At 48.4% G+C, this 124,685-nt stretch overlaps 9 protein-coding genes across 19 annotated transcripts in view; 5 read left to right on the top strand and 4 right to left on the bottom strand.

Annotated features, from left to right (window-relative positions):
- Nucleotides 1-3,295: 3,295 nt before the first annotated feature.
- Nucleotides 3,296-36,410, top strand: MAP3K3 (mitogen-activated protein kinase kinase kinase 3). Its single transcript, XM_042836080.1, has 17 exons — nt 3,296-3,316; nt 3,628-3,861; nt 4,212-4,301; nt 7,369-7,409; nt 10,090-10,189; nt 11,046-11,159; nt 13,898-14,018; nt 17,904-18,037; nt 19,840-19,913; nt 21,662-21,729; nt 21,970-22,062; nt 22,872-23,063; nt 24,929-25,077; nt 26,880-27,011; nt 27,589-27,718; nt 29,355-29,532; nt 31,906-36,410. The coding sequence occupies exons 1-17, from the start codon at nt 3,296-3,298 to the stop codon at nt 32,132-32,134; spliced, it is 2,100 nt and encodes a 699-aa protein (XP_042692014.1). The 3' UTR covers nt 32,135-36,410.
- A 4,569-nt stretch (nt 36,411-40,979) lies between these two features.
- Nucleotides 40,980-45,668, bottom strand: LIMD2 (LIM domain containing 2). The gene is made up of 5 exons (XM_042836071.1): nt 45,603-45,668; nt 44,120-44,255; nt 42,180-42,224; nt 41,937-42,076; nt 40,980-41,717 (listed from the first exon to the last, which is right to left on the bottom strand). Exons 2-5 carry the CDS (start codon nt 44,159-44,161, stop codon nt 41,558-41,560), a joined length of 387 nt encoding a protein of 128 aa, XP_042692005.1. The 5' UTR covers nt 44,162-44,255; nt 45,603-45,668; the 3' UTR covers nt 40,980-41,557.
- A 6,132-nt stretch (nt 45,669-51,800) lies between these two features.
- RNF113A (ring finger protein 113A) lies at nt 51,801-57,792 on the top strand. The gene is made up of 10 exons (XM_042836053.1): nt 51,801-51,909; nt 52,194-52,270; nt 52,363-52,467; nt 54,264-54,371; nt 54,649-54,758; nt 54,963-55,069; nt 55,488-55,577; nt 56,413-56,506; nt 57,091-57,197; nt 57,656-57,792. The coding sequence occupies exons 1-10, from the start codon at nt 51,810-51,812 to the stop codon at nt 57,742-57,744; spliced, it is 987 nt and encodes a 328-aa protein (XP_042691987.1). The 5' UTR covers nt 51,801-51,809; the 3' UTR covers nt 57,745-57,792.
- Nucleotides 57,793-58,694: 902 nt separating this feature from the next.
- STRADA (STE20 related adaptor alpha) lies at nt 58,695-69,607 on the bottom strand. 5 transcript variants are annotated; one of them, XM_042836069.1, is made up of 13 exons: nt 69,540-69,607; nt 69,385-69,469; nt 68,290-68,347; nt 67,463-67,491; nt 63,978-64,080; nt 63,250-63,371; nt 63,012-63,120; nt 62,760-62,883; nt 61,992-62,163; nt 61,587-61,691; nt 61,085-61,326; nt 60,555-60,597; nt 58,695-60,137 (listed from the first exon to the last, which is right to left on the bottom strand). In XM_042836069.1, the coding sequence occupies exons 2-13, from the start codon at nt 69,418-69,420 to the stop codon at nt 59,985-59,987; spliced, it is 1,296 nt and encodes a 431-aa protein (XP_042692003.1). In that variant the 5' UTR covers nt 69,421-69,469; nt 69,540-69,607; the 3' UTR covers nt 58,695-59,984. The 5 variants fall into 5 exon arrangements, with proteins under 5 accessions (XP_042692003.1, XP_042692001.1, XP_042692000.1 ...); XM_042836067.1 differs by lacking the exon at nt 67,463-67,491 and adding an exon at nt 65,879-65,928 and having other exon boundaries at nt 69,409-69,469; XM_042836066.1 differs by lacking the exon at nt 67,463-67,491.
- Nucleotides 69,608-70,034: 427 nt separating this feature from the next.
- On the bottom strand, nt 70,035-79,470 carry CCDC47 (coiled-coil domain containing 47). 2 transcript variants are annotated; one of them, XM_042836073.1, is made up of 13 exons: nt 79,388-79,470; nt 77,554-77,819; nt 77,324-77,431; nt 77,040-77,214; nt 76,671-76,792; nt 76,035-76,100; nt 75,041-75,142; nt 74,257-74,367; nt 73,605-73,690; nt 72,582-72,640; nt 72,209-72,318; nt 71,884-72,051; nt 70,035-71,561 (listed from the first exon to the last, which is right to left on the bottom strand). In XM_042836073.1, the coding sequence occupies exons 2-13, from the start codon at nt 77,812-77,814 to the stop codon at nt 71,481-71,483; spliced, it is 1,449 nt and encodes a 482-aa protein (XP_042692007.1). In that variant the 5' UTR covers nt 77,815-77,819; nt 79,388-79,470; the 3' UTR covers nt 70,035-71,480. The 2 variants fall into 2 exon arrangements, with proteins under 2 accessions (XP_042692007.1, XP_042692008.1); XM_042836074.1 differs by lacking the exon at nt 79,388-79,470 and adding an exon at nt 79,304-79,386.
- Nucleotides 79,471-79,619: 149 nt separating this feature from the next.
- DDX42 (DEAD-box helicase 42) lies at nt 79,620-95,343 on the top strand. Of its 3 annotated transcripts, XM_042836061.1 has the most exons (18): nt 79,620-79,727; nt 80,989-81,225; nt 81,526-81,676; nt 82,274-82,335; nt 83,084-83,120; nt 84,516-84,665; nt 84,902-85,006; nt 85,608-85,727; nt 86,244-86,420; nt 86,933-87,061; nt 87,603-87,702; nt 88,336-88,383; nt 88,932-89,029; nt 90,261-90,537; nt 91,166-91,392; nt 92,579-92,689; nt 93,223-93,324; nt 94,216-95,343. In XM_042836061.1, the coding sequence occupies exons 2-18, from the start codon at nt 81,005-81,007 to the stop codon at nt 94,933-94,935; spliced, it is 2,835 nt and encodes a 944-aa protein (XP_042691995.1). In that variant the 5' UTR covers nt 79,620-79,727; nt 80,989-81,004; the 3' UTR covers nt 94,936-95,343. The 3 variants fall into 3 exon arrangements, with proteins under 3 accessions (XP_042691995.1, XP_042691996.1, XP_042691998.1); XM_042836062.1 differs by lacking the exons at nt 79,620-79,727; nt 80,989-81,225; nt 81,526-81,676 and having other exon boundaries at nt 82,272-82,335; nt 82,703-83,120; XM_042836064.1 differs by lacking the exons at nt 79,620-79,727; nt 80,989-81,225; nt 81,526-81,676; nt 83,084-83,120 and having other exon boundaries at nt 82,272-82,335.
- A 2,777-nt stretch (nt 95,344-98,120) lies between these two features.
- LOC122169710 (parathyroid hormone/parathyroid hormone-related peptide receptor-like) lies at nt 98,121-102,577 on the bottom strand. The gene is made up of 13 exons (XM_042836056.1): nt 102,419-102,577; nt 101,869-101,974; nt 101,256-101,366; nt 101,031-101,155; nt 100,781-100,875; nt 100,288-100,471; nt 99,902-100,055; nt 99,679-99,739; nt 99,205-99,271; nt 98,983-99,081; nt 98,727-98,864; nt 98,606-98,647; nt 98,121-98,480 (listed from the first exon to the last, which is right to left on the bottom strand). Exons 1-13 carry the CDS (start codon nt 102,575-102,577, stop codon nt 98,121-98,123), a joined length of 1,701 nt encoding a protein of 566 aa, XP_042691990.1.
- Nucleotides 102,578-105,323: 2,746 nt separating this feature from the next.
- Nucleotides 105,324-110,298, top strand: MYL4 (myosin light chain 4). The gene is made up of 7 exons (XM_042836057.1): nt 105,324-105,438; nt 106,050-106,077; nt 107,577-107,726; nt 108,201-108,374; nt 108,836-108,913; nt 109,485-109,528; nt 110,066-110,298. The coding sequence occupies exons 1-6, from the start codon at nt 105,340-105,342 to the stop codon at nt 109,511-109,513; spliced, it is 558 nt and encodes a 185-aa protein (XP_042691991.1). The 5' UTR covers nt 105,324-105,339; the 3' UTR covers nt 109,514-109,528; nt 110,066-110,298.
- Nucleotides 110,299-114,814: 4,516 nt separating this feature from the next.
- The window catches only part of CDC27 (cell division cycle 27), a 25,717-nt gene continuing 15,846 nt past the window's right edge, over nt 114,815-124,685 (top strand). For all 4 annotated transcript variants that reach the window (XM_042836050.1, XM_042836049.1, XM_042836048.1 and 1 more), the window contains exons 1-3: nt 114,815-114,914; nt 120,477-120,552; nt 123,556-123,703. In XM_042836050.1, the coding sequence (XP_042691984.1) occupies nt 114,888-114,914; nt 120,477-120,552; nt 123,556-123,703 (251 nt within the window). In that variant the 5' untranslated portion in view covers nt 114,815-114,887. The remainder of the gene's footprint in view (nt 114,915-120,476; nt 120,553-123,555; nt 123,704-124,685) is intronic.

The raw sequence follows: 124,685 nt of genomic DNA, 5'->3' as shown, positions 1-124,685 counted from the left end.
CTTGCATCCCTGCTCCTTGCATCCCTGCTCCTTGCATCCCTGCTCCTTGCATCCCTGCTCCTTGCCGTGTGCCTTGGGTGCTGCAGCTCAGCAATTCACCGCTCCATCGGTGTCACAGTTTGTTGTGTGGCCTCTATTGGCTGCCTTGCTCAAAGATTATGCTTAATATCAAACAAGAGGAAGGAATGAGAGTAAACTGGAGATGCTCCAGCGAGGTAAAAGGGGAAGCGTTCAGATGTAAGGTTGGAAACAATTTTATATTAAAAAAAAAAAAAAGCAAACTGTGCTGAGAAGAAAAGGCTGCAGGGAGACCTCATTGCAGCCTTCCAGTGCTTGAAGGGAGAGTATAAACAGGAGGGGAATGGCTGTTTGTGGGGGTGGGTAGTGATTGGACAAGGGGAATGGTTTTAAAGTGAGACGGGAGGTTGAGGTTGGATATGAGGAGGAAGTTTTTCACACAGAGGGTGGTGAGGCACTGGAACAGGTTGCCCAAGGAGGCTGCGGATGCCCCATCCCTGCAGGCATCCAAGGCCAGGCTGGATGTGGCTCTGGGCAGCCTGGGCTGCTGGTTGGTGACCTGCACACAGCAGGGGGTTGGAACCAGATGAGCACTGTGGTCCATTTCAACCCAGGCCATTCTGTGATTCTTTCACAATCTTTTTTTCACGTTTTTCTCCCACAAAGGGTTACTGAGTGCTGAGATGGATCCTAGCAATTATTTCCTTTGGCTGCAGTGCTCTTCAAAAGCAATCTCTTGCCTTGGTTGTGTTACTTACACCCCTGGTATAAGAGACAGTGTAGTTATTGTCCCATCTGGCTTGTCTTGGAAAGCAGAGATTTGGGGGGTAGGGAGGGGTTGGTTTTGTTTTTCCAAGGAACTTCATTGTGCTCTACTTTCCTTTTTTTTAAGAGTTTTATTCTCACTTAACACCTCCTGCGAGTGGGATGGGAGTTCTTTCCATCCCCATCTCCAGCCAGCCTGCCTGATGCTGCTGTTTTGATGGCGGTGCTCAGTTGTGCTCACGTCAGCATATCTTTGAATTTCCATAACCTGATCGGTTTTATCACTTAATAAATGATAGAATGCCTTGTTGAAATCCATAGTAGTCCATAATAGTCTTTTTCTCAGTGATGCTGAGAGCAAATGTGGTGAATGCAAGATCCCAGAATGTGGACTCCAAACCTGCCCCCAAGTGAGCTTCAGCTCTGAGAAGCACAGTGTTGCATTTATTAGTTCCTGATATGATCAGAATCTTTGAAACAATGAGTTTGTTTGTTCATGGTCCCTCGAAGCCCCAGAGCTGAGTAACCCTGGTGTTGAGCTGCTCTGTGTGGAGAGGTTCCAGTGGATGAGCTCACACGCATTGCTTGGATACTGAATGCCTCCAGTTGTTCACCTGGTGTCCCTTCAGTGTGTCAAAGCACTACCAAGCTCTAATGCTATCAAGAAGGCCGGGTTTAAATTAACTAGAAGAGTTTTAATGGGAGTGCAGTCCTGTTTTTTTAATGGTTAAACAATAGCTCTTGCTTTTGGGGGAGGAATAAAGCTGCCTTTCAGGAAAAGCAAAGCAGAGGAGGGTTTGCACTGCCTGGCAGCACGAGGTGAAGGCGCAGTGGAAGTACTGCTGCTCCCTGCAGAGCACTGAGAGGCCTTCTGGGCAGGAGCTGGAGAGAAAATCAGCGTGGTTCTGTTCAGGCTGGAACGGGTTTAGATGTTACCCCCATACACACAGGCCTGTTTTCTTCTTTCTTGCTTTCAAATGTTGGTAGCATTCATTCCTGCGTGCTTTAGAAGCTGCGTGCATCCCACATCTGGCACCTTTAAGCGTTGCAAAGATCTAATTTGCTATTCAGACATTGTTTAATTCTGAATCCAGTCTTCTGCATATAACATAAGCTGCCTTTATGGAGAGACACCCATGAACAAATGCATGAGGTGAAACTGAAGGAACAATTACTGCCGATGAGTCTCCTTACAGAGGAATGCAGGTGCAGGCCGGTCTGCCACTGCTTTTTCCAGTGCCCCACTTTCCAGTGAACACCTTTCCCCATCCCAGTCAGAGTCCTGAATTGTGAATAAATGTGTAGCCTCAAAATGCTCATTTCAATTCAGACCAGTCAAACTGATGTATGTAAGGACCTCAGAAAGAAAGGAGGAATCTAACGTCTCAAAAATGCCTGCTGTACAAGCAGAGTGACTGGTCCTGTCCCATTAGAACCAGACTTTGTGTGCCAAATTTGATTTATTTCCCTTCTATGCAGCATCGAGTAATACAGGAGGATTGTTTTCAGTAGCTGTTAGAGTCATAGAATCATCAAGGTTAAAAAGACTGCTAAGATCACCAAGACCAACCATGGCCCCTCACCACCACACCGCCAGCCACGTCCCTCAGTGCCCCCTCTACCCTGGCACGCCAAGTGACAAGAAGTGGAATCCCACACATTTCCCATTTGGAAGCTCAACCCAAATGGTGCCACCTCCATTCTCATCTATGCCAAACGGTATTTTTAAGTCATGTAAAACAGATCTGGATTGAATTGCGTCACTGAACCCCAATTTTTGTGCCAGAGGTTCAATCCGAGCATCAGAGTCATTTTGCAGCTATTGGCAAGTCTTCCTTTCCCTGGCCTTGCTATGCTTTCTGAACAGGCAGTGGCTAATTAAACAAGGTCATCTGTCCAACCTCAGGTGGCAGAGCTGGTGGCATCTCCTGGTTGTGCAGGTTGAATGGTATGTGCCATCCCATGTTGTGCAAGCTTTTATTCTAAAAGCCAAGTCACCCATGTAACAAGCCAGCCTGAAGCAAGAGTGAGGGATGTTTCGTGAGCTCAAAGTCACCCCATGCAGCTCTACCCAGGAGACTCAAAGACCTCCCACTGCCAGCACCTTCAGTTAGAAGACCTCTACGTTGGCATCCACCACAGCTCTGGTGCATTTTGCAATGGAAGAACTCATTGCATTGGTTACATCAGGAATCTTTAGCATCCAAAGTTAATTTTCAGACTGTTGTACACCCTGAAATATCTCTGTGCACGTTTTTTATTTTCCTGCATTTGCAGGGGCCTTGAATTGAGCTTGCTGCATCACACTCTGGCAGCGGACAGCGTTCTTGGTGATGTGCAGTTTGAATCTGTTCAGTAGATCTTGGGGTTTCATAAGAAGCTTTGAACTTTGGCCCATCAGCTTCTTCTGGGGAAGGGCAGAACCATTTCGAGGATATCAGTGCAGAGTTGAACTGAGATATTCTGTTTGTCCAAATTTTCATTTTCTTTCTACTGGCCGTAGTCAGTCACAATGGCAAGCAGGAGTTTGAAGGTAATGGGCTGCACAGTTGGAGGGAAGAGATTCTTACTGGGTTTTCCTTGGCAGAAGCACATCAGACTGCTCTTCCTAAATGACCTGTGATGATGTAGCAAAGCTGTCCAAGTGGGACTGTTTGTTCTGAAGGCATCTTAACAGAACCAGGATCCTTGGGATGTTTGATTCTGTGATTTGTTCTGATCCTCACCACGTCAGATCGTCTTGTGACATTGGACAAGCGACTTAAAATTGATCTATTTGGATCCAACAGGATCTTTGGTTGTTTGTTTTTTGTATGACTAAATGAAATCACAGTGTATTTGCAGAGATCTCTTAAAAAAGAGTTGTCTTTCTGTGAGCCAGCAGAAAACAGGCACAGAAGCATTACAGTTGGTGCTCACACAAGCTGCTCACTATTAAAATTCCTGTGCCCCACAGACGAACAAGAGGCCTTGAACTCCATCATGAAGGACCTGGTAGCACTCCAGATGAGTCGGCGTCACAGACTGACTGGATTTGATACCATGAAGAATAAAGACACCTCTCACTCCAACAAACAGGTAATAGGATGTTTGATGGGTGCTTGGAATCGGTACCTGGAGGCAGAAGGGACAGAGCAGGCTGACAGTGGGCCTGCTGACTGCATGCTGCCGTGTGCTTTTAGCATTACAAGTGAACAATCCCTACTCTTGCTCAGGTGTTGCCAGCATGGTAGCTTTGTTCATTTATTTACCTCTGTGGCCTAAGGAAGGTGCAGTTTGGGTGTTTTGCAATGTCTCTGTTCCATCTTCCTCCCACGTGCGTTTCTGATGGGTTTTGGTCTGTGTAGATTAGCTAAGAAGTTTAACAAGTGGTTTTCTGATCTGTGCTGCCTTTTTATTGAAGAGACTTTTTCTTCTTATTCTTAAAGAAAAAGCACAATGCCAGCAGTCCACCCCTCTTGGGCAGCCCTGCAATAACAAACCAGTGTGCCTCTGCAGTGGAAGAAAAAAAAATTCCGGTAAGAAAGTTTGCTTCTTATTCAATATCAGTGATTATAAATTAGGAACATGTTCTAAAATTGTGTGTGGCAACCTTTACAGGATTCACTTCAGTAGATGTCAGGGCCAGGAGAGCTTTTCTTTACTGACTGTCGTGATACAGTAGTAGCATGTGGTTCTCTCTGGAGTGAAAATAATGCTTAAACTCAGAAGGAAGCAGAGAACTGAGAGGCAGTAATGATGAAAAGGAAACAAGTATTTCAACTTGTGATTCAACAGAGGGTCACTGCAGGTTAAAGCTGCGTAAAGCAATCTGTTGGATAATGAACTAATGTCTCATCTTCACATGAGTCAGACTGCGTACGAATACAGAATGAGGAGCCTGATAAAAGTGAGTCAGACTGAAGTTGATTCAAGAACAGCGAAGGGGATTCTCTGGGAAGCCTGGCTTTAGTTAAGGTGTAATAAATCTTGCCTCTGTGAAAAAGGAAGCAGCTCTTTACAGGTGTCTGAATAGAGACAGCATCCTCCTCAACGCTGAGGATTGGCTGGAGTTACCAGATATGTGTCACGTGAAGAGAGAAATGAAAGTAGCCCTTATGTGAGTATGGGGATGCAAAATCTATTTTCCAAATGAAATACTTGTCCCAAGGTAATAAGTGGCAGCATCAATACTTCAAAGCTTATTTGGATTTATTTTACGTTTCTCTACAAAAAACAGTCTGTTGTAAACTATTACATTTTCTTTCTGGTAGAAAGACAAGGCAGACTAGTCCAGCTCTGGCACTATATGCTGCATATTGTTTGAACGAAATACTTCAATTTCAAATCAACAGCTTCAGTCAGGAAGTGTTTGTCCAGTAGTGTCTTAAAGAATTAAGTTAGCTGCAGTTGGATTCAGGTTAACACGAGAAGCTGACTGTGTCAGTAGACTTACTGTTTCCAGTTACGTACTTATTACAGGCTTAAACTTGCTGGAGCAGGCTGTAAAGTACGTGTCTGTCTCTTCCTTGTGCTTTGTCTGCTCGTAATCTTTTTGTTCAGCTGAGATCTGGGATTTCCTCGAGTGTGCTGGACAAATCCACAGACACAGCAGTACGGAGCCCTTTCCAAGTCATGTTGAAATGTAAATTCAGGGAAGTCTTAAATCAAAATCTGTAATCAGTCTTTCTGATGGCACACCACAGAACTGGAATACTAAAACCCCAAACTTGGATTTGTTTTCTTGCTCATCTCTTAGGATAGGTTATGGGAGTCGCTTCAAAGAGCAGTTTGTATGGGGGATAGGTTCCCCATGCTTCCAAAGGAAACACACAGTGCTGGACATTTAACTATTCCAGGTTCTCTCTGAAATGTAAACACTAAGATCGCTTCAAATTCCTCTCCTTAGGTCTTAGGAAAGTGAACACGAATGGCCGGTGTGTGATGCTTCTGGAAAGCATGATCAGAAGATAGATGCCAAATTTTGTCAGTCCCCATGATCACTTTTTTCCCCTTTGTTACAGATGACAGGTTTGAAAGGATGCAGTGAGGTGAGGAAGATATTTTAGTTTGTTCAGATAGCAGCAAGTTGAGGAACGGTTTCTGTAGAGCCCTGAAGAGCTTTTAGTGCTGCCTAATCTTGACTAGCAAGAATTTTGTCACTTAGCTGTTTCATAACCTAAAACTCCTCTTGAGGTCAGAAATTTAATCTATAAAATGACTGTCATTTAATTTCATCCAAACAGATCCATTTAGTTCACTTAGACCAGACTACTTCAAATAGTGCAGAGGAAGATAATTGAGAGCCTTCCTTCCCAGATAATCCTATTACAGGGGGATCATTCCTCCCTCCAGAAAAGGATGTTTCATCAGTAGTTGACTGGTGGGCATCATTTGCAGCTTTTCATTCCTACGCTGCTGCGTTTTTCCTTCACTGTTCAATTAAAACGACCTGTCTAAAATTTGCTTCATTTTGCTGTCTTTCTTCCCACACCTGAAAAAATGTCCTTGGTAGAGTTGATGTGCAAATTAGGCACCTGCAGGTTCTTGTTGCTCTGAGTGGGGAGCTCGTTTGTCACCATCCCTTACGTACCTGTGGTGCTGCAGGAATGCTGTGTGCTGGCACTAATTGCATAGGTCCCTTTGAACTGCATTCTTGACCACCAGGCCTGCCAGATATTTCCTCTCACTGAAGAGCATTTCCTGGCCACGTTTGTTTTGAAGTTCCTAGATGTGTGATTGCCTATTGTCTGAGGCTTTCACAGATGGCTTCATCCACCCCGATCACACAAATCGTGCAGCAGAAATTATGGAGTCTTACCAGAGCAGATTTTTCCCTTTTGTTTTGATCTTTGCGGCCTAAATTGGGATCTGAACGTTGAGCTCCAGAGTTGAAAGTTCAGCAGGTTGACCCTTCCGTGTCATGCAGCATCTTCTGAGTTTGCAGGGAAATGCCCAGGTCGTGCAGTTGTTTTTAACCATCTGCCAGAGAGGAGTGACGTCCCCTTTGCACTCTCAAAGTGACTCTCAGAGGTTTGCTTATTTGTAACATCGCTGAGCCAGGAGCTGAGTTTTAGCAAAAGCAGAGACTGGCTGCAATGTGAAGAATGTCATCTATTCCCTGCATGTGTCTCCTTTCTGCCATGACAAAAAACAACCCACATCTTGAGACTTCACAAAGAAAATGAGCTTCAGTTCAGCTGAATGTGCAGATGGATGGTATTGCAGGCTTTTGTCACACAGTGTTTAAGAGAGATTAATTTTCCTTATCACTAAAATACATCTGTGTCTTCCATAGGACAATGATAAAAATTGCAATTTAGTTTTTACCCCTTTCCTTCTCTTTCTCCCTTAGCAATTTCTCCATTCCTCATGGTGCTGTGTTCACATCTCATCCTCTTAAGTGTCCGCCATCTACTTCAGCTTCCATGCAGAAAGTGGCCACGTTTGCTGTGTTCTGGTTCACCTTCTGAGGAGTCCCTGCCTGCTGCTATCACCTGCTTTGTGTTTGGGCCTTAAAACCATCATGTGGGCCATTCATTTGCTTTACTTTTTGTTGGTCAGAGTTTCATTGTGAACTAACCTCTCGTTCTTTCTTTTATACAGAATGATGTAAGGATAAAGTTTGAATATAATGGGGAAAGACGGTAAGTCTGTCTTCACTTCTTTCCTTGTTTCCTTGTTATTTCCTTTGATATTTGGTTTTCAGATACTTTCTATTGTCCAAAAAAAAAAAAAAAATCAGCTAAATTAGCACTTTCTGTGTTTACAATATTGTTTCTAGGGAGTAAAATTCAGCTCTCTGTGGTTGTTCATGAGGTTTTCTTAGTGAAGAATGAAGGGATGTTCCTGATTTAGTGCATCATGTGAAACCTTGGCTGCTAGAAAATGTTTGGAAATGAAACAAAGCAATCAACAGTGTTAATAAGCACTTAAAGCTTTCCCCTCTTGTTCATAGTTTGTTGTTCATGGTCAGCCTTCAGTGTGAAGCATTCTCCTTGATGAGTGCAGTTTGGAGCATGATGCCAGAGCTTGTTAAAGCTCACTGCATTGGAGCAAGCGATGGGGTGCAAATATTATATCAGTGGGAAGATTTAATGATCACCTGGAGATTTCAGAGGTTGGCCTCAAAAAGCCACTGACTTTTTCCCTATTGGAGGAGAGCTTTATCAAATGTGGGTATTTTTCTTAAAACAGGAGAGCAGAGGCGTTTCTCTGTGGGTAAAGCAGACAATAAAGAACAATTTGTAAACTTCTCCTTAAATAATGGAGCATAATGGATTCTGTGGCTTACAGAAAAGAAGAAGAAAATTGGTGCTCAAGAGGAGCATTTTAAAAGTGCCTCTGCCAGCCCATTGCTCAGCACTGCAGTGATGGAGGCACTGTGTGGCTGCACGGCTCCCCATGCTGCTGTGTTGTGACAAGGCAACTCGGAAACTCGTCACCACTGTCCTGTCATCTTCTGACATCTTCTGTGTCTTCTGCCAGGGCACATTTAAGATGGCTTAGAGCTCAGGGGAGAAGAAAGCTTTTTCTTCGAGTGATGTTAAAATGAAAAGGTTGATTGTGCATTAGTCTAATTATGCAGCTACGCTTCCCCGAATTCCCCATTCCCAGAGTGGTATGCAGTTACAGACAGCAAGCTTGCACCGAGAATGTGAGTGTGTGTGCTTGGTTTCAGAGGAGCTGCCAGATCTGACCACAAATATTTAAGGTGGTCAGGCAGGAATGGGCTCCTTAAACCCTGCAGTCCAGGATTTTGTGTTAGAAGAGCGCATAGAGTTTTTTAAACTAATAGAATTTGTGGCACCTGAGAACAGCTCTGCTTTTTAATGCCTTGAGTGTAGAATGGAAGCCTTTATAAGGGACTTCAGTCCAGCTGAGAGCTAAATTATGGTGCCAGAGTACTGTAATTTCATGGATGGGTTTCTTACTAATATGTAGAAAATGTTATTGTGGGCTGCTTTTTTAGCAGGGACAATTATTGCTAGATTGCTGGATGTTGTAGGTCTGGTGGCAAGATGAACCCTTCCTGGGCAGGGAAAATCAACTAACACTACAGCTATTTAGAACAAAAGCTGCATGCAGTGCAAGGCTACTGAGTGCTGACAAAGCGTGCTGGGCAAATGGAATGCTTAATTTTGGAAATTAAGCATTTTGGAAGGAGATGGCGAGGCAGAAGAGCTTGTAGGCAGAAGAGCTCCAAGGCAGAAGAGCTCCAAGGCAGAAGCACTGACGACCATCTGGATGTGGTGCATGGACTGATTAATAATAAGGTCCTGAGCATTGGACATCACTGGTTTGCTGAAATGAAATCTAATGGGTCGTAAGCTGGAGTTACCATTCAATCCTCCAGTTCTTGACCCAGCGTATTTTATTTACTGGGTATTCTTCTAGGAGAGAGAAAATAATCTTTTTCTATGACTGTCAAGGTAGCAACTTTCAGAGCACTTGGCAACTTCCTACAGCAGGACGTTCCAGCAAAATAAGCAGTTTTAGAAGCTTTCCTGGTACTTCATTTTACTACTTAGCCTAAAGCATTATAGTTTTTATTCCTATGTAGGCAAAACAGTAATAAATACCTGGCAAAGAAAGCTCTGCTACCGTTTTCTGGAAAGCATGCCTGTGCCATGGTGTTCATCAGGGTTTCCTAGGGCAGCTGTGCCTGTTGCCATTGTGGGTTCCTTGAGGCCATTGTAGATTAGGACACGGAGCCATTCAGCTGGCTAGGAAATGGCTGAGTGTTAGGACTGGGATGTGAGTGGGCTGCGAGGTCTGGGCTGAGAGCAAGCAATCAGAGAATCAGGGAATGAGGGCATTCAGAGGCCTCTGTGTCCTCCTCCCGATGCCTGCTGTCAGGAGCTCAGCACTGACTTGCTGTGGGAAAGTTTGTTGAAACCTTTCAGTTGGAACACGTTTTGGAAAATACAAGGAAGTGTTTTTAGTTCAGGTATCAGAGTATTTAAATCAAAACATTCCTTTGTTTTTTTGGGCCTTCTGCTGCTTTTATTGCAACTCTCACTAAATTTATTTGCTTGTGTTTACTGCTTGAGGCGGTGTGCTTTAAGCCAACATACATAGCACGTTTGTATCCTCTTCCATGGAAGAAATGGATTCAGTAAAGGATATTTTTCTCTCCAGGAACAAAGGCATTCTATTACAAAGTTGAATAAATCTGAGATTGAATTCTGTGCTCTGACAAACCAACTGCAAATGCACCTCAGATCGAGAATCAGTGGGATTGGTTTGAATGATTCGGCCATCTAATTTGATTTCACTGTCAGATGCATGTCTGATCTGAGTGGTTTTTTTCTGTTCTTGTTTCAGAATTATCCCTTTTGTCCGTCCCGTGCGCTATGAAGATGTGCAACAGAAAGTGAAAACAGCCTTTGGGCAGCCTCTGGACCTCCACTACCTGAACAATGAGGTACAGAGCATCCTTGTCAGCATTCAGAACATGCAGCAGGCTCTCTGGGTGATGCCTCCTCTTTCCATCCCAGATTCTGTGCTCTTGAGGAAGACGTGCTGGTGCTGACAGAGCATCACATTGGTGTCAGTGTTGTACAGGCATCGTCTCCCTTCTTCCTGCTGGGGTTATTTGGGAGATGCTAATGGGGAGTTTGCATTTGTCTCTGAGGAGCTGGGTAGTTTGTGCAAAGAAGAGGAAGTATTTTAGGATTTCTCACTCATTTCCCTATTTTTTTGTTGTGGTTTTGCCCTTGCACTGTTAGAGACTGCATCCCTAACGAAGGAGATGCCAAACCTTATTCACCAGTAGAAGCTCAACAAAAATAAAAGTGGTTCCTCATTTTTAACAACATCCAAATTTTGGGTCATGAGTGGGGTAAGAACAGAGGGTGTCTGAGGAAAATTTCATGGCATTTTCCTGGCAAGTTTTAAATTCCTCTTTAATTCCCCTCTTTCAAAGTCTAAATCTTCCCTACATCAGTCTCTTAGGTGAAACCTAGCTTTCAGTTGATCGTTAGATCTGGATTCATGCATATTCTGAGAGTGCTGTCATCAGGGAGGCTGGGGCCTGACTCTGACTTCTTGGATAGCTGCCTAAGGGAAATTTGCACGGGGTCAACCACAGCTCTGATGGTGTGGAAGGAAAGCCCTGAACAAAAAGACATTGGGAGAGTATTGTGATGAAAGCTCAGTCAGAATCCTAGCTTATATTGTGGTTTTATTTTCATTTTTTATAGTTTCTTTACATTCCTCTTGTGGAAATAGAGTCATTTTTGCTGTCATTTCTAATGTCTTTTTGTTTGTTTGTTTTGCAGCTTTCTATTCCTTTGAAAAACCAAGATGACCTGGATAAAGCAGTAGATCTCTTAGACCGAAGCTCTAATGTGAAAAGCCTTAGAATATTACTGCTTTCTCAGGACAGAAACCATGTAGGTAACAGCTTCTATGACTGCAACAAAATGAAGGGCTTTACCCTCAAGTCTCTGACAAGCAGTAGTCTTAGCCAACAGGAATTAGTAAGACTGCTTTGCTTCACAGATATACACATGAATATATTTCTTCTCTTTGTTTTGACTTACCTCTAGGGTTTGTTCTGTGAGTTTTTTTGGGTTGTTGGTTTTTTTTTTGCTACTTACAGAAGGTGTTTAGGGACTGAAACACTAAAAGGAGATTTTCAAGCTGCAATTATGAAGGACGTTTTATGCAGAGAATCCAATGACTCTATGCAGAAAGCTTATAATGAGTCTGGATCATAGAGAGTTGTTGTTTTTTTTTAGTTTTGATTGATGACACAGTGTCAAAACTGCACATAATTAGCTTGTCTTTAAGAAAGCACAAGTTGTTCTTGATGACAAGCCATTAGCACTTCTATTCTGGATGGGAAGTCTCCTGATGACTTTTTTAGCTCTGTAGCTTACTGCTTTGGATCCAGTCTTACTGTTAGAAACTGAGTTGCTTTTAAGCTCATGATGGCACATAAGCACCTAAGATGGATTTGGTTGTGTCTTGATTCACTGTCCTGGCTCACAAGGGGCTGTGGCAGTGAGTTTCAATGTGGTTTGCACTTTTCAGCAGCAAAGACCATAACATGAGAAGTAGAGGAGTGAAAGTGTTTAGGTTTATTTGTTTTTTTCTTTTTGGAGTTAATGTCACACAGCATAATGCCAAAGGCTCTGATAACTGAGGTATTTTATTTGCAAATTATTAAATCCTTCTGCACAGTGTGACACAAAACACCACTCTGCCTTGAAAGCTCTGCTGATCGTGGCTTGTTGATCTGGAATGTACAGCTCTGTTCAGGATTGCAGGCTGTCAGCTCAGGCTCTTGGAATCATCACACCTGTAATTCATAGAGCTGTCAGAAGAATGATTTTTTTTTCATTTTCAACTTTTGAAATTGATAATCCGTGTTAATAGACAAATAAATGTCTCCAGGTGTATTAACAGCAGTTTCCCAAGTGTCTGGGTGCCAGAATCTGGAAGGGGCTGGGGGGGTGATGCAGTTCTTTGTCCTGTGCCCCTTCCCTGAGCATTTGTAACTGGCTGCTCCAAGGACAATGCTTGGCAAGAAGACCTTTGGTGTGACCTGATGCAGTCAGACTGCTCTGTGTTGTCAGGAAACGCTCTGCAAAAGGTGGCCTCTCCTTTTGGTATTACACAGCACAACAGTTCTTTTACAACCCTCTGAATTTCAGTATCTTAAGGCTGCTAACCAGATTTTACATGATACTGTCTAAACTTTACGTAAGCCACCAAAACTTTCCTACAATAAATGCTCAGCAAGTCTCATCCCTATAGCAGCCAGTAGCCTGTGCTGTGCTCATGTCCTTTCATTAGCTGTTTTTTCCCCTTTGGCTCACAGCAGAAACAAACAGTGAAGTCTTCACTAAGTGCCACTGTTTCCCCCTCTCCTCCGACTTCCTTTTCGTCTCTTAGTTGTCTGACAGGAGAGTCCTCCATGTGATAAAGCAAAAGCCCACAAGTCTGAAGGAGGATTCTTGGCTGCATGATCTCATCCCACTGAGAGAGCGGGAAGCATTATTTTTCCTGAAGTACAGGATGCAGATTTTGTTTTGGTTGTGCTTTTTCTTTTTCTGGGGATGGAAAGGTAATGCCCTGACTTTGGCACTAATATGTGTATAAACCATCTTAACTTTACAGCAGTAGCTGTGTGATTTGTACTGAGAGCCTGTGTTTGTGAACATTGTTTATATTAATTTCCTTGTGCCTCTTGCTGTGGCTCACGTGTGCTCTTCCTTTTCTCAAGAAACTCAATCCTTTGTCCTTTCTCTCTGTTTGGAAACTAATGGGAAGAACTGGCTGAGTTGAACACCCTGAGCACTAAAGCCAGACTGTCCACATAAGCAGTGTGACCTGTGCACCATATTCAGCTCCCATGTACTCCTGTACAATGTACTCATGACAAGAGTTTTTGCAATTTCATTCTGACTCCCTCCTCACCGAGTGCAAAAGGTTTTGCTTTTTGAATGAGCAGCAGTTCAGTGCTTTTTTGATGCGTGGTCTCACATCTCATTTGCCAGTCCTGTTCAAATGACGTGTCTCCTTTCACTGCTCTGTTTTGAATGAAATGAAGGCACCACAGAGAAAGGATCTTTAATTACATTATGTCTGTGTAGGTTCAGGAAAGGACGAAGAAAGCATTCACCTTGGTATCTTCAAACTCTTAAATTCTAGTATTTTTGCTTAGGCTCTCTGAGTAGTCACTGCACTTTTAACAATTGCAGGGTACCACGTTGGTGGGTAACTGCTTCTGAAAGTGCAAGATTCCCAATTTATCTATGCTGGCTGAAGAGGCTGGTAGAAATTGTAGGTTCGTCCATGATCTGAGCCCCTTCCCCATTGCTTTCACAGGTAGCTGCTAATGGGAGACAGCACTGAGACTTGTAAATCCTGTGTTTGGTTTCAGGCTGGAGGATAGTATGCTCTAGCTGTATGACTCCTGTTTCACAATGCAATTGCAAAGCTTCCTCTTTTGCTGCCTTTCTTGTTTGTGTCCTGTGAAATAATATGAAGTAATAAGCCATGAGGCTCTAGGACTGATTTTCAGCTGCTTTCTTGATACTAAACATAATGATGTTTTTAATCTATGGCCAGACTGTTTCAGCTCCACAGTATCATTTTATTTTGTTTTCATTTTACCCAACAGACCAGTTCTTCTCCCCATTCTGGACTGCCCAAACAAGTCAGGATTAAAACCTCCCAATCTGTGGGGGATGTGAACACACCTTACCAGCAGGCAGAGCCCCGAAGCAGGCACCTTTCTGTCAGTGAGTATTTCTGTCACTTTTTGGGGGGTGAAAATGTTCTTTTGGACAGTAGTATTTACTGTGTAGAGTTGATGAAAACCATGAGAAAATGAAAGGTCATTCTAGGACAAGGCAGTTCATGTTCAAAAGCTCCTAATACATTTGTAATAGAAAGTTTCAGAGTTCCTTGCTAAGCTGTTGAACAGCTGAGGAGCTGTTAAAGGGGATGTGCTAAAGCCAGATTCATTGAGGTTAGGAATTTGGAAAGCTTACGTGAGCCCGTGAAGCTTTTGTATTTAGATTGGCAATTTCACTTCATGAAATCTACATTTGATTTTTCTTTTCTTTTCTTTTCTTTTTTTTTGAACCTGTTCTTGTTCCTGGAATGAAGTGTTTTACTGGGAGCGCAGGAATTGCCACTGCTACCCACTGCCGACTTCCCTTACCTTCCACTTGTAATTACCACATCTGCAGCACACAGGGCAAATAGGACAGGTGACTGAGACAGCTGCACAGAAGAGAATGAAAGGAGTCAGTAGTATGTAATTCTGTCTCATTTCCTTTGTGCTTGTTAGCTTAGTGAGTTCAAGTTCAGTGGGAAGGTCCATGTAAGACTCCTGTAATGTAAATCTCACCCTGTAAGTTGACAGGCGTTGTCAGTTCTCTCTGACTGTGTGCATGATTTTGCAGGAAGAACTTTCTGACCATATGTGTGCACCTTACAGAACACAGGGTGCACCACGTAGTGCATGGGCTTAGAGCAGCCACGGGCATGCATTTTGATTTCCACTGTTTCCTGTGGTAGATTTGGCTGAGCTGCCTGATTTCTCTGTGGTATCTCGCTGTGTAACTGTGAAGCACTGTTGAAATCTGTGGTTGAAAGATGCACAAAGCTGTGATGGTTTTCTATGAAAAACTAAAATGCCTGAAGCTCCTGCAACTTCACGGTTTAGAATCATGGTGTGAGACCTCAGTAAGGTGTGAAGGAGCAAAAAGGTGGAGGGCAATAACAGGGATCTGAAGGCTAGAGCCTGAGGTGGTAGTGTGTGGAAATGACTTTTGCCTTGGAAGTGAGAAAAGCTGAAATTTGCTGGAAGCAGAAGCAGAGCGTGGTTGCATTTGTTAGAACAGCTATTTTAGGGCCTGTCAGACCCAGTGCTGCAGATGACAGGTGCTGCAAATCACGAGGGCAGTACTGGGAGCTGGGAATCTCAGAGCTGTTTTGTTTCCAAGTTCTACAGCAGCTCCCTCTATGGAGGAGGAGTACTTCAGTTTGATTAACTGTAACCTTCAGGCATGATCTTAACTGGATTTTGGATTGATGTTAGTGAAGCAGTCGTACTGTCAAATAACAAGTGCAGTTAAATTGGAGCCAGCAGTCTCTCTCCATGCTGGTGGCTCTAAATTCAAGTTGGATCCACGCTGCTGTGACCAATGCGTACTTGAGTGGAAGCTCAGTAGAGAAGGGCTTGAGAACTAAACCAGTCGTTCTCTGTTCTAGACTTGTCTAGCAAGTCTGCTTGCATCTTGTCTAGAGTCTGCCGATCCCCTTTTACACGGTTTACTCTTACGAAGTAGCAAACCAAATAGAGAAGTGCTGAAATGATCAGAAATACGTCTGAAACTGGTACAGAAAGGCTTTTCCCATCCATTATAGTCTGATGTTAATCTGCGTAAAAAGAGCAACATTCCTTGCTCCTATAAGGCAAGCAGTGGTATCCATGCTTGTCTGAACACCACGTTTCTTTTTTCAGACAGATTCAGTGCCAGAAGCATTTCATTTTTAAAAATCTTGTTCTTTTGTTGGCATGCTGAGGTATCCAAATAGTGACGCCAAAGCTAACAGACCGTACGGAGTGTCTGTCGTGGGTAAATGGTGTGGTAATAAGGGGCCTCTCCTGTGTCCCTGTTGCTCTCTCCTCTTATGCCAGCTAATGGACACTTTCTGATTAGCCTGTCATCAATTAAGAAGGCATTGGTTTTATTTTCTGAACATGTCGTGGTTCCAGGCTGCTGCCTTGGTAAGAGATCCAGAAGGGTTCCAGTTCTGTTGGAGGTCTGGTGGTAATTTGGCAGTAGCTCAGCCTTAAGTTAGTTCTTTCTTCCTCTTCTTTTCCTATCTTTAATTTTGGGGAAAGAATGTACTCCTGTTTTCTAGTGTTTCAAACAGAGATAATTCTCTATTCGTAACACATCATGAAATGAAAGCTGAGAGCAGCATTCAGCAGAAACTGTTTGCATGCAGAATATGTGTCTGTGTAGTTCCTGTCTTCTCAAGTGGACGGGCCTCGAGCCTGCTGTCACCAATCCGGGGGAAGTAAAGATAAGTTTTATTATGGAAAAAAAAAAAGAGAGAGAGAGAGAGAGAGAAAAAATAGTTGCTAAGCATTCTGGCAGCACTTGTGTTTTTTCCACTCGCTTCCTTTGATATACATTGATTTAGTGCCGACTTCCTTTTCCTGCCCAGCAATGGGGGCCTTTCCACAATAGCAGCTGAGCTGCTGCCAGCAGGACGTGGGCTTCCTTCAGCCGTGGCACTGGGTCGGAAGGAGTGAAAGTATGCTCCCATGCCTCAGTGCAGCCACACAGCACACTCTCCTGTTTATCTCCCCCCCAGTTGGTTTGTGCTGCCACGTGAGCCCTGCAGAGCTACTCGGAAAATCAGGTGGCAGCTCGGAGCTGCAGATTGCCTTTTTGCATGCAAACCACCTCGTGCACCCACAGCCGTGGCAGTGTGTTTTTTTCCTTTCATTCTGCCCTCTGAAAGGTGTATGCAAGGTTTGCAGTTTGCTACTGCCAGTGTTTGCCTTCACTCTTTATTATAATAATTTCTGTTGAAAATATTTTTCTTGGGAGAGTATTTGCTGATCCTTACCCATCTTTCACAGCACCTGAGTACACACACTTAATTAAAGACAGTGTTGTAAAGAGCACAGCTTGAGGGCTGATCTTCAAACTCTGCCTCTGACTTCACGGGTGACCTTGGGTAGGTTGGCTGGACCACAGAGTTTCTTGGAGCTCACATTTGAACTTGGTGGGAGCTGCAGGTGGATCCGTTGCTGCAGAAGAGGATTTTATATTCCTTCCTGTTTCTAGTGTGTCATCTTTGAGATCCACAAGGGAAAAACAAGCCCCAGGTGTTACATTTCTCTCACAACAGAATCTCCTTAGGCAGCACCAAAACAGATGAGTAAAATGTTTTTCTCATCTTTGGGCCTCTAAACACACAAAGCGTCCATCTAGCTATCTCATCTGATCAAGGGAAATTGCAGAGTTGATCTCCGTGTGTTCTCACCCAAGTTAGTCATGCTACTTCAATTTCACAGAATAAAACCAATTTTAGGGTTGTTTGCAAAGTTGACAGTCCTCCCATGGGATATTTTAATTTACAGTATCAGTATGATTAGCTCAGCTGATGATGACTATGAAAGAGAGTTCTGACACTCAAAGTAGATGATGAAGTTATAGCCAAGACAAAAGGCTTGTTGCTCTGACAAGTGATTTGGTTAGTGCATATGGGTGAAGTTCATGCCCCTGTTAGAAAGCCAGGAGTTTCTGAAGTCCTCTGCCTTCCCTGAGGTACTGAGCTTACGCCTGGAGGGTTGAGCAGAAGAGGTTAGAGATAGGTAACTGCTCTGTTAGGAGCTTTACCAGCAGTTTTCTTGTAGTGTCTTAAATGGTAGCACAAGTGCTCATTCAGTATTTTGTTTTTTTGCATCACACCTCCTGGTTCCACTTCTATCCATGCTATTATGCTCACTCCAGAGTTGCTGTAATCGTAGCTGCTGTAAGGTGCTGCTCATAGAGGCCTGGCGTCAGAGATGAATATTTGGATTTTGTGTACATGCATGCGTCGCCTCATTTCGGTAATCACCAAAGTCAGGCACATCCTTCTTTCTGGCCCAGGTTCCCAGAACACAGGCCGGAGTTCTCCACCTCCTGGGTACGTTCCTGAGAGGCAGCAGCGCATCGCTCGGCAGGGTTCCTACACCAGCATCAACAGTGAAGGCGAATTCATCCCCGAAACCAACGAGCAGTGTGTGAGTATGAACGTCAGGGTAAAGAAAAGTAAATCCAGCTGTTGAAGAGTTTGCTGCTGCTCTCTGGTCTCTGTTTTTCACTCCTAGAACATGCAGTAGCTGTTAGCAGCTGCTGTTGTTTCCTTGTTCATTTATCAGTGGATAGTGGGATTGAGTGCATTCTAAGCAAGTTGCACAGAATGGCCAGGGTTGGAAGGGACTTCAAGGATCTGAAGCTCCAACCCCCTGCCACATGCAGGGCCACCAACCTCCCCATTTCATAGCAGCCCAGGCTGCCCAGGGCCCCATCCAACCTGGCCTTGAACACCTGCAGGGATGGACGGGGCATCACAGCCTCTATGGGCAGCTGTTCCAGCACCTCACCACTCTCACAGCAAAGAACTTCCCCCTGACATCCAACCTCAATCTTCCCTCCCTCAACTTCAAACCATTTCCCCTTGTCCTGCTGTTATCTCCCTTTTCACAGAGTTGATTCCCCTCCTGTCTGTAGGCTCCCTTTAGGCACTGCAGGCTGCAATGAGGTCACCCCACAGCCTTCTTTTCTCCAGGCTGAACGAGCCCAGCTCCCTCAGCCTGTCTTTGTAAGGAGGTGCTCCAGTCCCCTGATCATCTTTGTGGCTCCTCTGGACCCTCTCCAGCAGCTCTCTGTCTTTTTTGTGCTGGAGGCTCTAGACCTGGACACAGTGCTGTAGATGGGGCCTCATAAGAGCAGAGTAGAGGGGGACAATCACCTCCCTGTCCCTGCTGGCCACCCCTCTGCTGATAGAAAGTTTGCTGGTGACACTAAGCTGAGTAGTGCAGTCGATGTAGTAGAAGGAAGGGATGCCATCCAAGGGGACATGGACAGACGTGAGCGGTTGGCCCACATGAGCCAAATGAATTTCAACAAAGCCAAGTGCAAGGTGTTCTACCTGAGGAAGGGAGGGCTCTAGGAGACCTCAGTGCAGCATTCCAGTACTTAAAGGGAGCTTATAAACAGGAGGGAGAATGACTTTTTACACAGGGAGATAGTGATTCTGCAAAAGGGAGTGGTTTTAAACCCAAAGAGGGAAGATTTAAGTTAGATGTTAGGAAGAATTTTTTTACCCAGAGTGTGAACAGGCACCAGAACAATTGCTCCAGAAAAGTTGTGGATGTCCCATCCCTAGAGATGTTGATTGGATGGGGCTCTGGTGGTGGCAGCCAGCTCACTGCAGGAGGTTGGAACTAGGTGATTTTTAATGTCCCTCCCAAGCCAAGCCATTCTGTGATTTACCATACATCAAGCTTGTTTTTAGATGTGTGCATTCAGTGCCTTTGTTGAGCTGCCAGCAGCAGTTGTCATGCACATTGGTCATTGTCTCCCCACCTCTGAATGAACCCTGCAGTGTTGGTGGTGTTACACATGTATGCTCAGGTTTCCTATTATCGGGCTCATGTTGACCCTCTTGCATTTGAAACTGCAGTTTCCATTCAGAAAAGTAGGAAGTAAGGCCAAAGGGCAGCTTGCAGGTGGAGACAGCAATGCAGTAGCACCAGCTGAGGCCTTCTGTTCCTGAAGTCACTTGGGATGGAACCCAGCACACTAGTTGATTTACTTTCGTTTTCACAGCAGAGTTCTTTATCACCTAAAGCAAAGCAGTGGCTCAAATTTGATACGTGCTTAACGGTTTATGTGGAAGATAGAGGAAAAATGTACATTCTAAATAGCTTCCCTCTTCGATTGGACATCCTCCAGGCAAGCAGTAGTAGACTCTAATCATCATGCACAGGCTCTTTTAGGCATCAGACTGATGTTGCCATGTGATTTTTTTCTGTTGCAGATGCTTGACCCTTTAAGCAGTGCTGAGAACTCGGTGTCAGGAAGCTGTCAGTCCTTGGACAGGTCAGCAGACAGGTACAAATGTATGGGCTGGTAGGAATTCATGGGCTTAAAGTCAATATGCCAGTTGTACTTATGCAAAAGTGTGTTTTCCATCTCAAATTTTCTTGGAGAGATCTAGGAAATTATTTCCTACCTACAGCCCAAAATATTTCTTAAAAAGAACTAACTGCATTTCAAGTTGGGTTTATTTTCTGGCAATGCTTTTGCCCAGCAAACTGGTGCTTGATTAGCTCTATGTTATAAATACAGAGTTCTGAAGTGTGCCGTTTGTGTGGAGCCTAGAGTCAGAGAACATCTGGCTTCAAGGTATTTAAATCATTGAGACAAGGCTCTACTTGTTCATTTAAAAAAAAAAAACAACAACCTATTCTAAGGTTACACAAATATATCATTACATTAAATTCCAGTGTTCTGCAAGATACTGTATTAATTCCAAAGATAAATGGGGAGTCTCTTTGCTGCTGCTGATAGTCTGATGGTTTAGATTTTCTCTTCCTTTCCTTTGCTGTTGCTGCTGCCCATCTCATGCAGGTATTGGGAATAGTGCTGCCTTCGAATATTTAAAGTGTGCATGTGAAAGGATATGAATTTTTAAGTGCTTCACATATAAAATTAACGATTTGAAATAACCTGAAATTCGTAAACTGAAATGTCCTACTTAGGTTTATATATGGGCCCCCCCTAAGAGAAGTGTTCTTTGTCAAAGACCAGTCACTTTCTCAGTCTGGGGAATCTAAAATCCACAGAATTGAATTTCCCCTCGTGCAGTCTTTGATTCTGTGAGGGAAGGAAGGGCCCTCACAACTGAAGCTGTTGGTGAGCAGCCATAGGTCCCATTAGCTTGAATAGCAACTGTGGCTTTCCAGCACGTGTAATTTAGGACTTCTGCAAGTTTTTACGATTTCCCAAGCTGATTCCTGTAGGTAGTGTGTGCCTTTATGTTGGATGCCTGAGCATCCTCCACATAGTTTATCGAGTCACAGAGACGCAGTTACAGTGTGTGAAGGAAAGAAGAATTCCAGATTGTTTCTTGTTGGGGTGGGTATCATCTGGGGAAGCTGCTGTTTTCCTTTGTGTAGTAGGAAAGGAATCTCGTGTGGGAGCCTAAAAGCTGTATAAGGCTCGCTCCATTTGCACTAGTTTACAAAAGATGCAGATAACGTGGCTCTGGCACAGACTGAGTTTGTGTCATCTCTTAAGAGTTGCTAAAGGCCTGCTGCCAAACGAGCAGCCGTAATTAGGCTTGCCTTGAGGAGTCCTGCTAATCAAGGAGTAGCATGAGGGATCAGTATTATCAGCAACATTTGTGGTTATGTTCATCTGCTGCTGGTAGAGAGAAAAGTGAACAGAAGTTTGCATGACAGGAACTCTTAGCCATCGTGTAAACTCATAGGACAACAGTCCTCATTCTCTGCTGCCCCATGAGCAATGTGCTACAGCCTGTATTCTGTTTCTCTCTTCCTCTTAGTTTTGGATTTAACCTTCCATGTTGCATGGCTGCAGAAAAAAGCACTGGGTCTCAAACCACAGGCAGAGAACCACTGATAAAGTGGCACAGATTGAACAGAAAGGATGACTTCCCACATTGGGAAACAGTCAGGGGCTCAGCCTGATTTTGTTTTAACATGAAATTATTGCAAGGACTCTGATGTGAGAATCAGTGCTACCGATGTGCAAATGTATTAGCTTGTGTTTTCAAGTCCTTGCAGGTTTCTCTGCAGTAGCTAGCAAAACTTACTCTTGCCTTCTTTCTTTAATAGTCCCTCATTTCGGAAGTCACGGATGTCAAGGGCACAAAGCTTTCCTGATAATAGACAGGAGTTCTCAGGTATGTCAGTGTCCAGTATGAAGAGCACTTGATCCAGACACGTTCTGCTGTCTGCTGGCTAGCCTCCAAGTTTGCTGCAATGATAAAAATGGAAGACCGGGGGATGCGTTGATTAAAAAACTCGGAGCTCATTTGTTTCTTACACCTTCCTAAAAATTCTGCTGCCACAGGAAAATTCTGTCCTTAGAAAACGGGTTCTTTTTGGAAGAGCCTCACTCCTCTTTTTGCATCGACTTTCAGACCGTGAGAATCAGATCTATGACAAAGCTGGGAAAGGTGGCACCTACCCGCGGCGCTACAACGTCTCCATGCAGCACAAGGACTACAATGACGGTGAGTTGTTTTCAGGCCTTCTTTTCCAGTCTTGAAAAAGAAACTGGAGCAATGGCAGCCTCCAGGGACAAGCACAACACCTAGCTGAAGAGCCTTGGAGTGCCCTGGGCCTTGCAGGTAGTGCTGGAGTTATTGCAACCATGCACAGTGCCACCTTTTCAAAGGGAAGATTTCTTTGTTTACTCTGGGCTTACTGCAGGCACCCAGGCTGATCAGTGAGTGGTGGGGTTGAGCAGTGCTCCAGTGTATTCCTACCTCAGGGATTCATCATGCTTCCTAGTTCACAATGCACATGTGCTTCTGAGTCTTTAAAATGAAGATACCAGCATTGTAGAGTCACGTCTCTGCTAATTGGCTTTATGGAAATTAATTTCTCCAGGTTCTATAAGGAGCACAAGTTCTCACAATCTTTGTCTGCGTTTTTTATTTGCAAGTCCAGGTATCTTGTCTAGAAAGTCATTCTGTTTGTGTGGTTGTTAGCAAACCTTGGTGTTTGTATGGTAGCTTGTAGACCAGATTTTTGCTGTGGAAGGCAAGTTCTGTTTAGGTTGACATGTAAGGCTGCTTGGAAGCAGTACTGCACTGAGTGCATTACAAAACATCTCCCTTCTGCTTTGGGGGAGTGGTCCAAAGCAGTGCTGAACATCAGATCCATTAGATTTATGTGTGCTGTCTGATCAGCAGTAGATTCTACTTCATGGGAAAAGAACAAAACTTTTTTTTCTATTACTTCTCTTCACTGCTTACCTTCTGGCCATTGCTATCCAGTTGTAAGGATGTCATTTAGAGATGTTACTGTTCTTCTCCAGGTCGGCGGACGTTTCCCCGGATACGGCGTCACCAAGGGAATCTTTTCACTCTGGTACCTTCAAGTCGTTCCTTAAGCACCAATGGGGAAAACCTGGGCCTGGCATTGCAGTACCTGGACTCCCGGGGGCGCCTGCGGAGTGCTGACAGTGAAAATGCCCTTGCTGTGCAGGAGAGGAACATTCCCACTAAATGTAAGTGATCACCTTGATGCTGGAGGAAGGCTGCTGGGCCTACGGGCAAGAAAGTCTGCTAGAGATTAACTCCAGATCCAATTTGATCGTAGCTGGATTTTTAAGAAGCCATTCCAAACCACACAGTCGTGTGGCTCTGTTTTAAGACCAGTCTGACTCACTTTTGAGAGGTCTTTTATTTTTTTCCTCAGTTGAGTTCGTTTAGAAGCTGGTGGTAATCCTTGGTCTAGCAATGTCCAGGAAGGCAAGTACTGCTATTGAAGCTTGTCTAGATCTGTGTAACCAAGCTGTTTTCTGCTACTTCCTACTTTGGTTGTAAGATTTAACAAATCGTATTACAGCTCACAGTAATGTGAGCGTGTAAGAAAGATTTTGGGAGTTGATTGTGCTTGAAATAGTTGTCAGGTAAGAATATGTAGTCTTGCACTGGGAACTGGCCTCTCCTCTAGAAAACACTGGAAATTCAGCTAGGAGATAAAAAGGTGTAAGTTGATTGATCTAGATGGCATATGGGATTCTTAAAACTGCCAGACAAACTTATTTTGTGAATACATTAACATTTATAGTCAAGATTGCATATTGCAGTTACTTTACTAGTTAAGGACTGTATTTATTTCACTCGCTCCTTGGTAAAAAGATTTGCTTCTATGTTAATAACATGCCTAAGTTGCTGTTTGGGGATCTTTAAGTTATTAAAAAATAATAATAAAAGAAAGAAATAGGGCATAAGTCATTACTAATGAACTTGAGCCATTCCGTACAGTAATTTAAAGATCAAAATAAAGACATAAAGCCAGCAGAATAAGCAACACACTAAAACACTGATTGGCAGTAAATCTGATTAAATTAGACATGGCAGAGCTAATCTCTGAGCTCTTCTGCGTTGCCTCACCATCCAGATGGCTGGTTCCTGTTTTTAGTTTTTACAATTTCTTGTTATATACAAAATAATTGGATGCATTGCACTGCATGTGTCTGGTAGTGCCATTTTCAGTGTTAGTTACAGCAGTGGCCTTTGAATAATATGCTTTGTTATCAAGAGCAGTCTGGAAAACTGGGCTCAAGGCTTTCTGGGTCAGGAGACTGCCACCTGTACAATAAGCTGGGCAGCACAGCAGAGCAAGGGCTGATAATTCCCTGCTGACAGCCTCCTGCTGGGGGTGCTGGAGGTGGCTGCTTTAGGTGGTTCTCTTGTGTATTGTTTAGTCTTAATTGTTCAGCTGGTGATGAAGGTACCTGCACTGTCCTCACGTTCTGGTTCCTACCATACCAGATTTTGTGGAGAATTATGACTTGTAATTTTTCTGCTCTAGAGATAGCCTTGCAATAAAATCCTTCATGCAGGAGAAGGGACCTCAGACTAAGCAATAATTGGCCAGGTACTCGTAAAGGATGTCCTTCAAGTTGTCCCAGAAGCTTAACAGCCATTCTTAGCTGGATGGAATTGATGGGACAAGGCTGATCCAGTTCTTCTCATCTAATGCATGCAGTAACTACAGATCAGGTGTCAGAAGGTCGTGTTTAATTGCTGCTCCATCTCTTAAGATTGTGATGTTGTAGAATCCACCCTGCTGGTGGAATGAAATTTCATATTCATGCCCATTTAGGGAATAACATAAAATGGTGTGTAATGTGTTTCTATAAAATGTTTCACCATTTCTTTTTAATGGGACACGGAGGGCCTGGGGATCTGAGTTTGGAGTTCTGCCACTCTGATCCTGGGAGAGTCCCTTTTATGTCCACTTCTTCATCTGCAAAGTACGCACTTCAAGCTCTCTACAGTGGGAATTGATCTTTGAAAAGCTCACCGCTGTCTTCAAACAGCACAGCCAAAAAGAAGAACTGTTACTTCTGCTCCTTTTCAGCTCCAAGCGCTCCGATAAATTGGCGACGAGGAAAACTGCTGGGCCAGGGAGCCTTTGGTCGTGTGTATCTGTGCTATGATGTGGACACGGGCAGAGAGCTGGCAGCTAAGCAGGTCCAGTTTGACCCAGAGAGTCCTGAAACGAGCAAGGTAATTCTCTTTGCAGCTGCTAAACTTTACTTGCAGACTTTGTAATTTGTAAACAGACTTTGTGCCTGTATCTGTCTGTCCTCGAAAGCTGGCATCACTATTCAGTTTGTGCAAGTGTTTCAAGTCACGTGGAGAGGAATAGGAGTCATTTAAAAATTACTTTTCCGTATTATTAACTTGAGCTTGCAACTAAAATCCATTTTCTGGCTTCGCTTTTGGCTCTCTGTTCACAGCTTTTTGGTTTGATGCCAGGTTACTTGAGGAATACTAGACTGCCCTATGTTCCTGGTTAGACATGGAGTGTGATTGAAAGTAAATCCAGAAAGAGTAGGATTTTTCTCTTTTTTAAATGACAAAGGTGTGTGTGCTTAGAAAACCCATTTCCTAGCTTATATGCTAGTCCCTGCATCAGTTGTACTAATTACGAGCTGCCTGTTTCCACTACTGAGTTCTCCTTATCCTCAAAATAAACTGAACTGTAAGCTAATAGGAACATAATATGACAATGCTGTAGAAACAGTGGAGATGGGAAAGGGCACCTTGAAATTATACACTAGCAAACAGCTTTTGCACAGTGAATACAAATGAGTTGGCTGTTGGGTTCTCCTGTAGTGTTTGAACAACATACCCTGTTTCCCTGTGTTAAACAAATCCACTCTGAGTCGAAAGAACTAATCCATGAAGATTTAATTATTCTGGTTTCGTGTGGAATATTGGTGCCAAGAGAAGGCCTCAGTTGATGCAGTGTAAGTTATACATGTCTCTGCTGTAAATCTGTCAGTAAATCTGAGCCAAGGGAGAACAGGCTGGGACATACTTTGAAGGCACTGAAACTCCAGACTTCAAACTATCAGTTGGTCCCATTAAGCTACTTGCAGCCAGCTCCATGCTCTTGAAGAGCTGTATTCTCTCCTGAGGTGAGAGAAGCAATTCTGGCAGCTTTTAGTGACACAGGGCTGGAGAGAGTTAAGTGGGACTAATTTGGGGAAAGCCATCATTCCTTTTTCCATAAATCCTCCTTCTCCAGCACCTTTGATGTACAGCCTGCTCATTCCTTGGATTCAGCACGAACCTGATACTTTTCCTGGGCAACAAACATTTCTGATTCAGTCTGAAATTGTTGGATAGCCTTTTTGCCTTTGCACTATGATACCCTGTTGTCTGTGGCAAGAATAGAGCAGAGAATTAGTTTCATGTGCATGCCTGCAGATTCTTTGAAGTAAATAAGAGGGGAAGCAGTTTCTAAGGTTGATCCAAATAAAATCATCAGCATGAATCAGTGCAGGACTAGGTGAGAAAAGAAGTTAGGAGCTCTTAGCAGCCATATTCTAGGTATCTCATGGGTTCAGGTTCATACAGAAAGATTCCTGTCCATTCTGTAATGATCTATTTAGACCTTTTTCATAGCTGAAATCAGAGCTCGCTGCCATCAGCTTAGTGCTGAGGACTGAGGTTGTTTCTGTACTGTCCCTGAAGAATGCTTTCTGTCACCTTGCCTAAAGCCATTCAGTACACAGCTGACAGATTCAAGACAACAAAGAAAGGTTTTTTTCTGGTAGTAAATTCAAAGATGATACTGCCTCTGTTCTATTTCTGCACCACTATTACCAGCTTATTATACAGCAAAGGTTAACATGAAGCACTGGTATTGTTTGCCTTTCCCATGAGCTAGGTGAGCCAATGTCATGCAATAGGCTGCATCACTGTAGCAGTGGTCTCATCCTGCCAGTGACGTGGATGGATTTATTGAGATGAAATATTTCCTGGGGCTGGAATCTTATTTTCTCCTCCAACGTCCGTAGGAAGTGAGTGCCCTGGAGTGTGAAATTCAGCTGCTGAAGAACCTCCAGCACGAACGTATTGTGCAGTATTATGGATGCCTGCGGGATCGAGCAGAGAAGACCTTGACCATCTTCATGGAGTACATGCCAGGGGTGAGAGCTGACACAAAGGCAGATGAGTGATTTTGTTGGTCAGGACGAAAGTTTTGCTTCAACTGTGTGATCCAGTGTGTCTTGTACTTGGAATACATTCTCTTTGTCAATCACTAAAGCCAGTTCTGTCCCTCCAGTGTAAATTCGTTCTGCCAAAGTAATTGAAAGAACTTGAGCCAACTTGTAAATTGGGCTAACTGAATTAGCAAAATCATGCACTGCAGCAAACTAGCATAAAACTGACCCTGCAAAAGGGAAACCTTCAACCTGGATCTGTCTGCTGAACTGATTTGTTGCTTGTATCCACAGACATTTGTACCAACACAGCGAAGGGATGCAGAAAGCACACACACTCCTCAAGATATTTTTGCTGTAACGTCCTTGCTTTTCTCAAAAGGGGTTTCACAGAGCAAGAGGTTCTGAGAGCCTCACAAAAAAAGGCTTTAGAAGGGGCCAGAATTCCTTCATGTGCTGGTTGGGTAGATAACATGGTCTCAGCTCTGGGAATTGAATGGAGACTGCAAGATTTGTGGTATGTTTTTTCTTTACCAGTCTGTTCTGCTTGGTTTTGGCACAGGGGTCAGTGAAGGACCAGCTGAAGGCATATGGTGCTCTCACAGAAAATGTAACTCGGAAATACACTCGCCAGATTCTCGAGGGAGTCTCATACCTTCACAGCAACATGATTGTGCATAGGGACATAAAGGGTGAGATCAGCTGGTGATTTATGGATACGCCACGTGCTAAAGGAACTCAGAAAAAGAAACCAAATGTTAAGGATTCGTTATCCTCGTTGGGGCTTCTGAACGTTGCTTTGTATCAGTATCCATTTGTCTTGTGTCCTGACCAGGCCTTAGGGAAGGGGGTGTTGTGGGCTGGGTGAGGGGGAAGTTGGGATATTTCCTGCACAGAGCCTGAGAGCAGGGCAGTTGGTGTTTATAGTAAGGAAGACTAGGAGCCTTTAATTCGTTCTTAGGACTGCTCAGCTGCAACTCCTCCTCTTTCTCTGTCTCCTCAGCAAAATGAGGTTAAGTTGCCTCCTAACTTTCACTGCCCTCTTAACACGTTTGTTTCCTTGTGGATTCTCTTCTAATTTCCTTTCTGACCAAAGTACTGTTTCTCAGCTGATAAACATACAATTGCTGCAAGAGCCCTATGCCTTCCCTTGTCAGTCTTGCTTACCTCAGGCTCTTGTGACCTGCTCTGTCTAAGAGACCTCTGTAACCTTCCTTGTAGAGCTTGTGTGATTAGAATTTAGTCTTCCTCTTCCCAGTATAACCTGATGGAGCCAGGCAGTCTCCTTAAGAGTTAATGTCAACACTTGTGGCACACACCACACAATTTTTTTTCTGTGCTCTGGGGGGACAGAAGCATTGCTTGCTGCAAGAAAAATATCTTCTTGTTCCTGCCTATAAATCTTCATTGCCTTCCCTCTAGGGCTGGCAAAGGGAAATGAGCTGCTGATTCATGAATAACACCTTGTATACTGCTCACACGGTGTTCTATACCAAATGATTTTCTACCAATGGATTATTCACTAGTCTACACCTATCTTCTAAAGCAAACTGTTAATTTGTCTCCAGGGTGCAGGATGGAAAGTGTTGTTATTCTGAATTCAGCTCTCCCAGTGGGAAAGTGAAGTGGCAAAGCCATCTCAGAACACAAATTTTACTGGAGAGCAGACGAGTTCACATAGGCATATACCAGATAATGGCAAAAAAGAGTTCTTGATCCTATCGCAGCTTTGAAGGAAGGTTTGTTGTGTGTATGTCTCTAAGCCTTAGCTTGTATCCACACGTAAGGTATCCTCTTAGTTTGCTTTTTTTTCCCTCTGCGTTTCATGTTCAGGACCTCTGACCAAGTAAAGTGAAGATTGACTTGTTTATTGTAGGAGTTCAAAGTGGTTTAATTAGATACATCTGCTAAGCATTGCTTTCTGGTCAGCTGGGTATATTCATCAAAGCAGTATCCAAATGAAATCCTTTTCTACACAGCTATGTACTATCTAAGCCATTGGCCTAGGGGCCCTCTATAGTTTGTCTGAACTGTTTACAGGCAGTGTAACAATGACAGTGCTGACTCAGCTCTCATTTCCCCTCCCCCTTCACTTCCTTATGTTTTTCCCCTGAAGTTTTTCCCATTTGCAGCCATTAACAGTTGGCTTGTCTACAGCCTGAAATAAATGATGTTTAGCAGGTCACCTGGGGCTTAACAGGGAGAAAGCCTTAGCATGAGCCTGGGTATTTCTGGGTTAGATATCAACTCTGTAGGCTGCAGATCCAACAGCTGGATTGCATGAAAACAGCTGTCTCTATTCTTTTTCTTTTTTTCCTTCTTGTCCAGGAGCCAATATTCTCCGTGACTCTGCTGGGAATGTGAAGCTTGGGGACTTTGGGGCCAGCAAACGGCTGCAGACAATCTGTATGTCTGGAACAGGCATCCGCTCTGTCACTGGCACTCCATATTGGATGAGCCCAGAGGTGATCAGCGGAGAGGGCTATGGAAGAAAAGCAGACGTATGGTGAGGGTTTAACTTTCTGCCCATGGATCCATTTACAACTTTTCTGGACGCTTGCATTCTGTTAACTATATCCAAATTCAGATTTTGTCTGGATCAAAAGTGAGAGCAGTTTAAGGTGAACTGGAGCAGTTGGCTTGAACTTAAGGCTAGACCCACTGCAGACTTTGCCATGTCAATACACTACTGCTCATTTAATGTGCAGGTAAAATTTTCCATTCATTCCTCCCTCAAGCTGATAGCTAATTCTCTGACTTTCTGGCGTGAGGTTTCCACCCTTCTTATGTCCTTTATGTTGATAAGAGACTGAAGATTGTCTGGGGAGAGTCCATTCATTTTGTTGTAAAATGAGAGGTATGCTTATAACACTGGAAATGAAAGGAATAGAATTTGAGTATGTTGACAAAGCCTGAAAGGAAAGATGCCCAAACCTGGAATAACACACAAGATAGGGGCCAGATCAGAGGTGATCTAAAGTATGCGTGAATGGAAACTGTAGCCCTGCTATTATTGGCATAGCCAGGAAATATCCTCTACCGAAAGGAAAAAGCAAAATGGTCCTGTGTCAAAATGTTAGTTTTGGAGGCCTCAGGAAGGTAAGGTTATAAAACCAAGCTAAACGACAGCAGCATAAAGTATGTTTGTGTCTCCACAGTCAAGCAAGGCCTGTCCTGTTTCCCATACAGTCAGTGAATGGAAGCATAGCTGGAAGTTAACTTGTATGCAAAGAGTTAAGCTCTTCAGAGTCTCCCAGTTGGGATTCTTTGGGAGAGAATGGAATACGTGCCCTTCCCCCTGGATTGAGGGAGTTGTGGATTTCCTTTTGGTGCTGACAGTCCATTCCCATCAAAGAGATGCTGCCGTTGGCTGGGCTCCAGTTCCTACAATCCCAATAATTATTTGGGGGAGAGGGGGGGGTCAGAATTTTCCAGTGCAGTTTTAGTCCCAGGCTGGAAGCGTACGGCCGGGAGGCTCAAAGACGTAACAAATCCAGCCACCTGGCTTCCCGCCACTGCTGCAGGCCCCTCTCCAATTTTCTTTTTCCTAAACAGCAGAATATGTGAGCTATTTGTTATTGCTGGAGTGACTTGACATGAGAAACATTCCTGCTGTTTGCTGAATATCTTAAAGAAACCGGATCTGCTTAAACGGTATAAATCAGTCTAAACAATAATATATCCCTGCCTGCTCTTGTGCAAACCCCCAGCACTTCAGCACACATGGTTTGCATTTTCTGTACTCTCTTCTAGTAAGTCTTAAATGGCTGGAAATCAGTGTAAAAATTTCACGTTGGATTTTAAATGTTGTCAAAAAGTCATTTCTTGCATATTCATTGGATTTAATTCCTTTCCTCTCTTGTCTTGGCAAGTGATGCAAGTCTGCCTCTGAAAATGTCTTTTCTTTGTATTTCACTTCAAAAGAGGGTTTAGTTTAAAGGCAGAAGCAGCAATCCTGCTTATTTAATGGAGCGATGTGAACAGAACACAGAAGTGGGTGTTCAAGTTCACTATCTGCCTTTGCTTAATCTGTGGCCTTGAGGAAGCAGGTAATCCTTTTTGAGCAAAATACGGTCACTGTTGTACTACAGAAACCCATCTTTCTTGTGAAAGCATTGGTGTCACACTTGCTGCAGAAAGGTGGCCCAGCCACGTCCATCCTCACAGTCACATTTTTGCCTTGTGTTACCCTGCAGAGCCCCACTAACTTCACTAGGAGTTTTGCCTTCACACGGTGGTGCAGCTGCTCTGCTGACATTTTTAACCTGCTGCCTTCTGGGTTTACAGCAGTCAATTTTTGCCTGTCTAGGATGCTTGATTCCTTGTGGAGATGGCAGCTTTCTCACCTGGATGTTCTGAGACAATGCAATGGAAAGGGATTTTGCTGAAATGGCTCTGTGGGGCCAACCAGCTCTGTTTCATTCATAAAGGTGGACTTTATTCAGTTCAAAAGTACATTTTCTACCTTGCAACCCAGCAAGTGCTTTTCAGGCAGCAGCACGAGCAGCTCCTGAAATACCATTGAGGTCCAGCAGCACCTTTAGGGGCCTCTCGTGTGCACCCTTACTGTTAGTACAACTGCTTACTGAGAGTGGAGTGTGAGCAAAGGAGAGCTGGACAGATGGCATTTCACAGAGAACCACAGTGGAAACCAGCCTCCCTGTCTCAGCACTTTATTGCTAGCTTGACAGTAGTAAAGGCAGCAAAGTTGGCAGATCTGGCTCAGAATCTATGCACACATGGCACTCGCTGAGCACAAAGCCATTTTATTTCAGAGCAGAGCTGTACCTTGATGCTGGCTGCCTGGAAGTCCTCTCTGAACACTGCGCTTTACTGTATGAGTCGGTTCTCACTTCTTTTTTCCCATCTGCTTTTCCAGGAGCCTCGGTTGTACTGTTGTGGAAATGCTGACAGAGAAACCACCCTGGGCAGAGTACGAAGCCATGGCAGCCATTTTCAAAATTGCCACCCAGCCAACCAACCCCCAGCTCCCTTCCCACATATCAGAACATTGCCGGGACTTCCTAAAGCGAATCTTTGTGGAAGCCAGGCACAGACCCTCTGCTGAAGAGCTGCTCAGACATCAGTTTGCACAGCTCCAGTACTGAATTACCTCCCTTGCTAGCGGCTCCTGCTGGGCTCTCAGTGCTCCATCTGGTGTAGTTGCAACTGCCCATTGTGGTGCTGCGTCTTCAAAATGCCAACTCAGCTGTCCTAGTCCTTTGGGGAAGTTATACCAAGGAACCTAGGGTCTGCCCTTGTGCCTGATACCTTTGTTTGCTGGACTAATGTTTATTCTACCGACAGCTGTCCAAACAGAGCTGCGTTTTGCCCTAGTTACCTTGATGTGAAATTGTAGCTGGCTGCGTGTTTTCTGCGGGCCCAAGAGTGGGAATGTAAGAAGTGTCTCGCTGGTTGAACCTGGAAGAAATCTGAACCGGTGTGGGAACTGGAAGAGCTACCCTCTCCATAACAGAAACGTGCTACAGCTTTCAAGATCAGCTTTCTACAAGTGGTTACTCGTGTGGGTCACTGTTTTCCAGACTTCTAGGGCTTTAGAGATATCTGGAGTACATGAATCCAGCAAAAAGCCATGTGTCATTGAGCATGCGCTCGCTATATTATATATTTTTCTTCTTAAGTATTCAGCATCTGAAGGTGTTCAGAAAATATTGATTCAAAAGTATGTGAATAGTGTTATTTTATAATGAAACCATGGATTTGGGGGTGGGGGCGAGGGAGGTCTTTCTAGCTAAATGTCAGGATAATCAGAAATGTTGCAGCAGAATGCAATCACTCTAGAGCCTGAGAAAAGGGCTCTCCCACCAACATTGGAAAGTCCAGAGCTTGATTTCCAAGGCTTGATCTGTCCTAGCATTAAAGCAGTGTTGGTTCGTTTGTGCTCCTGGTTCATCTCCCTGAGGCTGCTGGGTCTGAAGAAAGCCCTGCTGGAAGGGAGTCGTGCAGAACAGCTTTTTGTTGCACCAATATTTTGGCTGGTAACATTTTTACTATCCCTTAAACCAAAGATAGTTAACCTGGTGCCTGGGAATTTACTTCAGGAAAAGCTTAGGTGTTCCTTTGGTGGCCCAGCCTAGTGGAAAATTAAGGAAATGGATTGCCTTTTTTCACATGGAGAATTTGCTGGACAGCAATTTTACTTGTGCACATTAAGTCAGAGTCAAGCTCATCCCCTCACGGTGTGCATTGTGTTCTATATGCATGCAGGTGTTCATTTTAAGGTTCCCATAAAATGTTTTGACCCCATTTAAATAAGCTTTTGTACAGATTAAGTCAGTGGAACAAGGAGAACACTTGTAATGCTAGCAGATGTCTGAAACTATCTGACCAAGAGGAGAGTTACAGAGATCCCCATACAGGCATATTACAAACGGATACATCCAAGCCATTCTGCATTTGTGTGTAGCACACCTCTGGTAACAGAGTTCCTGATGGCTTACTGCCCTCAAATCCTGCATTGGGACACCAGTGGTCCTTATTTCACACAGGAGAGCAGCAGCTTTTAAGTGCTGGGGGTTCCTGTGTTAATTAAAAGTGTCCTGCATGAAATAAAACTAAGAGAAGCAAGCAAATTACTAGCTGAAGTATTGCTTCATAGAGCAACACTAAAGGTGTTCTCTTGTATTGGAAACCATTTTCCAAAGGGCCCACATGCTTTTCTCTTCCCCCAAAAATCCTTGAAAGTTGCTTCATGATGCAGCAAAATTAACAAGAATTCATGTTAAGCTCTTGACAGGATAAAGCAAGTTTTAATGTGAGCTTAGGATCCTTGAACACACCACGAATAATAGGATATTGAATTAGAAGAGGGGAAAAAAAAAAAGAAGAAAAAAAAAAGCCTGGAAAAGATTTAACAATCTTGTTTTTTTTCTGTGCCAAACTCAGAGCAATATGTAATGGGTGGAAGCAAGTTAGTGTTGGTTTCACTTTCGGGCTCTCCTGCACTGCTACAAGGATGCACTGTTTCAGTTTCAGGCACTTAGGGGGATTTTATTCTCATGAAAGCCCTTGTTCTGTAATTTATTGAGTGAGAGCACTTCTATTGATCTCCTTAGAGCCTGGAACTTGACTCCAAATTGTCCAACACGTGGCCTGTCTTTCGGCCTGCACTTCACTATTGCTTGCACCAGAGGGAAGTGAGGGCATGACGCTGCTGTTCTGTTCTGGGGAGCATCTGACACCACTTGGCTGCAGTGTAAATGGCTTCAGAGGGATGCCAAGGCCTTCCTGCAGCCTTGACAGGAGTGGTCAGCAGTCCTATGCGGCCCGGTAGCACTCTTCAAGCCTTGCAACTACAAATATACCAAAGATTGGAATCTTTAATTACCCCCCTTGAACCTGCAGATGCACAGGAGCAATGTCGATCCTTTCCACATAGGCTTCTCTCTTCCCTTGGCTTGTCCTCACCAAACAGAGACCTCCTTCCGTGGTCTTTCCTTGCTGTCCCACACATTGTGATTTGGGAGAATAGGGCATGAGGAAATGGTGTCACTTTTAATATTTCAAAGCAGCGAAATCCTCAGGATCTGTTGTGGCTTTTACCTCATACGCATCATGGAAGGCTGTTCCAGAGCAAAGCAAAGAGCATCACGGACTGATGGGCTCAGTCCTTTCCCTGCCAGAGCTTCTGGTCCTTCCCACCACCTCTGCTGAAATGTGCCTACTCCGTGTATACACTTGTATTCCAGTCTGTATTAATGAAAGCCAATAGCAATCGTACAGCGACAGAGAACATGGGGTGCCAGCTTGGACTTCTTGTATTCCAGTCCCTGACCCAATGCCACCCGTTCGGCACAGGAACAAGCCAAAGCATTACTTGTGTGTTTGGAGATGCACTTTTATGAATGTAGTTTATATCGCTCTTTTTTAGCTCTTTTTACATCATGTAAACGGTGATGCCTCATACTTTTTTTTTTTTTTTTTTTTTTTAATTTATATCGTAAAAGATCATATTTGGTGATTTTTATATATATCGACTCGACTGTTATGGGGTTGGGGGGAGGATGGGAAATAAATTTGACGCCTTTATGAATTTAAAAAGGAAAAAAAAGCAGCTGGTTTTGCAGAGAATTCGCTGATGGTTTATAACGAGTAGAGCCAAGCCAAAATGCCTTCTTTGTTTCCTCACAGCCACCTTGATTATGGGGAGATCTGGATTCTGATGTCCACTGCTGCACTGAATAACCTTGAGGCTGGCATCTGTCCTGCAGTCTCTTTGCGCAGCCCTGAGAGCAAAAAAAATGCAAGTGGACGTAAATGTAATGACAGCCCTGAATTGAGTTACATCTGGCCTCTTGATCCTGGCAGAATTGGGAGAAAATGGGAATAAACTTGTTCAGAGGAGGGTGGCCAGGCTAACAGCAAAATGCTGCGTCCATTCCAAAGTCGCTTTGTGTTTTCAGCTGTTCCTGCCTGGGAGGGAGATGGAGCGAGTGCTTCGCACTGATGGGAGGTGCTGCACAAGTGGAGGAGATTCATATTTTTTTTTACCAAATGTATTTTATCAGAGTGCTGCTATCCTGGAACAGCCGAAACTTCGAGCAGGAAAATGTTGGAGGTTCCCATCAGAGAGGAGCTTTGGGAACAGAGGATTTGGCAAACTGTGAGCTTGTCAGGAAGCAAACTGTTGGCATTTTGGTCTTGGCGTGACGATTCTGTGCATTCCAGGTTACTGGCTTCTTCTCCAGTAAAATCTAATATTTGCCTATTCCGATTGCTGCACATTGCAGCAATTTTCACATTTTTGGAGTAATATTCCACAGGACTTGGAGATACTCCAAAGATTTCCCTTTGCCATTAATTACCAAAACAAACTGACCCAGAGGGACGTTGGTACCCGCTCAGGTGAGTGGGTATTTCCAAGTGCCAAGAGAGCAGAGATAATCTGTGAAAGCTGGGCAAGTGTGGGCAAAGCTCAGATATTTAAAGCTCTACAGGGAAAGGACTGGATCAGATCCCCATGACTGGTGCTTAGCTTAATACTGCTGGGTGGAAAGATTTTATGTATTTGAATATCTGCTGTCCTGTCACCTGTATGCCTGTGGAGCTGGGAGCATTCAGTGTTCTGTGGGTTAATGATATTTGGGCTTCATGTCTTTCAACCTTATTCAGGAGCAAATTGACCAGCAGCTCTGAATTCCCCAGCTAGGAAAGGCCTAAAGGTGGTTTTGAAATGTGGAAAAGGACACAGTTGCCCATCAGTGCCTGCCTGACATCAGCTGTGCAGAGCAGGCAGAAGTTGCTGTAACCTGGATTGTGCAGAAGACCTTGAACCAGTATCTATATGTACCGACCGGGGGCTTGCAGTGCAAAGCCAGGCCAATGTATCGTTTTATTTACAATAAAATTATCATTTATATGAAAGCCTTTTCGGTGGCTGTTTGCAGTGCAGCGTCCGTTACTTCCTATGCAAGCAGTGCTTCTGGATAAGTAGATGGGACAGCTAGTTTTAACCAAGGACCTTAACTGAAGGATGAATTCTGTGCTCTCAGGGATGCATTGTTTGGGACAGGTGGAGAAGTGTCCTATTTGGGAAGCATTGCTCCTTGGATCAGGTGAGTGTGTCCTCTACAGCGCTGCCTCTGGGGAAGGTCACCTCCATCCATTCTCACTCTTCCAAGAGGTAGAATGGCTCTGTCCAGATATTTTTTTTTCACTGCTGTTGTTGTTAGAGTGTAAAAATAGCGGTGTCTTCATTTCACCTTGCAGGAGGGGAGCTGGGCTGCTCCGTTGGCTCTGCACGTGGAGAGTCTGCGGATGGAGAGCAGAAGCTGAGCTTTGGATCGTGCTTTGTGAGTGAGTTCTTTAGTCCAGACGTGGGTCTGTAAATGGTCCTCATTCACCAGTGCCTACAGAGTTGGATTGTCATCAGGCAAAAGGGCAGCAAGACCACGAGGAGATGGTTTGCATGATGGTGTTTGCCCTGGCTGGGATGCTTTGCTTCAGCTGGGAGCTCGTGGGAACCCCAGAGAGGTTGCTAAGTGAATAACTGCAGCTCCAACTTGTGAAGCTCAGCCTGCTTGAAAGCATTTATTCCAAATATTCTGGAAGCTGTTCCTGAATTGTTTCTCCCTTGGCTTTGTTGTTGGGTCATTTTATAAAGCAAGGACGTGGAGAAGTAAAGCCAGTGGGCTTCAGGTAAATGTGAGACACCACGAGCTCTGCTGCCAGAATTGATGCCGTCCAGCAAAAGGGAGCTCTTGCATGGAGTGTGCAGAGGATTTGGGCAGGGTAAGCCTAGCTGTCCTGAAGTAGTGAGGGAATGGGTGCCCACACTTCCAAATATTTTCAGGCTTTATTTTTTTTCCAGCATGCTATCTTAGGAAAGGACAGAAATAGCGTTCCTGTAAAGTCAGTCTGCAGTGCTTGCTCAGATACTCATTTTTTCCTGGTACTGTTCTGTGTTTATGAGCTAGGCTTGAGTGCCATTGTCACTTGAGCAGTGGATTCAATGCCACTGTGGGCCCTTGAGATGCTGGGCCAGAGCCACGACTTTCCCTGCAGTCTCCCTTTCCCAGGTCATAGTTTGTTTCTATGTCCACCAAACACAGAAATATTTGTTAATGTTAAATGTGAACAACTAAGAATAAATGGGTTAACAGGCTGATGCAATAGGAACCCCTGCACGTGAAACAAGTACATGTGTGCCTCTTGTGTGCTCTTCCAAAACTGATGAGAAGCAGACAACTGAAGCTGCATCAGAGCCAAAATGTCCTGTGGGACCAGGCACCGCCGTCTGTGATGTTGTGTTGAAGGATGTGGTTTAGTGGGAGCTGTTGGCAATAGGTGAACGGTTGGACTGGATGAGCTTTGAGGTCTTTTCCAACCTTGTGATTCTATGATTCTATGATTCTATCTCCTGCTGCTTCCTGACTTCTCTTTGTGTTAGAACCTGAAATTCCCACTTGTGCCACAGGCCAAGTTGAGAAGCTCACGGGCTCTGAAAACTTGTTGCTTTGGGACGCCTTTCCCAAAGCTGAGGCTTTCCCTCTCCTAACTGCTCTGTTGATCAGTTGTGACATTTGCTATAAGGATGAACGTGAGATTTATGCATCAGGGCTGCAGGATGGCCTGTTCACTCCTGGGCTGCCCTCTCAGGAGCAACACGCTCCACAGAAATGCTGTGTTCTGTGAGTGCAGTGTGTGGTCCTGCCTTGCATCTTCCCCACGCTGCTTCTTGGGTGGTTTGGAGCAGGGGGTGGGAGAGGAAAGTGCAAACTCGGGTTGGAGGTGGGAATGATCTGCCACAAGGAGTGACCAGTGCACAAAAGGAATGAACCTAAAAACCTCAACTGCTTTCCCCACTCCCCCCCCCTCCATCAATGGTGTTATATTTGTAACGTGGCTCAAGGGAAGGTGACTCAAGGTAAGTTTTCTCTTTAAATCCAATGCTGCACAGTTCTGAAGCAAATGTAATTTCAAATCCTCAAAGAGGCTGGTTATATTAGACTGCTGTGGCTATTTCTGTTAGCATCGTAAAGTCTTAACTAGGAACAACGTCTTCTGGATTTTATACCATGTGGGTGTATTGCACGAGATCCAAGAAATGCTGGCACAGTTCGCTGCCCCGTCCCCTGTTCTGCTGGTGTGGAGCTCTGCCTAGTGCTCGTTCTGCATCTTCAGTGCAGGCCCACATCTCTGCAGTGGAGGAGAGGAAATGCAGGTGGCACTGTGGCATCGTGCTAAATCTAAGCACAACTTCCGAGCTCCGTGCAGCCTCCCCAGTAGCTGTGATGCTGCAGCCATCTCCCCAGCTCTTCCTCCCCACCCCAAAGGCTGCGGGCTGTCCTCTGAGCCCAGCAGTGCGGACGGTTTCCTCCCCAAATAGCTCCGAAACATCCATCCCAACTGCGGGTGCCGCTGCGCTGTGCTGCCGAGCCGCACCAGGGGGAGCACGGAACGCTTCTCCAAGCTGGTGGCTGGCTCCTGGCCGCTCGGAAACTTCCAATAAAAGCTGGGACGGTGTTTGGCAGCTGTGTGTGCTGGGAACCTCCTGTGGTTCCCTTCTTCATGGGTACTTACGCTGTTAAGTCTTACTCCAGCCAGCTGTGGGTCTGAGCATCCCGAATCGCAGGAACTTGAGCATCCGGCACCAGCAGATCGCTGCTGGCAGCCAGAAGGATGGAGGATTCGAAAGGGAATGAGACTCATCCTAAAATCAGCTGGATCTTAGAGAAACATTAGGGGCAAGGAGTGCTTTTGGCCCTTTCTCAGTCTTTGCCTTAAAAAAACCTCACAGCTGGAGAAGTTTTAAGCTGGGGGTTCTGCTCTGCTGCAGCTTTTGGTATTTGCTGGGAAAGTGTGTGTAGTCACTTGTGCAGAACATCCTTCACACACACCAGGCAGATAGATAAGCTCAGAGCATTGTTTAAGACATCTTCCCATGCACTCTACCACCAGGGCTTTCCTGTGCTCGGAGCCTGGTAGGTTAATCTGGGAAGCAGAGTTTGCCATTAGCAGCTTTGTGTGCTGCGTCCATCCAGGGAGATGCAGCAGTGATGGAAGCATTTCTCCCTGTGTGTGAATTTGATGCTCATCAGGTTCACCTACGTGTCCCCCCCATGCCCCCCTCAAACTGTGGTGTCTGGGTCAGCTTTCTGTTCTCAGAATGAGAAAAAGGGGACTGCAGAAAGCAGCGGTAGAGAAGATACAGATAGACTCTGAAGACCTTGTGCCTCTTGGTATTTCGTGTTCCTTCCATTTCTGCTGCATCAACAAGTTTGCTGCACCCATATGAAAAGGGGGTACAGGAGAGTAGTAGAGAACAGGGATTGCTTCTGTCATCAGGCCAAATCCCAATTTTCAGTTTTCAGAATGGAAAATCATCTAGGCTAGTTTAAAATCCCTTGCATACTATTTCCCTGCTGTGCAGAACAGAGCAGCAGCCTGTCAGTGTGAGAATGGGGAAGTGAAGCCAGCAAGAAACAGGAAGCAAAACCGAGGAGCCTGTTTTCATTTTCTAAGCCAAGGAAAGGACCGGAACCTGATCGGGGTCACAGGGCCCCTCAGCAGAGCAGCACTCTGTGCTGTGATGAATCTTGCAGGGCCGGGCAGGAAGTGGCTTCTGTTGTGGTGTAAGGAGCCAGCAGACCTGTGTGATGGAGGGCAGAGCGCTTTGTGAGGCTGGCTCTCACAGCTGTGTGTGTGCAGTCCTTGCTGTGATCCCCACACGTGTCTTTAGGAAACCTCGTAACAAACAAGGGGAGATGTGATGTCCAGCAGGGAGGGACACTGGGGGTCACCCGTCCCTCTGAGGTCACACAGGTGGACAGCCTGCACCCATCTCTTGTAAGTGGAAGAGGAAGGTCATCAGAATCACTGTGGATTGAGCAAGGGGAAATCGTGCCTGACCAACCTGGTCACCTTCTGTGATGCCATTGACCTGCTGGGCAGATGAGGGTTACAGATCACGCGTGTGGAGGAAGGAGGTAAATAATCACTAAAAACAGACCCACCTGGGTTCACTGCATTAGGTCTCGTTAGGCTCATTAATTAGTATGGATCCCCCATCCAAACATCACAGCTCAGCAGCTGGGGCTGATGGAAGCCAGCCCAGCTTGGAGCCATCCCTGCCCACCTGCTGGGACTGGGCACAGCGATGGCATGAAGGGAAGCGAATGAGCCACAAAGTGCATGTAGGCAAAAGGGCAGACAGAATTCACACGACGGTGAATTGCCTCCAAGGGTGATCTCTGGGCTCTGCGTGGAAGCTGAACTGTGGTCACAGCCGCGGCTCAGAGCTTTGTAGCTCACTGGTGTGCAATGTGAAATCCTGAGTTTGCTCCCCAAATAACGTCTGTCTCAGCCCCCGCATCGCACGCGCATCCCCAGGAATGGTTCCTCAGTCCTGTGTGGGCTCTTTGTACAGCAATGGATCAGACCTGACCGCTGCTCCCACCTCCCTGTGCCCCTGGAAGCACAGGACAAGAGAGGGAAGGCTTGGAAACCTTGTATTACAAAAATAAAAGAGGTGTCACGCATGGAGCTGCACTCGGCTCCAGCGCAGAACGTACCAATGGAAGGCAAATATAAAAAAGACAGACACTGTTAAACAGTCGCAGGGCAACATCCTTAAGGCTGAACAATCCCAACTGAACTGAGCTGATGTAAACCAAAGACCATCCTTATTCAGAGCCCCAGCAAGGCAGGATTGGTACCAGGAGCTCTGCTCTGACTTATAGGCTGGGTTGGGGCTCTCAAAGCCCTCGGATCTCCTTTCCCACGGCAGCAGGCCTGGAATGTGTGCACAGGGCTGGGATTTCATAGGGGGCAAGCGCTTCTGGTCTGATCTCATCAGGGAGAGAGGGCTCTGGGTCTGGGGGCTGCACCCCGCTCACCTCTGCTCCATCCTTACCATCTGTAGGACTCCTCAGAGGCCCCAGGAAAAGCTGAGCTGCCTCCCCTTCCCTACTGCTTGGGTCCCCTTTGCTTTACATCAGCTCAGTCAGCGCTGGCTCAGCACTGCTCCGTGCTGTCTGCTGGGCTCCAGGGAAGGGTGGGCCGTGCCCTGCTCATGCCGACTTGGTCCCGCTCTCCACTTCCTTGTGCACCCACAGCTCCTTGTGCTGCTTGCGCCCAAAGCCCTCGTCGTAGTTGCCTTTACTCTTGAAGAGCTGCTGGAAGTGGGGCTTGCAGTAGAATTCCCCGTGGAGTGCCGCGTAGCTGCCCAGGCTGGGGAAGGAGAGGGGTTAGTGGGGCTCAGCAAGGGCTTGGGAGCACAGGGAGAAGGGAGGAAAGAGGAAGGAACGTGCAGATGGCCCTTAGCAGAAAGGGGACGGAGGGTCCTTCCCTGCCCTTCAAGAGGAGGGCTGCAATGGGCAGCTGGGTGAAGAGCCTCCCCACACCCCGTAGCTGCCAGTAAGGATCACAGCAGCATCCAGCACTGCTCACCTGAGCTTGGCATGGCAGTGCTTGCAGCAGAAGCAGGAGTTGTGGAAGACAAATTTATCCGCCACCAGCCGCTCCATGGGGTAGACGGTTTTCTGGCAGGCTGTGCACATCTCCTTCACTTGGGCCTTCAGGCTGAAGGACTGGGCAAGGGGAATCCAAAGGGAGAGAAGGTGAGGAAAGGGGTTTGGAGAAGGTCCTTCCCACCTCCTCCCACAGCAATCGGGTGCAGGAGAATTGCGGTACCTTGGAGCGCTGCACCGTGCTGCCTCCTGAGTTGCTCTTTGCCTCCTAAGGAGAGAAATTGAAATGGGAGTTAGGGACTGGCAGGTGAGGCACTGAGCTGCGCGTGGCAGCCGGCGATGGGCTCTGAAACCTGCAGCAGGAAGGCACAGGGCTTCTCTGGGGTCATGGGCACAGAGCAGCCAGCTCTGCCATTCCGCACTGCTCACCAAAGCTTGGATGTAGCAGCGTGCCACGGCTCTGCTTCTGTGGCAAGGTGTCACAGCACACTGGCTGCTTTTTTAGTGGAGGTAGCACACGAGCACAGACCCCAGGGTCATGCAGCTCTCACCATCTGCAGGCGGTGCTTCCTTTCCTCAACTGCCCACCAAGGCTCCAGGGCTGACATCAGCCCCTCAGCAAAGCTGAGCAGGGCAGCAGGAAACATCCCTGCCTCAACATCCCTTGGGTCTCTGCAGAGTGGCTGCAGCAGAAACCTCCCTGTGACGTACACTGGCAAACCAGCACATGCTGCCCCGGTTTTATTTTTATTGTTTTGATGTTTTTATTAACAACAGCTCTGTTTTGGCATGAGAGGCTGCTCGTGGTTCCTTCTGGCCAACAAGCCATTGGGCTCATCCAACACTCAGGGCTCTGTAGGAGGGCTGGCAGTTTTCCTGTGCTGTGTCTGGGATGCCCCTCACTGATGCAGCACGCAGTGCTGGCTGCCCCTCACCAGATGTTTTGTCTCCGAGTTCCCCTGTTAGCAGCCAGGCCTGCCCTCGTGCTGCACAGGAAACGCCTGCGCCATCAGCGAGACCAAAAAGCTTCCACAAGTCCCTGCAGACTGTGTGCACGGAGGGGAGAGTGGAGTTCAGGACGTGCTGGGTGTCACTCAGAGCCCACAGCTGTGGGAAGAGCAGAAGCAGACTCTGAGGTGCCCAAGCCTCTGCCCTCGGGGGCTCTGAGCAAGTCTCAGTGCACCCTCAGAGGGTCCCCATCAGGCAGTGACCGCACAGCATCACCTCCTGCCTCCCTGCCCTTCCTCTGCTGCAGCTTCAGCTCTGTTTGGGCAGCACAGCCTCGTTTCTGTCCCCAGGGTGAGCTCCCACCTCGTCCTTCCCCAGCATTTCTTCTTTGTAGTTTTGGAAACAGTTTGTCTAAGAGACACACAGGAAGCTCTCACTTCACCAAGCTGCCTCTCCAGACGTTTCCCAGCTGCTCTCACCGCCTGAGGTCGAGGACATGATTTTCCTCTCCCTCCCACTTTTGCACAAGGCTGAAGAGAAAGCCAAAGTCAACAGAGCAGCGCAGGCAGAGAGGAGGCTCAGGTTGTGTAAAACCAGTTGCATCCCTCAGCGCCAGCAAAGCAACCACAGGTGCTCTGCTGGGGTTGGGGTTCACGGGCTCCTTCCAGGTTCGGTGAGCAGCGCTAAGGAGGATGCTGAGCAGGGCTGCTGCCTCCTATCTGCTCCCAAGGCTGCAGTGCTCTGCTGCTGCTCGTCACTTCTCGGCAGCCTCCTGGCTCCGACCAGGCCCGCTATCTGTTTCATGGCTGAGATATCCTCCCTCGGGGAAGGGCCATATCCTGTCCCAGCAGGGGATGTTCTCAAGCCTTTATGTTTTTCCATCTCCGATCGCCCCGATCCTAAGCAGCTCGCATGCTCGCAATTGTGATCACGGAAAGCCATGGAAACCCAAACAAACAGAAAGCAACCCGAGCCGAGCAGGGCGAGCAGCGCTGGATGAGATGCACCAGAGCCTGGACAACGTGCTCAGCAATGTGCTCAGCAAACAGCACCTTCTGCTGGAACCTTCCCACCCCCGGGGTCCCGTTGTCCGAGCAGCAGCTGTGCCTTCAGTCACTCTAAAACACCAAGTCCTCTATGCACAGCCTTCAGCCTCTGAGAACAAACTCAACTGGCTCTGGAATTCTCATGCAAACTGCAGGGGATGCGACATACGTGAGATGGGGTTGTGCTGGCGGCTTCCGAGGCCTGGAACATGGTTCTGTCCCCTCCTCGGTGGGTTTAATCCTGAGCTTGGAGTCTGTGGGCTGATGTTTCTGGGGGGGTGTTGAAAGCTCTCCTCTTGCAACACCTGGAAAGGAAATGTCAGTGGGAGCGTGGCCGGTTTCACCACCCCAACCCCACAGCTCTGCAGGAGCTGATGTGTGATATTGGCTTCCTTGTGGGGCACAGGGGTTCCTCGGGGGATCCAAGACTTCCAGGCACGCCAGATCTGGCATAGGGCTCAATGTTAGGAATTGAGGTGGGGACAGCATGCGGCTCTGATGCTTTCCCATACAAAGATATTGGGCTTGGATGGAAGAGGGACAGGAAGCAAAGTGGCAGCTGCTGTAAGCATCCTCCAAACCACGCGTGGAAGGCGGTCGGCAGGCGGTAGCAAGCTGTCAGCAGGCAGGTACAGCCTCCAGCCAGAGCTGCTGTCCTGCTGAGGCAGCAAACCCAGAGCCCAGACTGGTGCAGCCACCAAAGGATGGGTGATGCCGGATTTTAGCCTAATTTTAGCCCAGAGAAGCTTTGCTGAACAGAGCGGCTCACAGCTCAGCGGAGCGAGTGACGGAAACTTTGTCTTTTCTCAGGAGCTCACGTTGCCTTTAGGCTGAGCAACCCGTGAGGGTGAGTTTGATGCCTCCCAGCACAGCTTTAATGCAGCACAGAAAAAAAAAAAAGTCACTAAAAAAAAAACCACCACCTCTTTTGGTAAAAGTTGGATGAAAAGGTACTGACAGATCCTCGGGGTTTTCCCCAACTGTGCTTTACCTTCAAAACACCCATAAAAGGTCAAGGTTGATGAGCCCTGTTTTGCACATGTGAAACAGATGGGGAGCTGAGCTCTTGGTGCAGAGGGAGGAGCAGAGTGGGGACACTGAGCCATGGCTGTGGCCTCTGAGCCCTCCGTGCTGCCCTGGCTGCAAACAGGAGCTCTGCAATGATGGAGATGTGCTGCCAATCCAATCTCCCAGTGACGTTTGCAACCACAATTTGGCTTTGGGGAATTCTTTGATCCCCAGAAAGCCCCAACACCCAGCAGCTGCCATCAGGCTCGAGGTGCTGCAACCAAACACCCCAAATGAGCGACTGCTTTCAGAGTTCAACCACCCGAGCAGCAAAGCCGGGCTTCCAGACCTGAGCTGGGCAGCCCTCGGTGCAGACGCTTCCCAGCCCCAGCTGAGAACACAACTCCAGTTTTACCGAAATCATTTCCCGTCCTCTCTGCGGTCTGTCTGTCATTTCCTGCTCGCCATGATGCAGCGCACGCAGGCAGATGATGCTGGAGGCCATGCAGACCCCCCCCCCCCCCGCCACCCCCCTCCTGGTGCAGCACCATCCCTTCCACACCTCCAGGGTCTGCATGGTGCACAGACCCCATGGGGAACCCAAAGAACCCACAAAGCCCCTCTGGCCCATACCCTGCACGTACCTCCAGCACGGATGCGCAGCCCTTGATCTCCTCACCTCTTTTCACCTCTCCCCGCCCGTCCCTCCAACATCTCTCCACCCCTTCCTCTTCCCCTCACAGCCCATCTTCCTCCCCTACCCCAGCTGCCTCAGTTTCCCCTGTTCCTCCAGCCCCTTCCTCCCCGCGATCCCTGGCTCCCTCTGCTTCTGTTTTTCCCCTTCCCCTCTTTTCCTGCATGCAGCAGCTCCCCAATCCCATTCCCTTCAAGACCATCACAATTATCCCAACCCATATCTTGATGTTCTCCATCCAGACCCACTCTCCATGCACATACCCTTCTGCAGCCCCGTGCCCCAGTCTTTGTTTCAAGAGAGGCCTCTTTGGTCTAGCTGCCCTCCAGACAAGAGCAGATGTTGCTAAACATCCTTCCTGCCCAAGGACAGGGGTAGAAATCTCAAAGGGGAAGGGTGTGCTGAAGTGATAAGGGAAACAGAGCACATTAGAGACTGCAGGAGTGTTTCTAAGAGGCTTCCAGCTGCTGTCATCACTGTTTCAAGGAGGCATTGGTCTGCACAGGGGGGATTTGAGCCCAAAGCAGTAAACATGCTTCTGTGTGCAGAGGAACCCCAATGGCACAGGCTTCGCTTAAGGACACATTGCCACATTGATGCCAGGATTGCTAGTGCTGGAACGGCTTGCTGATTTCACGAAGACCACGTGTTATGTCTGTGACAAAGCAAGGAAGCTCAGTCCTGGCCTCCATGGTGGATGCTGGCACCACAGCTGCTAGCCCTGATTTCTCCAGACCTCCGTTCCTAAGCTCCTTCACCACCTACACAGCCCAGGAAGAGGAGGACTGACTATTGACTTCTTATCATACAGCTCAGGATGGGACAAGGACCCCTTCACCCTGCAGCTTCTGCTCTTCCTGCCCTTCCTTGGAGCATCTGATGGCCCTCCAGTGGATCTGGGCTTGAGCCCAAGGAGGTGGAGCAGCCTCTGACAGCAGCTCTGGTGGCTGCAGTGTGGCAGATCTGGATCTCAGTGGCACTGGATTCAGCAGGATGCATTCAGTGCTCAAACCACCAGCCTGGCTCTGGGGGCTTCTTGGTGACCTCAGCAAGCTGTCTGTGATCCAGGACAGTGGGGCTGGAGGTCACCTGCAGGGCACATGCACTTGCTGCCATGGGAATACAGCAGGAGGAGTGCTGCAGCTCTGTCTTTTGGCACTAACCAAGGAGCTCTTTGGGCTGAAGAAGGCAGCATTCAGCCCAGAAGCTGCTCAGTCACAAAACATTTGTCTCACAGCCTCTCACCTGCCTGGCCCTGGGGACAGATGTAAGGACAGGGAAGCATCTGGAGAGGCCCCTTGTGGAAATTCCCCGACTCACAGGAGGACTGCATCTCCCCATAACCATGGCCTGCCTCCAACACACAGCACTGTCCCTTTCTCCTGCTCAGCACCACTGCCCTTTGCTGCCTACCAGCCTCATTTCACTGGGCCCCCAAGCAGCCCACTGCTGGCTGAGAGCCTCTCTGAAAACTGATGATGGTTTTCCGGCACAGGAAAGCAGCGTGACTGCAAAGGGTGAGAGGCCCCTCTCTGCCATATGGTTCCCATTAGCAGCCCTGTGAAGTCAGTGTTTACTGCTGGGATCACTGTGCCATGGCCAGAGGCTTTCCCAAAGACCAAGCACAGTGTGGGGCTGGGGGGGGGGGAAGGATCCAGGCCCCCCCCTCTCCATCCCAAGAAGATGCCTTTTCCCCAGCAGCGTGGCATGGCTTCCACTTCTCAGAGGGGCTATCAGGCATCTCCCCCATGAAATTCGGTACTGCTGATGTCCCCATGACCACATGTAGGGTTAGTGCAAACACCTGCCATGGTCAGCCCATGCTGTGAAACAAATCAGCATCAAACAGGCCAGCATCAGGCCAGGAACACAACACCACCAGCACTGCTGCAGCTTCTCAGGAAAAGGGGCAGCAAGCTGCAGCCGTGGGGGGGCAACAGAACAAGTGTGGTGGTCAGGGCTCCAGCCTTGGCAGACCTCAAGTCATGGTGGTGATGGGCTGGCAGTTGGACCTGATGGTCTTAGTGGTCTTTTCCAGCCTTAATGATTCCATGATTCTAAGTTGGCTTCAGATCTGGGCTCCTTGCGTGGCTCCAGGCCAACACCGGTGTTTGGGACCCAACCCAGGTTCTTGTTGCTGCGATCCAGGACAGAGGGCTCTGGAGGGAACCAGATGGGCCGCTCATGCAGCCCCCACGACCCCACTTGGCCCCACCACGCACAGCTTCCCCTCTCATCCACTTTCCATCCACGTTCCGTGCCGTCTCTTGAAAGGCTGCCAGCGGGCAGGAAATCTGCAGCTGAAATGCTGAGGGATGCTGACAAGGAATAGTTGTGGGGAGGAACAGGGCTGCCTTTGTCAGGGCAACAATGGAGGACCCACACGAGCCAGGGAAGCCCCTGCCCAGGCATTCTGCTCTCCTACCTTCAGCCCTGGGAGCACCAGGTCCAGCCATGCCTTGAGGATGCTGCTGGGATCCATCTGTTTTCCAGCAGTGGGAACTGAAGCACAGAGCAGCCCATCCCTTGGACTAAAGCCATGTTTTATGGCATCCATTAAGCATCATGAAGGGAATCTCTGCTCCCTGGGTTCAGCGATCTCGTTCGGAGAGAGTGGACGAATGCAGCAGGGAGCTGCTACGTGGGGGAGAGGAGATTCTTTTCCAGGCAGAGAAATCTCTCTCATTAGAGCCAGATGATAGAGCAGGCAGAAACAACAGGTTGGGAGGTTCAGATTGGTGGGCATCAGGCACAAATGCTTCATAAGAAGGAAGACTTGGAAGCTCTGCAGCATGGTACTAATTAAGTGCAGTACACACGAGCACAGTTATAGCAGTTATGCCCCTTCCACCCCCTTCTCAGTTCTTCCTTAGTCTTGGAAGACTTCCCCCACGTCCTGCCCAGAAACTCCACCTCCCAGTTTCCTACCAACATGTTCATCCCTTTACTCTTATTGTGGAATTTTGCTCCCAGTTTGCCTTCCAAAAGTACTCATGGCCTATCAGCCTTCTCTTTTTTGGCCACGAGAAGCCAATCCCTTTAATCTGTTCCTATAGGAGAGGTTCTCCATTCCCACACCAGAGGAGGGCTCAGACCTTTGCGTCCCGCTTGGACCCCTTCCCTGGCAGCACACAGCGGTGCTGATGCACTCTTCCTCTGTCACCTCTGCACTGATCCCAAATGCTCACTCTCCTGCACTGCCCTCCGCTCGCTGGCCATATGGAGTGGGCTTTGGGCACACCAGAGGAGTGAGAAATATATTGTGTGTTTAATGATTGCAATAATCCCTTCACCCAGATTTAACGTTTTCCATCCCAGAGCTTTGCTAATAGCTAGGTAAGCTCTGCAACGCTCCCAGATGGCAGATGAAAAGATGACTTTAGTGGAAAGCCAAAGGCAGAGATGGGAACAAGGCAGCTGCCTGACAATGGGCTGCAAGAGCTGAGGATGGGCAAAAAGGAAAAGGAAAACCCCTCGCAGCTGGGCTGAAGGGACTGCCTGCAGGCTCACAGACCTGCAGGAGGAAACCACCAATGGAACTCCCTTCCCTAATGAGAAGTCTCATGGGACTTTGGGGACCAAAAAAAGGCACTTTTGTTGTGAGCCTTACGGAAAAGAAGATGCACGCAATCACTGTGCACCCCGTGCTGAGGTGGACCCTGACTGCTCAGCTGGGAGTTTGCTTCCTGCGGGACCCCATGGGGAGAGGACAGCAGCACCGAGGCTGTTTCAGACTATACTACATCAGTTACCCTGCCATTATTTTTTAATCAGCATTAATAATGCTGCAGGCATGTTGTCCCTGGCCCTAAATACGCAGCAGCTCAGCTGGGAGAGCCCTCGTGTGATGCTTTCGGTGCACAAAGCCCCATTTCTGAAGCACGCTGCCACACAACTCCAGTGTACCAAAACAGATGCCCAACCCATCAACAGAAACCAGTTGAAAACCAATAAAAACATCATCTATGTGGTATCTTAGCTGGTCCGAGAGATCCTAAGGGATTATAAGGATCAGATCTTCCCTTTACTCAATGGTTACAGCACAGGGCTGCCACCTGGGGCTGATCCCGGCTGTAGTTCTTGGGTGACAACATCTTGGTTGGCTTTTTTAATCCATTCCTTTTCTCTCTACTGAAAGCAGAGCTGCTTCCCTTTGTGAAGCCCTGAGGGGGTCCCCAGCTGCTCAGGGCTATGCCAGGGCTGGGGGTGCATTCATATTGGGATCAAATCTCACAGTCATGCAACAGCCTCCTGAGAGGGTGATGGAAAACCTGTAGCTGGAGGGATGTAAAGCTGGATGGGTGCTGGGAGACACAGCACGGAGAGGCAGCAGGCAGCAGCCAAGGCGGGGGGGAGAAGGGGAGGTATAGGGGAGCAGGGATCTAACAGGTTTTCTTCTATCTTTGCTCAATCTGCTCAGCTTAAGCAGATGGATCTGTCCAACCCCACCACACCCCCGAGCACGGGATGCAGCACACAACAAAGAGGGAGTTCAGCACAGCTGGGGAGCCCCAAAATGCTGCACACCCCCCCCCCCATCAAGCACCGCACTCCCAGACCCTATTCACTCCCTTCCCCACTCAGCACCGGGTGCAGATCCCTCTCCTCTTCCTTGCCCTCCCAACAGAATCCCAACCCCAAAAGGTACCCAGTGCCCAGACAGCATCCCCCGCATGCTCCCCCACCCTACAGTCCCTCGACCAAGCCGCTTCCCGAAGCAAAAGTTCCTCTCTGTGGGGTCACGCATGCATTTTTTCGGGGGGGAAAAACCCCCACCTGCTGCATGACCCCGGCTGGCAGCGCTGCTCTCGGGGCTCCCCACCTGCAGCCCTGCCTTCTCCCCATCTCCCCATCTCCCACCCCGCTTTGTTCCCCTCCCCCATTGTTCCCGACAAACCCAAACCCAAACCCCCCATACCCCCGGGCTCCGCCGCCGAGGAGAAGGACTCAGCCCTCACCGCGCTTGGTCGGTCGGTCGGTCGGTCGGTCGGTCGGTCGGTCGGTCGGTCGCCTCTGTCCCTTCCGCGCTCAGGCGCGCTCCGTGCGCGCTCCCCCCGCCGCCCCGCAGCCCCTTTTATCGCGCGGCCGCCGCGGCGATTGGTTCCTTGAGCGGTGCGGCTCCGAGCGCCGCTCCTTTGTGTGCAGCCGCCTCTCCCTCACTCGGCGGCCCCCCGGCCCCAAAACCGCACCGCCGCCCCCCACTCCACGCCCCCCCCACCCTCCACCACCCGCCGTGGATGCGGTGCTGAGCTCGAGGCCACGAAGGCAGCGGGCTGCGGATCCCCCCAGGCTCCGCACGGCCGCCCTTCAGCGAACGGAGCGGCGATGGTGGATGGGGTTTTGTTGGGGTCGGGGTTTTGTTGGGGTCGGGGTTTCGCCTGAAGAGGGCGAAGGGCGGCACTGGGCAAAGCGGGGGCAGCGGAGCAGGGTCGGGAGCGCGGCCCCGAGCTCCTGTTAGCCGCGTGCGCGCGCAGAGAGCGGCGATCGACCTCGGTGCAACGCATCCTTGCCTGGCGGCGGCGTTCACCAGGAGGAGAGGTGCGGCGTATCGGTGCCGTCGCTGCGTGGCCGTGCAGCACCTGCAGCGTAGAGGCTTCGCTGCAAATGGAAGAAGGAAACTCGCCGGGCCGGGCTGCAGCAGCGCGCCTGGCTTGCGGAAAGCGGCATCCGCACACACGCACATGCAAACATGCGTGCACGCTGACACTCGTGTGCCGGCACTCCCGTGAAAATGCATGGTGCGCGCATGCCGACGTGCTCGTGCACCTGGATGCCCTGTGTGCTCCATACGCGTGCACGCTCGGCTATGTGCACACGCATGCTCGCGCACTCACGGATGCATGCTGAAGTGCTTGTGCACATGCAAACGCATGCACGCGCGTGCACGTCGGGGGCGCGCTCACGCACACACACCGGTGCACGCGCACCCCAAGCCGTTGCTATGGAGACACGCGAGTTCCCCGGCAGCCCGGCAGCCCCCCGGCAGGGGGAGCGGTTCCTGCTTTCTGCGCCCTCCCCTCCTGCAGGGGGCGCCCTCCCTCGCCCTGCCCCCAGGAGCCGCCGCTCTCCCCGCGGCCCGAGTCCTCCCGGCCAGCAGGGGGCGCTGAGCCGCGCTGAGCCGCTCTAGGGCCGTTCTGTCCGGCGGCGGCGGCGCAAGATGGCGGAGGAGGGCTCGGTGTGCAGCTTCGTCTTCAAGAAGCGGGGTCTGGCGGCGGGTAGAGGCCGGCGGAAGCGGCCCAGCAGCGACCAGGAGCAGGGTGAGGGCCGTGGGGGCTGCCGGGAGCGGTAGGCGCTGAGGCGGTCCATTACGGTGCCCGAGGGAGGCGAGGGAAGACCTGCTGGCGCCCTGGGCCGTACTGCCCCTCAGTCAGGCCCGGCCCTGGGCCGCTGGGCCGTGTGGGTGAGGGGCGCTGCGGCGGCCGGGCCTCCGTGCCAGGGTGCCGTTCGTTATCCTCCCGCAGAGCCGCGGGGATCCGCCGCCCGCTCTGCCCCGCGGTTCGGCCCCCCTGGCGCCCCTTAAGCCCTGCGCTGTGCCCCACAGAGAGCAGCGGTGAGGAGGGCAGCACGGTGGTGCGGAAGGAGCGGCGGCGGGAGGCCCCCAACCCAATGATCCAGAAGGTGAGGAGCCCGCAGGCACTGCGCCGGCCGGGGGCTGCGTGGGGCCCGTTTGTCCCTCACAGCCGCTGTCTGTCTGTCTGTTTGCCCTTCAGACCAGGAGGTGCACGAAGGAGCGGCCCTCGTACGCGCTGAGCAGCAGCGATGAGGATGATCCATCGAAGGAGATTGGAGTCACTTACAGATCAACAAGGTCGGCGGTAAGGACTGAGCACGGGCTGAGGTCGGGGGGCTTGCTGATCCCTTACTCAATAATCTGCTTCTGCAGATGTGCAGTCAGCTCGTCTTGGTTTTGATCCGTAGATGTGTGTCCCTTCCCTCCAAACACACAAGTGTTTTGTGCTAGGCTTATTCTTCTGATGTACTGCATCCTCAGGAGTTCAACTAGGAATTCAGAGGGCTGGAGCACCTCTCCTATGAAGAAGGGTTGAGGAAACTGGGATTGTTTAGCTTGGAGAAGAGAAGGCTGTGGGGAAACCTCATTGTGGAGCATATAAACAGGAGAGGAACAGCTGTTTAAGAGGGTGAATGGTGATAGGATAAGGGGGAATGGCTTTAAACTGAGGCAGGGGAGGTTTAGGTTGGATATTAGAAGGAAGTTTTTCCCCCAGAGGGTGGTGAGGCACTGGAACAGGTTGCCCAAGGAGGCTGTGGATGCTCCATCCCTGCAGGCATTCAAGGCCAGGCTGGATGTGGCTCTGGGCAGCCTGGGCTGCTGGTTGGTGACCTGCACACAGCAGGGGGTTGGAACCAGATGATCATTGTGGTCCTTTGCAACCCAGGCCATTCTGTGATTCTGTGAATTAAGGTTGGTCTTTCCCTCTTAGAAGTGGGAATTAAAACCCCAAGGTGCCACTGGAGTCACACAAAGCGTTTGGGAGAAGGAGCACCAGCATCAGATTTGCTCAATTATTGGGGCCATATTTTCAGTTTTATAGCACCTTCCTCCATAAGGTATTCACGTAACATAGAATGTATTCCCATCTTTATTCTTGTGAGTAGTAATAGGGTAAAAGCTTTAGAGGGGGGTCACTGTTTTCTTAGGATTGAGGGATGGGGAAACCTGAGGGCCTTGTTAACAGTTGAAGTGGAGAGAAATCACTATTTTTATGTTTTTGACACAGCTGAAAAAATGTTCTTCCCATTGGGTTTTTCTCAAGCTCTCCTCTTCATCCAGTGAAATTGTGTCCATCAGTAAGAGTCTCGTCGAGATTTGTGTAGAACTAAAAGCAAGTACCAGCATTTGCTGTGTTGATGCTTTTTATTCCTCCCCAGATTTGCTTCCTTACTCTCTGTGTCTCCATTTTTTTCTCTTTAAAATGGGAATAGCGTCCAGCTATCCTCAGTCAAAGATGCAAGGTCAGACTGAGGTCTCATTATCACATTAGAGATCAATATGAAGGCTCATGCTGTAAGGAGGAAGCCAAGGTAGGGCAGCGTGTTCTTAGGAGGAGGTGGAGGCTTTTGGTGTGTAAGTTGGATTTGTTTTTAATTTGAGGCTGGTAGTAATTATTCTTCAGTTTCTGTGCAGCTGAAGAGCTGACAAAACCTAGGAGGAGGTGTCTGTTCACTGTGTTCAAGAGGAACCAAAACCAAATCACTGGATTAAAACTGAGCGCAGGCTGCTGGGTTAAAAGTTCAGATGAAACGTGCTGTGTGTGGGCTGGGCGCTTCATGACTGAAGCGTTGAACATGGGAGAGCTGAGATCAGTTTCCAGCTAACACAAGATGAAGCTTGAAGGAATAAAGTGGGGATCAGTGTGTCCTGACTTTGCAAGTTAAAACCTGGGAGCAGCCAGTAATTAGCATCCTGTCTTCCACGAGCACTAGGCTGGATTCATGCTGGCAGGTGCTAAGAGAAGTTAGAAAGTGCTGGAGGGTGAAGCAGGCCGTGCCCAGCACTTGTACAGTCACTGACCCACCTGATAGCCCAGGGGCTTTCTCTCTTGTACAGCCTTTCTTTCTACTGTTGTCACAAGTTGTTCTTGCTTTTCAGAAACCTGTTGGCCCAGAAGACATGGGGGCCACAGCAGTGTATGAACTGGACACAGAGAAGGATAAAGATGCCCAGGCCATCTTCGAGCGCAGCCAGAAAATCCAGGAGGTCAGTCAGCCTCATCTTCACAAATTAACGCTGTGCAGGAGGAGTGTGTGTGCTTAACTCATCCCCTTTTGCATGCCAAGAGTTTGAGTCTTTTCTTCCCTGCTAATTTGAGAGGCCAAAATGTTGCCTGTGTAAATGGGGGAACTTCTGTCATTATCAATTTCTTGGTATTAAGGGAGGCATGGCCAGAAAGGGAGATTGGTATTGGAGAGGTGAAAGCTGGTTTGTGACATGAAGCTCTTCTGACACTTACTTGCCTTTCTTTTTTCTTTTCTAGGAACTGAGAGGAAAAGAAGATGATAAAATTTACCGTGGTATTAACAACTACCAGAAGTATGTGAAGCCCAAAGACACATCAATGGGAAATGCCTCTTCAGGAATGGTCAGGTAGGTTGGGACGAGCCTGGGATGGGGGGAACCACGGAGAATTTCAGGCATTGTCCCCAAAGGCATTTTTCTGGGGCCAAAATGTTGCTGTTTTTGCCAACTTGTTCCTTTCTAATGAGTGCGGTGTCTGGTTTTGGCCGGGCCCCCAGGGCCCTTCTGCACTGCAGTGACACAGCTGGCCTGAGCCTTCTCCCACCCTTTCAGAAAAGGACCCATCCGTGCTCCAGAGCACCTGCGGGCCACGGTGCGGTGGGATTACCAGCCAGACATCTGTAAGGACTACAAAGAAACGGGGTTCTGCGGCTTTGGAGGTGAGTGGGCATTGCCTGCAGGTGAGCACATGCTGCACCTGATCTGCAGAGGGATCCAACCCAGTTGGGTGACCCCAGGTTTGTGGCACTAAGATGCACAGTTACTGATTCACGGGCAGAGTTCGTGTTTCCTCACCTGAGGTTATGTGGGGGTGGGATTTCCTGGTCCTTATCCCACTTGCCACGTGGGTGAATGCTGGAGCTCTTGCTGTGGCATCCAGAGCGTGATGCTCATGGCCTGTTGATCCTGAGAGGGCAGTGTGGCCTGCTCGGTCCTGCCCTGGAATGTAGGTGCGTGGAGAAGCAATCGGGTTTCACCTTGTGCTGGCAAATCTCAGGCTGCCCCTGCATGAGGTGACCTGTGAACAGCTGGGCAATGGGGGAAGATTGTTCATCCCCCCTCCTTTGTGCTTTTCAGACAGCTGCAAATTCCTGCACGACCGCTCAGACTACAAACACGGCTGGCAGATAGAACGGGAACTGGATGAAGGCCGCTATGGAGTCAATGGTACAGCACAGCCCCTCTGCTCTCCTGCTCCCTGAGCTAATGGTGCTCGAGGCCACAAGGTCCTGCCTTCTCTCATGTTGGAGAGTGAATGTGACTTACAGACTTTGCTGTCTCAAACTGCACAAGCAATGGGTCGATTAGATGGAAGGAATTCCTCATTCCACAAAGCTGTGGAACTCCCTGCTGTGGAATTACCTTAGCACCAGTAACCACTGCCAGTGCTGAGCAAATCTGCTGCTTTCAGATTTCCACTGACTGCTACCAGGGAGGACTATTTGCTCTGTCTATACAGAATATAGCAGTCTGTATGAATCCCAGCAGCAAGCAGGGTGGAGCTGGGGAGGTAGATAGAACCATTTCCTGCAGAACAGATGCCCAGGAGCTAGAATGCTTTCATGCCTCGTCACATCCCTATTTCTCACTCAGAATCCATATCTGTGGCCCAAGGATGCAGCTGAATGTTGCATATGAACCCCTGTGCAGTTCCAGGAAAGGGGATGTTCTGTGAGTTGGAGTTGAAGAGTTTAATAGCAGCTGTTTTGGAAAGAAATGTGAAAAATTGGAGGATCTGTCTGTTTATAGCAGCAAGTGGGTGTCAGAAAATGTGCTCCTGTGAGGTGAGCAACAAGCACATTGGCTCATTAGACCTAATTGTATCTCAATCCCACACATGTTACTGACATCAGCGACACCCAGATGCTAGAACTGTTCTTTCCAGCAGAGATTCAATCCCACCTGCTGTACTTTCTCCATGTTCCATATTTCATGCCCTGTGCATCTGCTGGCCTGGCTGCTTCCTCTCTTGATCCAGTCTGGTTAACTTTCTCTTGTGCAGATGAAGAAAACTATGAGGTGAGCAGTGATGAGGAGGATATGCCTTTCAAATGCTTCATCTGCAGAAGTTCCTTCAAGAACCCCGTGGTCACCAAGTAAGTGAGGGAGCCAAACATCTGTGGTGGGTTGAGTCCTCTGGTCAGTCAGCCATTCGCTGTGGTTGCAAACACTGTCATTGCCTACATGCTGGTGGGTGGAGCATGCTTGTTTGCTTCTCTGGGGGGTGGGGAAAGCCTCTGCTATGCAGGGAGTCTCCTAACTACATCTCAAGCATCTCCTTGAGGGATCTCAAGCCTTTGTTGTCCAAGCACCTTCTAGAATTCCATAGATGCTGCCTGCTGGCATCACCTTGCAGCAGCCACACTGCTGGCTGTTCTGACAGGTACCTGCTACCTCCATGCTTCCTCCAGGGAATACCACAGCCTGTCCTCTATAGCACTTGTACCATGCTGTCTCTGGGAGAGCTGGCTAATGGCTGCATGCAGACATTCAGCAGCAGTGAAGCAATGCTGAAATAGCTTTTATGAGTACGGCAGAGAACACAGGGCTGATGCTGCATAGGAAGCTGTGCATCCAGCTTGCTTTTGCATCCCTCAGGGCTCAGTGGTCAATTATTTCTGACTCCTGGATGCAGCAGTTGTATGTGGTGACAGGCACTGCCATCTGTTTCTCCATACAGATGTAGGCATTACTTCTGTGAGAGCTGTGCCCTCCAGCACTATCGCAAATCCCAGCGCTGCTACGTGTGTGACAAGCAGACCAATGGAGTCTTCAACCCAGCAAAAGGTAACAGCCAGCTGTGGGAAAGAGGGCTGCTGATGTATGCTCACAGCTTTTGGCCCGGCTGCAAGTTGGAGCTCACAGGCAGAACTTCTCTCAGTGCCTGGAGGCACCACGTCAGGGCCTGGGTGCCTCCACAGGTGTAAAAAGAGCATTTGTGTTTGCCCAGATGAGGAACGTGGGGAGACTGATTTCTGAGGAGGGTGCTGGGAGTGCAGACAGTAGCTTTTCTGATACTGTTGTTTGCAGGTCAGTAATCCACTGACAGAGCCTGGTGCTGTAGCATCTGAAGCCCCGGGCTCAGCATACGGTGGTATGTCCTGGTTTAGTCTTTGTGTAGGAAGGTGATTTTTGGTAGGTGCTTCAGTTCTTGGAGAGCTGTGTTTGCAGGTTTTGGACAGCCAGCTTTGCTGTTGGACATCCCTCAGACCTGGAGTCTCATTGTGCCTCTTCCTGTTTTTCAGAACTCATGGCAAAATTGGAAAAACACAAAGGGGAGGAGGAAGAGGAGGAGGAGTCAGACCACTCAGACCATGGAGAAGACCCGCACTAGCAGAGCACTGTTTTGTATGGAGCCAAATAAAGTTTTCATGGGAACAAAGCACTGATCACAGCACCCTTAGGCAGCAGCTGCAGCCATTGGTCGCTCATCCAACCAGGGGTCGTTAAAATGGGGGCACAAGTGGTGCCAGCCTTCTTTTGCTGCTCTGTGAAGGTACAGGACAGAAGGGGTGAGCAGGGAGTTGTCCTCTGTGCCAGCAGTGGGACCACAGGAGGGCCAGGGGAGGGAGGGGTGGAACTCTGTTCAGTTACTTTTGACAAGGTGTTGCCATTTATTTTACTCCTGCTGTGGCAATTATCCTGCTTGTGTCCTGCCAGTTAGCCCTGGAAGCATAAAAAACTATCCTGAAGTTACAAGGAGTAATCTCTATCCCAAAATTTAAGTCCATAAAATAGGATCGTGTCGAATGCAGAAAGCAGGGAGAGAAATGAAAACCAGAAAACTAGTTGCTTGCACCAGGTTCATCTGTCGCTCTGGAAATGCTGTTTGGGAAGTAAGCCAGACTTCTGCAGTTAGTTGTGATTTATTACAGCTCAGAGGAGCATATTCCCTCCTGTCTGTTCTGCTGCCTCTTGGTTTCTGAAAGTCAAGAGCTAAAAGTCACATCAATCAGGGTTTAGAACTTCAGTGGGTGATGTGGAATCATCCCTTGGGGACGAAGCCAGCAGCTGCAGCACATCCCAAACACAGTCCCCAAGGTTTTATGCTGTCACTGGTACTTTATTATTTTTCCCTTGCTGCAAGTACCAGTAACCATCTCTGTCCAGGCCTGTGGAATGGGGATGAGAATTTTTGCAAGCAAATTTTTGCAGCCCACTTCCTCGTGGGCTGGATTGCAAAATGCAATCTCCTAAGTCTGGAATTGAGAAGAGTATAAGCTTGCAAAGCTTGTGGCATCACTGCTGCCATCACTCCTCTGTCACTCTGCAGAAACAGCAGGCTTACAAACTTCAGAAATATTTTATTTGTTTTGGCAAAAAACTAGAGTAACAAACTTTATCTGGGTTCAAGTAGTTTACAAACACAAGAAAGACCTGTTGTCAGCACCACTCTCCCATCAGTCACACGTACAGGATTGGAGTCTCAGTGCTTCATTTGAAGAACAGAAAGAGCTCCAGCACCCACGGTCCTTGGAAAGGTCAAAGTGAAAGCCTTAAACACACCTCCAAAACCAAATGCTGTGGGCTGGGGGAGAGCTGCCACAGCCAGGGATCAAGGGAAGCTGTGTGAAAAGCAAGCAAAGGATTTTTTTCAAATCTGTCATTCATTCAGGGATGATGGTACAGCAATAGTAAGAGAGGGCTTAAGATCATTCTGTACATAACATTCAAAGAGGTGTTGTGAATAAGAGGAGTTGGTGTAAAAATTACTTTTCCTTCATGCCAAGTCACTGAGAACAGGCTGGTATGAATATTTCATGCTGTGAAAGCAGCCCAGCTAACAGAGGGCTGAGCTGGATGTGCTCTGGGAGGTTTGAAAAGCTGGTACATGCACAGAATTACATGCACTAGAATTTGGTGACCCAGGCAGCCACGGGAGGAGAGGTGGGGATGCCATCCGACCCGGAGCTCAGAGCACGCAGCATCAGCTGAGAGGAGTCTTAAAAGCTCTCTCCAGAACTGGAGCACAGCTCAGGACTGCAGAGGAACGCCCAGTGCAGTGAATGTGCCCAGGCCAGCATCAGGTCATCTCCTGTTTCTTGTTTTCCCCATAAAGAAGTGACCAAGCTTAAGAATGCACTCCTTTTCCCACCCTCAGAAGTTACCCAGTAACAACACTGTAACATAAATCTGACTAGCTCTAAGAAAATGCCCCAAACTAAGAACTGCTTTCCTCCCCTTCTTAACTCTAAGGCACCCTTTAAAAAAATTAAAAAAAAAAAAAAAAATAGAGTCATGTAGCCTTCACCTGCAATACAAGGAAGCCACTCGTTTTTAGAAACACAGGGAAAGAGACCATAACTGAACAGATTCACTCCATCCATTGCAGTGTTCTCCTGGTGCTCAGCTGAAAGAACTGGGATATGGGGCACTGCACCAACCAGAACACTCCACAGCTCTGGTCTGTCCGTTTGTTTCCAGGCTTCTTTCCAAGTAAACAGGCAGCTGAAGTTCCTTCCCAAGGACCTGTAAACTCTTCTACGTGTAACATTCATCACCTTTTATGAACAGGAACAATAAATTACAGCGTCCAGAAAGCTCCTCCAGAACCAAATATAGTCTCTTGTTTTTCTAGAATTCCCAGTCATCCACATCCAGCTGCTCCAGGTTTGACACCAGCCCAAAAATGCCACTGGGATCCTGGGGCCGAGTTCCTTCAAAGTTAGTGATGGGAGTGACGGGGCGCAGCAGCTCAGGGAGCGCTTCAGAAGCACGGCGCTTGATCTGCGTGGGGAAAAAAGCTCAGCTCTGAAATGCTTCTTCACATAGGAAGGCAGCGAGTAAGACAAGCATCCTCCTGTCTGCACTGAGAGATGCACAACCTGCATCTTGTAACAGAGCTTCGCACGGTCGTTGCAGTAACGCTTGTGTGATTCTGAGGGTAAGAGAAGCTGAAGTGTCACAGGACAGCGAGCTGCTGGAAGAGCCACATCGTGCTCCCAGAGAACAGCCCTGCCACCTTCCTAGAGAATGCAAGGCTCACTAACCTGCACTGCTGCTAATCACCAAGCTAAATTAATCATTTCAGGTCCCAGAAAATTCAGCAGCTCAAAATTCCCACCCTCAGCTTTGGTGACACTGTAAGGTAATGACTGCAGAAAAGCCACTGTTCTGTACCTGTGCATTAAGTGATCTCCTTACCTGCTTGAAAAAGGGATGATTAAGCAGAGCACCTGCACTTGGCCTGCAGAAGGAAGTTCAAATAAAACAAGAGAAGAAAACGAGTCAGTGCACTTTGACCTTCCAAGATTCAAGATGCCCACGTCGCTCAGTCAGCAATGCATCATCACAACCCCGTCCCACCCATCCCCTCCCTCGCACCAGCTCTGGCACCCAGACTCTGTGAAGATTCAACACACCAACCCAGCAGAAAACACGCTCTTAGCAGCTGACAGGGTGATCTGACGAGCACAAGGGGCAGCAGAAGGACAGGGCAGGACTTCCCAAAGGAGGCTGCAAACTGTGGCTATGAGCTCTCAAGGAAAGAGCCTCACGACATTAACGCTGCTTTTGCTGCACACACTTGATGTGCTGCTCTCAACACACAAAGCACATCCTCCCTCACGGTTTTGGAAAAACTGCAAACAACCTTCACTGGTTCTCATGGTTTATTCAGCACAAAAATTGTGCTTGTAGCAGGCTCGTGAAGAGCAGCTTTGGCCTGGCTTTACCTGAAGTCTGGATTCCGCTGAAGGCACTGTGCTACGAAGTTATGGAAGCAGTTGGAGAAGGTCCGGAGATAAGGGTGCAGGGTTGACTCTCCGTTGGCTGCTCTCACATTGCTAACAGCCATGCTCTCACCCAGCCCATAGTTTGCACTTGAACGAGAGGTTTTCATAGTCAGCTCATCAGCAGGAATTGTGGTGGTGTCTAGCAGGCAGGGAACAGTTCCATTCAGCTTTTCCAAGAGCATCTGGAAGAGAAGGACATCAACATCCCACATACACACAAACAACAATTAAAAATTCTCAGCAGTCAATTAAAATTTCTCATGTCCTTAGCATTTGGATGTTACCATTCTAACCAAAGCCTCAATACAGAAGCACTGCAGTTCTCTAGAAAAAGCAGCAATGAGGGGGGAATTCAGGGACCCTCCTGTCTCCACAACCGAGAGCTGAAATGCAGTTCTGCATGCTGAGATGAAAGAGTGAAAGATGTGCCTTTAAACCTTACCTGAGTGGAAGGCATGTCTTTAAATGGTACATGTCCATTTGCCAGCTCACAAGCTGTTATCCCTATGCTGTAGATGTCAGATTTTGCATCATATCCCTGAAGATTCTAGAAGACAAGGCAAATAAAAACTGTAGGCCTGCAGTGCAGACAGGTGATGCCCATGATTTGCTGTGTAGAACAAACAGAAACGATTCCAGCAGAAATTAGACAACCCACATATAGGATTGGTCTGTTGTTGTGGGTAGTTTTAAGGTAAAAAGTACAGAGTCAAGATGCTCATCATGAGCAAAAGCAACCCCGTGGCCATTGGTTTTACTTTTCCCAAACATACCCTAAAACCTCAGGAAGTTACACAGAGATAAGATGTATTGCTGAGCATAAGCAGTAGTTGGTTTTTAAACACACCTGCTGCAAGACTTCAGGGCTGAGCCAAGGTAGGACTTTGATGCTGTATTTGGGAAAGTCATGAACGACTTTGAGGCGCTGCCCATGGTTAATCATACTCAGGTTACTTCTCAGACCAGAGAGGTACACCTTCCCATCTACAGAAATGAGGATATGGCTGGCTTTCACACTCCTTAAAAGAACAATAAAGATCAGTCAGGTTCTCTGTCCCCAAAAGTTGACGTTCCTTACAGCACCCCAGGAATGCTGCTAGCATAGAAGTATGCCATACAGGATTTACCTGACCAACTCTGACAGTACACACCATCACAGGACCGACCACTGATAACCCAGAACACTCAGTGTTTAAAGTATAGCTTCACAATGAAAAGATAATATCAGAGGAAGGGAAAAATATGCTAAAGGGTGGAAACAGTAACGTAAGGAAGAGATTTTTAAATGATTCAACCTTAACGAGCACTGATAGAAAGACTAAAAGCTTATCAAGAGATTCCTAATGGCCATCCTGAATTCTGTGCAAAACTGCACGCACAAACACCAACAGGACTCAGTTCACCCACTTTGCTCTTCCCCCAAGGAATGTTTCTGTGGCAAGGAGAAATGCAGGACTGGAGGACTCAGGACAAATCTCCCCACACTGTCAGTCTCAATTCAGAGCCTTAGCAAGTCTGCCTGCCAACACGGCTGTCCTGACTCCACACAGACACTGGCCTTCAGGGTACAGAGGTAAGTTTGTTTCAGCAACACTGCTATTATTATTATTTTTACCTATGTACATAGCCCATATGGTGGATGTAGTCAAGTGCTTTCAATACTCCTTGGAGAATATATGCAATAGCCAATTCACTCATCCCATCCATAAAATGGGTACAGATTAGATCTTTTGCAGAACCTAAAATGAAACAAAACATCCCTTCATTGGTCAGAATAACGAGGATGTTTCAATAAAGATGTAACACCTCTTAAACTTCATTTTACAGGATATGCTGGTCAGAATAAACATACACCCTCTTCACTTACCATAGGCCATGAAAGATGTCACTACCCACAGCTCATTGTCAGCTATGAACGTTGCTTTGTATGGCACAATGTTAGGGTGGTTGAAGAGCTTGGAAACATGAAGCTCCCCCTGAAAGCAAAGAAGAGATTTTGATTCAATACAGCAAATGCAAAAATATCAATACAGTATTGATAAGCACTGCTCTTATCTTCTGTTCTCCTCTAAACTTACACTACGGCATTAGTAGGTATGTGTTACCTGCAAGAATGTGACCATTTCATTGGTGCAGGCTTCCAGGTTAACTCTTCTGACTGTGACATACTCCCCTGAGGGTTTATACCTGGCCAGGTTTACAACCATCAAGTCTTCAAAGCCTCTGCCTGAAATAAAAGGCATTCAAGCTTCAGTCGTATTTCTGGAAGCACGCAGTTCTAAAGAACTCCTCCAATCCTGGGCCCTTAAATAACCTTTATACTCATCTACTGAAATTATTTATGGCCTTGTGAGTGAAAGAAAGTAATTGTTCCATCAGAAGTCAACTCCCTTGGCACATATCCCATTGATCCCAGCCAGTAAGTTAACGTTATCCAGTCTTTCAAGCTCACAACTGAGGCAGAAATGATTCAGCTACAGCCCCTCCAAGGACAGGGACAAGATTCAGGTCCTTCTGCTGACTTTGTACTTCATACTCAGTGCTGTTAATTCACCACCTTCCATTGCAAGCCTTTGGAATAAGCATCACTTATCAAAGTGATTTGAAAATCAAAGAGGAATCGGAGAATCACAGAATTGTAGGGGCTGGAAGGAACATCCAGAGATTATTAAGTCCAACCCCCCTGCAAAGCAGGCTCTCTATTCCAGGTTACACAGAGTTCTAATGGCAAAAAAAGACCAAGCAACTCATCAAGTCAAGGCCAACAGATCTGCAGTTGTTTTTTCCCTCTGTAAAGCAGACCTCCAGTCCTCCACCCCAGCAGTAATATTACCTATGATAGTGAGCAACTCGTAACAGCTGCTGTCTGGCAGGAAGTTGCTCATGGTGTCCCTTTTATGGGATGAAGCTATCGACTCGGAGCTCGCCTCATTTGTCTGGGGAGAAAAAATAAAAGATCACGTGCCGATAAAAATCACCTGCTCCTTAAATTGCTGTACACACAATAAAATAACCGAAACAAGAGGAGATAATTTAACTGCTGTTAAAATAACACTGAACAGTTAAATGTCAACTGAAATCCAGGAGATGCCTCATTTCAGAAGGTCCAGACATCTGTGTTTTAAACTGCAAAATGTTCACTCTAAGCTACGATGTCTTCAGAAAGATTTGGACAAGGCCAATTACTGATCCCCTGGACAGTTTAAGCACTGCTCTGTAGTAACTATCTTTCTTTATTTACATCTTGCCTGAGCAAAGGCCATGGAAGCACAGAACATCTCCAGTATGCTGCCCTGTGGCACTCAGCACTCCTGCCTGATGCTGGGGCTTCGGTGCTCGCTGCATTAAGACCAGCACAGCTGAAGTTACTGAGCTGAGTGCAGAAGTGATGAACCAAGTCAGAGAAGGCACGAAGGTCAGCAGGAAAAATAAAGCTCCAAATGAAAGCAAAAATTCAGCTGCAAAGAATTAGTGCTTACAGGAGAAAAACGACCTCACACCACACAGGGAATCAGCACTCTCAAACCTGCCAGCTTTTCTTTGCTACTTCCAATATGAAGCTGCCTGCTTTATTCACACACCTCTTTTCCAGCAGCATTCTGTGCAAGACAAACTGCAAGGCTCTTGCAAGTTCCTCTCTACCTTGCAGCTCCCCTGAATTCCCAAAGTCACAAGCAGTGCATCCTAATGGGGATCCAAATTGATTTGGTGTCTCACAGCAGATTTAGTCATCTCCCATTTCCAGCACATTAACTCCCGCTGACATTTGGAAGCACAGCTCATTTCTTCCACCTCATTCTTCATCAATTGCAAATGCCCTTTATCAGACCTTTCCTTATGGCACACGAAATACAAAGGGCTCGTGCATTTTCCTACAGTGACAGTGAACATTCTTTTATTCCCAACACAGCGACGTGCCCTGCTCTGCACTCAGGAAGGGTAAACAGTGCACAAGCACAGGCATCATTTACCATAGATCACCTTTGATTCAGTCTGAGGATTCAGCTCCTGAGCAGCTTTCAGCTGTCCCTAAACATACCCTGGGGATAAGCCACAAGTCAGGCTTCCCAACTTCCAGCTTTGCAGCTGATTTCAAAGAACATTTTACCTCTCTGCATCCACCTTCAAAATAAGTGTTAATCTCAGTTATGGGCAAAGGTGAAACTCAGTTTTGTGAACGTGCTGTGATGCAATTTCAGCTCAAACAACTGCAGCACAGCAACTCAGCTGGTGTCTGTCCCAGGGTAACCAACCCCTCCGACCTCAACAGTTCTAAAACCTTCACTGCAGCCACAGCACCACACAGTGCTGCAGCCTGGCTGTGGACACTGAATGGAAAGTTACTGCCCGTCTCAAACCTGTGGTAAAGATTCTTGTTAGTTCTTTCACCCCATCATTAATTATGTCTTCCATCAATTTCACACAGTCCTGTCAGCGTCAAGATTCGACACACAGGCAGATGGAAACCTCTGAAGCAAAAAGGCACCACCAAGGAAGTGAAAGCAGAAGGCTCTGATAGCAGCATCATGGAGCAATGGCAGCAGGTGAAACGCTCAGCAGTATGTAAGTGGTTTGCTTTATTCAAGTCCATTCCAGATAGAGCATAAGCCAACAAAACAGATGCAAAAATTAAACAGGTCTTAGTCATGGTTCAGGCTGTTTCAACAGCAATGAAAAAAAAAAAAGGAATGTAAACTCTCTTTTTAGAGGTCTTCATCAGAGGTCCTCACTCACCTGTCCTCATGTTAGCAGTGACCAATAGCTGAGAGTTAATGCAAAAGGAGCTCCACCAGAAAATTATCAACATGGGATAAGAGTTGGAAAAAAAGAAAGTTAAACTGAAATGTCACTTATGAAATACTGCAAAAAAAAAACAACCAAAACAAAAAACCACTCCTTGGTGGTTTCACACAGGACAGCTTTTGGTGTATGGTTAAAAGCAAAAGCAGCTGCAAAATGAAGTCACATGTAACTTGCTTTATGGCATGACTTTCATGAATAGACAGCTTTCAGCCTCATTGATCAGGTTGTAACTGGAAATAAGTTTGATGAAACTGATCTGAGATAACTGCTGTTATAAATGCCACGTGAAAGTGAGCTGTGTGATGCTAGCAAAGATCTGCCTTTGCCAAATCACATTCATCTGAAGCAGAAAGGGGGAACGTTGTTTTTGTTCTGCTGCCTCATCACCTCCTTATTCCTTCATCCCATCCAGTCCCTTCCCCCACTGTTTGCCTTTCTGTAGAACCATGTGAGGAAAAGAAAGTTTCATTTAGCTGTAAGCACAAAAATAATCACCAGCACCCCTTCTGTGTCCAAAAATCTGAGTACTTTAACAGAAGCAATACAGATGCTCAGCTCAGTGCTCTCCCAGGATAGCATAAGGTGTGAATCTGCATCACTTTACATGAAACATTCCATGTGCTGTGTATTTTCAGCTTTGTTTGTGCCAGTAAATTACAGATAGTGACACAAAATTAATTAGCAGCAGCCTGAACTGACACAGTTACAATCAAATCACACTTAATTCCTGTTAGTAATTAGCTTGAACTAAAGCAACAGCTGCACAGATCTACAAACGTGGTGTGAGCAGGTGGGCAGCAATTCAGAGATATATCTTGCCATAAAGTATGTTATTCTCTGAGCACTGCTCATCATGAATGGCGCTGTGTGTCATCAGGGTCTGCAGAACAAAAAGCAAAGGCAAAGTTCTCAGCAGCTCTGTTTGGCTGTATGGTTTGGAGCAGAAATTCCACGTTCACAAATGGCTTCAATTTCTAGGAGGCAAAGCTCTGTGTGTGTGCAGAGAATTGGCTCTGAAGACGACCACGCAACAGGAGGTCAAGTCAGCTCAGACCAAAAATTACACGTTACTGATGTAACTGCTCTCCAGAGGAAATAAAGGAAATCAAAATCTACGTGTTCAGAAGGGAACGTGGCTCAGAATGACAAAATAATAATAAATGAGGGCTGTTTTCAGAAGTCTTGCAAGCTGACTGCTTCCATTTATTCTGAAACAGTTCAGAGATCAGCATCGCTCAAAATGAGATCTTCATAATCCCAAAACTCAGGTGGGTGGGTGGGGGACCAACCCCTACCACTAATCCAAGAGAAGAAGTTCCGACTTCCAGACCAGTCACCAAGTTTGCAAACCATACACCAAAACCTCCGTGCCAGGGTGAAACCCATCTCCACACTTATGTATAGAGATGAAGGACTAGAACCAAGGTAAAAAGAAAAATGTATATATATCAAACTTCCACAAGGATAATCTCCATGCAATGAACCACAGCACCACAGCCTGCAAACGCCACTTACTTTTCTCCTAGAGTCACCCGGAGGCTGCTCTGGAGTAAAGAAATTCATTGTTCACCAAGTTGTGTTCAACAGACACCCGAACAGAGTTGGAACATAACTGAGTGCACGACCCCACGCGATACTTATTGACACCAACAGCTACAGATATATATTCTTACACAAATAGTTAATTAACAATAAGGCTGCTGCGTTACAAGTAATCAGACAGTCGCACAAGAACAGGAATCAAAGGGATTCAGTAGTGCTGCTGTTTATATTCAACATAAAAGCAAACTGATACTTAAGAAATGACACTGATACTTAGCTTGAATAGAGAACAAATCATCTAATGTTTATTTATTTGAAGGAGAAGCTCAAAGATCTACAGATACATCTTTCCTATACTAAATCACCGACGAAGATTCCTGCATCCTAGCAGAATATTCTGCTTGTTGCACACACAGCAGACCAGAAACCAACCAGCTCTCCTACAGGCAATGCTGGGGAGCCATCATAACAGTTTCAAATTCATTTTTACTCCATTTACCTTCCCAAACCTCTGTGTTTTACTTTCACCCAAAAGCAGTTAAGCTAAGGAATCCAGATTGCAGTGTCTGCAAACAGAACTGCCATCAACGTGGAATTGATCTCCAAATGCCTTGTTGGGTGTTTGTGGTAACTTTACATTCCTAGTCAGTCTGAACAACCAGATTTGGTGCTACAACCAGATGTATCCACCTCTTTTACTGCTAGGTAGATATTTTCTCACAAAATAACACGCCTGGAGGCTACAATAAGGCTACAATAAAGCACTTCTAGAAAGGTCACTTAATGAGAGGAAAACTTACCTCCAAATAGTTCGAACTCCCTCAAGCCCTCAACAATGAACTTTTCGGACACCCACCGCTAAGAGAAAAGAAATCCCCCCAACAATTGGTTACTTCCTTTAGAGACAAACCACTCCCCTTCCCTCCCACACCCCTAAACAAAAGCAGAATCACTTCATAACACACTTCAACTGTTACTGTGCCTGTAACACAGTATGCTATGGACAAGGATTTTCGTTTTGTTTGCCACTAGGATGGCAGGCATGCAGCAAGCACACACGTGTCACTGCATCTCCTGAATGGCATGCACTTGCAATAAGGTTAATGTTAGATTATTCAAACAAGAGCTTTCACACATGCACACAGAGCAAAATAATAAGCATGCTGTGCTCCCTTGTATAAAGATATAAATGTTCGGGTGCAAAAATCAGTGTTCTTATGAAGTGACAACATCTCTGAGCACTTTGGCTACATACTATCTAGGTGCAAAATTAAAACAAGTATCGCAGAAGTTCTCTTCCAGAATTCATGCTTAGATGTCAGAGCAAGCATTGTTGGTGCAGAGATACGCTTCTACCATTCTATTTGACTCCATGATTCAAAGAAATGAGGAACAGAGAATAGAAAGTGCAGCTTTAGGCTTGCAATGCTGACTGCCAGGTTAGCGTTAAGCAATCACAAACAGCCCCGTGTCAGAACGTGGCAATAAAACAAGGTAAGAACGGATTGTGTCGTTCAATGCAAGCAAAGGCAGTCCTGGAAAGCAGCGCTCCGTGGGTGACGGTGACCGGACATCACACAGCGATCACAGCCGCTGCGCTGTAAGCCGTTAGAAGTGCTTTTCTCACGTGACGCCGATTGTTCGACACTTTAAAACGCGGAATTAACAGCGCCGCCGTTCGGTTTCCCAAATGTTCGGTTCGGAGGGCGCACGGGCGGTGCCGGGCCTTCCCCAGTTCCCCTCGTCCCGAACGCTCCGCACCGCCAGCAGCGGGGTTTTAAAGCAGCTTTTACCGCGGTTCCCGTGACCCCGGGCGCGGTGCTTTCCATACGGCCCCGAGCAGGCCGCGGCCCGGTTTACCGGCTGAGGGGAGCTGGACGCCGTTTAACACTCACCCTAATCCGTTCGGGTTTACTTACAAGAAAAGACATGGACTCCGCGATCGCGCTACCTCACGCAGCTCACGCAATGAACGGCAACCTAAGGGACGAGAACAGTTGGTTCCCCCGGCCTGGTCCCACCCGCCCCTCACGCAGCCCCCGGCCCTCACCTTCTCCTCAGGCTGCGCCCGCCTCGCACCGGTAGAGACGCTGCGTGTGACGTCAGCACGCAACCACGTGACGCAGGACGTCTCGGCGCGCTTCTATGACGTCGCCTCGCAGGCCAGCGCGCGCGCGCACATGAGAAAGGCGGGAAGCCGAGGGCGCCGCCATGTTGGTTCTCCTCAGGGTGTGGTCGAGGTCTTTCAGCACGGTTGCTCCGCAACAGCGCGGAACGGTGCTTTACTCCAAGAGGCAAAGCCTCTATCGGTACCATATCGAACGCTTTGCATTGGCTGCTGGCCCTGGCTTTACACCTACCTCTCACCCGCGGGCTGGTTCACATCACTGTCCCCACATCCTTGCTGAGGTAAAGTTAGTTGTAGTGCCTGAAAAAAACTACTACTCAAACACAAAACATACACTGAGCCCTGCCCAGGGCACCTGAGATTTTGAGGTGCCGGTAGCTGAGAGGAACATGGAGTCCAAAGCAAAGAAGACAGGTGGAGTGTTTCAACGATCCTTTACTCTTCATTAGGTAGTTCATTGAATGTTCAAATTACAAAATTAGCTGCCATGGGACTTGGGGAAAGCTGTCCGCTTCTTCAAGAGAGCACACACCGTATTTCTTTTCAAAGAACCTTTTGAAACACAATCATATTAAATCTTCAAAGCTAAATAGTGCTAAAATTTCACATGATCTACCTTAGTTTTGGTTTTAAATTAACTTTACCAACCATTATAAAATTTCACATATTTGCATGGATCAGGTTACAGATTTTTGCATTTAAATCCATGTGAAGTACCCCCACGCTGGAACAAGAGCTTTAAGCAAGTGTTGTTTCAACAGCAGATCATTCTTATTGCCTAAGAACAAAGTTTGCACAAATCATTGAACAAGAAAATGCAAGACACTGTTTCCCCACAAAACTGTAAGAAGTCTGTCACAGCAACAATGTAATGCCTTCTGGCTGGAAGCATTTATAAAATGCAGAGCTCTCTCAGTGAAGTGTTTGCACAAGGGCATTCACTTCCCCCCACTTATACTCAAAAATCTGAAATGACTGCTTATCAGACAAGACGAGACGTCCTCTGGAACGTTTTCACTTCCTTGGGGAAATTGAATTGCAGGTACTTCACCGAATCTAGCTTCTTGCTGAAGTGAATTATGCAGCAGCTGCTAAGACCAAGAGAAATGTTCTTGAGGCAAGTTTTTACAGTTAAAATATTCCAGGAAGGCTAGTTGAAGCTGCTCAACTCACCATGCACTCCTAAAGAAACACGACGCCAACATTACAATTTTACATTGTATTAAGGTCGCAGCATTCAAAACCACAAGTAGGAAACGATGCTCACATACTCCATTCCCTGGTATCTGACCACCTATGTTACCTATCATGCTTACAGGTGAACCAGTACCTTATTTGTAAAGAAAAGAAAAATAGTTTCTGTTCTACTGGGCTTAAATCCCTGAAGTATCCATATTGTGTATGGAAGGCTTTAAGTTTTGTGCCTTTAAAAGCTCGATGCAAATAAATGCACAGTAAATGCTTGTTGTGCAGTTTTCTTCCCCTTAATTTAAGAAATCCTCTCTTCCTTCCTAACAGCTAAAACCGAAGTTTAAAACCAAAGCATGTTACCAGCATACATGGACATGTTTACAATCTCACGTTTTTGAAGAATAAATGACAAAGAGCATTCAAGAATATTGCATTTTTGTTTTCCAAACAAGTAGCAAAAAATTATACCACCTGGAATAAACTGCTGAGACAAAGCCCTGTACATAAACCTGCAATGTCGCTGTAATACTTAAGTAACACCAACGCAGGGAACGTTTCCCTTAATGGCTAGTAGTGTTCAAAGAATTGTAGGACTGTGGAGTTAAGGAGGTCTTTGCACCCCGTGAATTCAAATTCTGCAGGTGGCGATGAGACAGGCTTCTCACAGCGAAGTCACATAGCTTTCACTTTGATTTGCTTCATCTTCATCTGCTTCTTCTCAAGCTTCTTCTGTTCACGCCGCAACGCAGCTTCCTGTAGGAAAGGATACAGAGATTCCAGTGAGCATCAGTGATGTAGTCCAAGAACAAGCTCGCCGTTTCAGAAAAGCAGGACAAAGAAGCAACGTTCAGTACTGTGCTTGGGGTCACATCTCTGACCAGGTAAGCTGGCTCCCCACTGACAGCCTTCACACATTTCAGAAAGTAGGAGAGCATACACTGAAAGTGCATGATGCCCTCCAGCGAAATAAGAACTGAAGTCAGGCACTGCTGCTGGTAATGCCTACAGACAGCCCTGGAGATACTGCAGGAGAAACGTGCCAGCAGTCTGCGACAGTCTGAAAAATCCACCTCACCTCCAGCCGACGCTGTTTTTCTGGATCCTCCTCATTCATGATTCGCTCCTTCTCTGCTCGTTTCTTCTCCTCTCGACGGGACTGGGCGGCTTCCTGTCTCTGCACATGAGTCAGTTTAAGGAAGTTCTCCTCCACACGGGCCCTGTTCTTATCAGCTTTCTGCTTACCCTTTTCACAGAGAAAAGCAAAGGCAGTTAACAGAGATCCTCCGTGAGCAGGGTGGTAGTTATACTGGAAAGACAAGACTCCTGCCTTTAAGACTAAGGATCCAATGTTAGCATTTGGAGTTTATATGATTTTCAGAAGGCACAAGGCATATACTTACTTCTCTGTTCAGACGGAACTTCTTTGCTTTGTCAATAGAGTAGATAACCATGCTCATCAGAGGCAGCAAAGACTCCATATCCTTTGGGGAAGTATTGCCTGAACCAGGCACTGAAACAGAGAGTTTCCTATTAACTAAGAGAGATTGGCAGGATTTTTCTATTGGCTGTAATTTTCTTTATCACACCACTAATGAAAAAGATATTCTTGTCCACTGCCTTCTATTTACTGGATAATCACTCAGTGACCCTGCTTACATGCAATGAAGGCATTTGTAACATCGTCTTCAACAGGTGAAGAAACTTGAGCATATGACTAGCAGAGAGAAAGCACAGCGCCACGCAGACACACAAACACACAAGCAGTTCTCTTACCATTAAATGTAAACAAAAGTGTCTTTTTAGTTTCGGGCAGTTTTGTAAGCTGACCCTCCCTGGTAGGAAAGAAAAAGTTACTGAAACGAGTGAAGAATAAACATGGGCACGCAAAATATCTGCCAATGTCAGGGAATCACACGAAGAACCAAGAGACACTTGCATAGTACACACAACTGAAATAAACACATTTAAGTTTCAGATTACCCAGACTCCTGAACTATTTTACTCAGTTCAGGATTCTAACGCACCAAAGTCAAACCTACATTTCACAGAGCCTTCAAAGCTTAGCCATTTCAGTACAAGACACTGTCTTGACTTATAATTAAATCAATGCACATTCCTTTTTTAGAGGACAGTTTCAAGTTTTGATATGGATCATTTATTCATATACCTGTGAGCAAACCACGCTCTTGCAAAAGCCTCCATGGCGATCATGGTACGATAAATTGCCCACTGCTTGGTAATTGTGAGGCAGCAGTGAAAAGTACCCCAAGACAAGGCTCAGAGAAACAAAACATACTGCATCTCTGTAATTTTGAAACATTAACTGGAACAACAGTACCTAAGCAGGTTTGTTTTGTTTGTTTTTTGTCTTTTAAACTGCAGACTTTGCCCAAACTGAGCCCTCAGATAGCATCTGGATGGACATGTGCTTTTTCAACCACTCCTCCTGCAGTGTTATTTACTCCTGAACTCTTGCCCACCTTGAGTGGGATTACACAATTGTTTTCCATGCAGCTGTGTACGCTGTGTCAGCCAGGTGTTATCTAAGCTTGGGAGCTGCCCAAGCTATAGAGTAACGAGCACACAAAAATAAATATTTAAGGCAATACAACACCTTCAACTTCTCAATTAATGCAGCGTTTGGAAGTACTGGGAGTGTATTTATTCAGCTGTTTCACCTTTGCTCCCAGTTTATGTGCATTCCAGCCAGCAGCACACTGCAGACAAGTTTGTCAGCCTCTACTTTGCTCTGTGTTACAACAGCTACTGGAAGGGGACATCAAGCTTTATACGTACTCTTGCATAAGTTTTGGACCGGAGAACTGGTCCGAGAATTGGACGGACTCGATCTTGTCAGCATAGTGCGTGAGGAAATGTATCATCTGAAAGGGAAACTGGCATTAGTTTTCCTATCACTGACACCTTCATCCACCTACATGCTGCATATTGACTTGTCAGGATGTCCACATATCACTCAGAAAAGGTTTGTGCTTTGCTTGCCACGACAGCACAATTTGAACTATCAGGTTTTTTAGCCGTTGCAAGAACGGGCCTCAGTGCCTGGAATCAAGATGAGCAATGCAGGAGTTGCTACATATTTAATTCCCATTTGGGATTTGCCATTTCATCTGACAACAACTTTAACACTGAGGACTCATGGACAGATTAATGCCCTCCTTTCATCTGGCTTGAACTAACTTGCAAGCTTTGAAAGGAAGTTTCAAGTCCTCAGTTCATAGGTTAGACTAACAGTTGCTACATAAAAACAACAAGTGACAGCTGCACCCTTCTTCCAGCCCTTATGGTTCTTTAAGGTCTTGATTTTTCTAGATCTCACTAGGCCCATAAAGTTATCGTGATTTTTAAAGGTGATGAAAGTCAGGATTTTTGAACAGGCTGCAAGTGCCAGGAGCACCAAGGAGTATTTGCATACTTCACCCAAGATTACCTTTGCGTCCATCATTCCCTCTGTGACCTCCCCCATCTCCGACAAGATAGCCAGGGAATCTGGAAGCCCATACTTTGCACCAGACTTGGGTTTATCACTACAGAACTCACTCTAATGCAAACAGAGAACAGAGGAAAAAAAATAACAGTAATACAAGCATGCAAATAGTTTATCACAGCAAACTGTTCAATCTGAACAGGACCCCCACAAATACCTGATAAGAAACAACAAGAGAATGGATTAATTCAGTCATTCTGCCTGGCTGAGGACATTTTGAGTGTGAAGTACAGCATGCAGTATCAATGCCTGCAGCCTAAGTCAGTATTTCCCTTCAGTAGCAAGCGCTTCAAGGAAAAATGAAACAACTGTAACACATCCACACCAGATCATCTGAAGTGGATCAATGCATTTGGCCTATTTTGTTCAATACAACAACTAAACTACTGCTATCCTGCCAGCCACACCTCGGTGCTGTTATCTGGGACATTAAGAGAGATTTGTGAATCACTGGTTGTTATTACTGGATTCTTTGCAAGCTTCAAAGCTTGAATACTTGGAAGTACTTGTACCCAGACTAGGTAAAACATGATCCAGAATTTTCCACATCAAGTATCACTAATTAAGCTTACTTTTCATTCCTTAACCAAGTCTTTTGTGCAAATTACACAGGGTGAAATGAGACGTGCGTGTATCCTGACAGCATACTCCAACCTCCTCCTAAACAGATGCAAAAAAATAGGATGCAAGAATTTCTATCTTCTTATTCCAGTGTGAGTGCACATACCAGGTCCTGCATCTCCTTCTGAAGTCGCACCAGTGCTTTCCTCGTTCCGACAGCAAACACGTAGGTGTCCATATCGTCATCATTCATCGTTACTTTTATTTGCTGCAGGGCAGAAAGCATTTAGCCTTGATCAGATTCCTCAATGCACTCTGTCTTCACACCACCAGCCAAAAGGAGACCCCCGTCTCCCTTCCTGCTCCTTCAGTGTTTGACTGACATTTTGATTCTTATTTCATAACCACAAAGCACAGGGAAGGCCATACACAGCTGAGATAAAGGGTGTTAATTTAGAATTTCTCAGTGTGTCTGAGGGAAAGGCAGCTTTTAATTTTTTTTGAGCATTCAGTTCAGCATTCCAGTATGATGCTACATCACGACAGTGATTTCAACAGAAGAGCTGTAAGCCTTCTTTGTGGAGCAGACATCCATTGCTCATGAGCATCTGCCCACACCTGAATTCGGTATTTTTAATGGATGTAAGCAAATACAATGATAGATACATAGAAAAAGTATTCCCAGCTACTGTTATAACAAAGCGTAATTTCTTGGCATTTCTGTGGTTAGAAATTCCCCTCATCTCCGAGAGCAAGGGACAAGGCAAACAATGACTTTACAAATCAGAACATGCATGCCAGCGTTTGCGTTAAAACAGCTCTGTCCTGGTTGACTGAACCAGCACAGGAACAATTATTTCAGACTGTAAAACCAGATTTTATCAAGATGAGATCTTGAAGCATGACAGACTTTGCAAACTACTCGATAAAATCCACAGAGACAAAATATGGTCATCACCAGTTTGCATTTTACTGTCAGAAAAGAAACGTGAATAATTCTTGCAGATTGTTCCATGAGATACTGAAGTGTAAGGTGCAGAATACTATGCAAAGATACCCAGCAGTGCACTCGTGGGCTATCAGTACAACAAAAAGCAGCACAGCCACACCAAAGGAAGGCATCCATTCACCACAGCTAATCTGAAGGGCTGAGCACGTACCACTTGGTCACAAGCTGGCCTCATCATGCGTGCAAGAACATTCAGCAGGTCTTGCCTCTTGAGAAACTAGAAACACAAGATTTTCAACTCAGAATATTGATATACTTAGGACAAAGATCTTCACTGGCAGATAGTAGTGGAAATTAAGGAAAAACAGGGCAGTTTTAAGTCAGTGTTTTTTACAGAAGAACACAGCTTTGATGAACACTTTGGAAGCCACTCACATTGCTCAAAAACAGGCCCACATTTTGCATTTGATCGAGTTGCTCAGGGCCTTGTTCTCTCAAATTATGAGCTGAACCAATGTGTGGGCTGTCCATCCCAGTGCAGGATACTGCCTTTGTTAGATTTCACTGCGGCACCTGCTGATCTATTCCTCTGCTTAAGACCCTCTGAACAGCAGCTGGACTCTTCAGCACATACTGTTTATATTTCCTGTTTTCTACACTTCAAGTATTTCCTTTGACCAACGTTAGTGAGCAGAATACAGGACTGTCTGACCAGCTCCCCTTCCCACATGTGTATCCAGAACTCTGTCTCTCAGTCTGAGACAAAGCACAGCTGGGCCCTCTTTCTTGCTCACAATGGAAACCAAAATCTGGCAACAAGCAGTGGGACAAACAAACTCATCCTCACCTTGAGCTGGATGAGCATTCCTTCACAGCACACCCTTCCAGAGCACCACAAGTTATAAATGTGTTCATTTTCTTGATTTAGTTTCCCAGTGCTTGTAGCTTCTTTATTAGTGCCATCATCCCCTAAAGGAAACAAGAGTGAAAAATAACTGCTCACACATTTATACACCAAGTGGTGACAACAGACTTCAGAATCGGTTCTCCTGGATTACTTCAGCATTGCCACGATGTTTCTGAACCACGTACACCACCTTGCCATTATCTAAATTCAGCACTGGAAGACTGGCTTGCAATTTATCCACATCCAGAGCTGTCATTAGTGCTATCATGCAGCAAGTTGAAAATGCACCCCAGGCACTACAGAACTTACCAACAAGAGCAAAATTGCTTTCCAGCAGCTCCCTGTGAGTACTGAACCACGCGTGAGCCAAACGGTTGTTTTTGTTCTTCCCAATGATGTAATTCATGATATAAGCAAGCAGACCTGTTACCATCAGGATCTCCATGTAATAACTCTCCCAGCTGTTCTGAAGGTGAGCAGGGACCTACAGAAAGTAAACAGGATTCTTAGTGTTTGTACAACTTTACTGGCATACTGACACACAATTAAGCGATGAAATACCAAATAGAAAGAGAAACAAAACTGATGCTCACATTAACTATTGTTATGGGGTCTTTATTTTTGCCAGGAGATGCATCTGGTTTCTCTTCATAGCCTTCAAACTCCTCATCGTCATAAGGCTCACTCTCAGTGTCACCGTCCTGATGGAAAAAAAGCACAAGCATTGTGAAGATCTGAAGTCTGGCAATCACAGTCTGAAAACATACAGCAAGAAGGCATGGCTCAGAGATACTGCTAGGGAATGCACAGGGATGGAGGTTACCTGTGCATCTGTGTCATCAAAGTCCTCCTGATTCTCATCCTGACCTTCAAGCTCTACAGTGGCTTCTTCCTCATCATCTTCTGTAGTGATGATCCTCTGAGGGGATTCTGTGACTGCGTCTTCATTAACATCTTCAAATTCAGCAAAGTCATTGTCATCGTATTCCATAATGTCATCTCCATCTTCAAATTCATCGTACTTGGCCAAAGAAAAACTCCACGGGATGAACAGGACAGCAATGAAAATGTATAAATTCTTCATTTTTGCTGCAAAAAATCCAAAACATTGCATGAAATCCTTATGCTACGAGATACCAATTCTGTTATATTACGTCTCCACTAACGTCCAATTTCCACAAACAACTTCAAAGCACTGCTGGGATCAGATGAACAGAAATTAAACTCCTTTGCCTTGCCACCTTCTGTATAAAGGAAGCAAACATTCCTACAAGAAAAGCTTGGGTGGTTTGGTGCGAGACTCTCTGCAGGAGCAGCTGAGGCAGCAGCAGCTGAGGCAGCAGCAAGTTCACATCTGGCCAAGCTGCTGAGATGAACGAGTTCCAGAAACAGAGATGTGCTGCTATAAAATGTCTCTCCAACAGCATCTCAAAGTCACCGAGTCATTTCAAAGAACACATGCTGTGCAGAGTTGTCATTAATTACAATTGGACACAGTCAGATACGTGCACGTGTTACAGCAGTAAACGTTCTTAATTCATTTACTCCAAGCAGCAGCGCTCCGGTAATTTAAACCACTCATCTGTGATCTTTCTAGATTACATGCCCAGAATCAGGGCATTCCACTGCTATTTCTGTTCAGACACAGAGACATTTTCTTGGACAATCGATGACAAAAAAAAAGTGGAAAGCAGACAGATATTGTACTAGTCTCCAAAATAACACAACGAATGGGCACGAGACTGAAGCTCCCCTGTATCTGCCAGGAACCTGCAGAGATTTGTTAGGGTTCTTTTTGGTGGTTTTGGTTTTCTGCCCTCAGCTTCCTATATCTCCTTGCTTGAGCAGCCCCAGGCTCTCAGACTGTGCACTGCCACCAACTCCACATCACTGAGATCCAAACGAAGGGTCTCAGAAGGCAGTGAGAACCCTACTGCAGCATTTATCACAGCAAGGGGTTGAAGCCAGATGATCTTTCAGCTCCTTCTCAACCCAGGCCGTTCTGTAATGATTCTATGATCTATGGATCATCAGCTGCAAAAGGCTTGGCAGTAAGATTCCTCCTGCAACCGGATCTGAGTGGGAACTCGCACGTTAACGAGACTGTTCCCTTCAAAGCTCAAAATAGAAACAATCTGTTTCTAAATTGGGCCGGCACTCCTTTGAGCACCACATGCTCACCGCTATGAATGACAAGGACAGCTAAAATCGATTCCTGTAACAAAGGCTTTTAGTTGAAGTAAAAACCCAAGCGGAGCACACTCATAAGAACGTAATGCCGTGCCGGAGCGTGTGCTGAGGTTGTTCAAAACAGCCTCCCCCAGCGAAGGACTCGGCTTCCTGCCCAGCAAAGGCCCGGCTCCCTCCAGCCCAGCCCTGCTCTCGGTGCGGCTCGCAACGCCCGGCCGTGGGCCCGCCGGTACCGCAACGGATCACACGTGGATGAGAGCCACGCTGCAAGCAGCCCCTCACCACGCACAGCCCTTCTTCTCTAGCCCTCGCCTCGTTTAAAGCCCCATTCCTCAACCCGAGTGCCCCAGCTCCGCTGTCTTCAGGGCCGAACTGCCTCCTACCGAGGGCACGGCGGATCCGTAACGGAAAGGGACCGAAAGGAAAGCGGAGGCCGAGCCCAGCCGAGCCCAGCCGAGCCGCGTTACCTGAGTCACGCGGCGTCGCACCGCTCAGGCCCTGCCCGCCGCCACGGCCGCAAACGGCGCAACGCTACGTACTTCACGTAGCAGGAACAGAGCACGCGCAGTACACACTACCCCCGAAGCTGCCGGCGGCCCTCCCATTGCCCGCCCTTCACCTGCGGCTTCACCCGCCTCTAACGCGCATGCTCAGTACGGCGTACTGACGTCAGCGCGCCAAGTACGCATGTACGTCTGAACGTACGTACGCACGCACGCACGCACATCGGTGCGGCGCTCCATTCCGTCTCCACCCCCCGCCCCGGTAACCGGGGGAGCGGCGGTTGGCGGCTGCGCTGCCCGCGCGGTGAGTGAAGGGTGCTGGGCCGGGCGGGCCGGGCAGTGCGGCGGCTCCTCTTTCTTCTCCCCCGGTATCTGCCCGCGGGCGCTGCGGGGCCGAGGCCTGGCGCGGCGTTGCGGGCGGCCTGGGCCCGGCCTGCACAAAGGGCCCCGCGGGCGGGAAGGACCGAGAGCGGTCCGGCGCCGTGTGGGACGGCGGGCAGCAGCGCGGCGCTCCGGGCGTTGCACGCCGGCTGCGGTTCCGGCGGTCCGTGCTGGGGCTCCTGGCGTGCCCTTCCCGCGGCGGGGGGCGCCGAGCCCCGCGTTGCCACACGGTCCCCGCAGCGCCCCATTGCCGTCCTATGGATGGAGTGACCCGCCCGGGAAGTTTTCACGCGGGTGACAGGTCCAATGAATGGTTCTTTAATTTCTGGGTCGGTACAGTGAGGAAGAGTCCCGCAATTCAGACATTGTAACTGAAAAGGTTGCCCGCTATGCTGTCAGCAGCAGACGCACATCATGCCATCCGCCCGTGTGTGTGCTGATAGATCTCCAATGGAGCACGCGGGTGGACAAACTGCAGGCATGGAGGGGTAGGGCACCCAGCAGTGCTGTGGGGCACTGAAAAGCAGAGTTTGCCTTGAGGTGAGCCCGGTGTTCAGGACTTGAGATTTATCGAGCAAGTCCCGAGCTGCTGAATGTTCTTTACAGGGTGCAGTAGCAGGATTTATCCTCAGATTATTTTAAACTTGTTTCTTTTGTCATTGAGTGATTCCCACTGAAAGTGGGAATTTCCATAATAAGACTCGTGGCTGGTGGGCCATCCCATTCCAACGCACTTGAAAGCAGTGTGGTCAGACTCTTTTTGGCAGCCTTCGAGGTATGACTTACTTGATCATGCAAACAAAGTAATTAAGTTACTTTAAATGGGAAGTGTTGTTTCTCCTGTGTTCCAGGTTCTGGCTTTGAGTTTGTTTGTCTTATAAAAATGAAAACTGTAAAGCAAGCAGGACAAGCAGCATATGCTTAAGTAGTATTTTAGGGACACTGTCTGTTTTTGGAAGGGAATTTCTTTGTTTTACTGTTTTTCAGATTGCAGATGTACTTAAACTTACAAGAAAAGGACAAAGGCTAGCTCCTTTTTGGGGAGCAGATCATAGTCATGTCAGTTACAGTTCCCAGGTCTCTTTATCATGAGTACAGTAATCTGCTTTCAAGAAAAATCATGCCAGTAGTCAATACCTGCTTAAAGCAGAAAGGCATTAACTTACCTGTTCTGATTTTAACAGATCTATTGAAGGCATCATGAATTGGAATAAAGGTGGACCTGGTACGAAGAGAGGCTTTGGTTTTGGTGGATTTGCCATAACCCCTGGAAAGAAAGAGGAGCCGAAGCTTTCTCAGCAGTCTCACAGTGCTTTTGGAACAGCCGGTTCTTCTGCTGCGTTTGCAAAATCAGGACCTCCCCAGCTGCCTTCTTTCTACAAAATTGGGTCAAAGCGAGCGAATTTTGATGAAGAAAATGCGTAAGTAGGGTTATTTCTTGCATTTCTCTGGTTCTGCATTTTAGTCTTTTACTGTTTCCAAAGCAGCGAAAGTATTTGTGGCATGTAGGAGGTTTCGATATTTAGAAGAGCCCGCTCAACTAAATGCTCTAACACAGCAATAGCATCACAGAAACCTGAGTTGCTCAGCTGCAGGAAAGCCCCGTGTGTGCTCTGACTCTTATTATCCTTTTCTGCATGGAAAACTTGACTCGGAAACCACGGAAGACAGTGTGTTGCTATGGGCTCTGTGCTGACTGGGTGATGTTTGCTACTTCTCAGGTACTTTGAGGATGAAGAGGAGGATAACAGCAATGTTGACTTGCCATACATTCCTGCAGAGAATTCCCCCACTCGCCAGCAGTTTAATTCCAAATCAGCCGACTCTGACAGTGATGATGATCCTCTGGAGGCATTCATGGCTGAAGTGGAGGCAAGACCCAGCTCCTGAAATGTTTATTAACTCACGTGGCAGTACTTCTCTCCCATCAGAAGCAGCAAATGCCTGTCATGGCTTTGGCAGCTGTCTTCAGAATGTCACTTAGCTTTTGTTTTTCTGTGTAAGATGCTGCTAATTAGAACTCAAAGATGAATTAAATGCAGAGGTAGTCGATAGAATTTCCAGTAGCTTATCTACTTGTTTTGGGCATGCTAAGGCTGTACAGCATCTCTGTGCACCTCTGACTGCAACGCTAAGGATTTGTGTGTTTTTCACAGCTCAAATGGAAATGATTTGGATTTATCCCAAACAGCTCCTTAGCTGCAATTCTTGGCTGGAGTCTGTCAGTGTTTTCCAGAAGAGTGTGGACACTGTATTTTTTTGACAACACTGCCACAATGTTATAATTAAATTTCGAAGTAATTGTTAGGAGAATTTGTTTAGTGTAATAGGATGTGGGATGAGAGAAGGTTTGGTTGAGAAAGTGTTGTCTCTGTGGCGTGGTGATCCACTTATGTAGGAATGATTTTTCCTTCCCATTTGTATCATCGTGTTGTTTTTTTAACGTCTCACAATTTTGTAACCTGTTAGGATCAAGCTGCTCGAGACATGAAGAGGCTGGAGGATAAAGACAAGGAAAAAAAGAATGCTAAGTAAGTTCTTTACTGTAATTCCCATGCCTAACCGTGTCTTGTATGGTGCTGAAAGATTCCAATGCAATTTGTTGATGTTCACTGTTCTGTAGATAACATGAAACAGTACTGCTGTACCGTAGTACTGGAGATCCTGGAGGCTCCTCCAGGCTTGTTTTAAGATGTTCCCTGTCAGGTGATGCATTAGGTAATGTCTGACAATTGGGATGCTAAATTTGGAGTTTAAGCAGTTGACATTTTTGCAGCTGATCTATCAGTGTTGACCAAGGTAAATGATGATGCCGTTGATTCTTGATGTAAATGTCAGAAACGTTGGTAGGACTTGCACTGCATGGGGTTGATCAGATTATACGTGGTCCTGAAACAGAACACCGGATCCAAATCACCACCTGGGGATGTTCTGAACCGGATTTGCACTTCCTGGCTCATATTCCTCTTCAGTTATGGGACATCTGGTAGCATCGAGAGCTTAGACCAGGATGATCTTTGATGTGGCTTCTACTGGGAAGACGGAACCCAAATCTTTCAGTCTCGTTAATAGAAGTAAAAATGAAGGCTTTGCAGGGTCGTTGTTGTGGTTGACACCAAAAGATGAAAAATCCATGGGTTGGGATTATGAATGTTACTGAGTTGTTGGTGTTGTGACTTCCACAAAGTATGGAGCTCAGCACTCAGCAATTGAAAGTATGGAGCTGCGTATGTGGAACACTTGCAGGGAAGTTTTTTTTTTCTCCGCTTGTTTTTCCAGGGGTATTCGAGATGACATTGAAGAGGAAGATGACCAAGTGAGTTCCTATGCAGTCTTTCTATCTTCTTATTTGTTTTTTATCTTCCCTCCCCAAACACATGATGCTAGGTACAAGCACAACTCCGGTGCCGTGCTCAGTACCCGGACAATTCAGCAGGAAGCTCTAGTGGTTCCCCTGCTGCCTCCACCCTTCTAGGTGTTCCATTAAAAAAAGAAGAATACTAGGAGACCATTCCTTTCTTTATTGCTTTGAGAAGATTTTTTCAGTCCATTTGAATTTCAGCTTCCTGTACAACAGGTTTTTTGGTATCTAAGGGTCTCATCAAGTTTGAGATGAGCTGAATCATCTAATATGAAGCACCAGTGGGGAAGCTGTTTGCAGTGAAATTTTATGTCTGTTGAGGGCAAGAATCAGGCTTTCTGCTCTTTGTTTTCAGCAGGGCTCCAGTTCTGTTTGAGGATTGTAGGCATTGCTGTAGCAGAATAATAAGCAAAAAGGAAGCACTTCATTTCAAAAATGCACCTTCCTACCTAATTATAGTTACTAACTACCTCAGTAGTTGTAATAATACAGAGGATGGAAGGCTTGTTGTGCCCATTGGCCTTTGCTACCAATTTGGTGAGTGTAGCCATGCTCAAGTTGGAGCTAGGGTAACTTCTACCTGCAGACAGCTGCTAAGCAAGTGTACTGTATGCATAATCAGATGGCTGAGTGACAGTTGGCCACGTGAATGAAAAAGCCAGGTGGGTGTAACATGCCTTTGTAATCGAACGGTGCCTTAAAAATCTGGTCGTAAATCTTTGCTTGAAGGAAGTCCATTGAGGCTGGTGTTTGTGCATGAGAATGGCTTGTTGTGCCAGGGAGCCATAAGTGGGATGCTGAGAGGAGCTGTGAGGATGGCATGTGGCAGCTTCTAACTTGGGCTTGTGTCAGAGGACTCCTGAAATAGTTTCTTTCCCATTTGCTGTTGCTTTTCATTTCTGGAGTGTAATTAGGGGAAGAGAAGGAACTTTAGCATAGTTTGTTTATGTAAAAGAGGTAAACACAGAGTAACATTGTGCTCACTGTGTAGAAACCTACAGCATTTGTTTGGTTTGTGTGGAAATAAGACTAGATTCTTGTACTGTTAAAGCCTTACAAGTAGAAGAAGTTCTTAAGCAGACCTGTAAGAGAAGAAGTTGTTTGTTATTTTTGTTTTTTTAAAAAAGCATTCTGTGGTCTAACTGAACATTGTAGTTGTTTTCTTTGTTTCTTCTTGTCCTTTTTCTGGGCATAACTGTTGATATTGATTAGAAGAACCAGTCCTAGTGAATGTTCTGTTTCTCAGTGATGTGTGTGAAAACAAACAGCCATCTAACATCTACCCTGTTTAAGCAACCGTGGTATTTTTGCATCCTGTTGTATGCAATTTTACTGTATGTTTTGCTGCAGGAAGCTTATTTTCGCTACATGGCTGAAAACCCCACTGCTGGTGTGGTGCAAGAAGAGGAAGAGGACAACCTGGAGTATGACAGCGATGGGAATCCAATTGCACCGTCCAAAAAAATCATTGATCCTCTTCCACCTATTGACCATTCAGAGGTAGGAGGTTATTTTGCATCCTGCTGTGTCTGTTGTAGGAAGCAGGGGCTGGGAAGTAGAGTGGAACTTGCTTCCTTCCAAATGCACCGGTGCTGTCAGGTGGCATTTCACTGCTGTGCCATTCGAGTTGCACTGCAAACCCTTACAATTGCTTCAGATTAAATAAACGTTATTGCAGACAATCAACTTTTTCTCAAACCTTTCTCTCCATAATGAAGATGTAATTATCCCTGCAGATTGAATATCCCCCATTTGAGAAAAATTTCTATGATGAGCATGAAGAGATCACCAGCCTGACCCCACAGCAGGTGGTGGAGTTACGGCACAAGCTGAACCTGCGGGTAAGCGTGTCACAGAGCCTCCTGAGGAGCTCTCTGCCTCCATTCTCTCAAACTGCCTCAGTAGTTCTCATTAAAGGGTTGGAATGCCAGGCCTCTTGGACACCTTCATTGCCTTTGATGTAAAGGAGCGTGGCTTTCCTCAGCAGGTCTTGAAAGTTGTCTCCAGTCTTCTCTAAGCGGGCATCCATCATCAGTTGTGTGGGTGCACTTTTGAGAGCCACAGAGCTAAGAACTGAAACTGGAAATGCTATAAGCAAGAATTGAGTATTTTTCCCATTTGAAACGTGTTAGTGTGGTGACTCCTGTGGAGGGAACTGTCTGGGGACGAAGGAGATCAGTTGTACAGGGAGGTAGATGTGGTTTTTTAGTAACTTGTGTTGATTGACAATTTATGTTTGGTTTTTAATATCTGGAAGCCCTGTTTACACAATGCATATGGAATTTGTGCCAACTTAAACTGAAGTTTACTTAAAATAAGTTAAAAAAAAAAACAAACAACAACAACAAAAAAAAACAACTTATTGAAATAAAGGTACTTCATTCATTTCTGTATTTGTTTTTCCTCTTACTGTTTTCTATGAACACTGTTTCTATTTCTAAGGTCTCCGGTGCTGCTCCTCCAAGACCAGGCAGTAGTTTTGCTCATTTTGGATTTGATGAGCAGCTCATGCATCAAATCAGGAAATCTGAGTATACCCAGCCCACTCCTATACAGTGTCAGGTGAGGATTGTTGCTGCCTAACATCTAAAATGCTGCTAATAGAATACGTAGAAAGGTCCTGAGTGCATATGAGGATGCATACAATGCCAGTTTCCAAACTGTCATGGGGGGAAAAAAAATGTTTTCTTTTTCTAGGAAACGAGCTTTAGGTGTTATAAATTTCTTTTCTAAAAACTTGAGAGGTCCTCATAGCAGCAGTGGGGAGGAGCTGCATGCTTTGTCACTCAGAATGGTCACTGGAGGGACAGGCTCAGAGAATTCTGGTTTTAGCATCCTTACAGCTGGACAGGAAGCGTTTGTGGCCAGGTAAAAATACATCCTTAGGATGTGGTGCTGGGCCCAAACGCTGGCATTTGCTTTGAGTCTTTGAAACGAGCTAATCTGAATTTGGCAGTAAAACTGTGTATGCATCCATCATGTTGCTGTGAGTCCCTTGTAATGTGCAGTTCTTTTGTTATCTGAGTTCTTCGTGTAATTCCGAGGTAGAATATGGGTTTAAAATTTCCTTGTTTTAAGGGTGTTCCAGTTGCCATGAGTGGCAGAGATATGATTGGAATAGCTAAGACTGGAAGTGGGAAAACAGCAGCCTTCATCTGGCCAATGCTGATTCACATCATGGATCAAAAGGAGCTTGAACCAGGAGACGGCCCCATTGCAGTGATTGTGTGCCCGACCAGAGAGCTTTGCCAGCAGGTACGTGTCCAGGGAGCAGGGATGTGTCCAGGGAGCAGGTTTGTGCCCTGCAGTGTTCCTAGAGAAGGCAAAATCCTGTGCAGAAGTTGCCAGAGAACCTCAGTGATCGATTTGCAAGAAATTACCCTGGCCGTGACTGCGGTGTAAGCTCACAGCCCTCGCTTCCATTCCTTTTTCTTGTAGGATCGTGACAAATTTTAAGTTAATTTTACACAGAGATCCCAAATTATTCCTAAGTATTGAGAGTTTTGTGGGTCTGTTGCCACAAGCTGTGTGTGGAAGGATAGAGCCTGTGGCTGACGTTGCGGTTGGGTGGCTGAATGCATTTCCCCAGTAAGTGGATGGAAGTCGTCCACAAATGTTGGAGCACTCAGCCCTGTGGATTTCTGAATGATTTCAGGAAGCTTTTAGCTGGAAAGTGGACCTCAGGAGCGGGGCTCTGTTGTAAAGGTAGGTCTATTTTCTCAGATGTGTGTGACATGAACTGTGAGGTGTTCTGTTTAAATCCTCAGATCCATTCTGAATGTAAGCGCTTTGGAAAGGCGTACAACCTGCGCTCGGTGGCGGTCTATGGAGGAGGGAGCATGTGGGAGCAAGCCAAAGCCCTCCAGGAGGGGGCAGAGATCGTGGTCTGCACACCTGTGAGTGCCTTTATGCCCACAGTACAATGAAACATTGAAGCAGGAGTGATTTGAATGAGGGCTGTTCTCAAACCAGCTCGCTTTTTGCAAAAGCTGGTGAAGAAGTTTGTGCAGAACTGATGACTGGGGGAAGTTCTGTCATGGCTATTTATTGGAGTACTGGGCCAAAAAAGCAGAGCATGAATAACTCCTGCACCAAAAACTTGAGGTTTTGATAGGCAGTTCCCAGTTAAAGTTTAATTGAAATGAAGGATGGTCAGTTCTTGGATGTCAACACTGCTGCCCTTCCAAAAACTATCCCTAAAATTCAGCTTTGACAGCGTGGTTGATGAGAGATTTAGTTATTTGTTTCTAAGCCTTGAATATTGACATTTACCTCTGGACTGAAGCCCTGAGATGTTTTCTGCTCTGTGTCTCTGGTGAGGTTAAAAGCAGATATGGTGTGGAGAAGAGCACATGAGTTCTGAGGTTGAGCATGTTGACATTTTTTAATATGCTTACCAACTGGCTGTTAATATTGATTTCCCCACTCTCCCAACAGGGTCGTTTGATTGATCATGTGAAAAAGAAAGCTACAAACCTTCAGAGAGTCACTTACCTCGTGTTTGATGAAGCAGACAGGATGTTTGATATGGGGTTTGGTACGTTTTGGAAGGCAGTGGTCTGTGTTTCTCTGCTCAGTGTGACTGTTTATAATTCCTGTGGTGTTGAATGCTGGAAAACACTTAAGGAAAGTATGCACAGTAATACACACAACTATTGAAAGATCTAATATCTGTTGATACAGAGATCTGTGAAACCCAGTTGATAAATTCCAGAAATCCTGATATTATTTTTTTTATCTTAAAAGTGATGAATATCTTACAGTGAACTCACTTCTCTGCCTTGGTTCTGTGACTGGATCCAGCAGTGTTGTAAGAACTCCCTGCTTTATTGGAACAGGATCAGTCATTTCCATCTGCATGATGTTGGATCACGGGGCAGAGTGAAAATCTGAGGGTGCTTTGGTGCTGCAAAGTGAGGGAGGCACCTGAGATGTGCAGAGTGCACTGCTCAGCTCACATCTTTGCTTAAAGAACTTTTTGCTGAGCTTTTTGTGCAGTAAAGGAACTTCCCTTCTGCGGCAGAGAGCTGGAAAGTCACAGCAAAGTGAAATAGAGCAAGAAGCATTCATTGATTCCATTTGTTAAATAAAGTGGTGAAGTTGCACTTTGAGTTATTCTACTCGCTGACATACATGCAGTGTTGATTGCAGCACTTTCCTTCTTTTCCAGAATACCAGGTCAGATCCATTGCAAGCCACGTGCGGCCGGACAGACAGAGTGAGTATGAGCATGTTTCAGATTAAACTTCTGGGAGCTGCAGGAGGCTGTGAGGTGGAGGTTCAGAATCCGGAGCAGAGATTGTGTGGCTGTGACAAGAACAGAAAATCCAGCGAGGCTTCTGCAGGACTCTGTGGTGTTACTGGTTGTGGGCTGCTGGGAGAGGCTGCTTGTGAAGTGTGAGCATTTGTAACCAGGTTGTTCATCCCTCTGTAATCCCCCTGCAGTCTTTGCTCAGAGGAAGGATGATCTGCTGAACCAATATTCGCATGCTTTGAGATCCCATGTGCTAAACTGTGGTAAAAGAAGGCTTGCAGCATGCCACGTATTATTCACATCTTGTTTCAAATACCATGGAAGGTGTTTCTCCTTCGAGGAGTTCTAGTAGTGTGATTTCTGATTTTCCTTACCACTGGTAAGACAGACTGTAGCTTCTGATCCCTGACATAAAACAGCCAGGCAGGTTTCTCACACGTGTGCAGCGTTGTCACAATCGTGGAAGATTAATTTTTCAGGGAATGCAAATCTTGTTTTCTTCCTCCTTTCAGCCCTTTTGTTCAGTGCCACCTTCCGTAAGAAGATTGAGAAGTTGGCCCGAGATATTCTGATCGACCCAATTCGAGTGGTGCAGGGAGACATTGGGGAGGTAACCTCACTTCTGAGCCAGTCACAGAAGGGAATCACACCGTTGTCTGAAATTTATGTTAAGCTGCAGCAGTCAGCTCATAAATGGAGAAGGAAATACTGGATGTTTAGCCAAGAATATTTGGGGTTTTCGTCGTTGTTGTTGTGCTGTTCTTGGTGTTTATTTTGCTGAGCTTTTTGCCAGCACATGTTCTTGTGGTGGGGGGGAGTTCCATCATGCAGGGAAACAACATCACTGCAGTGACTGATGTGTTTGCTGGGCTGAAGCAGTGGGCACCTCCTTCTGCTTTGTCTCACAAGGATAAATAAAACAATGACAGCTTTTGCAGTGGAGGCTTTGAAACTGGTTATAATGCCTTTCAGCTGGTTTATGTGGGAATGTTGATTCTATACTTGCTTGACATAGCAGTTGAACTGCTAGCAGACTTGTTTCTGCAGTTGAAGTGGGTGGATGCACGCTCACTGTGAAGAGGCTTTGCACTGTTGCAAAGTTTCACAAGCTGTCTGCTGAACATTCTTTTTTCCACCCATTCTCTGCAGTTTTTGTCCCCATTCCTTACTAACAAAAAATGAGTGGCTACCTGCAGCCTTGTCTTTCCAGGAAGCTGGTTTTCCTATGCTTTGCCTAAGAAAAGGAGCAGCTTACCTTGTTCAGTCAGTTTCTTTTCTCTGGTCTAAATTACTAGTCTGGGAACTTAGTCCTCACAGGAATTACCATTCAAATGTGTAGAAACCAAATCTTTCCTGGAAACTTCCCAGTGGAGTTTTTTGCCCCACTGCACGTTTGTTATCTCAGCAGAGTGCACAGGGGTCTGCTTGTGCCTCCTTTCTTCGTGATGCTCTGGGCAGTCGCAGCACACAGAGCTGCTTTCTCTGACCCCCGTTGGAATACCTTTCGCTGATGATCGCCTCCTCCACCTCAAACCTCGCATCTGAGTTGTAGATGCTCCTCTTCGTGTCAGTTGGATGCTAAACTGCATCAATGCCAGCGACTGCAGTTTGCCTCTCCAGTTTTTTAAAGTGCAGCTCAGCTCTCCTGCCATTTCTGCATTGTGAACATAAAGTGGTCAGCCATGAAGTGAGCAGGAGGCAGCTGCGACCTCGCTCAGAGGAGAATGTCAGTTCCCTGCTTCTGCTCTCAAAATCACTTTAAATTCCTGATTTTTATTCTGCTGTCTGTGTTTGCTGCAGCGCCCTTTGCGTCCTGCATCACTGCTTATTTCTCTCCTTAGGCAAATGAAGACGTTACTCAAATAGTGGAGATTTTCCCCTCTGGTCCCAGCAAGTGGAACTGGCTGACACGGCGCCTTGTGGAGTTCACATCCTCTGGGAGTGTTCTCCTGTTTGTCACCAAGAAGGCCAACGCTGAAGAGCTGGCTAATAACCTCAAGCAGGAGGATCATAACCTGGGGCTCCTTCATGGTGACATGGACCAGAGCGAGAGGAATAAAGTCATTTCAGAGTTCAAGAAAAAGGGGATCCCGATACTGGTGGCTACTGATGTAGCAGGTATGTGGATTGATAAGGAGCTGCAGCTCGGGCAAGCTGTGGATATCAGCAGGAAAGGTGTCACCCCTCAGTGGAAGGCAGCAAGGTTGACTTCTGACCTGCTGCACGGCTTCCCAGATGTTTTCCAGAAGTGCACACTGTTAACAAGGGATTTTATTCTGAAAGTTTCCCAGTGGTGTTAAATATACAGTGACAGAAAGAGAGAGAGAGAAAGGTATTTTAATACACAGAAAGTAAATAAGCTGCTTCTGAAGGGAATAGTTGCTGTTAATCAGCTGACAAATTTACTCATGCTTATATGAAGAGGAGGTGGAAACACTTGGGGCCTTTGTAGAACAGCTCTTATACCCAGATGTTCAGCTGAACAAAGGATGAATGTCACAGTCCTGTAATAAAGACCTCTCTCTTGAAGTAACAGTTATGTGAGCTGATATCTTCCATCTCCAGTCCTGTGAGTCGCTGCACTTAAGATAACAAAGAGCTTTAGCCTACAGAGGATGTCTTAACTGTGATCTGTTGGTGTGGAAGCTCTTCCCTAATGGAGCAGAACGATGTGCTGGTATGAGTGGCATTGCTTTGCGTCCTTGCAGGGTAAAGATCCTTACCACTGTATTGCTCTTGATTGCAGCTCGTGGGTTGGATATTCCTTCCATTAAGACTGTGATTAATTACGATGTGGCTCGGGACATTGACACCCACACCCACAGGATCGGGCGTACGGGCAGGGCGGGCGAGAAGGGAGTTGCCTACACCCTGCTGACTCCCAAGGACAGCAACTTCGCTGGGGATCTTGTCAGAAATCTGGAAGGTGCTAATCAACATGTTTCCAAAGAGCTGTTGGATCTGGCAATGCAGGTACGAAGCAAAACTCTGTGAGGAAAGCTGCTCATAATTAGCTAGCAGAGAAAGCCAGGAGCTTGGAGACTTGTTTTGGGTTCCGTCATTTGTCCTCAGTGTTCTTTTGGCAACCTGTGTTGTTTTTAAGCAGGCTTGGTACAGCAGTGGGTTTATTTAATAACTTTTGAAAGAAAGGGAGACATGAAGATGTTGGACTCCAATATGTAACCAACTCTGGTGTCTCATTGCACTGAGATTTTTGCTCTGCATTAGAAGATGCAAGTTAGTTGAAAGCTGAACAAGAAAATGATTGCAGGTTAATTCACTGTGTGACCTGGTTGCTGTTTGGCAGTGCTGTCTGACAGGCTTGCTGTGTACAGGTATGACTGATAGGTCACCACTTGCACCACAGTGCTTGGCAGCTCACGAAGGTGCTGCAGGGGAGCAAAGGCTTTTTGGTAATCTCCACATGCAAAGATAAATTAATGCACTTCTGACTTCAGCACCAAGAGCTCAGATGCCCACTGCTGGAAGTAAATGGTCTTTTTCTGACGTACAGAGGCAGCATTTTCAGAAGTGACACAATGTGTGATGCACAGCTCCATAGGCTGCCTGTCAGAAGAGAGGACAGAAGCTGAATGGCTTGGCTTATGGACTGACTTGGGTCTGAAGGAGCTACCAGGCATGATGAGACACAGCTAACCATTATTTAGAGACCTGGCAGTGGGAGCTCAGGTTGGGCTGCTCCTTCCTGGCCGCTGCTTGTTGCAGGAAGTTTCACTGACAAAACTTCATTTCTTCTTAAGCTGCCAATGGGCTCAATCTGTAAAACCCAGGGATGAGTGAATGCAGACCTCTCAAGTGAATGACATTAGAAATGGCATTTATTCCTGGGTTTAGAAAAAGCAAGCCTCTGAATCTTTAATATAGATAAGAGAGCAGGACATAAAATCAGTTTTCATAAGGAGGATTTGTAGGGAAAGCTTCAGAGCTGTGTGTCAGGACCATCTGCAGCTTCAGTTCCCACCCGGTGCAGTCTGCCCTGTCCCAACCCCTTGCCACAGCTGTGTTCTGGATTAGGAAACAGCATGCTTCATCTTTTTTCTTTCAAAATGCTCAAAATCTTCCTTTTCTAAGCTTCGTTGCCTGTGTTTCTCAAGCTGCTCATCCCTGTGTTGCTCCCCTTTGCTTTTCTTTTGCCCAGAACCCTTGGTTCCGGAAATCCCGTTTCAAAGGAGGAAAAGGCAAGAAGCTGAATATTGGTGGTGGTGGCTTGGGATATCGTGAGCGTCCTGGCCTGGGATCAGAGAGTTCTGTAAGTAGAAATGCTGAAGAAGTTGTTTACAGTCTTTGGATCTTCTAAACTTTGGGCTGCCTTTCTTCAGTGTAAAAATTCGCATCAGTTCCACCTCTGCTTCCACAAACTGGCGTAGGTCTGTCTGTCCATCCCAGAGCAGCTCTCTGCCAGCGTTTACAGGGACAAACTGCAGACGTGCTGGAACTGCATCGTGCTCACCATTCATCCAGAAACCACAGCTGAAGCCTTGTTCACACTTTGTCCTGCTTGTGACATCTGTGAACACCGCCAGCTGATCCCGTTTTGCTGTGCTGTAGGGAGATGGTTAAAATGTGGTCCTAGTGAGTTGCTCAGACCTCCTGCACCTTTGCTTTTCTGTTGCCCTAAAGAACAGAGGGCAGACTGTGCTGCTGCTCAGTGCTCTCTGGAGGTCCACGATCCTTAGTGGGTGCATTCCCTGAGTGCAGAGTGATGATAGGTTTGGGAAACTGTGCAGTGTGATGTCTTTTGTTGGGTAAATCTCTCCAGTTGTCCTCTGTCGTTGTGTTTAGGACCGTGGCAACAACAACAGTGTGATGAGTAACTATGAAGCATACAAGCCATCGTCTGGGGCAATGGGAGACAGACTTACAGCAATGAAAGCAGCTTTTCAGGTTGGTTCAATCCACGTTCTAACTCAAGAGGAAAGGAAATGAGGTGGAAAATGTTTCCTACTGATAGTTTGAAGCAAATTTTTTCTTCCTTGAAAGTGCAGAAACCCTGTGCTGACTTCAGGGAAATTGAGTTTGGTGGTTGCAGCCACATCTCATTCACTTGGGGCAGGGAGTCTGGAGTGGAAGAATTAGCATGTAGGCTGCACTGAACGTATTTGCACAACATTCATTTGCCAGATTTATTTTGTGTTCTGCTGCCTATTTGCTCTTCTTCCCTTCTGGATTCTGTTTGTTACTACATTCGATCCTGTTTGGCTGCCTTGAGTGTAAAAATTAACCCCACAACACAGAAGTCCCCTTGTTTCTGTGGTCAGGCAACAGATGTCTGCTACTAATTCTGTGCTGATAAGCAGGGCAGGAATGTAATCACTCTTTGAAACTCTGTGAAAGGGGAGATAACAGCAGGACAAGGGGAAATGGTTTGAAGTTGAGGGAGGGAAGATTGAGGTTGATGTCAGGGGGAAGTTCTTTGCTGTGAGAGTGGTGAGGTGCTGGAACAGCTGCCAGAGAGGCTGTGATGCCCCGTCCATCCCTGGAGGTGTTCAAGGCCAGGTTGGATGGGGCCCTGGGCAGCCTGGGCTGCTCTGAAATGTGGAGGTTGGTGGCCCTGCGTGTGACAGGGGGTTGGAGCTTCAGATCCTCGAGGTCCCTTCCAACCCTGGCCGTTCTGTGATTCTGATTCACTCCAAGAACGAGTTTTTGTAGGAACCCTTCCTCCTGGGGACATCCTGAAGTTCAGGACAGGGTTGTGCCTGCATGCTGGCTGTGTGTTCTGTGGCGCAGCACAGATGCAAACACTTCTTTTTCCCTTCCTTTCTCTCTTTCTGGCAGTCCCAGTATAAAAGCCACTTTGTTGCTGCAAGCTTGAATAACCAAAAGACTGGAAGCTCTGCTGCTGGTGCCAGTGGCTGGACCAGCGCGGGGAGCTTGAACTCAGTACCTACCAGTTCTGCACAACAGAACGCTGCAAACCCCGCCAGCCCCATCGCAGCCACCGCGGCGGCGAAAGGCGTCCCGGGTTTCAGCAGCACCGGGACTCTGAGCAGCGTTCCCACCTTTCCCGGCGTCGGGATGCAGGGCTACAGCAACAACAACGGTGCCAACGCCGGCGCCGCTAATCGGGAAGGCATCGGCAGCGCCGGCGGCGCTCCTCGCGGTGGCGGCGGTGGAGGCGGAGGTGGCGGCGCCGTTCGGGAGCGCTACAGCGACGGCAGGAACAGTCGGCACAGCGAGGCCCCGCGCCGCGGGGAGGGCGGCGGTCGCTACAACGATTCGCAGCATCACGGGGAGGGGGGCGGTCGCTACGGTGACGCCTATCGGCACGGGGAGGGCCGGCACGGGGACAGCCATCGCCACGCCGAGAGCCGGCACTTCAGCGACGCGGGAGGTGCCAATCGCAATAACGTTGACGGCAGGAATATCGGCGAAGGGAGGAGCAACGAGAGCAGGAATGGTGAGAACAGGAAGGATGCCAGCAGCCGAGACAACAAGACAGATGGTTTTGCTGTCCCAGAGCCCCCGAAACGTAAGAAGAGCCGGTGGGACAGTTAAAAGCTGGTGCTTCACAGCCTGGGATTTCTGCAGGTCTCTTATCCGGAGGATTTCTTGGTAACTGGTTGTTGAGCAGCTGGGGGAGGAGAAGGAAGCCGTGCAAACTCCCCACGCGAGTCTGCGCCGGTACATCTGCAGACATTCACTCTGATGATGTGTACGTGCGATGCTTAGAAAGAAATCATTTTGATAAAGCTACCTGGGTTCTGCTTTTAAACATTCAGCGCTCGAATAACTCGGCTGGATTTAAACAGATCTTCTTGACCAGAAAGAAGCTGTTTCGTGTCCTTGCAACAATAAGAAACTGTTTCAGGTTGTCTTTTCTTAACCAGCACACCCACCTACAAACCAGTCCATCTGTTGATGCTCAGGACCCACCTGTTTAACATTAAACAGCATTAACTTTCAGCAGTTTGTTCACTATGGTGAGTTCTTCTCCAGTTTCTTCTTTTCACCCCCTCTTTTTTCCCCAAATAAATCTTGGCTTCCAGATTTGCCCCTTCCATCTCTCCCTATCACTTAAGAATGTATCAACTTTCCTTGCTTTAGGTGGGATGGAACAAGTTGAGTTTTCTTTCCTTTAATGTCTTATGGAAGCTGTTGAAGGGATCCTTCTCCCGCCCAATTAACCGCGACTTCCCAAGTGGGGGTGGAATCCCTGCTTTGTGCTCAGCACAGCAATCCCATTGCCCAGGTGTCCTTTTTTTCCTTGTAAAGAACCTCCTGTTTTCCCAATAGCCTTCATTTGGGTGGAAGCCTGCATAGCAAACGTGTCTGTGCTGTGCCTATGCACCCTCTGTTATGAGAGGGCTGATGGCTTTCTTCAAGGTAAAAACAAAGGGAAGAAAAGAAAGAAATGTGGATCTGCCCCCAGCAATCAGAGCCTGGTGCCCCCATGAAATGAAGCTCAGTGAAGGGCCTTCATTCCGAAATTCAGGGACCTGCTGCTCAGAAGCCTGTAGGGAGAACCTGAAAAGCGACTGATGGAGCGGAACAGCTCAGAGATCCCACGTTGGACACGTGCAGTTAAAAGTGTAAAATCTTGCTTGCCCGTTTTTAACTCATTGTGTGCATTACCTGTTTTTTAACTCCTTTTTTTGTTTGCGCCATGAAGGTAAGGAGGAGCTCTGGTGTTGAAACGTCAGCACTCACCTCTGTCTTGTTTCTGCTCACAGAAGTATCAGAACCTGTCAGGTTTTTGTGACGTTGTGAAGTTTTCTTTATCCGCTGTGCGTTTGCTTTCTGCTTGCTTTAGTAAATGTTTTATTACCAAGACAAAACACCTGGCACGTGCTTTTCATTCTCTGCTTTTCCTCGGGCTCTCCTGGCACCGGGATGGAGATCTGTCCTGTTGGAGATCTGACTGCAGCCTTTTCTTTCACCACAAGTAGGTGAGAAAAATAATCCCGTGCTTTTTCTCGCCGTCTTTTACCTCAAACAGTTTGAGAACCGTATTTGAGCTCCAGAGCCTTCTGGGGTTTGGGTTCTCCCACTCTGAAGTGGAGAAGTGCAGGGCTCACTGCTTGTCCCAGCCTTTCAGAGTCCTGGGGCTGGAAAGAGAACTCAGCAGCGCTGGTGATGTGCCCAGCATTGCAAATGCCCTCAATTCACTTCAAGTTTGCCTCTTCAGGCCCCCTCACAAACAGCTCTGATACAGTTTGTGGAACAGCTTCCATTTGAGTTGTCCCATCGCTTTTTGCACTGGTTTGAACTCTGCGAGACAGCAGAGTTTGTTTAGTAGTCACTATTGAGATGAGGATGATCTCCTGTGGCAGAGCTCAGGAGCCTTTGTGGATTCCCCTTATCACACTCGCTGTTTATCACAGTTAAAGATCTGAGTTCTAAAACCAAAAGATGGCTCTGTAACCTGAAGCTGCTCCCTGCCCCCTTGGTTTCACATTGCTGCCTCTGGGAGCTGGCCTGGCTGGAGCTGTGCTGTCTGCCCTTGTTTTAAATGCATCCCTCTGCTGTTTTGATAGGATTACTGAAATTCCTCACCCCTCTCTCAGCTGCCGAGTCAATATTGATCCGTGGCAGAGAGCTATAAATGTCAGCTCACAGGTCCGTGTTGGATGGGTAGCAGGGCTGATCCCTCTTCCACAGAACAAGGTAGCAGTGTGAGCTGCATGCCAGCTACCCTGAAAAAGTCTCTCCCCTTGCAGTGGCAGGCTGCACTTTCTTCTGAAGAGTCAGGAGCACAAACCAGCTGAGCAAATCAACTGCGAGAAGCTCAGGTCTGCCTGTAAAGCACAACCCTGCTGCTCCGGCACCCCCTGCCCTGTGCTCCGCAGTGGAGCAAGAAGAGCAGGAGGTGATGAAGATGTGCCACCTTCAAGACCCGCTGCCCCCCTGTGCCCTCATGGCCCCTGGCTGTTGCCCCCCCCCCCCAGTGATTCCTAATCCTTGTGACTCTCTTTACATCTAAGCTTTTCACTGGAAAGGTCTACGAATGCACACGCAATTACTCACATGCTCTCTGTCGCTATCTTTATTATGAAATTACATTGGAACAAGTACATCCCCGCTCCCAGCAGTGCTGTAATTCTCTCTCCCACCCATCTCTCTGTATTCTTAGGAGTGTCTTTTCCCGGCAGTGAGCATTGCCTTGCAGGGGGGGCAGCAGGGAGCTGTGCCCCACGAACAAGCAGGGAGGGCAGAGCTGGGGGCTGTGATGCTGGCTGGGCTTCCAGCCCTTCGCATCCTCAGCTGTCCTGTAAGCGATTGCTGCACACATCCATGGGGATGGGGGTGAGGGGGGGGGAGCTGCTCTGCCCCTCTCGTGCTGTACAGCAGGAATTGGGTGCTGAACAGGGGAGTCAGACTTAAAGGGTTCAATCTCATTGGCTCGATTTTGAATGCACTGGAGCTGAAGTCACTTTCCAGACCATCACAATGAGGCACTGAGCCTGGAGGTCTGTTTCCTGTGATGATTCAAGGCTTTGCATGCAGACATCACTTACACCATCACCTGCACGTGGAAGGAAATGAAGTTTTGAACTGCTGCTCGGTTTTAGGCCAGGCAGGTACAAGAGGGAGCAGGAGCACGTGGTTCCTTGGCACGCTGGCTGTGAGGAAAAGGGCAACGGGTTGATTCAGCTGCTCTCTCCTGCCCCAGCTCTCCATGCAAGCACAAAAGTTGCCCCAAACACAAAGACTGGTGCAGCTGGGAGATGGCAGCGTTAACTTCACAGCATCGTCTCCAGCTCTCTGTTCAGATTCGGGTGATTCTCATCCAGGTCCTTTAAGCCCAAGCTGTTTTCCCCGCAGGTTTTCTGGCTCATCTCCTGCGTCAGATGAGACAAAAGCTCTGCAGCACAGGAGCTGGGGGCGTAGCCTGGCAGGCTGCCGCGGGCAGGGAGAAGCAGCCCCCGGGGCTGTGTGCCCCCCGGCCCTCGCCCTGCCAGGCTCACGCTGAAGCTCGTGGTGCCGTGGGACATCAGCCCAGCATAACAGCAGCTCCCTGCTGCGCTGCTGGCACGCGCCTTCTGCTTGAAGTCCAGCGCCAGGCTTCTCCGAAAACGGGCTTTTTTAATCTCTGCCTGCACCTGTGGGAGAGATCAGAGCTGCTGCTGCTCAGAGCCACCAAAGCGGTCCTCCCTCCCCTTCTCAAATCCGAGTTTTCCCTCTGGTTATCCAGGGGGTGCAGGGAAAGATGCTGCCCCCTGCTTACCTCCCCATTGCAAAAGCAGTAGATAAAAGCCACAAAGAAACCCTGCCAAAAGAGATGGAGGAGTTTTGAGTCCTGAGCTCAGATTCCTGGATGAGCATCGCTGTGCTTGGAGCACCGTTACCTGAGAGGAGTTGAAGATCATCTCATAATGCATCTGGATCTGCCACAGGACCCCCGAGACTTCGGTGTAGGGCATGGCCATGAACACCACGTAGTGCACTCCAAAAAGCGGCATCAGCACCAGCGTGGACCTCAGCAGCTTTCTGGGAAGAGAAATCAGGCGCCGAGCTGAGATCTGCCAGCAGCTCTGCTCTTCGTTCACAGCCCTATGGGGAACCGTCCCCAGGAAGCGGGCAGAGGATGAGCCAGGCCTGCACTCGCCTGTACTGCTGCCGGGGGTCCAGCTTCCCCGTGTTCGTCTCCCACAGTTTGGAGGCCAGCACCCGCACGATGTTGAGGAAGAGGAAGAAGTTCACCTGCCAACAGCCACCCGCCCGCCTTGGGTTTGTTGCCTGCAGGGACCTGGCCCTGAAAATGGCAGCAAACGGCCCTGGGGTGCTCAGCCCCCTCTTCCCCAGAAAGGATCGTTAATTTCCTACCACCACAGCAGCCAAGATGGGGACCTGGTAAATCCACTTCATGCTCCCTGCACTGAGGTCCCAGCACCTGAAGAGAACGGGGAGGACACACCAAAGAAATGCCTGAAATCCTGGTGGCAGACGATGGCTGCCTGTCCCCCCATCACCATCCCCACCTCCTGTCCTCCCACCTTCCCCTCTTTGCTGTCCCTGAGCGCCTGGCTGGGAGGAGTTTGGGGATTTGGGTAAATCATTTTGACAGCAGTTATCAATGCATGATGTCAGCCTCCACCTGGCTTCATTCCACAAGCAAGACAAAGATATTACGGGTCTCAACTAGTGGCAGTTTCATGAACAAGCCTTTTGTGTTTGCTGACTCCTCTTGTTCTTTTTGGAAATCTTTTCTGAAGTTCTGGTGCCCACAGATTTCTTGCTAGCATCTGCAACCTGCCTTCCCCTCCCCAAAGAACTGCTGGAGGAGATGGATCTACGTACTGTGTGTCTGCCAGGGAGGCCCTGACGCTGGCCCAGATGGACACAAACACAGCGGGGAGACCTGGAGGGATGGAACACGAGAGGAACACGGCTGAGATTGGTGTTTGCAGCCCAAAACGATTCATGGTTCACGTTCCACTGCCCCCATCGGTGCTGCTTGGCTGGTGCCTCAGCTCCTTGCTGGGCTCAGCACCACCAGCCTTGGGTTGGGGTCCAAACTCACCCCAGCCAATGATGATGAGGACCCACAGGTAGTTCTTGTTGGAGAGGAAGGCCATGAAGATCAGGCTGTGCAGGTAGAGACCTTCCACCAGGATCCAGTAGTGGTTGGTGGCCAGGAAGTAGAGGAAGAGCGTCACCACCACCTTGCAGCCAACCTGTGACGTGGGTCAGAGAGGTGCCAACATCAGTCCTCCCCAGGGCTACAACTCCTCTGGGTTTGTCCAGCACAGGCTGAAGGGCATCAGCACGGGGAGAACACAGCTGTGCTACGGTTGGCCCTTTGTCCCATCCCTCCCAGTGGCATCACCCCACGTAACGCAGTCCGTATCCCCACACTTCCGAGTTCCTAAATACCCTTTTTCCCCCAATCCTGTCTCTGTGCTCTACCAGGTGGCTGCGTTGGCCCGGCGGGGGGCTCAGCTCTGCCCCCAGGTCCTCCTCCCTCAGCTTCGCCTCGCTGCCCATCGTGGCCGAGTAGAGCACGGCGTCCTTCAGGAAGATGCTCGCTGCCCGGCAGATGAAGGAGGCGAAGAGGTGCATGTGGATGTAGTTGCGAGTGCAGTGCAGGCGCCTATGGAGAAGGGTGTGACATGAGCACAACCCCAGCTGCCCCACAGCTCATTCCACGGGGGCTGCCAGGTGGTGACAGGGGGCCGGACATCAACTCCAAGGTGTCAGCCCCCCAGGAGGCAGATCTGGGTGAGAGTGGATCTTCAACACCTTCAAAAGTGGGGTGTGTTGGTCATGGGGAGCCAATGAGATGTGGCTCCTGGGGGCTTTGAGAACAGCCTGGAGTGGTTCCAGTTGCTCCAGGGGCTGCTGCACGCAGGGCAATGGGGAGGTTTCCTCCCATGGGGACAGGAGCTCAGCTCCTCCTTACTTGAAGTAGGAGAGGATGCAGACAGCCACAATGAGGGAGGCCAAGGAGATGGAGTAGCCAGTGGTGTACATCAAGTGCAGGCGGTCAAACACCTCCTGGAAGAGAAGGGCTCTGCTCCAGACCTCCCACAGCCTGTGTCCCTTCTGCCTCTGGGCTGAGAACACAGGGAGAACTGGGAGTGCTGGGGAGCAGAGGGGGACGTCTGAGCCCTGCTCCCATCCCAGCCCCTTTCCCAGCACCTTCCAGTCACCTTCTCACGGCTCCGGCTCTCGGAGGAGAAGAGCACGGCGCATTCGGTGTAATTGGCCCAGGTCCTGTTGAGGCTGAGGGTCACTTCCCAGGTCCCGTAGGCACTGCAGTACCTGTAGGCACGGCCTGGGGACAGAAGGGGACTCTGAGAGCTGCAGGACTCCCAGCAAACCCAGCAGTGTCCCCAAGGTGATTCCTGAGATATTGCTCAGCTGCAAGTGCTCACCTTTATGGTTGAAGTCATAGATGTAATCAGGGCAGGGCACGGCCACCTCCTGGCTGGGAGAGCCTTTGGGCCAGCAAATGATTCCATCCCATTCTGGGAGGCAGTTGGTGTCTGACGAGGGGGCAAAGGCACTGCTTGTCCCAGTGACACAGCATGCATCCCATCCCATCCCACACATCCCATCAAATCCCATGCCTCCAATCCTGTCTGCCTCCCATCCTTACCCATGGCATGCATTCCAACCCCATCCCATCCCCATCCATCACATGCATCCCATCCCCATCCCATCCCATCCCCATCCATCACATTCATCCCATCCCCATCCCATCCCATCCCATCCCATCCCATCCCCATCCATCACATTCATCCCATCCCATCCCATTCCATCCCATCCCCATCCCATCCCCATCCCATCCCCATCCATCACATTCATCCCATCCCCATCCCATCCCATCCCCATCCCATCCCATCCCATCCCATCCCATCCCATCCCCATCCCCACACCAGGACCCTGCAGTCCCTGAGAACTGTGTGTCCCCCACATGTCCTGCTGCCATTGGAGGGGACGCAGCGCAGTCCCCCAGGCCCTCCCGTGTGCAGGACCAGGCGCTACCTTTGACCTTCTCCAGCTGAGCTCTGATGTCTCTCTGACATCTTTCTCTGGCTTCCACCAGGAGGTAAATCTGCTCTTCCTTAGTGAGAACGTCGTCAGGGTCCACCTGCCCACAGAGATAGGGGTGAGGAGCCCATCACGGTGGGGCCGCTGCTGTCTGAGGGCAGCTCAGATCTGCTCTACCACCAGAGCAGCTGGGATGGAAGCGAAGGCTGCAGCCCCACAGCACTGCACTCCCCTTTGGAGTCACAGGATCACAGAGTCCTGCTTGGGAACACCAAGCACTGCAGGAAGAGCAGAACGACATGGGATGAAATTTGGGGCCAGGATGGGCAAAGCAGCAGCATTGGCAACGGAATGAGCAAAGACTTGGGGTTTGCAGAGCACAAAGGTGTGGGGCTGCGTTGTCCCATCAGTGTCCCCCCCGCTGCTGAAAAGCCATCAGTGGGAGCAAGGAGCCATGAGATCCCCAACCAGCACGGGCTGCAATTAGCAATACATAATCAAAGCCAACAGAGCAGAGAGAACGAAGGAGCCAACGCAGACTTACCAGAGCCTGGGCAGAGCCCAGCAGGCAGCAGCAGAGCAGAGCAGCCACGATGCCCACAGACCCCATGGGACGGAGCCAGTGAGGGATGGGAGCCGTGTCCCCAGCAGCCCAGTGCTGCAGGCTATGGGGTGAGCTGAGGTGTGGGGCCAGGTGCAGCATCCTCAGGGAGCGCCTTCCCAAACGCCGTCCCCATGGAGGCGAGGTGTCAGTGGGGCAGTTCTATGGGGATGGAGGCTTGCACAGGGCTGCCATGCTGGGGATTCGCCCCACAGCTTCGCCTGCTCCAATCCAGCGCTGGTGCCCCTCCGGCTTTAAGCTGCTCCTGGAGAGTGCAAACAGTTCCCAGAGGGATGGGGATGGCAGAGGTCTGTTGGCTCAGCCCTAGGTGCTAAAATCCTCTTTGCTCGAGGCGGATTCCTCCTTTCAGATCGTCTCTCACTGCCCAGCAGCTCATTTTTCAGCTGTCACACATTTCCCCACCACCCCAAGCTCCAGCCTGGTTCTGAGGAGCCGAGGGAATGGGAATGCAGCTGGAGGTGGGGAGGCAGAGGGTGCGACACGTGAGCATCTCTGTGCACTGCTCTCCAGCAGTGCTTTAACCCTTTTCCTTCTCTTGGGATCAGGGATCAGCCCCGCTCCCCCCAGGGCTTCCTGTAGCATCTCACTGCACAGCTGCACACCGTCTGGGCACACGCCAGCATTGGGTCCCACACCATCCCCATCACTGCAGTCCCTTGTCACCCTACGGGGAAGCCCTGGGGCTGCCCCATTTGGGGATCATGCTCACACTCACCTCATCCCCACCACCTCATTGGTTTGAACAATTTGCGTCCACCAAATGGCAAAAGGAGGCACAAAACCAGGCTGGATGTGGCTCTGGGCAGCCTGGTCTGCTGGTTGGCAGCCCTGCACACAGCAGGGGGTTGGAAGCAGGTGATCGTTGTGGTCCCTTTCAACCCAGGCCATTCTGTGATTCTATGATCCTCACCTCTGAGCAGGGCGACCTCGGGACGGGGCCAAAATTCAAAACCTCTGTGCAAAACCCTGGGAACTGCAGGACCCCAAACCATGGCTGGGTGTCTCCGTAAATGGCAAAGCCCCGCACAGGGCAGAGCTGGGGGCCTCCCTGCTGCTGCGTTTTCCAGACAGAGCTCTGGTCCTGACCAGGGGCTGCATGGAGGAGGTCGGGCTTTGCTGGGTTCCTGCAGACAGCAAAAATCTGTCTGATAGCTGAGAGAGCAAAGCAGATCCCAGGAGCTGCTGCTGCTTACTCTGATTGAACCAGAGAGGAAAACTGCAATGGGGTGCAGCTGTAAACCAAGAGGGAGCGGAGCAGAGCTGGCAGCTGCCCCTCGCCCTGGCCCTATTTAGACCCCATCCCAAGTTGCTGTGGGTAGTGGTACGGTTCTTTGGCTCATGGAGATTATGGGGCTGTTTTGTGGGCTTTTAGAACAGGAGATGGGATAAGTGTGTGATGGCAGGAGTGGTGTCTGGGGGGCTGGTTTGCAGCCAAGGAGCTCCTGCTGAGCAGGGCTGCAGGTGGAGGAGGTCACTGGAGCTCTGTGCTGTGCATGGGCTGGTGGTGATGGAGGGGAGGCATGGGGCCATCGGATTCCCACTGCTCGTGAAAGCTGACCCAGACCTGGAGTTTGCAGTGAGCAAAACATGTTGTTTTCTGCTAAATTGCTTGCTGGATTACACAGAGATCAGGGAGGCAATCACAGTAAGTGACACCCACCAGCCCCATCGTGCAGCCCCTCATCCGTGCTGGCAATCAGCAGATGATGGCACGCAGCAAATTTCCCTCCTTCTGAAGGACCCCCCTGACCCCGCTGGTGGCACAGCCGGCACCGAGCAGCATTCTGCTCTAAGAGGCTGGGTGGGAAAGCTCAAAGTTTAATTTCTGGGGTAGTTTTCTTCCTAGTGGGAAGCACAGGTCAGCATTTGCAGCCCATCTCCCTGACTGCGTGCACCTTTCCCTACGCCGTTCATTTTGGGCAGGGATCAGAGGAGCAGAGCAAAGCAGAGGAGCTGCCCAACACAAACCTGCAGCTGCATTTTCTGCACTCATGCACGCAACCCAGATCTACGGGTGTCACGGCTCAGCCCCAGCAGGACCTGTTTTCCCCCCCAGCAGTCAGTGCCTGCGTGCTCCGGATGGAGCAATGAGGCCATGCAGCACCCCGGGAGATGCTCCCAACCCCTGCAAATGGTTTTCCCCCCTTTATTTCTGTTGCCACAGCTCTCAGAACTGCCATTTCCTCCATGTTCTGATGCCGTACTTGAGGTGATGGGTCAGGATGTCACGCTTTGATCCTTGCGCCATGTTTCTGAGCTGCTGAGCCCCAGTGGATCCTTTCGGCCCCTTTGCAGGAGTTTCCCAGCTGTCAGAACTATCCAAGAGACTTTATTTACCTCCCTACCACGAAAAATAAAGCCAAGCTGCTTTTGGAAACCTCCCCCCTCCAGGTAGCACCCACAGCAGCACGGACGGGGGCACTCAGGGGGAATGAACCCCCTGAGGGATTTGAGCCTTGAATGCTTGCACCACCAGCTCCTCCAGAGCCGCTCCGTGCAGCCGCTTCCTTGCAGGCACCGAGTTTAGGGTTCGGTGGAGGCCCCACGCAGTGCAGGTGCCGGGGGTGCCCACCACGTGGGGAAGCTCTCACGATGCCAAAGCTCACGGGTGAACTCAGAGCATCCAGGGCAGCCCGAGCAGCTTCCCCCAGCGCGGGAGCCGATGACAATGGGCAATTGTCGAGTTGGGGCCCCTCTCGTTTGAGTTTTCTTCCTTTTATAGTAAGTAGCAGCTGCTCCAGCAGCCGGCCTGCCCCTGCGGGGTGAGGACAGGGCTGGGTTTATAACGGAGGCGGCAGCCCCCGCCTCGCATCGCTCCGCCGGGCAGGACTCATCCCAGCGCCATGCCGCTCAAGAAATCCGAGCCCAAGAAGGACGCGGCCAAAGCAGCCGCAGCCCCGGAGGCACCCAAGGAATTCGCCTTCGACCCCAAAAGCGTGAAGGTGAGCACGGGGTGGCGGCGCGGCTCTGGCGACGGGCGACGCGCGGCGGCACGCGGGCGGTGAGAGCGGCGGGGCGGGGAGGGGAGCATCGCCCCGCGGTGATGCTGCGCGGTGCTGAGCTGGGGATGCTGCGCTGATTCCAACGCCCCGCAGCTCCGGGAGCCCACGGCAGCAATAGAAAACATTCCTGCTGCCCGCCGCCTCCATCGTAAGGCGTTTCCCCCCTGCATCGCCTCCTCCGTCTGGCAGCATCTTTTGTGCGACTCCTCGCATTTTTGCTTTTTTTTGCTGCGATTCCCCAGGATACGGTTCCATTTTGAAGCCCCAGCTGCAGGTCGTTAATAGCGGGCTCGGCACAGGGGCTGCTTAATCCCTGGAAACGGGATTCCATCGCAGCCCCGCAGGCTGAGCATCCTCGCTGCGCTCTGTGCCCGCTGGGCTCTCCATGGGGATCGCGGCTTCGTGGGGAGGGGGGGAACATCCCTGGGCACGGCGTGGCCACGGCCGCCGCCCAGAGCGGGCTGCAGAGCTGACGGGGGATGCTCGAGGGCCGGGCACAGCCTTTCGCTCTCCCAGCACCGTCCCCACGCTCTGTTCTCTTCCCCTGACAGATCGAGTTTGCTGCGGAGCAGATCGAAGGTAAGCGCGGGCATCGCCTTCCCCCACAGATGGCGTTCGATGGGGGATTTTTCTGCAGCAGGAGGTGGGAAAGAGCACCGGTGGGAGGGGAGGCAGGAGAGGAGGCGGAGGTGACGGGGAGCAGTGCTGCCCGGCTTCGGCTGGGATTGAGGCAGCAGGGTGCAGGGGTGCTGCTCTTTGTTCCCCCTCAGTAAGTCAGGATGCCAGCGGGTGCCCAGGGACCTGCAGGCAGTGGCAGCCCTGCCTGGGTGTCACCTGTAGCGATAGAAGAGAGGTCAATGAGAGCACAGGGACACAGAGATCCATCCTGTGAGGACAGATTCAGGGGAATGGTGACGTTCAGCAGGGGACACAAAGGTGCCAAGTAGAAAACGCAAAGGAATTCCCAGCAAACCCAACAAAATATCCAGCAGCCCATCGCGTCTCCATCACCACGTGAAGACAACGACTGCCCAGCGAGCTGCTGCTGAGCGTCACCAAGGAGATGGACCAGAACCTGGAACTCATTAACGCCACAACCATTAAGCTCTCGGTTCTGAGCGTCCACATGGACCGGCTGGAAGGGCAGATCACACGCCTGGCCCACTTGGAGGCAGCAGGATGAAATCCAGGAGCGTGCAGAGCATCTGCTGCAGGAAAAGCAAATGCCTGCCTGCTCACGTGGGGCTGCTGGGGAAACGGGCACCAGGCAGCAGGTTTGGAGCCCATGGCTTCACCCAGGCACAGAAGGAATGGGGGGATCTTGAAGAACTGAGTTCTTCACATTTTGTACCTCAACAACAGCGAGGAACCAGAGACGAGGCTCTGAGCAGTGCAGGCACGTGGTTGTTCATGTAGTCAGTGCACAGCCAACATACAGTTAACATACAGCCAATGTGTGGTCAGTGTCTGCATTCAATGCAGCAGTAAGCCAGGCAGCTGAAAAGCATCATGAAAGGCAGGAAAGCAATGCTAATCTAGGCTTCCTTCCTCCAGGTAAAAAGCAACGCTCTAAAGGTGATAATTTGAGCTTGGAAATGAACCTCCTGCATCCTTCCGAGCAGGGATGTGGAGATGGTGACCCTACACACCAGCAGCATCACACAGTGCCCACCTGGCCGGGTCTGGTGGTGCACATGGGGCGCTGCAGCATCACTGGGGTGTGGAGGGAGGGTTGGGTGGTCTGTGGGAGGCCTGAGCCAAGGAGGGGAAGAGAGGAGGGGATGTTCTGCAATGGGTACAGCAGCCTGCGGCCAGCGCTGGTGCTCAAGGCGGTGCAGGAAGCCCAGCAGGATTCGCCCATCCAGCTCCTTGGGGGTGGCAAAACCAGCTGGAGGAGCCAAGCGACTTCTTCAAGGAGTCTGCGAGCTTCAGGGCTCACTGGCAGGGCCGGGTGCAGCAGCGATGTGTGCAGAGGGCACCCACCACACGTGCGTCCCTCCCTCTCCTCCCACCCTGCTCCTGGTGGGCTGGGAACGGAGCGGCCACGGCAGGGACAGCAGAGCTCTTCCTCCCTGCAGAGTTCAAGGAAGCCTTCAGCCTGTTTGACCGGACGCCCACGGGAGCCATGCAGATCTCCTACGCGCAGTGCGGCGACGTCCTGAGGGCTCTGGGTCACAACCCCACCAACGCTGAGGTCCTGAAGGTGCTGGGCAAACCCAAACCAGAAGGTGACAGCATGCTGGGGCTGCGGGGATGGGGTGGGACAACTCTGAGAGCTGCTGAAGGATCCCTGTGTTCCCTGAGCCCAGTGAGATGAAGGAACTGGGAAAGGAGTGACGCAGAGAGGCTTCATTCCTGCATAATTCCTTCCCATCCACACCTGTAGCACGACTGATCCGAGGGACAGGCTGTCCCGGTGGGGATGCTGGCAGGGATACCAGCAGACAGGATCCCGAGTGGTGCAAACCAGCATCATCCAGTTCCAGTGCAGGGACAGTTTGGTGACAGAGGACTGAGCTGCTGGTTTTAATTTTTGGCAGTGCTCAGGTTGTAATGATCCTTTGTACGGATCTTACAGTCCCATCACCCCGTGAGCCTTCGCTCCCCGCGCTCAGATGGAAACGAGACCCAAAAAGTCTAAGGAGGTCCTTGGGGGCTGACCTCAGCTTTCTCTCTGACCCCGTCTCCTCCTCCGCCTTCAGACATGAATACGAAGATGCTGGACTTTGAGACCTTCCTCCCCATCCTGCAGCACTTCACCCGCACCAGGGAGCAGGGCAGCTTCGAGGACTTCGTGGAAGGGCTGCGCGTCTTCGACAAGGAAGGCAACGGCCTGGTGATGGGAGCGGAGCTGCGCCACGTGCTGGTCACGCTGGGTATGGCTGCCTGCGGAGCAGCGCGGCACAGCGAGCCTCCGCGAGCCCTGTTTGGGCAAACGGCCCGGGGCGGTCGGCTGGGTTAGTTAGCCGAGTGGGTTAGTTAGCCGGCTGGGTTAATTAGCAGGCTGGGTTAGTTAGCCGGCTGGGTTAATTAGCAGGCTGGTCCCACGCGCTAGAAGGAATTGATGGCTCCCAAATATGCGGCTTTTCCCATGTTAAGCCATGGCTTCGTGTCGGACCCAGGGGAATCCTGAGCTATCAGCCAACGGTTGCACTTTGGTCCTCCCTCCCCCACCTCCCACCAGCACTCCCCAGCCCATTGCAGTGCACAACTCCTTTTTAACCCCCTCTTCAACTCCCTTCTCTTCTTTCTGGTGGCTTTCGGCTGTCTGGAAGAAGGACAGGAGGGTCGCAGCAGGGCGAGAACCTTCCCCTCACCTCTCCATCCTTCTCTCCAGGGGAGAAGATGACAGAAAGCGAGGTGGAGCAGCTCATGGCAGGACAAGAAGACGCCAACGGCTGCATCAACTACGAAGGTACATCCCAGACACAGCGCTCTGGGGTGCAAAATGTCCTCTGTGAGGACTCAAGTGATCCCCAAGAGGAAGGTGGGGGCCATCTTCCATAGAGAGCTGTGATGGGTCACCCGGGGTGGGAATGTGGTGCTCATGGCAGTGATGTCCTGAGGACAGCATGTTTCCAAAGGTTTGGGGACTGTTTCATCCCCTCTCCTGGTGCTGTTTTGCTTTAAGCTATCAAAAATAAACAAAGCCAGCATCTTTCGCAGCGGAAGCTAATGGGGAACATTTGGATGCACAGATTGCTTGTGGCTCCAAGGAGGTGAAAATCTGGCACGAAGTCTGGGAACCCCTAAAATTGGAGAGCATTGAGGGAAAGGTTTCTGTCCCCTGTGGCCTCAGATAACCAGGGACATGCAGCTGGTTTATCTCCAGGAGGGGGGGGGTCTCTCACTGGGTGTTTGCACATGAAAGGTGGGAACAGGAGACGTCCAGGTCCTGGCAGAGCACCTCTGCTGCAGCGAGTCCCTTTTGTCCCTGGGTGCCCCCAGCACAGCGTCTGAGAGCTCATTTCTCATTTCCTCCCCAGCTTTTGTCAAGCACATCATGTCTGGCTGAGCCGAGGAACTGCAGGTGGGTCACTCGGGGTCTCCCCTGTTTGCTGCAAGGCTGGAAACCCTGCGTGCAGCTGCCAGGGGCAGAAGGCACCAAACGCACAGGCAGCCCTGCAGCACCAGTCCCCCAAGGCTGTTCTGTGGCACTGCATCTGTAGCTCACACCGGTGGAAAGAATGATTGAAAGAATAAAACCTGCTAAATACACACGTTTAACATTTTAAAATCTTTGTTTGTTTGTTTCTCTCTGCAAATCTCTTTAAATATCAGAAGGTTAAAATCGAAGAGGGCTGAAGTCTGAGCTCTGAAGGGCCAGCGCTCGTCTCACTTTGCTTTTAATCTGTTTCTCCCCGGCCCCCATTCATAAATGCAGCCACAGAGGTGCTTTGGCTGGCAGCTGCTGCCAGGGAGGTTTAATTCTACACAAAGCTACTTGCATGAAACTGTTTGTTTGTTTTTTAATGGCATGGAGTTGTGGTTATGGACATTCTGGGTTCACCTGGGGCTCCTATCGCAATGGTTCACTGTGTTCATCCCTCTCATGCTTTTCTCCCAGGTTCTCGGAGGTGATGGAATCCATCCGAGCCCCACAGACCACAAGATTCCTACATCCATGTCCCCCCTTCCTCCCCAGAGGTTCCCTGAAGGCAGAGGACTTCCACAAGCACACAGCCAGCCTCCACGAACGTGCCCCAGTGGGTTTCAATGGGACAAGTCTGCACCTTGGCTCTAAGCCTTAAATTATTCTTTCCAGTTCTTTCCTGTGCCATTCGCATCATTAAACCTCATTCCATCCTCCCTTATGTGGTCTCTCTGCTTTGGCTTTGGGCTGATCATGAAGTGGTGGGGGGGGAGCTCAGGCCCCAGCAAGCAGAGGAGGCAGGATGCTCTCACAGCATGGGAAGAAAGGGAAAACAGTGGGTTTGGTGGCTTCCAGATAGGAGAGAGGAGCTCAGGCACGGCGTGAGGGTCTTTGCTCATCTCCCTGACTTTCCTGTGGGCTGAGGGTCCTGCAGCTGGGGGAAAGAAGGCTTGGAGAAAAGTGAGCATGAGGTGATGAGCAGCACCACACTCCTGTTTTTGGGACGCATCTTAAAACCCTTTGGATCTGTAGCCCATCCACCCCACAGCGTGCTGCACTGTGAGCATTCCCTGCAGGCCTAAGCTGAACACTGTGCAGCAAAGAGGGACACGCCAGGCCCTGCTGCTGTTAGCATCCTATAGCCCAGCCAGGACCGTGCTCCCTGCATGGCTTTGGTGCAGCCACTCTCATGCATGAGCAGCATCCTACAAAGCCCAGACAGGCCGTGCTCCCCGGCTGGCTCTGGTGCACACACACTGCAGCCAGGAGCCATTAGGGCTGTGTGTTGTGAGCTGGAAGCTCCCTTCCTACCTGCAAAAATCGTGCTAGCATCCTTAGAAGTGGTGAATAATTCATAAGAGATAACTCAGCCCTCCCATCAGAAGAGCACCTGGGAGCAGACAATGCTTTGCTTTGTTCCTTATTGCAGTGCCCTCACTCCACGGCTTGGACTGGCAGTTTAAAGCATCTTCCTTCAGCCTGGCTGCTTTCAGCCACCACTCGCTCATTTCTGAACAGTGCCTGAGCAGCAGCTGCTTCCAATTCCCACTGCTTGATATGAATGGTCATAAAAAGCAACACAAGCTGTTTATAGATGCAAGATTAGATTTCTAGCTTCTGTCTGTGGTATTTCTACAGCTTCCACTAGGGAGAATCTGGGCACTTCATGCCTTTAAAGAGCAGTCTGTGATTTAACCTGGCAAAGGACCGTGGTGAAAGGGCACAACAGGGCACCACTTGCTGCACTTTGGGGTCGTGGTGGCCACGACACCGCATTGCTCCATTACAGATGGGAAAGGAGCAGAGAGGCGAAGGATCTGCCCAAACCCACAGAGGAAATGTGCAGCAGGGGCTGGGGGCCCCGCCGGCTGTGATGTTCCTGCCTCAGCAAGTCAGAGGCTGCGCTTCTGCTCCTGCACACAGAGCGCGTTCCAGCCTCCAGCTCCTGTGCAGACAGGAATGACACTGTAAATTAAAAGCAAAGAGGCTCTTGCAGGCAGGCAGAGAGCAGTGGAAAAGGACAGGGAGGACTACAGAAGAATGCGAGGGCTGATAACTCGAGCTTCTGCAGCAGCCCCAGGGTACGTCAGCCACGCTGTGCTCTGGGGATCTGCTCTGTCTCTCCAGGGCAATGAGAAGCAGATTCATATTGAGGCAGGTTGGAATGATGTGCTTGGACAGGCACAGCACACACATCTATCTCTATGTGCCTCTGTGCCCAGCCTCCTGCAGAGAGCTCTGGGTGCTGCGGAGTGGTTTTGGTTGCATGGACATTTACACAAAGCCTCCACTGACCTCAAGCACAGAACTGCGTGGCTACAGGCGACTCTGCAGATCAAGATGTCCCAAGACAAGAGTTCAGGCTGTTGCCCTTTCAGAGTTCAAACACTTCACTGGAAGCCCAGGAGATTCCAAGAAGTAAAAAAAATAACCTCCCGCTCTAGGGAGAGCCTGTTGCCATATCTCCTCAGCCTGCGATAAGGCAGAGGTTCATACCAAAGATGGCCTGGGTGTCAGAAGGCTGTGTGCAACGGCAGGCAGGCAGAGCTTCCACCCCACGAGCTCTCAGCATGCAGAGGGGCAGAGATTGCAGTAAGGATGATGAAAACACAGCGGGCTCCTTGGAATGCAGCCTCACGCACGCACACTCATGTACGCACGTACCACCATCACTTACGGAAAGGTTCTGCTGCATTTGGGGCAAAATCACAGAATCACAGAATTGTAGGGGTTGGAAGGGACCTCCAGAGCTCATTGAGTCCAACCCCCTGCCAAAGCAGTTCCTACAGCAGGTCACACAGGTCGGCATCCAGGCAGGACTTGAACATCTCCAGAGCAGGAGACTCCACCACCTCCCTGGGCAGCCTGTTCCAGTGCTCCGTCACCTCACTGTAAAGAAGTTCTTGTGCACATTGGTGCAGAACTTCCTATGCTGCAGTTTCCGGCCGTTTCCTCTTGTCCTGTCTCCACTCACCACTGAGAAGAGTCCGGCCTCGCCATTCTGCCCCCCACACCTCAGATACTGATAGACCTGGATCAGCTCCCCTCTCAGTCTCCTTTCCTTCAGGCTGAACAGACCCAGTTCACTCAGCCTTTCCCCATAGCAGAGATGCTCCAGGCCCTTCACCATCTTCGTGGCCCTCCGCTGGACTCTTTCCAAGAGATCCCTGTCTGTTTTGTACTGGGGAGCCCAGAACTGGACGCAGTGCTCCAGATGAGGCCTCAGCAGGGCAGAGCAGAGGGGGAGGATCACCTCCCTCGACCTGCTGGCCACGCTCTTTGCAATGCACCCCAGGATGCCATTGGCCTTTTTGGCCACAAGGGCACACTGCTGGCTCATGGCCGACCTGTCGTCCACCAGGACACCCAGGTCCCTCTCCGCAGAGCTCCTCTCCAGCAGCTCATCCCCCAACCTGTACTGCTGCATGCAATTATTCCTCCCCAGATGCAAGACTCTACACTTGCTGTTGTTAAACCCCATCCGTTTTTTTTCTGCCCAGCTCTCAGCCTGTCCAGGTCTCTCTGAATGGCAGCACGGCCTTCAGGCTGTCAGCCAATCCTCCCAACTTCATATCATCAGCAAACTTGCTGAGGGTGGCCACCATCCCCTCAGCAAGGTCATTGATGAAGATGTTGAACAAGACCGGACCCAGCACCGAGCCCTGAGGAACACCACTGGTTACAGGCCTCCAGCCAGACTCTGCACCGCCAACGATGACCCTCTGCGCTCTGCCAGTCAGCCAGTTCTCAACCCACCTCACTGTCTGGCTCAGGAGTTGAACTCAGTGATCCCTATGGGTCCCTTCCGACTTGGGGTATTCTATGGTATTCTATGACACTATGAAAGCAAGCCGGATGGGAGGCAGGTGTCCATCCCAGGGACAGCACTGCTGCGTGGCACTGTCATTAGAGGTGAGTGCTGCCAGCCTGCCCTCGCCCTGAAAGCAAACACCTGCAGATCTGCTGGAGCGATAGCGACCTCACAAATGTGCTTTTCAGAAACGCAAAGAACGGTGCACAAAGGGACTGGGGAACAGGCTGAGCCCATTGCTCCACACACACAGCTTCATTTCAAAGCTTTGAGCGCTGTTAATAGCGATAGGACAAGGGGGAATGGTTTGAAAGTGAGACAGGGGAGGTTTAGGTTGGATATTGGGAGGAAGTTTTTGACATAGAAGGTGGTGAGGCACTGGAACAGGTTGCCCAAGGAGGCTGTGGATGCCCCATCCCTGCAGGCATCCAAGGCCAGGCTGGATGTGGCTCTGGGCAGCCTGGGCTGCTGGTTGGTGACCTGCACACAGCAGAGGGTTGAACTGGATGAGCACTGTGCTCCTTTTCAATCCATTCTGTGATTCTGTGACTGAGTGCCCCTCAGTCAGCCTGCAGGTGACACCACACCTGCAGCACTCACAGTGGTCACAGGGACACAAATCTGCCCGTTTTTTGCTGCTGTTTTTTGCCCCGCATTGCAGCAGAACCGCCGTGGGTTTTTTATTTTTTGCACCGTGAGGATTTCCAAGGAAAAGCTCTCCATAAAAGCTCCAGCGTTTAAAACTTGACCCAAAAAAATAAACCCAACCCGGTAAGCTTCAGTTAACGATTCGTAGATAGTTACAGAATGACTTTTTATGGCTTAATGACAGATAACGCGGATGGAATTACCACAGAGGTGTGGGCCAGCACCTCAGCGCTCTGTGGGAGGAGACCCAGGCACCTCAACCACCACCGAGGGACTCTGAGCTTTCCTGACTAGCCCCGAAGTCTCATCTTTTAGGTTTAAAAAACAAAAAACAAGCGCTATTTTTTATTTCGTATTGACAAAAATGCGTTTTCAGGGCCGCCCGAGACCTCAGGGCCGCCGCCCGCCGCTGTGAGGGGCGGCAACCACCCACCGCCCCTCAGCGCCCGCCCCGCCCCGCCTCAGCGCTCGGCTCTCTCCGGCCGCACTCGGGCGGCTCCGCCGACTGAGGCGCTTCCGTTTGCCTGACGAGAGGGCTTTCCCAGCTGTTTTCCGTCAGCGCTCGGCTCTTTCCGCCCGGCGCTTCGGGTGTTTCCGGCAGCCGCTTCGGCTATTTCCGCCGGCGGCTTCGGGCGGACTCGGCGTTTGGCCCACCTCGTTCCTTCCCTCCCCGCCGCCTGCCCCGGTAACGGTCGCTGCGAGTTTAAATGAGCGGGGGCCGGGCCGCGCCGCGCCGCCGCCGGGACACGCAGTGAGGCGGGGCCGGGTCCGCGGCCGCCCCGCTCCGGGCTCGGCGAGGAGGAGGAGCAGGAGGCGGAGGAGGCCGAGGGGAGCAGGATGACGGTGCTGCAGGAACCCGTCCAGGTACCGACCCCCGGGTGGACGGGCTCGGGCCGCCGCCGCTCTCAGGCCCCGAGGCCCGGTCCGGCTCCGCCCGCTTCGTCGGGCCCTTTCCTGAGGCCGAGGCAGGCCCGCTCCGCTCGGGCCGCTCCCGGGGCGGCTCTCGGCGTCCCTTCCTCGGCGGCGGGGCCCTACGGCAGCTCTCTGGGCCCCATTGCGGCTCTGCGTGCCCTCCCGGGTTCCCTCGGCCGCCCCCCGCGCCGCACGGGCCGCCCCGCCGCCCCTTTGGGCTGCCCTGGGCCGGGGCTGGCCGCCCCCCCGTCGCCCTGCGGGCGGCACGGGGCCGCTCCTCTCCCCCGCAGTTCCCCGGGGAGACCTGTTGAGCCCTTCTCGCTCACCTCTGCGCCGCTGTCTCCTTTCGAAACGTGCTCGGCTCCCGGCTGAGGACGTGCCTCGTTCCCCGGGAGTTGGCGTGGAGAGTTTGTATCTCTGCAACGGGAGAAAAAATAACATAATCGTGTTTTTTTTCTACCCTATTTCACGTCTTGCCTTGATGGGCTTCCTGCTCCTGTTCTCAGTCATCCCATTGCAAAGGCATGATTTACAGAATAGGAGTTGGCTGTCTCTTCCTACTTTTTTCCCTTATGTGCATTACTCTAATTGTGTAATTCTCTGCTAACAGTATAATAATCCCATTCATGTTCTCTTTTTATTTTTAGCTTCTTAACGTATTTATTTTTCTCGTTATCTTTGGAGCTGTAAGCGTCTTGGTAGTATAGAGATGATTGTCTATAACAAGCATAGTGAAGAATCTGGCTTGGTGCTTCCTTCAAGGAGAAGAGGATGAAGAGAGGATGCAAAGAAAATCACCACCCTGCTGGCCTGACCTTGCCTGCGTGAGGTGGAGGCAGCGATGGCACTCTGATAGAGCAGGGCCTTGCATTTGTGATGCTGCTGTTCTGTTGCTCTGCTCAGAGAGTGAGGGACAATGTGTTGGTAGGAATGATTTGGGCTGTTGGGCACCTCCTCTTCATGGTCTTGCCCATGCACTGCTGCAACCTTTGGATTTCTGCTGTTGCTTTTTTAGCAGCTGGGTGTTCTAGGAAAATATGGGGTTATGTTAGAAAAGGAAGCGAGAATGCCTTTCAGAGGGAATGACAGGGAACAATACTTAACGTTTGCACCACTCTCTTAATTAGACTAAGCAAGAGGAAAGTATTGGCTGTTCTGAGAGTTCCCTGGTAGAAATGCATGGTAAGGACCTGCCTATTGCTGTTCTCAAGCTTTTATCTGCTTGAAAGTTTTGCTAGGGCTTTGCTTTATTGAATGTACCTATTTAGATTCTTCACGTGCCAAATAACTTTTTAGTCAGCAGTGCTGTTGCTGTTCCCTGCTTGCAGCAATGCTGATAAGTTTAGGATTTGTTACTTGTTGTGGCCTTGGTTGTACTGTTGGTCTTTGAGGTAGGAAAGTTGCCAGTGCGACCATCCAGAGCAAGGTTGGCATTTGGTTCTGCCTGGATCTGCAGTTGCAGGCCCCAGCTCTTTGTGCCACAGCTGTGAGCTCTGTGCTGCAGAAGCTTTCTGTACCAGCTCACGCTTCTTTTTGCACTGATATTGTGTGTCCAGTCACCAGACTCCATTTTGCAGTACACAGCTTGAATGAGGTTAAACTGTGCTTTTGAGTTCCCTTTCTAGCTGGAGTTCATGCATTTATCTCTGATTTTCTATTTATTTGTACTTTTTTGATGCTATGCTTCAATAAGTAGGCACTACTTCTCTTTTGTACTGCTGTTGTAACTGTAGAGATGTTCTGTTTGTTGTTTCACCCCCAGCTCCTCGGATGCCTACGAGGCTGATATTGAGGGCAAACTCATTTTTGTTGTCGTGATACATAAAGTCTGACAGATAAATACTAGAAATCTGTTTCTCAGTTGCCTTAAAAGTGTGACATTTTAATTATATAAAACTAATGTCCTAAAAGACATCAAAATGACTGGTTAGATTTCTGTTAGCTTATTCAATCTCTCAGCCTCTGGTATTTTTACTCATTTTATGGAGACAACAGACCACTGTTTTACTTCTTGATGTGGTCAGCTTAAATCTCTTCAGCTCAGATGCAAGGCCTTGTACCTCTTGTGCGTTTGGATGCCTTCCAAGTAGTTCTGAAAAACATCATGGAAACAAAATGAAGGCATTCCTTGGAATTCAGCTTCTCAAGGTGATCATCTGCTGTGACCCACATGAACGATGCTTGAACTCCACGACTGCTGCCATGGCTGGAAGCATGCAGTACCAATAAGTGTCTGATTACTCGACAGAGTCTCTGTAGCTAGCAAATATAGCAAAGTCTGTCACTGGAAACTCTGTCTTCCCCTCTCCTCACCTTGAACAAACGTTAAAATGCGGTAGGAAGTGATTGCTTAGCATGTCAATAGGTTGGAAAGCTTGGGAAGTAATTCCCAAGGCTGTGTAACTGTCAGAAGTGTGGGCTTACCCTTCAAGAGGTTTGGGTTAGATGTGGAGAGATGGTTGGACGGTGCACAGGGTCTTCTGGGTTGAAGGTGGACACGTGTGAGCTGGCTCTTATTTCCTTGCTTCTGACTCTGCGGATGCTTTGCCATAGAGCTGTAGCTGGTGTGGTGGTTTTGGAATTCCCTGCTTGCTCTGCATTTATAAATTATGTGTATATTCAGGAGGTTGGGTGACCAGAGCCTGGAGATCCACCTCTTCTGGAAGCACGGTAAAACTCCAAAGCACTTGAAGCTTCTCTCCTGTCTGTATTTGTTTGCAGCTCAGAGAACAGACATGACAGCCGCAGCGCCTCAGCTGCTTTTCTCAGCCCCGGGGAGATGGCTTGAGATGGCTGCTTTGGGTCCTGGTGGGTGCAGTCCGTGTAAAATTTCATCACTACTGCAGAGAGGAAAGTAAGACTGGGTTGTCCTGCCCCAAAGCATTGCAGCACTGAGTAGTTTTTATTGGATAAATGCCCCCAAAGTGTTTCTGCTTCAAACCGCTCTTCTGGTCTGACTTAATTGTGGCACTGTGGTGTGGATGCATTGATCCTCAGCTAGAAAATAACTCAACCACTGCTCGATAAGGACAGTGATGCTCCAGTCCCAGACTTGCTTCCTAAGGGCTGTGGCAGCAAGACTTTGTGGCAGTTTGTGTAAGCTAGGGCTTTGTCTCGTGCTGTACAAAATCAGTTCTGCACCCGTGTGGTTGATCCCTGCACCTTCCTTCTCCCTCCCCACCCCCATGGGCAGCACATGTGAGGATCCAGCTGTCAGAATCGTCTGCTGAAGGCACAACTCCAACTCGCACCTTTTTAGTTGCAAAATGACGACTGTTACGTAAGAGGGATTCTGCCAGCTGGCTTTCTGCAGTCAGTGGGACTCTGCTCAGCAAGGCTTGTTCTCTGAGGCACAGTGTAGCATACCTTGTGTAACATGGCTGTGATTTAGCCAAGAATGGCTTGGGTCCCCTCTCAGCCTTTGGCAACATCTTCTGGCAACTTGCTCTCGTTTGGGAAGGCAGATAACATTGATTTTATTTTTTTTTTGCCACCACCACCCCCATCCCTTTGTTTTGTGTGTGTGCCCAGACGGTGCTTTTAACTCCAGGACAGCTCTGCTTGGCTAGATTGATCTGAATGCCACTTGTGGCTGGGTGAAGGAAGAGCTGCTTTGGAGAGCAGGAGAAAAAAGGAGACCTTGAGCTGCCTTAACCTGGATTTAGTCTGAAAGATTTTAACACCCTCCTTCTGTTCAGTGCTTCTCGTACCACAGCAGTGCGCAGCCTTGGAGCTTTTCAAGGTAAAAGCAGCAGTCGCTCATGCAGATGCTGAGGCTGAAGTTATCTGAAGTGCGGAGTGCAACTGGAGAGAAATAACGCCTCTGCGTTATAATTTGCAGAGAATTAATTATCTTGACACTGGCCCAGAGTACCTGTTGATTTTAAGTGTACAGCTGGGACCTACTGACCAAGGAGAAAATACCTCTGTGGAGGTGATGTATAAAATATCTAAATAGTGATTGGGAACTCTGCTGTGTGCTGCTCATAAAGATGTGTAGGCTTCCCTGAAGGAGAACTCACACATTTTTTTCACACCCTGAGTTTGTCGAGTTTGTGTTGCAAGAAGTAGCATATGGTCCATGTAACTGTTTGTGATGTTTGGGGGGGGAAATGTGAAATTGGCACTTATATCTCCTGCTGGAGACAGCATTCGTTGTTTCTTTTTCTCTGAGAGTTTAATCTTGGTTTTGGATGTCTGTGGTATTGGGATCTAGGTTCTGTTTGTGTTTGCAGTTACATATAAATATAGGAGAAGTATTAGACCACAGAGCCTTGAGTTCATCAGTTGAGCTCTTGTTTGGATCAGTAGTAACAGAGCTGCTGCAAAATGGCAGTTTGGCTGTGGGAAGCTGCTTTGCAACTGGAGCTGCAGTCCTGGTCCCAGCCTGTCTTACCTCTGAGAAGCACACAGATCACAGCTGGTAATGACAGAGAAGGACCAAGCCAATGTTATGAGGGATTCTTTTTCCTCCCTACCCCTTTCCTGAAGATATTTTCATTGATCTGAGGAAAATCGGGGTGGTGTAACGAGGCTGATGTACTCCAGCCCTCTCCATCCTCCTTTTAGCTCGGCTGATAGCAACGCAGTGCAAGTAATTGTGGCAGCTATTCCAGTGGTGCACAGAGTTTGTGCACCTGTATCTGCATTTAATTTGCATTTCAGTGGAGTAATGTCATCCTTAAGGGTTGAACGCTGTCAGCTGCACACACTGAACTTTGGTGTTGGTGAAAAAGGAATATTGGTACCCTCATGCAGGTGCTTGTGTTTGACCAAGTCCACGTACACGAGCAAAATGGGCTGCACAGATCTGTTTGTCCACCTCACTGCGCTGCACACATTCCTGTGTGATACCTCAGGCCTCATCAGTGCAGCAAATGGTAAGCAAGGACCCAAAGCAAACGGCAGTGAAAAGCAGTGGGTCACCCCAGCCAACATCTCATCAAGGAGAACACTCAGTGCTTCGTATGCTTAACCAGCAGCAGGCTTGTGTTGACAGCCTGACAGGGCTCCTAGTCCTGCTGCTTTTCAGTTTGTCACACCTCAAGGTGAGATGGTTTAAATGGGTTTATGCACAATGCATTACATGGGTTGGGCTCCCTTGATTATTTTATTTTTTTTCTTCCTTAGGCCAAGAGCAGAACGGTGCTGTGCTCAAAGTTGGGGGCTGGCTTTGTTCTTTCTGCTTGTATTATTTGGTGGTCTGCAGTGATCCGTGTTCCCTTAGGTTAAAACTGTAACTGGTTGAGACTTACAGATGGTGTATATGGTAACTGGTGAGAACCAGCTGTGTTCTGAGGTTGGGTTGTGCTACCAGTGCTGAGATGGCTGTCTCGTTTTTAAGCTCCTTGCCACTAACAGTTGAAGTCACCAAAGGCTGCGTGTTTTTCCCTGAACTTTCCTATGACTCTGGTGAACCAAAGCCGAGCTGCACCTTCTGACAGTAAGAGCTGATGAGTTGTGCATTCTGAAATTTCACTCTAAATATAGGCTCTTTGTTTTCTTGTCTTGTAGGCTGCTATATGGCAAGCACTTAACCACTATGCTTACCGCGACGCGGTGTTCCTCGCAGAAAGGTTGTATGCAGAAGGTGAGTACTGCTGTGCTTTGCAGATGTGAACAAGACGTTTCCTCAGTGCTGATTTAAGATTTTGAGCCTCTGGTCCTGTGTTGTCCTGCTCTAGTTGTTATAATAAAGCTTAACTTTCTGCTTAGGAAGAATGTTTCTCAGTTCAGTTGGGAAAGCTTAGAATCGGAGAATGGCGTGGGTTGGAAGGGACCTCAGAGATGGCTGACCCCACCACCCTGCCATTGGCAGGATTGCCAATCAAATAGTCCAACAGGAGTGCTTTCTATTTGCATTGTTTGTTGTTGGTTTGTTTGTAAAGCTTCCTTAGAAGTTAAATTCAGAGTCGGTGTTCAAAGTGTAATGTGGCATGTGTAATGTAAGTGTAATGCGGCCTCCAATGGGAGAGATTTTCAGGGCCTTGGAAGACCTGCAGTTCTTGAAGTCGTCTTGGAGAGGTGCAGAGTGCATGCCACAAGTTATCCTGATGCTGATAATCCCATTTAGATGCACTGATTGTGTCAGTGTTGTAGCTGGAAGGATTTTGTGGGCGTGGGAAAAGAGCATGGAGGAAAATGGAGACAGTGAGCATTGGAACACGAAATAAACATCTCCTGTGCAATGCTAGGAGTGTGCTGTCAGTTCTAGGATGCCTTATGCACAGCAGCATGAATCCATGCTTCTCCTCTGTCCTTCAAAGACCAACTTCCTTCTTTTACTGTAGTCTGTTTTCTTCCTTATCTTTTACTCTATGACCTCAGATAAGCTTTTTGCTCTCTGCTTCTTCCTCTTTGATACTGGTATTCAGTTTTCTCTGGTTTGGAAGTTATTGTCCCTTAGTCCCTTAGGAAACAGAAAAAAACACCAATATAATGTTTAACAATCAAATAACAAGCACACATTTAATTTTTTCAGGCTAAGCAACACTTGAGCTTACACTGTAACCAAATGGTGTAACCTGGTCCATGCTCTGTGTTCATCTCCCCTGAACAAAGCATGTTCTGAGATTCAGGAAGATGCTAGATGGAAAGTAATTGCCAAGCACATAGAAATAGTGTCCACTTTGTAGCAGTATGCTGTCCTATTCTGCTGCTGCAGGAATCCCTGCAGGATAGCTCTCTTATAGAGATCTTCAGACAGGTTTTTTTCAGTGGCCAACAGTGCTGAGATGGAGCAGCTTGCTGTCCCTTGATTCAAGCAATCAAACACCCTGCTTCTGGTTACAGTAAGTAATTATGCTGCAGAGTAGAGGGTGCTGAGCTCAAACACACTGCATCCATAACAGCAGTAGGGTTTTTACCCTCAGAGGAGGTTTAAGTTCTGCACTTTGTGTTTGTGGGGACATCTGTGACTTGGGATTTGCTTGGGACACTTGAAGTGTGTTAAGTTAGTGGATAAAATAATTGATTTAACTTCAATTATCAAAAAGATCTGGAGTTTTTAGCGTAAGATTGAAGAAATGTTGCTCTCCCTTTGGGCCTTCAGTTTCTCTTGTTACTGTCCAGGTGATGACAGACCCTTAAATGGTGTTCAGTGGAGCAGAGGATTTGAGTGAGTTCCCCAAGAGGTTTCTGTGGGCTGCTCCTGATTTTTGTAGAGGATTCTAAGCAAGCACAGAAAGAAACTTCATAACTGTCTCGATCTCAGTGCTGAATTCCATCTGCTCGTTAAGTGAAAAGTGAAGTAATATCAGTTTTTTAATTAATTGGGCACTTGAGAGAGTTGCCTTCGTAGGCCGCCTTTCTTTGACATGGAATGCTTCGTGGCTTAGTGCTGAACAAAGAGCAGGGCTCAACCCCTTAAAAACTGGAAGAGGGAATGAGAAGTGAGGGTGGTTCACACAGCCACGGCTTGCTGCTCGAGTTCACAGCACGGCTGGGCTCACTGCTGCCTCGCCAATGTGTGTTCTGGTGTTTTAAGTTTCAGCTGACAATTATACAGTAAGGTTTCAAAGTTACTCGAGGGATTAGCTGCTCTGTCCTTTATACTGCAAGTGCAAGTACAATCAGCAAGTCTGACCTCAGCCTTTTAAACCTGGATGCCAGCTCCAGCTCTTTGAATAGAGCATTCTCAGGGCAGTACGTAATACAGCTCCGCAGTGGAAGAAGTGTGGAAGCAGACATGATTCATCCTAAGCAACTCGAGTTTCTGTCGTAGAAAATGCTATTGTGTCTTGATCGCTCTGGCTTTCTGCTCTGATAGGGATGATTTTGTCCTGAAGCTTGAAGTTCTTTCAGAATTTAGAAACCTGTAACAGTTTTTACAGCTTTAGGAAGAAGATTTTGAGGAGGGTTTGTCCCTATCATGAGACAAAGCATCTGAACGGTAACTTGTAAACCATGATCATGATTAAATAATTATAGGCAGTGGAAAGGACAAAGATTTAATGTTGGAGGTGACTGGTAAGTGGTTTATTTTAATGATCATAAAAAAATCTGTGTAAATCATGTCAAAAGACACAGTCAAATGCTTTTGGAAAGCAGCAGAAGTAACATTGCAGATAGAGAAAGTTCAATCCTGTAATTAGGATTAGATCTATTAGTTAGGCTGCTTAAGCTGAAGTTGGCTTCCTTAGGGAGGCTCTTCCTGCCAGCCATGGTTGTGCCAGTGTTCATGTGCAGCTCAGCTCTTTGCCAAGGGTCCCTGGTGGGTGTTTGCTGCTAACACTCAGCGCCCAAACGTGGCGTGGCCAACAGGTTAAAGCACTTCTGCTCTGCTAGAAGTCACAGCTCTGCTTGGCTTGCTGTCATTTCAACAGCAGCTGGCTGATGCTTGTTGAAATTGGTAGCCAGGAGGATCAAAGTTCTCTTACAACAGTAGATGTCGTGTTGGTGTGACTGTGCAGGACAGCAGCGTGTGGAAGCTGGTTACATGCTGACAAATAAATACGCTCCAGTGGGTAATGAATTTCTCTAATGTTACTACTTCCTTTCCTGTATTTGGCTCCTGGCTGCGTTCTGCTCCCACCAGTTCCCTGTATTACAGTGGTAAACGACCAACTGATGGATTTCATTTTATTTCTCTTAGTACATTCAGAAGAAGCACTGTTTTTGCTGGCAACGTGTTACTACCGCTCAGGAAAGGCATATAAAGCATACAGGCTCCTAAAGGGACACAGCTGTACTACTCCACAGTGTAAATACCTGCTTGCAAAATGTTGTGTTGACCTCAGCAAGTAAGTGAACCCTCTGTGTTCTGTTTCAGGGTTACAAATGCATTTTTTTTTCCATTTTAATTTCTCTTTCGTAGCTGTCAGAGCATGTGAACTAGTGATTTATTGGCCCTCCAACTCTGAAGATAATTTTAAGTTCAATTCATGTTGCTTCCAGATAGGAGCAATGAACCTAATGAGCAATAGCCCGTATTGCAGAAACCTCCAGAAGGTCTTGAATAACCTGCAAAGGAGTTTTCAAGGGGAGGGGAGAGAGGATTGGTTGCTGAGGTGGCTCAGGCAGACCAGTCTGAGAAGTGATTGTTTTGCTTTTGTTTCTGTGATGCTCTGGCTTATTTCATTAAGTGTTTCCTGTATGGATTTAATGGGCAGGCTGCTTCCCTCAGACAGTAAGTTTGCTCCTGTTACCCAGTTAATGCTGGGGGTGGATGGGGGGAGAGGATGGCAGATAAAAAATCTCTTCTGAAAACAAGCAAACACAACAGCTGGATTCCACTCCAAAGAATGCTGCATTACCCCCCGCCCCAAGAACAGGATTCACCTTAACGAGGTGTAAGCAGGGAGGTACTTTGCTGCTGCTTGCTGCAGTCTAGCAGTAAGAGCACATAAATGAAATGTCCGAGCTACAGCCCCTCCATGATGCCCAGAGAGTTTGTTACTGAAGGTGTTTTTGCCTCTGTGCAGACCTTCAGGGCTGCTGCAGCTCCAGTGTAGCAAACAACGTCTGGCTGAGCTGCAGATGGAGCAAATAAGGAACCAAAGGAGGGAGAAACTTTTGTTCAAGGACCTTTTAATACAGCTGGGTTCTTTGCAAAAGATGGAGTGTTTTGGTTTTTTTTCCTACGTGACAGCTTGTATTCCAGGGTTTGTGGTGTGGGTTTTCTCCCATTTAGAAAGGCCCTCTTTCAATTACCCAAAAGAAAAAGATTCATTTCTTTAGTGGGTGGTGAAATGTGTCATTTGGTGTGGTGTGATGTGATTGTTT

Source organism: Centrocercus urophasianus, unplaced genomic scaffold (genome assembly GCF_019232065.1).
Source record: "Centrocercus urophasianus isolate 14NV4802_14NV808 unplaced genomic scaffold, USGS_Curo_1.0 seq_57, whole genome shotgun sequence".
Classification (NCBI taxonomy): domain Eukaryota; kingdom Metazoa; phylum Chordata; class Aves; order Galliformes; family Phasianidae; genus Centrocercus; species Centrocercus urophasianus.
This window is presented reverse-complemented; position numbering and strand designations above follow the sequence as displayed.

What these genes read in the sequence shown, in the direction of transcription:
- MAP3K3 (XM_042836080.1), top strand. Translation starts at nt 3,296, where the DNA reads ATGGCAAGCAGGAGTTTGAAG. An exon ending in AAGCAGGCACCTTTCTGTCA is followed by an intron (nt 14,019 to 17,903) that starts GTGAGTATTTCT and finishes TTTCTGGCCCAG; the next exon opens with GTTCCCAGAACACAGGCCGG. An exon ending in TAATAGACAGGAGTTCTCAG is followed by an intron (nt 21,730 to 21,969) that starts GTATGTCAGTGT and finishes ATCGACTTTCAG; the next exon opens with ACCGTGAGAATCAGATCTAT.
- LIMD2 (XM_042836071.1), bottom strand. Translation starts at nt 44,161, where the DNA reads ATGTTCCAGGCCTCGGAAGCCGCCAGCACAACCCCATCTCAC. An exon ending in CCAGCACAACCCCATCTCAC is followed by an intron (nt 42,225 to 44,119) that starts GTATGTCGCATC and finishes TTCTCTCCTTAG; the next exon opens with GAGGCAAAGAGCAACTCAGG. An exon ending in CACTGCCATGCCAAGCTCAG is followed by an intron (nt 41,718 to 41,936) that starts GTGAGCAGTGCT and finishes CTCCTTCCCCAG; the next exon opens with CCTGGGCAGCTACGCGGCAC.
- RNF113A (XM_042836053.1), top strand. Translation starts at nt 51,810, where the DNA reads ATGGCGGAGGAGGGCTCGGTGTGCAGCTTCGTCTTCAAGAAGCGGGGT. An exon ending in CCAACCCAATGATCCAGAAG is followed by an intron (nt 52,271 to 52,362) that starts GTGAGGAGCCCG and finishes TTTGCCCTTCAG; the next exon opens with ACCAGGAGGTGCACGAAGGA. An exon ending in GCCTCTTCAGGAATGGTCAG is followed by an intron (nt 54,759 to 54,962) that starts GTAGGTTGGGAC and finishes CCACCCTTTCAG; the next exon opens with AAAAGGACCCATCCGTGCTC.
- STRADA (XM_042836069.1), bottom strand. Translation starts at nt 69,420, where the DNA reads ATGTCTTTTCTTGTAAGTAAACCCGAACGGATTAGG. An exon ending in GTAAACCCGAACGGATTAGG is followed by an intron (nt 68,348 to 69,384) that starts GTGAGTGTTAAA and finishes CTTTTCTCTTAG; the next exon opens with CGGTGGGTGTCCGAAAAGTT. An exon ending in GCCCTGAAGTCTTGCAGCAG is followed by an intron (nt 61,692 to 61,991) that starts GTGTGTTTAAAA and finishes CTTGTCTTCTAG; the next exon opens with AATCTTCAGGGATATGATGC.
- CCDC47 (XM_042836073.1), bottom strand. Translation starts at nt 77,814, where the DNA reads ATGAAGAATTTATACATTTTCATTGCTGTCCTGTTCATCCCGTGGAGT. An exon ending in GGTCCAAAACTTATGCAAGA is followed by an intron (nt 72,641 to 73,604) that starts GTACGTATAAAG and finishes CTTTCCTACCAG; the next exon opens with GGAGGGTCAGCTTACAAAAC. An exon ending in ACTTTTGTTTACATTTAATG is followed by an intron (nt 72,319 to 72,581) that starts GTAAGAGAACTG and finishes TCTCTGTTTCAG; the next exon opens with TGCCTGGTTCAGGCAATACT.
- DDX42 (XM_042836061.1), top strand. Translation starts at nt 81,005, where the DNA reads ATGAATTGGAATAAAGGTGGACCTGGTACGAAGAGAGGCTTTGGTTTT. An exon ending in CCACTCCTATACAGTGTCAG is followed by an intron (nt 85,728 to 86,243) that starts GTGAGGATTGTT and finishes CCTTGTTTTAAG; the next exon opens with GGTGTTCCAGTTGCCATGAG. An exon ending in GCCTGGGATCAGAGAGTTCT is followed by an intron (nt 92,690 to 93,222) that starts GTAAGTAGAAAT and finishes CGTTGTGTTTAG; the next exon opens with GACCGTGGCAACAACAACAG.
- LOC122169710 (XM_042836056.1), bottom strand. Translation starts at nt 102,577, where the DNA reads ATGCTGCACCTGGCCCCACACCTCAGCTCACCCCATAGCCTGCAGCAC. An exon ending in CCTCATCATCATTGGCTGGG is followed by an intron (nt 99,740 to 99,901) that starts GTGAGTTTGGAC and finishes CCATCCCTCCAG; the next exon opens with GTCTCCCCGCTGTGTTTGTG. An exon ending in GCCTCCCTGGCAGACACACA is followed by an intron (nt 99,272 to 99,678) that starts GTACGTAGATCC and finishes CGTTCTCTTCAG; the next exon opens with GTGCTGGGACCTCAGTGCAG.
- MYL4 (XM_042836057.1), top strand. Translation starts at nt 105,340, where the DNA reads ATGCCGCTCAAGAAATCCGAGCCCAAGAAGGACGCGGCCAAAGCAGCC. An exon ending in CCACGTGCTGGTCACGCTGG is followed by an intron (nt 108,375 to 108,835) that starts GTATGGCTGCCT and finishes CCTTCTCTCCAG; the next exon opens with GGGAGAAGATGACAGAAAGC. An exon ending in CGGCTGCATCAACTACGAAG is followed by an intron (nt 108,914 to 109,484) that starts GTACATCCCAGA and finishes TTTCCTCCCCAG; the next exon opens with CTTTTGTCAAGCACATCATG.